The sequence below is a fragment of the Protopterus annectens genome, chromosome 13.part0 (genome assembly GCF_019279795.1).
Source record: "Protopterus annectens isolate FY-2018-M chromosome 13.part0, PAN1.0, whole genome shotgun sequence".
Lineage (NCBI taxonomy): Eukaryota > Metazoa > Chordata > Ceratodontiformes > Protopteridae > Protopterus > Protopterus annectens.
The window spans coordinates 1,031,024,461-1,031,168,639 of record NC_056747.1 but is presented as its reverse complement, the minus strand read 5'-3'; positions in this window follow the sequence as shown (position 1 = coordinate 1,031,168,639).

The window sequence follows — 144,179 nt, the reverse complement described above, 5'->3', positions numbered from 1 at the left end:
ACCACATTGATGGGAGCCCACTGCACACTGAAGGTGTTATAAGAGATCTGGGGACACAGGTTGACAGCAAGCTCTCCTTCGACCACCACATTGCCACTGTGGTCAGAAAGTCCTTCTATGTGGCACATTTCATTACCAAGGGTTTTGTAGCCAGGAAGAAGGAGGTCATCATCTCTCTCTACTCTTCTCTCATTAGGCCAATCATTGAGTATAATACTCCATTTGGCATGTACCTCACTAGACACATGCAACAGCTGGAAAGGCCACAAAAATACCTCATGAAGAGGATCCTAGGCCTTAAACACATGTCCTATATGGACAGACTCAAAAAACTCCAACTATTCTCTGTCTCATATCATCTACTAAGAGGCGATCTCTGCTTGACTTACAAAGCCATGTCTGACCTAGCTCCGTTAGAAATGCTACACCTAAAGAAATCCAAATCCCTCCACATCACATGCTGCAGAGACCACAACCTCATTACCACAATCAACAGAACATGTTGGAGGGACAGGTTCATAAACCGGAGACTGCCCATCTTCTGGAATAGACTTCCCATACATGTCAAGCAGAGCACCTCACTGGCCCTCTTCAAAAGAAATCTTGATGAGTGGATGGGAAATAGAAAGTTCACCCCAAGGATCACTGCAGTGGCTTTGCTTGATAGAGGCACTGGGACCTAACATCGGGCAGCACAATGCCAGGGCACTTCTATGGGCTAGGCTTGTAAAGGCTTCAGGACCATTAGCCTAGTACACACCTATGAACCTATAAGACCTTCTTCAATTATGTTAGAAAATTAAAAAATAATTCACAACATTTCTCCAACCTTTTCCATAATGGTGTCTCCCTCTCAAACCCTAAGGACATTACTCACATACTAACCACAAGTGTGTATCCAACTTCTCCAGTGAAACTATCATCCCAATTCCAGTTATCCCTGAGTTACTTCTCCACCCCCAACATCACCAGGTATCATGTCCTTAAGACTATCTCTCCAAGATAAAAAACACTTCTTCCATGGGTCCAGAAAATATACTGGGTTGCCTAATAAAAAGTGTCAAGCTTGCACCCACTGATCCCCTTCTTAAACTGTTTAACCTAAGCTTATCTGCAGACTGTCCTGAATCCTCTTGCACTGTGGTAGTGATGTCTCTGCAGAAGGGGGGACCCACCACAGACCCTGGAAACTGCAGAACCATTGCCCTAAGTGTCTTACATGTAAAGCCATGGAGCACATTGTCAATGACCTCATAAATCATGATATCAAAAATCTGATTAGGCCCAACCCATAGCAAATCAGCTTTGTAAAGTTTAGGTCATGCATACTAAATCTTGTAAGCTTCTTTGAAAAGGTCACACAGGCAGTGGACAGTGGGCACATTGCCCATGCTGTATATCTTGATCTGGCCATTGCTGTGGACATTAAATCACATAACAGAATTATAAATAAGCTCATGACGCTAAACACTGATCCCTTTGCGGTAATTTGGATAGCAAACTGGGTGAAGGACAGAATGCATTTTGTCAGAGATAGCAACACATTCTCATTCAGAGCAAAGGTGATGAGTTGTATCCATCAGAGATCTATTTTGGGCCCCTTCTGTTTAGCATGTATTACTCTGACCTCATAACTGTTAATGCTGCTTGCTGGTTAACCAGATTTGCTGATGACTGCAAGCTGGGTGTAGTTTTCAAGTCAACTCAAGATACTTATACCCTTCAAAATGAATTAACAAAAGTCAATACCTGGTGTACAAAAAGGGCTTAAACTAAATGGCAAGAAGAGCAATATTATCCCTTTTGGGAAACACCAGATTGCTTCACCTACTGCATTAATAAAATCCCACTGTGAGACAATGATTAGTGACCTGGGCACCTGGGATGATAGCTCCCTTTCCTTTGATCACCATGTAACAACTCTAGTTAGGAAATTCTTCCATATCTCTCAAATTAATTTCCAAAGAAATCTCTTCTAAAATGAAGGAAATCATTGTTCCTTATACTCTGCCTAGTTAGACCTGTTATAGAATATAACACAACTTTTGGCATGTGTCTTACTAGTCACATCAACAAAAGTTGAAAAATACAGAGGTTCCTAATAAAATACAATCTCTGGACTCAAAAATCTAAGCTACCAGGAGAAACTGGTATTCTTGTTCATATGTTGTATTGGCTCTTGAAGAGGGCTCTGTACCTTGTCTACCATGCCCTCAGAGAACCTACTATCCTTTATATCCTTTTTCTAGATACTAAAAAAAGAGATCTCAACCTACATCAGGAAATATATAAAACTAGATGGAAGGATAGCTTCGCCAGCCAGCACCTCCTTCTGTTCAGGAATCTGGATGCATGGCTAGGTTTAAAAAGGCCCTTGTGGTTGTTAGCCTAATAATCACCTATGAACCTATGAACCTATAATAGGCTGACCCTACAGGCTAAGCAATGTGATTCCCTGTCATCCATCAAACACAGCTTGGATAACTGGATGCATATACTTAAATTATCTCCAGGACTTACAGACCTTGCCCTCCTTCAAAGGATGATTATTGGCAAGGTGCACATGGTCACTGTTCAAACTGCCATGTATAGCCTATGATCCTATGATTGTATAACACAAAAAACTATTTCATGTGCACTTTCCCTTAGATAGCGAGATCTAATATCTCAAAAGTGCTTGTTCTATATAATATAGATTCATTTTTCACAGGCTACGGAACAAAGATGTTTAGAAAACAAGCAGAGAAGTACATGTGCATAGTCCAGCTACAAATCACATGTGAGGTTCTTAACAACCTTAGCTAAGAAGGAAAGAAAGTATTGTTAGACCATTGTAATAGTCAGCATTAATGACATTCTTGCAGTGTGCCCAATCCAAAGAGAGATTCCAGTGGGGCACTTTGCAAATGCTATACGACTAACCTTGTCACTTAGTTCATTTAGTTCTCCATTCACAGCTCATTATTCATACAGAAGTGAGTACCTTCATGTAGTGGACCCTGTTTTTCACAAAATCTCACCAAGATGACACTGATATATAGACTGTATTTATATAGCATATATCATGGACAGAAGTAGGTTAAAAATTAAAAAAGAGAGCTGGGTGCACAAGACCCGGGATAAAAAAATGCCCAGTCCTGGTAGGCACACTGGTGTCAGGACAGGAAAAGATGGCAGTGTAGAATCCTCAAAATATGGAAACGTTCTTACAATGGGGACAGGCCAGGCCCAGGGGGGATGCCCCCCCCGTTGTAGAAGGAAGTAGTAGTCCACAAAAATCACAAAAACTGATAGGCCAAAGAAGGGCCATAAAGATGATAAAGTGGACTATTGGAAATAAGAAAGAAATTATGTATTGTTACTATTATGCAAAAAGCCCAGAATTTCCAGACACAAGATATACAAAATGATTAAGACAGAAATTAGAGGAAAGAAAAATGTTTCCAGAAGAAAAACTGTCAGATGTTTAAAATAAAAATGTGTATTCATTAATACAACAGATTTGTGAAAAACAGTATATAGATCAAGAAACGTTGATCTGTTTGGAAAAAGAAGCATCTGAGGAAGTGTGAAAATATAAACAATAAAACCTAGAGATTTTTGAAAAGTATAAAAAAGAACTATGGACATGGGAAAGAAAGAGAGATTTGATATGGTGCAGTATGTATGCAAAGGAGAAAGCCACATTAATCAATATAAAGAAGCCAGCCACAAAGATATTCAAAGAGAAATACAGGCAAAGACATCTGGATATGGAAAATTTCACAATAAAAAAACAGTATCACAAAGAGAGAATGTAACAAAGAGGATTAGTAAAGCAGACGTTAAAAAATAGAATCTGAAGTTATGGCAATCCTGCAAAGTGAAGGATTTGGTGAAGAAGGTCTAACACATCACAGCATGATGGAGTGAGTCCCCAAAATAAGGAGAAGCAAGAAGATTAGGAGTCATCTGAAGTAGAAAAATGAAGATGGGAAAGAAAAAGAGATTTAATGTTGCGTCTTTCGGCTTTTCCTGGTTAGGGGTCACCACAGCGGAACTCCAGTCCGCTAATGATTGGCAGTAGATTTTTGCGTGCCGAGTTGCCAGCTCTGATGCACAACCTTCAACGAAGGTACGCCCATTCACACATGTCTCCACACAGAAGATACTCTAGCTGAGAATCGAACAGGACAAGGGCTTACTGTGAGGCAACAATGCTACCGCAGCACCACCACCGCAGGAGAAAAAGAGATTTAATATGGTGTAATATTTATGCAAAGGAGAAAGCAAAACTAACCAATACAAAAACACCAGCACCAAAGATATTTGAAGAGAAATACAGGCAAAGGAATATGGATATGGAAAACTTTACAATACAAAAATAAGAAGACAAAGAGGAAAAGCAGGAAAGGAGATTAGTAATGGAGAAGTTAAAGAAATAGAAATTGAGGTTATGGAGTATCTGCAAAGTGAAGGATTCAGTGTAGAAAATCTAATTCAGAAAATATCACAACAGGCTAGATCAGTGGATGTCCAAATTAAGGGGAAACCAGTGAAAAAGGAAGCAATTGGTCAGGTACATATGAAGATATTTTAGAGACTTCCACAGGAAATCAGTATAAATGTTGACTTGAAGCTAGACAGCAAGGGAGGAACAGAAAACTGTGGAAACTCTGATGCAATCAATGTTGAGGGGTGATAGGCCAGTGAGTTCCAATGTGATAGAGCAACAGATGGCACAGGATGAATCTGAAGATAATGTGCCTCAGGAAGATGCTATAGAACTTTCTATAGAATGCCTGAAGGAAATGGAAAACAAAACAAAAAAAAAAGTGCAACCATTTTAGAGGAAAATGAGCTAAGAGAAAAATTGCTTGATTTAATAGACACAGACAAATGAAAGAAATAGACTGCATAAGGTCAATAAAACCCAAAAGTCAGAAGTTTGATAAAACAAATGAGCACAGTAATTAGGACTGTCCATAGAGATCCATGCGATATAACAGAAGTAAACAAAATATATTACTGTGCAGTTAAATTAATAACTGATAAAGTTCTACGAAAAGAACACAGGGTAGTAAGGGAAAGGAAAGGGTGAAATCGAATGCCATCATGGAAGCATCGAACAGAGAAAACTATAAAGCAATTAAGACAGATAAAGAAAAATACTAAGAAAGATAGATGTGATAAAAGCAATGCACAGTATTAGAACAGACCAGGATCTATCATGCACTATCGCAAATAACAAGCTAAAAATCTCAGCACATGGAAAAACTTACAAGATACACAGATAAATATAAAGGAATAGTACAAAATAAGCAATTTATTGATGGCCCAAGAAGTTTTATAGAGAATTGGAATACAAGGTAAAAAGAATTGAAAGACTGCCAAAAAGGAATAAATAGATACATTTTGGAGAAGTAGCTTTAAAGACTCTGTGGAACATAACAAATACACTAAATGGATAGAAGAAGTAAAAGAAAGAATAAGAAGTTTAAAGGTACAGGATATAAATGGGATAACAGCCAGAGAGATTGAAACAAAGTTAAGAAAAGCCTCTAATTGGAAAATCCCAGGCCCAGATGCAGTACCTAACTTTTGGTTAAAAGTATTAACATCTTTGCATGATGATTTAGCCATGAGTAAGAACTAACTGTATGCACATCCTGAACAGACACCAACCTGGCTAACAACAGGAAAAAACAATGCTCCTACTTAAGAGTGAACCTGCAAGCTTCCCTAAAAATTATAAACCAATAACTTGCCTTCCGACAACATATAAACTATACACAGGAACTGATGTTGACAGAGTTTATAGTCATTTAGAAGAAAACTCAATTATGGCAGTAGAACAAAAGGGCAATAAACAAAAGGCATATGGAACAAAGGATCATTTGTTGTTAAATAAAGTAATAGTGAAGAACTGTAAAAAGGGGAAGAATCTTAGTTTTGAAACATGAGGAGAATAACTCTAAGATGGTTTCTCTGCTTAATCTAGCAGAAGCTTATTGGCATCAAGGAGGAATGGAAATCAAACCAGAAGTAGTTAAAAATCAGGCAGCAACTGAATGTGCCAAAAAGCAAAATAAATAATATAAAGTAAAGGGCTAGATGAGAAGGCAAGAAGTGTGGTAACTGCATAAATATAGTTGCAAGTATAGAAAACTTCTGGAAGAACCTCATGTTGATCAGGAACGAATGCAGGAGTGGTTAAGGAGAGGTGATTTCAAACCAAGAGATGAAAGGTTAATATTGTCGTCCCAAGATAGTGGGCTGCATACACGTTGGTTTATAAAGTCCATTGAACATGTGGGAGAAACAGACAAATGTAGATTTTTCAAAACCAAATTTGAAACAGTCACACACCTCATTGTTGGTTGTGACATACTAATGGCAGAAGGACTATATACTGAAAGGCATAATAATGTGGCAATATTGTTGTACTGGGGACTGTGCAAACATTATGGGATTGAAATTGCTGAAAAACACTGCAAACATGAGCCACAAAGCATCATAGAAAATGATGAAGTTTATATCACATGGGATCATCCATTACCAACATTTCAAAAGATAGATGTTAGAAAACCAAATACAGTGGTCCATGAAAAGAAGACAAAAGTAGCACTGATCATTGAAATCACCACACCCAGCGACTACAGTGTGTTATGTATAGAGTGACACAAAGTCATAAAATATCAGGATTTGCAGGCAGAAACAAGATTAATGTGGAAGAAAGATACCCAGACAGTCCCAATAGTAGTAGGAGCAATGGGTCTTATGAAAAGAATCTACAGTTGTATTTAGATATGTTACCAATACACGTAACGCCATACGATTTGCAGAAGAAGTCATTACTGGGCACATTGCGAGGTGCTGCGAAGAGCACTTCTGGCTAACATCAAAGACTGAAGCAATACTAATTTCATGAACTTTAATCTTACTTTGACTTAGGAGTGGAGTCCATTCCAGTCATGATATTAAAAACCCAAAATGCATACTATGAATTTAGTGACTTTGAGTTTTTTTTTCTATAGGTGACAGTGTACACAAGTAATTTTGACCCTATGTGAGCCTTGGTCATACTAGAAATTAGGCCTTATTTTTTTTCCGTCTGCCTCTTTTCCTTACAGTTTTCCATCAAAGGCATGATTATTAATTCTCTTACAGCAGGTATTTACATAATGCTTTATTCTCAAAGGTACTTTTTTCTCACACATCAAAGTGATGTAAAAAGATTACGTACAACATAAAATACACTGATGTTTCCTATCTTTTTTCTCAAAAAAGGTAGGATGGACATTGCCAGATAGAAAGTGACCTTTTTAGGGCTAATCAGGAAGGTTTGCTTAGAGTAAACAACTACTACTAAAAAAAAAAAAAAATTATGGGAATCAAACACACCTGCAAAATGCATGTAGTTCATAACTTATCGGTATTCTTGCATGCAGTGTGTGTGTGTGTGTGTGTGTGTGTGTGTGTGTGTGTGCGTGTGCTCACGCGCGCGTATGTGTGTGAGTGTTCATCTGTTCTGAGTCAGGGTCTTTGAATCTCATTTTGGGTCAAGACTCCGAATATGAGACACAATAGTAATCCAAAGAACCTGAATTTCTTTGAAAAATTATTCAGAATCTGAAGTTTGAATAACAATGCTTGTTTTTTTTTTTCATTTGCCACATTACTGTCTTTGCTTCCTTCTTTTCTTTCCATAAGTATGAAGTCATCATTGCTACTTTGCAGGCCCAAACTGCCTTTTCATACTTAAAATGTATGTGTGTAGTTCTAACAAATGAGATGTGGGATGGGGGAATCACAGGCATAACTTACAGTAGTCTTAATGACCGAATTAGTGGCTGCGGAAAATACGAAAGCATTATTTTGTGATATGTACTTAAAACCTCACTTACTTAAAATTTATTACATAAAGTGAAAAACTGCAGTGCATTATGCAAAGGCATGTAATATTATTTGCAAATTATATACAGCTTATTCAGCCTGTATTAGAAATCAGGAGCTTATCTTGTAAAATCTGTGCAGCACTAATCCTATACAGCATTAACTCACTTTTTACACTTAGAAGCAGGAAATAAGACCATTGCTTCAGGACATCAAACATGTTTCAGCAGAAACAGCAGTGCAATCTGTTCTTTAGCAATACTGGAAAAGTAAGGAGGCTCTACATAAATCCCAGATATCACCAGCAGGGATAATAGCATCAACATATTTCTGAATATCCTGGGAACTTCCCAGCCTAAAGAGCTGCCACACTTACATCTGCACAAACAGCTGACTTCATTAATTTTATTACATCTTGCCTGTCTGACTCTGGCTCATTCGTTCACTTCCTTCCATTCAGGCTTGGCCAAGCTGCTGAGGAAAAAAGTTAATGTTTGCAGTGTTTACCTTAACTTGTGGTTTTGCCACCTTTAATCACTTGTCAGTTGCAATGGTGCAAAGTAATAATAAGCTAACTTTGCAATAACTATCACATTTACTAATATTTAGGTTCATTTCCTACTGAGATTAAATATCTTCAAGCTGCATATGTTAAGCATTCATGAATTCAAAAGTTATTCTAACAAGTGAGACCACCTAACGCCCATATCTTGAAAATTATATCTAGATTATCCATCACTATTCTTATAAATGATAAAATCAGAGAAAATACCTCCCAGATTAAAGAAAGAATCCATTGTGCTGTCATTTCTCAAGGGTGGCTATAATACCGCTATCTTTAAGTTTTACCTCACATTTATTTCCTCTCTGCTAATTAAATAATGAAAACACTCCAAAGCTGATACAGTGCAGTAGCTTATAAAACAAAATTACTTATCCCCGAGCACCAGTACAATCTCTGGCCTAGTTATGATATGGAAACTGTTCTACTTTAGTTGACTGCCTGAGCTTGCCATGAGATAAACAAAGGGCAGGTAGTTACTGAGGTCTTTTTCGATCTTTTAACACATCTGATATTTTCGACCACTCTCATCTGTTCACATGACTGAAACAATATGTGTCAAATCAGACAGTGTAATCTAGTTTCACACTTACCAGCATGGTCAGCTACAAAAATAAAATGGATAGAAGTTTTTTTTGAACTTTTCCCAATGCATTCAGGTGTCCTCATGCATCTGCACTGGTGATGCAACTGTAACCAGCAAGTCTGCAACAATATGCTCATAATAGAGCTATAATTAAAGAGCAAGTCTTAGAAAAACAAGACTCTAGATATGGTTTCTAACTGCACAATGACCACACAGAACTGGATTAGTTTAAACACTAAACATAACTAATTAATCAGTATTTCACAGTGGACTTCTTCCACCTTTCTTTTTTTTACTTTCTTCCTTTCTTCCCATAAGTATGAAGTAATCATTGTTAACTTGCAGGCCCAAACTACCTTTTCATACTTAGGATTTATGTGTGTAGTTCTAATAAATGAGATGGGGGATGGGAGAATCACAGGCATAACTTACAATAGGCAGTTACATGTTTTATTTCTGGTGGACAAGCTTACTTCCTACTAGTAGATTGTTACAATACACTTAACTACCACATATTTCACTGTAATCCTTTTCACAGAAAGATGCATTCTCTTGTACCTCCTGTAGGGGTGCTCTTCTCCCAAAACCATGATTTCTAAATATACTACCTCCAAAATGTAATCAGCTTAGAGAAAAGGAATTATACTGTTTCTGCTTTCCCTGAGTTGGTGTACCATCATAAACAGTATATTTAGATATGGGTGTATGAAGTTAGAGCCCCCTCATATTGGGAGGTGTAGAATGATACAGTTTCCCTTCAAAATTGCTTTAAATTGTGTTTTAACTTTACTTACTGCAGCAGTCAGGTAGGGCAGTGAGATGGTATGGCCATCAGGTTTGTGAGACTGGCAGAGTAAGTCAAAGCAAATCATTTTTAGATGGTGTAGGAGCTGAATGAGGATTTATCCATCACACACCTCATTTCTAAGTATACTACTTCCAAGGTCACAAAAAAAAAAACAAACACAGAAAAAAAGGGAAAAATAATGAAAAAAAGAAGCTTGTGTTTTTTTCTCTATTCTGATTCATCCAGACCTGGAGAAAGTACCAAACAACATGGGCAACAAATCAGCAGCTGTATCTTAAAGTGTTAACAATTCAGGACTTCACAAAAAGATATGCAAAACACTAAGATCTTACAAATTGTAATGCATTCTGGAATGCACTGCCATCATCTGTTTAGCATAATCTTTCAATGAAACATTAGGCAACAATGTAAACTATCTTCAGTAAACCGGAATCTTGGATGTATTCTCTTAGACTGCTACCTAGATAGAACAAAAGCAAAAACTGTCTTATCCAATGGTTCTGGATCTTTGGGGTCTATATTAGAACATCGAAGTTTCCCAACTTCGAATGTTCTAGTATCGAACCCTATTCAGCGAAAGCTGAAAACATCGAACATACAGAACAGTGAATTTTTTCCTAGGGAAAAAATTTGCTGTTCCAAAACACATACACACAACACAAGCACACTAAAGAAACAGCAATCCACACACATACACCTAAAATCTTACACCTAGCCTACACTAAACTATACACACACCACTAACTATCCACTTACCTTAACCCAAACCCTAACCCTAAGGTCCATCACTATCGCACACTCACCTCACCCGTGCCCTAACCCTAACTCACCTACCCCACCCTAACCTTCACGTCCACACAATCGCACACTTACCTGACCCGCACCCTAACCCTAACCCTAACTCACCTAACCCGCCCTAACCCTCACGTCCACACAATCGCACACATACCTAACTCGCGCCCTAACCCTAACTCACCTAACCTGCCATAACCCTCACGTCCTCACAATCGCACACATACTTAACCCACACCCTAACCCTAACTCACCTAACCCACCCTAACCCTTACGTCCACACAATCGTACACATACCTAACCCGCACCCTAACCCTAACTCGCCTAACCCGTCATAACCCTCACGTCCTCACAATCGCACACATACTTAACCTGCACCCTAACCCTAACTAACCTAACCCGCACTCAATCGCACATTTACCTGAACCCGACCCGTAACTTTCCACCACAGCGCTGAAAATACTGAAGCAACAGAAATGGACAACCGAATTCTTTCCCTAGGAAAAAAATTGGTTTTCTGTTGCTTCAATATTTTCAGCTTTCGCTGAATAGGGTTCGATATTAGAGCATTCAAAGTTTTGAAACTTCGATGTTCTAATATAGACCCGGATCTTTGCAGTCAGAAAATAAAATATTTCAAATTACAGACCATTCCAATGGATCTATGAAAGAAAATGTAGATGAAATCAAATGCCTGGATGTTCTCTGAGATAACAATATGTATTTTGAAGAGCATATCCAGATCTTCGTTAAAAAGACAAATAAACTTGGTTCTGTCATACAGAGGGATAAAAACCTGACTGAGATCCTGATGACCTGAGTCCAAATAGCAGGGCAAGTGTGGGAACAGCCAAATGGGGGAAGAATAAGAGTAAACAGCTAATGCCAGCTTGACCATCCTAGAAAGAGTCAATGAAGGTTCACAGTCAGACAGTTTGCAAACAACGGCTTGCCAGTTATATAGGCTATTAATGTGGGTGATGTGGGCTTTTCCCTTCCAGAAGGGAGATGGTAACCTAAGTAGGCATGTGTGTGGGAGCATGCACACATTGCAGGAGGGTGTCACAGGCCTCTTCTGTGATGCAGGTGCCTAAATCAACCACTAGCAGCAGAAGTAGGAGCTTAAAGCAAAAAGCCTTGGTAGATGCCATAATCACAGCTCTTGCAGTTTTCTTTCACCTGTTAGGGAGTGAATAAACTGGGTATATTTCTCACCCTGTGAGGAATGAATGGGTCAATGGCTTCCAATGAAAGATGATCATCAGCAGACAGCAGGGCATAAAAAAACAAAACAAAAAGACAAATAAACAACTTCTCTTTATCATATGCTGTAGCTTACAATTGTTCATTTATAAATCTGATTCCAGCTTAGTAAGTTTACGCTGAAATGTATCTGTTGGTTAGTTGACTTGCTACATACTCCTTCTATATTGTATTCATAGTATTATGGTAGAATAATAGACTATCAGCCCAAGGGGACTTTTTAAATATTGCCATGTTTCCCAGTAAAATTTCACAGGTATTGGTTCGCAAGAGTTTTGTGGGGGGTATATATATACTTGGGCATGGGTGGCTGAGCATTTACAAGCTTCCTTTGTCTAATAGTGTCATAGATGCCAGACCAGGGGTATATTTATGGTTCTCCATCCTCTGCTTCAAGTTTTTCTTGAATAAGTTCAAGGATGACCTCTGATTCACGTATATGGGAAGCTTGTTCCACAGAGGGGGAGTCTTTTATGCACATACCTGTCCCTCCAGCATGTCCTATTTATGTTGCAGGTAAGGTTTAGGTCTGTGGATTTGGTGTTCCTGATTGTTTTACAGATGTGCAACAGCTCCACAGTGCTGGATCAGTGGATGCTTTGTAGGCCATGTATAAGTTGCCACTCAGCAGCTTGTAGGAGACTGACTATAAGGACAAGGCTTTCAGTTGGTCCTCATAGGACATATTTTCCACACCATGCATTCTTTTTGTGAGGAATCTTTGAAGACATTCCAGCTGTTGCAATTGCCTGCCCACGTACATACTGAAGGTGGCACTCTACTCAATGTTTGGTCTTATGAGGGCAGAGTACAATGGCATGATGACATGTTTGGGTCTACATACTATAACCCTGCTTATAAGTTGTGATGAGTTCCTCACTTATGTAGACACATGATGGTCAAATGCCAAATCATTGTCTAAATGATTTCTCAAATCCCTGACTACAGAGTAAACTCACAGGGGTATATTGTCATTGTAGCAATTTGCTAGGGAGGTCATCTTTCCAAAAGATAACATGATGCACTTTTTGGAATTTTAAACCATGACTCTGGTTTCAAATGTAAGTCTGTGTCAGGCCTCCTCAAATGATGTTTGTGTCTTGGGAGGATTCAATGACTGCACCTAATCTGCAATCATTTGCAGACTTTGACAGCCTGAGGCCCTTGACATTAGGCATAACCTTGGATATTTAGATGCCAAACAGGAGAGGTTAAAGCACTAAGCCCTGGGGAACCCCACTAGTAACTGGCCTTTTTGTGGAGATAGACTCACCTAGTATGACTTCTTGTGTCCTCTCTGTAAGCCATCTGGCTATCCAGTAGATGATGCAAGGGTTTATACTTAGTTTACTGAGCATTTCTACAATGTCTGAGGGTAGTATTGTGTCAAATGCCTTGGCAAAGTTGAGTTAAGAGGAATGCATCATTTTACCTTCATCTATTTGAAAAGCTTTTTGAAGTCCACAAGGTTAAGTAGGCAAGACCTGACCTTGACAGACCTAAACTGATTTGGCTGTAATGTTTGTAGGTTACTAATGTCATTATTTTGGATATCACTGATATTTCCTCCATAGCTTTGCATATCAGGCTTTCCAAAAGGACTTCTGCTAGTTCAATTAGTGGGAATAAAAGTGAATTCTCTGCTGAATAGTTCAAAAAACTTGCTGTAAATAACCAACTTATTATAACTGAAAATGTTAAATCCCTTGTGGGTCAACATAATAAGAAATGCATTGTTCATGAGGAAACCAAAACATCCTTTCTCATACTTCTCAACCCTGCAAGGGTAGGGGCTAAACAGATATCTTCTGTAGCATTCAAAGAATCATGACAATTTGTATTTCCAAACATAGAACCATCGTCTTATCTCACCCCTATGTTATCCCTTTCTTCTAGCATAAGGAAAATATCATAGCCATTCACCAAACCCTGCCTCTGCCTCTCCTCTAATTGGTACAATTGTTCTGAGCACCCCCACTGCCCCTTGGGGTTCTCACCTGTTTTGCTGAGCTATTCTTTTGATCTTTGAAGAGAGAAAATTGGACAAGGTCTAAAAAATTCTTGCTTGTTTATATTATTTTCAGGGCATTTGCCATTAGTAAATTGTTTATTAGAAATATACGTATTTCCTGAATTATTAATCCTTTTAATAGAACAGAACAGGGGATATGCTGTATTCTTAAAATACTATATTTTATATTTAATAACTTATTCAGTTTACTAGCTTTAATTTCAAACATTGTCCTATCAAGTTTATTAAATAATTTAAAATATTAATTTGCTTTCATTTCAAACAAAATTTTTTTCTTAAGCAATTCATTAATACACTACATTTCATTTTGCAGTTTTTCCACTTGTTTCATATTGCCTTTTATCAAAAGTGTCATTATTTTACAACCACATTCACCAAAAACCCTAATTAAGTCTCTGTGCAAAACAGTGCCTTTGGAAATGCTGTTATGCAGTTTACATATTCTGAGTCCCTTAGGTACTCTGTCGTAGGAAATACACTGCTTTAGATAGCTATTGTCCAGCTGTTGCATTTTGTATTTAGTTAACTTCTTTTTGAAAACAGTCAGTTTTAGTCTCTCTTACATGCCCATGGCTGGAATTGTTCACAAATGGTTGGTTACTAAACCAATACTCAAAACTAAATGGTTCACTTTGCAAATAAGCATTGTTATCCTGGTTTGAATGGTGCATAATGCCATTACCCACTTCACTGTTGTTCAAACCATCTCCATGTGTTCACATCGGGGCTGAATTAGCAATAGCATTAAAAGATACTCCAACAGATATCAGAACATATGAAAGAAATCCAGGATAAACTAACAAGTAAAGGTCGATTAAACACCCACGTCTGCAGTAAAATAAAAATAAAACTCAACCAACATGGCTGCAAAACAAATGAATACTTTAATAAAACAAATCATAAATCAAAGCAGGTGAGAGCTTTCACTGCCACAATGCTGCTTCATCAGACCTTTAAAACACAGAACAAATGCTCTCAATTTAAAATAAGGCATAACAAATCACATCAGTGCAGTAGGTCCCTAGTCCTCAACACCGGCTTTAAAGAAACACACTCATTCAAGCCAGGGTCTTCTCCTGTAGCTTTAAAATCCATCTCAACTCCAAAGCATTGTGCAGATCACCACCCTTGATTTTTGCATTCACAATCTCTAGCAGTAAAAACTTAAAAGAGTGTGCTTTCCTGCCATTATTGATCTGTTTTGCTAAAGCATTAGTTATTTGAAATTTTCTAATGTCTCCATTATGTTCCAATATCCTGTCCTTCAGTAGTCTGTTCATCTTTCCTACATAGAAAACTTCACAAGCCACACACTGTGTGCAGTATATAAGATTGCTGCTCTTGCAATCTGTGCAAAAGTCTATATACATGGTATGTCCTGTAGGGGAGTGTATAAATTGAGGCATGGTCCAAATATACCTACAAGCTCCACAGCCCCTACAGGGAAAGATCCCAATTTGACCAGTCACTCTATTAATGGGTACAGAAGATTGTCTATAGCAAAGTTGGTGCTTGAGTGACTTATCATTCTTAAATGTAAATAATGGTCTAGGACCCAATAAGTTCTTAAGTCTATCATCTGCCATGAGTATCGGCCAGTTCTTTCTGATGATATCACATACAATGTCTACATCACTGGAATATGTAAGCATTACCCTTGGGCTGCTCCTAGTATCCTGTATTACGGGGATGTGGCTAACACCATCATCTGAAAAATATGGTCTAGCTGAGGTATCTCTAAAGGATCAGACTTCCTTGATAATATTATTGATTTCACTGAGAGAATAGCCTCTTCCAATAAAATCCTCAGTAATGTCTTTGAAGACCTGTTCTAGCTGCTGGTCATCATCATGAAGTCTCGTCACTCTTAAGAATTGTCCTTTCGTGACATTCTAGGAGACATGTCTAGGGTGCATACTTGATTTATGGAGTATTCTGTTCTTTTTATATGGTTTCCTATATACTGAAGTATGAACATCTCCAAACATATTCTTGTCAACTTTCACATCAAGGAGGTCTATACTATACAAAGAGTGACTGCAGCTAAATTTCAAGAAACTAGTCATACTGTGTAAAAGTTCCACAATAGATGTCAGCTCCTCTGATGTTCCCATCCAGACAATAAAAATATCATCAATGAAACGTCTACAGACTCTGATGTTCCTGGCAGGCACATTGCCACTCAGAACCTTTTTGCACTCCCACTCAGCTAGAACCATATTCACATAATTGTTAGCACATACCATCCCCATTGCCACACCAACTTTCATAAGATAAAAAATTTCTTCAAACACAAAAACTTTGTTTTCCTGAATAATTTGTAACAGTTGGCTTATCAGCATCACTTTATTATTTGGAATACTGTTACACCTAGTCAAAAATGATTTTACATTCTCAATGCCTTTTTCATTAGGTGTAACTGTGAAGAGTGAATTCACATCAAGTGTCACAAAGACTACATCCAGATTCCAGTCTAAAGCATTGTACTACTTATAAAGGTCAGACAAGAAGGATTTGGTATCCTTCAGAACAGTCTCAACACCATCAAGGAAAGGTCATAAATTCTTTTCCACAAAGATTGATAGTGGTTCTGTGAGCCGCCCCTGCCCTGAAATTATGGTTTGCATAGGAGGTGAACAAAGACACTTCTGTACCTTTGGCAGGTTGTATGTAATCGGAATAACAGGCTGTCTGATGGCAAAACAATTAAACAATTCCTGTGTAATCAAACCAGCCATGTGGATGTCAAAGATCAAAAAAGAGACTTTGTCTTTAAGTCTCTTACTTTGATACTTATGAAGACACATGTATGCCATGTCATCTTCAAGCATTTCTAACATCTTCTGCACATAAAAGCTCCTGTCCATAACTACTATGCCACCCTGTTTATCAGTGTAGCGTATCTGCAAGAAAGACATCTCATTAAGTTCTTTCAGGGCTTTTCGCTCTCCCACAGTTAAATTATAAAACAAGACCTTATGTCTATTTGATCAAGAGTGTCTCACTTCTTCTTCAAACAAGTTAACAAATGCTTCAATTGAAGGAGTAATAGCTGTTACAAAAGTACTTGGCTTTTTAAAAACATTAAAAGGAGTTACTATATGCGGAAAGAAATATCTCAAGGAGAAATTCCTGGCAAAGTTTTAAGTCAATCAACACATCTGTTAAGTTAGCACATTTCCCTGGAATAAAGGATAATCCCCTATTCAAAACCAATAACTTCCCATCTGTTAGACTAAAAGAGGATAGACTGTACACTAGACTTGCTGATTCCTGTTTCATGTCATCATACCTGTTTCGTTGCTCCTCATGGTTTGTTGCCATAATCGTCCCTTCCTTGCTGTATTCTATGATCTTGCTTTCCTGAATCCATTCTCTATTGGTAGCGGTTCTGATAAAAAAGGAGATATAGTGATGGTGGCATTTGAAGTTGTCAATCATTCCTGTGTACTCAACGTAATGTCCAGCATCTCTTTTGTTTTTGATCTAACCACTGGTGCAACTGCAGCTTCTACACGGTGAGATACACAGGGAATGTGTTCTTGAGGTGGTCGTTGAGATGTGCTGACATCATTATTAGTCCTGGTTTCACATTGTCAAGAGAAAATGTCCCATTTTCTAAAATCTACAATGTCTCTGTTCAATTTCTTCCACTTACTGGCTCTAAGTCTAAGATCATAATTAGTGATGTCATAAATCTAATCCAACTCAGCTTTAGAAATCTCCGGTGCATATTGTGTTGTAATTCACCTCTGTAAGTCTTCAATATGCAGCTGTAAATCAGACTCAAGAGGCTTGAAGAAAATTAATAATTTCAAATAGCTGAAGCTCAGCTGGATGTTTAGAGACTGTCATTTGTCAAGTAGCTCGGGAAATGTATTGCCATATGTGGGCATTTTAAGTATCTGAAGCCCACGAGGAATCACTTTATGGTGCAGTGATGCTTCTAAATACAAGCGCTACCACTGCAGGCACTTGTATTTGTATAGTTTATTCTCAAGCTCTTCAAGCTCAAAAGCAAACCCTCATGAGTGTCTAAATCTAAAGATGGTTCTCTTAAAAGCTCTTGTGCAGCAGGAACACCTAACAGTGGGTTCAGTTCAACCAGTAGAATCTGATGCAGGCAATCAGTACATACTCCAGGGATATCATTGGGATTGTAGTCTAACTCTACATCATATCCCTCAGTCATGTCTGTTTAGATATCCACACCCAAAAGATATGAAAGAAAACCAGGCTATCCTAAAGAGTAAAGGTTGACTAAAAACACAAGTCTGCAGTAAAATGAAAATAAAAGTTGACCAGCATGGCTGCAAAAGAATGAATACTTTAATAAACAAATAATAAATCAAACCAGGTGAGCATGTTACCTCTTTGAGCCATATTAGAAGCATAAGCACTATTAGCATTGTTAAAATCAGTTCCATCAAACATATCCTGGGAAGACATGATGCTCACTCTGCATAAATGCACAAACTGAAAAAACCTGGAGAGCTGGAGCCTCATTAAACTATAAGCCAGTCCAAAAAACAATACCTCAGCTCACCAGGTCCACCTTAATGACAGACTAAGTCATTACTAAATATTTATAAAAAGTTTGAATAGAAAAATTAAGCCCTTTTCACTTTGTCCATTAGGACATCATCAGAACTCAACAAAACTACTACACACTTCATTATATAAGGATCATCTGTGTCACTTGACCTAATTAAACTATATTGGATCATTCCAACGCAATATTAAAATCACTCAAACAGTTATTTATATTAAAAATCTAATCATAGCTCTATTTATTTATTTTTTAAATATAAATAATTGCTTTAAATGAATCACATAAAATATTAAAAATAATAAAGATAAAACCATCATGAAATATATAATTTAGCTGCTTGTAAATTAAGCAAACTACTTAAAGACACAGCATCATTCAACCCAGGAAATGCACAGACATTTAACCTAACCTTACAGAGAACCTCACAGTATTCCAACGTGTACAACCAGAGACCCCCTCCTAGATTATATGGTACTAGTTCCAACACCAAATGTATATATATATTTGAAATGAATGTATGTTATCCATAATCTTTACTGAAATATCTAACTATTCAGGAACTCAATAACATCATTTAATTAAAGTATACCTCCTTTCCAAATCATAAATGTAGCATTCAAAAAGCATAAACATGTAACTATGCATTTCTTAAAACAAGAATTAAACACATAATGCTGTTCCCGGTACTACATAATGATGTTAATATATAGAAGGGTACACGTATTCCCCATTGCTACTCCACTAATTTAAAATGCTCTGCTTCAAAATAAATAAAATTATTAGCTAATGCAGTTTCCATAAAATCTCTAATAATACTACTTTCTCTTTGTTTGTGTCTTTCGGCTTTTCCCGGTTTAGGGGTTGCCACAGTGGAACTCCGATCCGCTAATGATTGGTAGTTGATTTTTACGTGCCTAGTTACCAGCCCTGATACATAACCTTCAACAAAGGTATGCCCATTCATGCATGTCTCCACGCAGAAAACGCTCTAGCTGAAAATTGAACCGGACAGCATCTTACTGTGAGGCGACAATGCTACCGCAGCAACCACCACTGCGGGTCTAATAATACTACTTTCTCTATTAGTCAGATATTCACATTTAGTAGGGCTTCCCTAAACCATATAAGCCCAATCCCATATGGAAAGTAAGAAAATAAATATACTACATCCACTGTTACTAATAAACATTCATCACTTAAACACTCTTTTTTTATACTATCCAAAAAACCCTGAAAATCTTTAATAATATAAAAATAACTATCACTAAATATTTTCACATTTTATCAACAAAAACAGCTAAGGGGTATGATTTAGGTCCCCTTTCTGCAACTACCTGTCAAAATGGTGGATCATCGATACTTTTACAAATCTTAGGGATTCCTGAAATTGCGGGTACTACTGAAAAATCAAGTTTTAAAAATTTATTTACATTGTATTCTATATAACATTGGGTTAATAAATCAAAAAGGAGAGCATCAATCGTATAATAAGCCACATAAATTTACTTTCTTGACACTATTTTACATTGTTTATCATTGTTTAATAAATTAAACATTTTAACAGAATAAACAATAGAATTCATTTCCACAATTCCTCAGTCCTTCTCAGATTTCATTATTCTTATATCTCTGTCTTAATCACTTCTTACATTAAACACCTCTAATCATTAGTGAGGTTTTTCGCATAATTTTTCAAATAAACTCAATGCTGAGTGTAAAGGAGGTTTAAAAGTACTCTTCCTATGAAATTCATAAGTACCTTACTTTTATTGCTATCCTGAAATAAAATACAAATTTTTAAGCCGTGATCTTTTTTCTTAATGGGAACAAAAGTGCATCCTCTGCTGAATACTTCAAAATACCTGCTGTTAATAACCAAATTATTATAACTGAAAATGTTAAATCCCTTGAGGATCAACATAAAAAGAATGTCATTGATTACAAGGGAATCCAAGCCATGCTTTCTCATACTTCTCAGCCCCATAAGGGTAGATACTCCATGTGACATTCATAAAATCATACCAATTTGTATGTTCAAATATAGAAACATCATCGTATCTCACTGCAGTTTTACCCTTTCCCTCCAGCACAGGGAACATATCATAACTCTTCACAATCCCCTGCCTCTACCCCTCCTGTAATTGGTAGAATTGTTGCAAGCACCCCCATCATTTCTCTTTGGGGTTCTCACCTGTTTTGCTGAGCTATCCTTTCTGACTCCCAAAGGTTGTTGTTATGAAATTCTGACCAGACTTCATATTCGTTCCTTCCTTGTGGTGGGCAATCTGTTGCAATGTCCCCCCATCTCTTGTCCCTTATAACTCTGTTACCACTTGGTAATGTATGCATTTCTAGCTGTCCCTGTACTTTTTTCCACAAGCTGCTTTTGCAGTCACCACATTATGAAGCACCTTTATAACACTACCCCACAACATGCACGACATGTTTCTTGCAGTTGCAGAATCTGCATGACTCATCATGATGATGGACTCTTGCACCATTCAAGAGCACTGTTCATACTTTCTCTCTCAATTCCTTGATCTGACTTACCCCTCTTGCTATTAGCATGCAGTGTACTAAGTTTCCGTTTCTGAGTTCCCAGGAGGTTTACCTTTAAGTCAGATTTATGTTTTTTACAACACTCTCTTGCCCATGTAAACCCATTCATGTCACTGGTACAATGACTGGTGGATCTGTGCTTATGACATATTGGTTGTCCTGAAAAATAGCAGCTGAAATGTTATGTAAAGATAATTTGCAAAGCTGTATATAAGCACTAGATAGCAAACAACATGCTAAGCACTTTCAGTCTTTCCTGCACTCACAAGAAGCCACTGAAGGATGATATTATTTTGTTTCAGTCACATGCTATACTTTGCAATAATAAATTCAACAATGGACACAGTATCATCAGATCCTGAAATGAGCAGGAAAACAGAATTTTACCGCTAAAGCCAAAATCAGTCAGGAGTCAGGACATGAGTACTATATAAATAAATAACAACATATAAGGGGACTGTGTAGCACATAATTAAGGTGCTGCATTGTAAAACAACATATAAGGGGACTGTGTAGCACATAGTTAAGGTGCTGCATTGTAAAATAACATATAAAGGGACTGTGTAGCACATAGTTAAGGTGCTACATTGTAACTTTAAAGACATAAGTTGGAGTCCCATTCACTGTCTACCCCCCCCACACACACACACACACACACACACACACACACACACACACACACACACACACACACACACACACACACACACACACACTACCACTACTTGCACAAATTGTAATGTTAAGCTAATCAACTTGCACTGTTATCTTACACAAACTATACCAGTTATTACAGAGAAACAACACAATACTATTTCTTACAACAGGTGCTGAAAGCTAGTAAAAACTGGGTTATAGATGAAAAAGGTCAAATGTCATTAACAACATAATCATTTTTATTTTATTTGCAATTGGCAAAGGCAGAGCAGAAATTAGTTTAACAGAAGAGCCATGAGGTTAGCAAATAATAATGATTCAAATCTGCAATGTTATACTAAAGCACTAATACAGAAAAGTGGTGCTGCAAAGTGTGGTACAGGCAGATGAGTATTTCCTGGACACTGTTATGGAACCTGACCTGGACATTGGTTTGCCACGTTCTTAGAAAAAAAGTTACTATCAAGCAGGCCTGTGAGAAGCAGTCATCTTTATCATGGGGATAAACTACACTATAGTACATGAGACTAGTTCTGCTCTTTTGTATAATGGAAAATTAATATATATCCTACCCTCATGTACACGAATCCAGCACAGCTAGGATTCATTTTGACTCTTTAAAATTAATTTTAGCAAGTTCCAATATGACAAAATGGAATAACTGAAATGCAAGTTCACCAAAACATAAACATATTTTCCTCAGGGACAAGCCCTCTTGCGACACCCATGTATGGGCCACCCACATATCTCCTAAAGTAATATATATCACTCCACAGTTAAACAACTTTGCTGAAAAAATGCAGTCTAATAACACTGAAAGAGCTGCCATACAGTTGCCATGCTCCACTCAGACACACACGCACACACACACACACACACACACACACACACACACACACACACACACACACACACACACATGCATAAACAGAGTCCTTTCTCTAAACTGCTTTTTATTACCTCAGCTCTGCAAGTAAAGGAGCAGGCATGTGAACTCTCTTTTTTTTGCCACCTTGGTAAACTTGTTTCCATGAACTGCTCCCAGACCAAACACCCTGGGGTGTGGCTCCCGATCAACAACAGGAGTCAACATAGGTTCATAGGTTCATAGGTAGGTACTAGGTATTGGCCCAAGAGCCTAAGTAAGCCTAGCCAATGAGGTTCCCTGGCTTATGCCACCCATGAAAGTTAATTTCCTGTGCTCCTGTCGAGCAGAGCCACAGAAGTGATCCCTGGGGTGTATTTCCTATTTCCCATCCACTCATCAAGATTTTTCTTGAAGAGTGCTAATGAGGAACTTTTCTTGACATAGATGGGTAGCTTGTTCCAGAGTATAGGAAGTCTCTGGGACAGGAATATATCTCTCCAGCATGTCCTGTTTATTGTGGTGACAAGGTTTAGGTCCTTAGAGTGTGTAGCTTGGAGGGATTGAGATTTCTTTAGGTGTAGCATGTCCAACAGCTCTGGGTTTAACATAGCTTTATATGTTAGGCAGAGATCTCCTCAGAGTAGGCGATATGCTACAGAGTAAAGTTGGAGTTATTTGAGACAGTCAGTGTAGGGCATCTGTTTGAGGCCAGTAATCCTCTTTGTGAGGTGCTTCTGTGGCCTTTCCAGCTGCTACAGATGTCTTGTGAGGTACATTCCAAATGGGGAGTTGTACTCTATAATGGGTCTAATGAGTGCCGAGTAGAGGGGAACAATGACCTCTTTTTTCCTGGATAAGAACCCTTTTGTGATGAGGTGTGCCACATAGAAGGATTTCCTGACTACTGTAGTGATGTGATTATCAAAGGAGAGACTACTGTCCACTTGGGTCCCAAGGTCTGTTATCACACATTCGGTGTTAAGTAGACTGCCGTTAATGTGGTAGTTCATGGGTACAGAGTTTTTACCAAAGGGGATGACAATGCACTTTTTGGCATTGAGTTTGAGGCCATGCCACTGACAGCAGGCATCTGTCTCAGTAAGGCCCTTGTGTAAGATGTCCATATCATTTGGGGACTCGACTATGGCTCCTAGTTTGCAATAGCCAAAACAGAACAGCCAGCACAAGTAGAGGAATCCAAGCCTTTATTAGGACTAAAAGCAGACCGGTTTCGGCCCAAAGAGCCTTTATCAATGCAGAAAAACAAGCCCTCACAGTGGAACGCCCCTTTTATATGTAATACTCAAATGCTCCCCCAATGAAAATATCAAACCAATTAAGTGATTCCTATATAAAGAAATCACCTACACCAAAGTGTTCAGTCAACACTAACATAATTATGCATACATCATAAATAAAATTGAAAATATTCAAAAAATATTTGGAATGCTAACATGAAAAATGAGTGAAAAAATGTGTTATTATAAGGTGTCAGGCCCTGTTGAATAAGAATGCATATACATTATGAGTTCCATGATCATACACTCCATGGCCATGCAGACCAGGCTCGTCAGGCTAATAGGGCGATAGTTTCCAGGATCAGTGGTGGCTCCCCCTTTGTGGAGTGGGATAACTGTTGCTGTGCACCATTCAGTGGGCACAAAGCCTGATGTGAGACTATGATTGAACATGGTGCTTAGGTGGGGAGGCAGTTCATTCTGAAGTACGTGTAAAACGCAGCCTGGGATGTTGTCTGGTCCCATGGATGCTTTGTTTTTGGTTTTTGAGAGTGCAGCTTTTACCTGCATGGATATGATTGCAGGGACTCTGCATTCTTACTGTATAGATATGGTGTGGATATCCTTAATAAATATGGACACACCTCCACCTTTGGTGTTCTGGTCCAGGTTAGATGGCTGAAAAGTGTGGTATGAGTTATAGCCTGGTAATGCAGGGGTGCTCTCTAGAGCCTTGAACCAGGTCTCAGTCACTGCACAGATATCGATGTTCTCCATTTAAAGGAGTGTCTCGAGTGAGTGCATTTTGAGATTTAGACTTCCAGCATTGAGTAGCATTACCCTCAGTTTTTGCTTGCCTGTTCCTGTTACAGTGTTGAATTTGTCATTTGAACCTTGCCTAAAAAAGGCACTATAGGGGTGGCAAGACCCTTAGCCAGTGTCCGGAATTCCAGGGGTGACAGATGCAGGCCATCTCTGGCAAAGCATCATCTGTCAACCATGTCATCCCAGGCAGACAGATACTGAATCCCCTTAGAAAGACATCAATAGCTTAGCCAATTGTTGAAGTCAGTAATTTTGTCCTTGTACTGTGGTATCATTCTGTGTGATGTCAAGATGCTACTCAGGAGTAGGATCATACCTGCCTGGGCTACAAGATTGGAGAGCTCTTCCATGTCTCTTTTCATGTAGTCCAGGGAGGTACATCTCAGGTCGTTCACACAAACATGGACAATGACAGAGTAATTTTTGTATTTGTTGTGGAGTGACCTGAGTGCGTGGGTTATGTGGTGGAGCCTGGCACCCAACAGGCAGCTGACAGTAACCTTCTCCTTGTTTAGCCTGGTGAGTGGGACATTAGTGTGCATGACTATAGAGTCACCTATGACTAGTGTGTTGGGTACGTTGTTTTGCCTTATGGGCTGTGGTTTATTGGCACACTGAGTCTGTGGGCTATGTGTCATTTGGGTTGTGTTGGGGGTGGAGGTTGCTTGTGTTTCTGCTTTGAAGGTCTCTGTTGCTTGAGCAGATTATTATTGAGAGCCTCCATAAATGTTTTTGTGTTTCTATTGTGGATGTTGGTGGTGTAGGTTTAGTGAGACTATGTGATGAGTGTGGTGTGGTGCAAGTGTTTACCTTCTCCACTTGACTGTCAAGTTCAGTCTTGGTTGGAGAGAGTTTTACCTCCAGTTTGGCTAGATAAGTGCATCTCTCACAGGTTGTGGTGCTGGGTGGTAGAAGGACAGGGTTGTCTGTGTATATGAGGCAATTGCTACATTGCCCCAAGATGCCCAGATTCATCATGTTTAGTGGGACTATGTGATGAGTGTGGTGTGGTGCAAGTGTTTACCTTCTCCTTTTGACTGTCAAGTTCAGTCTTGGTTGGAGAGAGCTTTACCTCCAGTTTGGCTAGATAAGTGCTGGGTGGTAGGAGGAGAGGGTTGTCTGTGTACATGAGGCAATTGCTACATTACCCCAAGATGCCCAGATTCATCAGATAGACAGAAGAGAACACTGGGAGCTGACCCTTGGACATGCCTGAATATAAAACTACTTTCCTCTAGACAAGTGAGGAAAGTGAGTATAAGAGCTATTTTTCTCTAAGCAAGTGAGGAAAGTAAGTACAAAAACTGTTTTCCTCTAGGTAAAGAGGAAGGTTGAGTGTTGTAGTAATTTGTAGCTTATTTAGTGCTAACAACAAGTTCTGAACAAGTGCTGAGCACGAATAAGCAAATTCAAGTGCTAAAACAAAGAATCTGTACCTGGATCTTGTGGTAGATAAGCTAACTAGTGCTTACCACTCCCACAGATAAGCTAGAATGCTTCCCCTCCAACACAGAACGGCTTGGGGGGATCAGAAGCTTACAAACAGTCCCAGATACAGCAAATCTGTATCTGGACTAGACTAGTTACAGGAAAGGTGGGAAAGAGGTGCAAATGTGGGCTTTTAAACCAGAAATTTGAAAGAGATGGAAAAACTGCCCAAATGACCAATAAACTACAATTTCTGGGTCAGAAACCACTCTTGTGGTAGATAGGCTACCTAGTGCTTACCTCTCCCACCGATAAGCTAGAAGGCTTCCCTCCAACACAGAAAGGCTTGGGGGGCTCAGAAGCTTTACAAGCAGTCCTGGATACAGCAAATCTGTATCTGGACTAGACTAGTTACAGGAAAGGTGGGACACAAGTGCAAATGCGGGCTTTTAAACCAAACGGTTGAAAGAGATGGAAAAGCTGCCCAAACGGCAAATAAACTACAATTTCTGGGCCAGAAACCACTCTTGTGGTAGATAGGCTACCTAGTGCTTACCACTCCCACTGATAATCTATAAGGCTTCCCTCCAACACAGAAAGGCTTGGGTGACTCAGAAGCTTACAAACAGTCCTGGATACAGCAAATCTGTATCTGGACTAGACTAGTTACAGGAAAGGTGGGAAACAAGCTGAAACGCAGGCTTTTAAACCAGAAAGTTGAAAGAGATGGAAAAACTGCCCAAACAGCTAATAAACTACAATTTCTGGGCCAGAAACCACTCTTGTGGTGGATAGGCTACCTAGTGCTTCCCACTCCCACTGATAAGCTAGAAAGCTTCCCTACAACACAGAAAGGGTTTGGGGGATTAGAAACTTACAAACAGTCCTGGTTACAGCAAATCTGTATCTGGACTAGAGAAATTTTTTTATTTTTTTTTTTTTTTTTGTGAAAAGGTATCCCCCCAGACCATCCCATCAAGTAAGACATATAGGCATCAACTACTCATTCATTTCCACTTTGCCCAGTCAAGCCGCTAATCAGTTAAATCAGTTGTAGGTCACCAACAAGCCATCTTTTCACTGGAATTGTAATGCAGAGATACATTTCCTCTTCACTTTTTGGTATTTAGGTCTCAACAAATTTCACAGACAGCAGTCTAGCCTTTACCTTGAGTAACTTTTACACAGTGACATTTATTTGTATTTGTTACTATTGTCAAGCACTGATCTCCCTGGAGTTTTGTTAGACTCAGCCCACGAGCACTATCTGTTTAAGTGGCTTAATCAGAATTAGACAGTTTGGCAATGGAGGCTGAAGGAATCAAACCTTTGCTTCCCTGGATTTGCTCTGCTATCCTCCCACATTGCAAAGAGCTGTAGTGGGTGAATTGGGAACTCTAAATTGGCTATAGGTGTGAGTGCATGTGTGTAGTATGGAATGACAACTGTGTCAGGATTAGCCACCTGGTGATGTAACCACTGGCTCTCGATGATGTCACTTTTGATGTGACACCACATCCACATGAGCAAAATGTGAAAAAGAGGGTTAAGGATGAATAGATTGCATCAAGCTTATCTAGTGTAAGTGAAGAGAGCTGTTAGCTTATAGGAGATTTTATTTCTAGACCAGTTCCATTGGCCTATAGCTATATTATGGCACACATAGTGCACCTGCAGTCTCTTTCCCCTTCTCCTTAAAATAATTAATATAAGCAACAGTCAGGACATAGTATTAATTAAATGTTCACTTGGGGAAAACCTTGCAGAATGCTTAAGTTACAGCAAAAGAACTATATGGACAATAAATGGACATCAGAACTGGAAGTATTGCATTTCATATATCTTCACACTTAAAGAACCTACTGTGTGGATGCTTATTATTAGAGCTTAAATATGGAACAGAGTTCACTCAGAACTGTGAATTCAATTCTCAGCTACATAAATAGTACTCCTTTAGAATACTATTGCACCTTATCTTTTGTCTGTTTCCTTGTGACTATCTACCCAAAAGTTTGTATATTTAACATAAATATTGTGCTTTTTTAGTATTTTAATAAATGTTAAAAGTACATGGGTGTCTTTCTTTGTATCTAAGTTAGAGGTATGCACAAGTGTTTTGTTTTTCTGGAAGTTGTATAATACATGCCCCTGTCACAAAGATCTTTGCTACCTTCCCCATATTGTGTGTGTGGGGGTCAAATCTGACTCCCTCTCAGAACTCTTTACTCCAGCCCCAGCAACAGGTAGCTAAAAACTTGAGCCTGTCTTTCTATGTTAAACAAAAGTGATGGCAGTGTAACTGTAGGCTGGATTCCTAAGAGTACTAATCTGCAGCTGGCTTTTTGAATGTTATTGTTTTTATTAAAAATTGTTTGATGAAATATTAGTTTATAAATGTAGTGAGTCTGAGCTGGCAATTCTATGCAATATCATGTTTCAATCTGATAGCTATTATGCAGGTACACAGTAACATGAACACACACAAGCAGACCCCCCTCCCCCAGTGATGCAGGTCACAAGTTGCCCATGGGAACACTACAAGTGCTCAAATCCCAAACACTAAAAACCACTGTATTGAAGCATCTTGTAGCTCGTGTAGGCTGCTGCTGTGCTCAAACTGGAATATGAGTTTGGACAAATAACAATGGTAAGGGCTAGAAGCTGTGGGGAGAAGGTGGGAGGAGGATTTTAGGGTTAGGGGGTGGGAAGGGGATTTTATGGTTAGGTTTGTCAGGGAAGATCACCAAAACAATGGATGAGGGCAAAATGGCTCCCACTGCCTACTTTGTCCTGGCCAAGGCATTTGACACCATACCTCACTCGGGCATTGTTGACAAAATCAAAAGGTTAAGTATAAATCCTTATCTCATCTGGTGGATGGCCAGCTGGCTCACAGGCAGAAATCCAGGAAGTTAGAAATGGGAAGTCCACCTCTACAAAAAGGCTAGTCACATGTGGAGTCCCTCTGGGATCGGTCTTGTGACAGCTCCTTTTTGGCATTTATTTCTCTGAAGACAAGACCAGTGTCAAGGGCATCTGGCTGACTAAATTTGCAGATACTTGCAAATTAGCAGTCATAGAATCCCCAAGAATGTTCTCTGGGATGGGCTGACACAGACAAATAACTTGTGTCAGAGCCATGGGCTAAAACTAAATGCCAAGTAATGCATAATAGTATCCTTCAGAAAGCAATCCACCCCTGGTAACTATCATTTTGACAAAACACCCCTAAGAGTTCACCCAGTAGTTAGGGACTTGGGGACACACATAGACATTAATCTACCCTTTGATCATCACGTGTCTACAGTAGTGAGGAAATCATCTTGTGTTGTGCAACTTATAAACAAAGGTATGACATCTAGGGCCAAAGAGGTCATTATTCCACTATATTCAACATTTGTCAGACCTATCATTGAGTACAGTGCCCCCTTTGGTATGGACCTAACTAGGCACATTCAGCACCTGGAATGTCCACAGAGGTTCCTCACTAAAAGAATACAGGGTGTAAATAACATATCCTATGCAGACTGCCTCAAAGCCCTATCCCTGTATTCTGTCTCCTACAGGATATTGAGGTTAGATCAATGCCTGGCATACAAGGTATTATCAGACCCCATGGTGATGGACCTCCTGCATATCTACAAAACAAACAGCACTAGAATTAGCCATTCTAAAGACTTTTAAACCTTGCCTGTGATATAAATAGGACCTGCTGGAGATACAGGTATATATCCCAGAGACTAGCCCGTCTATGGAACAGGCTCACCATCCTTGTGAAGCAGACTTTCTCCCTAACTCAGTTCAAGGATAACTTGGACAATTGGATGGGAAACAGGAAATTCATTCCTGGTTTGGCACTTATGTCTCTAATGGTTATAAGGAAGCCTGTAAGTAATTAATCTCCCAGGCCCTTGCTTGCAAATGTTTCATTTCCCAAGCCCCTGCTTACACTTATCAAGGATACTAGAACTTGTCAGAGATGTGGGATGCATGGCTAGGCTTAAAAATGTCCTCGTGGTTATTAGCCGAGTAAATACCTATGAACCTAATAGACCAATCTTAGAGTACAATAACATTTTTTGTAAATACAATGCAGGTCAGTTGAATTATCTTGAGAGAGTACAAAAAATTCACCAAAGGATTTTACTTTTCAAAGACTTTAGTTACAATAATAGATGTAAACACCTCAATTTATTTACTATTGTGTTTCTTTTTATCCATTGTAAATTAGTATTTGCCTACAAAGTGTTTCATGACTCTCGTTTACAAGTTATTTTGGACATAAACATTTACAACTGTAGTTTAACCCAGAGACATCAGGCTATGATGTTTGATTTAGGTACTAGGAGGTCACAATTACATCACTCTTTCTTGACTTAAACATTGGTTATAATACTGAATAAATTACCACTTCATATTAGAGAGAGTAAGAACTTAGAATCCTTTAAGAGACAACAGGATTCATGGGCTAAGGACAAGGTGCTCGATTCAATAATCTTGAAGTCCTCATTACTAGATGGCCATAGAGCCTTAACACTAGTACACAATTTATGAACTTATGATGTCTTCATCGAGGCACTTGATCAGCCCATGAACGATTTGTCTGTTATAACTCTTCCTGCTGTTGGGACACCACAAAAAGCCAAGAAGGTACAAGTTTTCAGTACACGCATATTGACCAACAGTATGGCCAATTTGGTCACTAAGGGAGAGTCAAGGCTGATCTTCTCTGAAGGAACTGGGGGAATCCCTCAAATTATTGTCCAAGATGTCCCAGGACCCGAATGGAGGCACATTTGGGTCTGCTCATCCCCATACTGTTTCATTAGGGACCACTAAGAAGATAAAACAAAAGGCCAAACATGTTTCTCCTCCAACTACACCCACTCATTCTCCAGTGGATCATCTGCAGTAGTGGTATAATGTCTCTCAAGGGCTTCTTAATGCCCTTTAGGTTTGCAGTCCCTAAAACTTTTCTCCCTCTGTCTTCACCCTTCACAAAAGAAAGAGGAAGTCCTCTTCTGAAGATGAGCTGTCTTCAGAGTCAAAAAAACAAACTCTGGATTAGTCATCTGAAATCCATTCTTCTGTAGGCTATGTCTGAAGTGGATGACGCTATGTCTTCCAATTCTTCTCATAAGAAACTTAAATATAATTCATAAAATGATGGAACACATTAATTGGAAGGGTAAGCAATTTCTGAATCCCAGAAACAATATTATAACCTCATAAATATGGAAGTGCCAAAACAATCAGCTATTCCACCTGTTCTAGAATGTTGAAAGATATTTTTTTTCTGCTTTTCTAACACCTGAATCCTAACCCCCTATTGCAATGAAGCCAGACAGGTTTTACAAGATACCTAACACCCATAACTATTTATATAGAAAACATTCTTCAGTCCTAGAAGTTGTTTCTGTAGAATTAGATAAAATTTCCAAACTGATCCAATTCACCAATGCCTTACCAAATGGCAAGGATGGCAGGGCCGTGGACAAATGTGAAAAAAAAGGTCTACACTTCTACCACCTTGTGTGTTTCCTTGCCATTAATTTCAGCTCCAGAGACTAAATATTTGTTGCAGGAAATGTTTAATTCGGCTTCCCAAATAGCAAAGTATTCCATTAAGTACGTGTTTGACACTGATGATGCTTCCTCCAAAGCAACAGCTCCTGATTCAGTGTTTAGAAGGTATGCCTGTCTCAGACTCCGGTCTTTACCTGTTGATGTTATATCCAAATGCCTTGATCCACCTTTAGATAAAAATGATTTGATTGGTGACTTTTTTGTGGAGATATTCAAGACAACAGAAGAAAGAAGAAAGATAATTCAAGACTTGCAACAGCTTTGTCATTCCCTATTTCAAAGTTCTTGAACTATTCCTTCAGATCTGGAACATGTTTTCACAAGTCTCAAAAAAATCTTCTCTACAGAAAGGAAGGACGTTTTTAAAGAAAAAATGTCAAGATAAATACAAATCAGATTTCAAAGACAAGTTTCAACTCCTGAGTATTTTCTTTTCCCCTCTCCCCTGATGTCAACCACTCCCTTACAACTTAGCAGGGAGACACATACTTTCTCTATCTCTGTCTCTGTCTCTGTCTCTCTCTCTCTCTCTCTCTCTCTCTCTATCTCTCCTTCTATGGAAGACAATAACTTCAAATGCCTGGGTTTTATACAACATAAAGAATGGGTACAGACTACCCTGGAATTCTTCAACAATACCTGCAAAGATTGCGCAAGTCCTCTGAGATCAACAAAACCTTTTCTTTCCAATTCTGCTAGATCTGATTCACAGGGGGATTATGTTACCTGTAACTTCCTTTCAAATAAAAAAATGCTTTCACTCCTGATTTTTCCTAGTCTCAAGAAAAGAAGAAAAACGAACACCAATTTTGGACATATCCCTTTTAAACACGTTCAGAAAATTCCAAAAATCGAAAATGTCAACCTTCCAAAACATCTCTTTTCTCCCCAAATTTTCTTAGTAACCTTGCATATGAAAGATGCCTATCTGCATACCCCTATTCATGCAAAATGCAGACAATCATTATGATTTTGTGTTTTGGGGTATCACTTTCCATTTACTGTTTTGGCCTTTGGCTTATTTATGAATCCAAGGGTTTTCACAAAATGCTTAGCATCTGTCATAGAATTCTGCAGGTTCCAAGATATCCATATATAGCCATATTTAGATGATTCTCTGATTCTGACCACTTCTGTTCAAAAATTCTTCAGGAATTATACTTCACAACAATTCTCTTTCTCCAGCTTTGAACACCATGAAATCCACCCTGGAACTCACTCACTATCTGATGTTAATAGAATGTGTGCTGATTACCTCCAGCCAGGTGATATTCCTCCCACTGGAAAAAGTCCAGTTTCTGACAGCCTAGTTCCTATCTCAGACAAATCTTCAACTAAAGAGAGATTTTGAGAGCCCAAAGGTTCATGGCATCCACATTTCAAATTATTCTATCTACCAGACTCCACATGAGGAAGATACAGTTGCACCTTAAATCAATCTGGACACAACAATGTTATACTCTGTCTTTTCCAATTCCTCTCTTGCATTTTGTGAAGAAAGAACTGTTTTTGCAGATCAGTCAGATAAAAATGAATTCAGGGGGTTCTTTCTGTTTCCACTCCCCTACAAAAAAGTCTTAACAGATGCCTTAGATCTTGCGTGCTGGGCCTGTTCAAAAGTTGTCAAAGTTCATGGAATCTGGTTCAAACAAGACAGGAGAAAATGCATAAACATCAAAGCAATGAATGATCTGATCTTTGTCCTTCAGACTCTTCACTACCTCTGGAATCCAAAGCCTCTTACAACAGGCAATACCACAGTCATGTATATCAACAAATGGAGGAAAAATGTCTTGCCCCCTTTGCAGACTTGTCATAATAGCTTGACATCTTGCAGTTTATTACACCTTTTATCTCCAAGCTGTGTACATTCCCTCAGAACAAATTTCAATGGCAGACTACTTAAGTAAATTCAAGGTAAATGCTCATGAATGGATGCTGAACTGAGAGGTCTTCCTTCATACTGCCCATCAGTGGGGAACTCTCCAGACTGACTTGATTGTTTCCACTCTGACACAATAAGTCAGATTGTTTTGCACCAGAGTTCCATGCAAGGAAGACTGGAAAATGGATACCTTCTTTTTTCCATGGAAAGGTAAAGAAGGTAAAGAATATTCAGAAGGACAATCCAAAAATGTTGTTGGTGAATCCCTTTTGGCCCCAATAACATTGGTTGTGCCTTATTTTTCAGCTAGTCAGGGGCAATCACTATAAGTTACCCAACAGGATGGAATTGCACAACAAAAGGGTTCTCTCATTCATCCAATCCAATTTGGATGACAGACTTTTTATTTCTGTTAGACACATTACTCTGGGGACATGCTACTGGTACTAAGCAAGGAGAGAAAGTGTGCAACAAGAAAGCCTTATGTTACTAAATGGAAAATATTTTCTATATGATGCTGTAACCAAGGATAGGACTTATATCAAGTAGGGGTCCAATTATCCTCAAATATTTGTGTGAGCTGCTCAACTCAGGTCTAGCATACACTACTGAAGTGCATTTGTCAGCCATTTCAGTCTGCCTTCCAATCAGTCCATCACTTTCTTGACATTATGAGATTAAGTGGTTTATAAAAAGTGTCCTGCACATCTTGCCTCCCAGAAAATCTTTTCTTCCTTCTTGAGACCAGAAATACAATCCTAAGAAGTTAACACTGTCACCCTTTAAGCAAGCTACTACTTCATAATTAAAATTCTGGGTGTGAAGAAAACTGATATCAACACCTACCAAAAGGACATCTGATTTACAGGCTATTATCTGTACTTATCCTTTCTTAGTTTTTCATAAAGGAAAGGGTAGTGTCAGAACTAATCCTACCTTTATGTCGAAAGTTGTCACAGTGCTAAACCTGAATTAATCTATCCATCAGTCTGAATTTTTTCCTATTCCTCTACCTAGATAAGACAAAAACAGATCATTTCTAGGTGGATATCCTTTTTATTTGTTTTGGCTGCTCTTTCCATGGTAATACACTTCCAGGTCAGGTCAAAGCACATTCTATCAGAGCTAAGGCCTCTTCTGGAGCTGTTTTTCAAAGTACTGGATTCAAAATCTATTCTATAGACTGGTACCTGGTCCTCCAGCCATACTTCCACAAAACATTACCAAGTAGGTGCCTTTTCCAGAGCCAGAGAAGGTTTGGCCATAGCTGTTCTTCAAGGGTTATTGAACTGCAGCTCTGTTCATCAAATGCTTTGGGAATCTTCCCATAAATCAGCAATACTGCAACAGTTATCTAAACATGAACACAGTGCAATTGTGTAAGAATTTACCATAACAGTAAAAACTCCAAGAAAGATCCAGCTAAGCTAATGTCTTCACTGTATAATACCTTAAACTACCTGTAGTAGAGGCTCATGGGAAATAGACAAATGACCTGTTAAGGACATGACAGTGTTTCAACTACATGACTTTCTGAATGCCCATGACTTTCACTTTTTTGAGTCTTTACTAGTGCACTCAGTCCAAAAAAGCCAAACCCCACTTGCTGTAGACATAGATATTTGAACAGATCAGTGTTGCAGTATATGCACTCACTATCCTTTCTCCATATTTGTTTTTCTTCTCTTTTAATCTTTTGTTGAGGTGGATCCCTTAAAGTTTTCCACCCTCTTTTGTTACTGCTTTGTGCCTGAGTCAAACATGTACAGACATGTTTGCAGTGCAGACCTGGTTTGCGTAAAATGCAGCAGTGTATAAACTGGAAGAATGGACCACCCAGGTTACATTCAGGGCGCAAACAACCACAGACATAAACCAGATGCATTCAATTAATACTATTGGCCATCATGCAAACACAGTAAGCAGCATTATGCTGCAATTAGCAGTGAGAACATTATAATAAATACTAAGGTAGAGAATATAATGTCACTAATCTTGTGGCAGCAGGTGTTAAGTGTAGGTGTGGATAGCAGATGGCCTGGGGTTCTAGTATAGGATGTGCAAATTTTGTTTTACCGTTGTGAGATTGCAAATAATAGCAATGAAGTGCAAGATACACAACTGTTTTCTCAATCTTCTTGTGGCAATAGCTGTAACTGTAGAAGCATGGTAGACATGGTCCATTTGACTAGCACATTTACACAAGTGCCAATATACAAAATAATGCTGGAATTGCAGTGCTTGTCACTATTGCACATCGCTTAACATTGTGCAAACACAGTGCCTGCCAGTGTGCACCCACTCCTATCATATTTGCACAATGGTAAGCAATGTGCAACATTTTCAAATGTTGCAAAACCAAAATGTGCGCACTCTCAGTAAGCACAAGATGGGCAATTGGCAGGAAAAAATCAGGCTATAAAATGCAATTGGCAGGCAATGCTCATTATACATTGAACTTGAGCTATAGTAGACATGTCTGCTGTTGCTGGTGATGGAGTGAGCTTTCGAGTGCAGAGGTGGGGTGTCCAGGAGTCCAAAGTTTTTATTGGACTCCTAGTTAAAGAGCATAGGCCCCGGTTGCTGCAACAAGACTACTCTGACTCAGAATACACGTCTGAAGCCTGGAATAGTGTTGCCAGGGCTTTGACCAGTGCTACAGGTATCTCCCACTCTGGAAAGCAATTCAGGCATCACTTTGATGACCTCTGGAGGAGGAGGAAGCGGGATACCCTCAACCATTGGATTGGGGAATTTAGTACAGAGGACATCCCACAGATGTGGAAGTATCAATTTCAGTGAGTAATTGTAAGAGTTAAAAGCTGAATATAGTCAAGAATGGTACTCATAATGGTATTCTGTTTTTTTTTTTCACAGCTGCTGCAGAGCAAGCTTTAAATGTCAGGTCCCACGCTGCATGTTTGTTAAGGATGCAAGAAGCATGTGGTATGTATGCATCAGAACAGTACTGTTCTAAATACTATTTTAATAATAATAATTTTATAGTAATTTAGTAGCATTAAAAGTCAAATTGTACATGCATATCTCAACTGTAAAAGAAAGTATGCATGCCTTAGTGTGTATCACAAAGCAACAGTGCTATATTCTCAAATAATAGTTAGCATGCATCTTTAAATTGTAAAAGGAAAGTATGCATGCAGTAGTCTGTAGGACAAAATAACAGTACAGTATTACATAGTAATCATTGGTTGTAAGTTCAAAAAACACACTTCCCCAATATACAACATTGTTAGGTTTTCATCATTATTGCAATGTAACTTCATACCTCTATACCAGCGGCACAAATGGCCTTCTGTAAATTGTAATCGGTATAATTAGAGCATATATATATATATATATATATATATATATATATATATATATATATATATATATATATATTCAATATATGCACACATCAAGGACTGGTGGCTGCAATCTGTACTATAGTGTGCCTCTGTTATGAACTGGGTAGCCTTAAAAGTAATGCAGAAATTTGTTAGGAGTTTGTAGTATTAAAAGTAAAGGTAAGAGAATTGTAGCATTAAAAGTAAGTGTAACAGAATAAAGTGAAATAATTGTATCAGTGTTTTTGTATATCACATATGAAGTTACTAATGTTCTCCCTTTTTTCAGTCACCCCAACCATTTTCTCTTTTTTTTTCCACAGCACAGTAGGGCAGGCCTGTCCCATGAGAACCTCCTGTCCCCACTAAACCAGCTACAGCACCACTGCCCAGCATGTCTGATGTGCAACATGGTAGCACCCCCTCTGCTGCCCCTGCACTACCCTGCCCCTAAGATAGTTCTGCCTTAGAAGATAGGCATGTGGTTCCCTCCTGGAGCAGTAATAGAGGTGGCGAGTCTATCTCCTGAGAGGAACTGCCAGTGATGGTGTGTAGGATTTTGAGCTGCACTATGGATGCACACCTGCACTGGATGGAGCACTTGCTCTCCATTCTCATTCAGAGTACATGTAGGAGACACGGACATTGGGCACTGCAGCCAGCAGAGCAGTGAGGTGACAGTAATAACAGTCCACTGAGTGAGGACTAGATTCTGTCAACCATCTTGATGTGCATTGGACCTGGATTTCCCAACCCTCTCCACAACCATAGTGTTCACCCACCTCTTGTGTCCTTCACTATGTTTTTCTCTTGTCTTGTTTTCCTTATCTGTCTGCAATTGCTTCCTCACCTGCCGAACTTATTTCACCCAGAAATTCCTACATCCCTTTCCCAACATTCCTGTCTCTCAAAAAAAATGGGCACCTGTCCCACAAAAACAAAAAAAATTGTCCCATACATAGCTCTCCATTTCACACAAGTGGCTTCATAACACACTTGATTCAGTCGTTTTGGCTGTACAGCATGGTTGTGTTGTGGTCACCCCTCTCTCTGGAAGTGGCAGTCAAAATTCAGTTAATAGTTTGCATATTTGATCATGTTTTATTCTTGAAGAAATAGATAGCTGTGGTTCCTTCATAAATCATTCCTACACATACCTGCCCTCTTTTCACTTTTTCTCCCCTGCTTGCTCCCCATTTTCACAACTTTCCTGTATAATCAATTGACCAAATCAAGTGTCTCATGAAGACATGTGTGCAAAATGGAGAGCTATGTATGGGAAAATTTTTTTTTGTGGGACAGGTGCCCTTTTTTTCTTTTTTTTTTTTCTTTTTTTTTTAGAGAGAGAAAGAATATTGGGGGAGGGATGCAAGAATGTCTGTTTGAGGTAAGTTGGGTAAGTGAGAATGGAATTTCAGACAGACAAGACAAACAAGACAACAGACAGGAACAGTAAAGGATGCAAGAAGTGGGGGAACACCATGGTTGGAGAGATGGGTGACAGTGAGTTCACCCACTGAACTGTCATCACTGCACTGATGGCTGCAGTGCCCTATGTCTGCATCTCCTTGTGTTATTCAGTACAATGGTGGAGAGCAGTTTCTCCATCCTGTATAGGCATGCACCAACTTGTGGCACACAATCCCGCTGTGCTGTGCAAAAAACCAAAACATTTAAAAATAAAATAAGAGAGAAAAGGGTTGGGGTGAGAGAAAAAAAGGGGAGAATATTAGTAACTTCATATGTGACATACATACAAAGCAATGATACAATTGTTTCAATCTATTCTATTACCTTTGCTTTTAAGACTTCCAACTCCTAACAAATCCTATTTTTACTGTTAAGACTACTCAGTTCCTAACAAATGCGCAATATACTACAGATTGCAGCAAGCAATGTTGGATGTGTGTATATATTGCATATATGTGTTTTCATCTTATACTGATCACAGTTTACCACAGACCACTGGCACCACTGCTTTACAGCTCTGACTTTACATTGCAATATCAATGAAAACTTAACAGTATTGTTTATTTGGGAAGTGTGGTTTTTGAACCCATAACCTCTGACTACTGTCTAATAGTGAACTGTTGTTTTGGCCTCCAGACTAATGCATGCATACTTTCCTGTTACAGTTGACAGATGAATGATCATTTTGATGCATCTGTATAATACACCAATAAATACTTGCAATGCTAAAATAACAGCACTGTTCAGATGCATACATACCACATGCTTCTCCCATCAGTGCCAATCTAGCAGTATGAACTCATACATTCAGTTCTCAGTCTGTGATGGCTGCAGAAAAAAACAGAACAGAATACCATTATGAACACCAGTCCTGAGTATATCCAGCTTTTAACTCTTACAAATAGTCTCTGTAAATGATACTTACACATCTGTGGGGTGCCCCTAGTCCTACATTCCTCAATCCGGTGGTTGTGGGTATCCCTCTTCCTCATTCTGCTGTCTCTGTAGTGATTCCTACATTGTTCACCAGTGTGGGGGATGCCGGTAGCACTGGTCAGAGCCAGGACCAGACTATTCCATGTCTCTTCCTTGTAATCCAAGCCACAGTTTTCCCTCTGAAAAAGCTTGGACCCCATGTTCATTTGCTTGGAGTCCAACAAACAGTTTGGATTCATGGACACCCTGACTTTGAACATGGAATCTCAAAATCTCTCCATGAACGCCTGCCATGCCTACCACAGATCAAGACCAATGTCAAATGATGTTTTCCCATGAATTACAGGTATTGCGCTTACTGGGAGTGCACACATTTTGGTTTTGCAACATTTGAAAGTGTTGTGCATCACTTACCATCATGCAAACACAGTGCGTGAGGGTGTGCACTGCCGGGAAACATGTTTGCATGATGGTCAATAATATTAATTGAATGCATCATTTGTATGTTTGTGGCTGTCTGGGTCCTGTCTGTTACCTGGATGGTCCATTCATCCAGTTTGTGCACTGCTGCTCTACTCACAAAAGAGATGAGTATAGCCAAAGTCATTTGTGCTAAGAGGCACATCGCAGAAACAGTGGCCCCAAAAGAAAAAATAAAGAATGGAGAAATAGTTGAAATGAGGAAAATCAATCTATGACATACACAGTAGAAAATGTTAGTACACATGAGATATGACTACATAGGTCTGTATCCCAACTCTCACTCTAATGCACCATCAGAAAACAGGATAGGGGGCTTATCCATCTTTGCCACACAAACAGCTTTGCAGCAAGGAAATGAAGTAATTCCTCACATAACCAAGTGCAACTGAATGTACTCCAATATCAAGGCATAACCTGGTATTTGTAAATGTATTATATTCACTATATTTGAATGTAGTGCACTTAGTTATCACACAACCTGTTTTGATTATTCCTAGCTCTGACTTACCTTTCTGTCTTTCTTGGCTATTCATCAGTTATCTGACTAGTACTCAGAGACATGCAGTATGTAAGCCAGTCTATATCATTTACCTTAAAATGTGTGAGGATATTAACTGTAAATACTACACTATGCAGTTGCCATCAAATGATGGGCAGGTTGGATGGCACAAACAAGCATAGACTGCTGTGTTGGGGGAGAAACAAATGTGGGTTACTGTCATGGCACATGCAAGGGCACACTATTCTTTCGAGGGGGTGGACATAGGCTGAGCTTCTGTTATGGTACAAACAAGGATATGTTGTTCTTGTCACTCTTCTTGTTTTGCATCCTGTCTGTTTTATCTTGTGAAGGTTGTGAAGTCAAAAACTGCAATGTGGCTACTTTCTAACTTCTCTCTGTTATGATTTCCCACTACAAATGTATGGTGTTAAAATGAGGGCATGCAGTGATCATCAGTACCTTGGTGTGATATCAAAATCTGAATCTTTGAGGCCTGAGGCCTACTACTTGCTAATGGACACATACAAGTTAAATATTTTTTTCTGCTATCACATATTATGGTAATTTGTGTACAAATCTCCCACCTTTTACTTGCTTACTGTACCACGTGATGAAATACAAGGGCATGCAATAATATTATACAATACTGTACATCTTCAGGACTTACCTTGTAAATGCATCAGTTGACACAGTGTTACTTCAGGGCTGACTGTGAGGAAAGCAGTACACAGCCAATACAGGGAGGGTAAAGGATCTGGCTCTGAATTGAGGCTGGTAGAATTCATAGAATTCCTATTGTGTCTCTGTCCACCATGTAGCACTCTATAATGTCCATGTCATATATGTTGTGATAAGTTAAATGTGGCCTGAAAACTCTTCTCTTGATATAGGCCTATTGGCAGCAGCAACAGTATTGTCTGCAGCCTGTAGTACATACAAATTGAGTTAAACAGCAGCATCTCCTAACATTCTGTCTGTGTAGATGTTCTGTGTCTTTACTCTACTACTTTTGAAATCCACAGGGAAAAAAAAAGCATGGAGTCTGAATGGTTGCTTTATAACTTGTTGAATAGCTCCACCAGATTAGTTGATTAGCATGCAGTTCAGCTGCTTATGGTATAATTAGCATCTCTGTAACACAAGCTAAGACAGATGAAATCCATTAATAATCTACTCCATTATAAAAATATAAATGTGTAGCTAGCCAAACTGATAGTGAGAACACTTGCTATGTGTTTGCAAGACTTCACAAAAGCCAAATATTTCAAAAGATATCTTTACAGAAGAGTATTGAACTCCAGAAGGTATGCTCCCATCTTGTTACCTACATAATACTTATGCTGGAATATATTAACGAAAAATATGAAGCAAAGGCTTTTACACTGTTATCTGTATGCATTAATTAGAAGTGTGCTGATGGCATGGCCATGTTTGTCAAGCCATTTCAGAGGTACAAATGATTGACAATACATGAAAATAGAATGCTGTGTGATACATATGTAAAAATGTTTCAGGGGCAGGTCCTTTGAAAGCATGTTTAGCATTTCAAAGATGTTTTATCAGCAACATGGTTCATTTGCCTGTTCTTTTGTGGGTGGATGGAGCAAAGAAACCACTGCTATGTCACAAAGTAGAATGGACTGTTATTTTTGGGAGGAAAACAGTTGAGTAACTGCTGTGGCACATACAAGGATATGTTGCTCTTGCTGCTCTCCTTGTTTTTCATCCTGCCTGTTGTTAGTATTTTACATCTGTAAACTGTTTTATATTTTATGTTTTTCCATTGAGTACCGCTGACTGTAATTGCTGGTTGAAGGCTTATTGTGTCTGTTATTCTGAGAGTGTCTTAGTTGTGGTTTAAGAACTTGGGTTCCAGACCACTTATTTCATACTAGGAAGATTTGTGATATACATTCTTGTAGGATTATTCTACTGAAATACTGTTTTATTTAAACTTTTTTTTTTTTTTGCTGCTGCTGTGATTGTGATTTTCTGCACTTTGAATTTGTAGTACTTCTGTATTTTATAGCATAGGTTAGATTCAGGCTTGCTGAATCTAGACTGTTTGGTATCATTTGAGCAATAGAACTAGCCATCTTACATTAAGAGAGCCCCCCTGGATCCTTGTGGCAGAAGTGTGCAGCCAACAACCCATCTGAGTTGAGGATTGTTGGAACAAGGCTCAGTCTTGGCCTTTCCCTTTGTTTACTTTTTTAAAAATCATTTAACTTCACTTGTATTTCAGCATTGTGTTTAGGTGGGTTTGCACTCAGTTTACCAGAGCTGCTCAGAGATTGTACTGCTGCCCTGTGAAGCAATGACATAGTTTTCTACCCCTAGCTTTCCATAGAATAGCCCATTTTTTAGTCTTATAACAAAACCTAATTCAATTAGCCCACTCCCCACTAATTGCTACAGTATATACCTGTCATAATGGATGGACAGTTTCCCACCATTTCTCTAGCCACCTTGATTGACATGGACATCCTGAGGCAATGTAACAATTTCCTCATGTATACTGACAAGCATTTACTTCTAAAACAAACAAATGCAACCTGTGAGAGCTGTATCTATGCTATGAATTTGGAATTGATTCTCTCAGATAACAAACCAGATGCCAAACCGGTTGTCAGCACACACACACACACACAACACACACACACACACACACACACACACACACACACACACACACACACACACACACACACACACACACACACACACACACACACACACACACACACTTTACCTCTTGCACATAACAAGCTCACAGCTCATAAACCCACATACACGGAGGTACTCACTAGAAGCCTATCTAAAGATTACAGATCTCCCAAACGCAAACCTACTGCACACACTGCAGACCCAACAGAATCTACTGCACATAATAATACACACAATAGTGTCTCAGCCAATAAGCCCCTAAGGCTTTGCAAGCAAAACGAAATGTCTTGGTCGAAGGTGACTCCATAGTGAGACACACAGATGCCTCCCTCACCAGGCTGGCCAAGGAGAAGGTCATGGTCAGCTGCTAGTCAGGTCCCAGGATCCATCAGATCACACATGCACTCAAGTCTCTCAACAACAAGTACCATTATGACTCTGTCATAGTCCATGTTGGAGTGAATGGCATGAGATGCACCTCACTGAACTATATGAAGAGAGACATGACTGAGCTCTCAGATTGTGTGTCCCAGGCAGGTAGGTCCCTAGCCCCTAAGCAGCATTCCACCTTCACCCAGGATAATGCCTTAATATAAACAAAACATGATTGACTTCAACAATTGTCTTAGCTTCTGGTGTCAATCCAGGGAAATCCAGTATCTGTCAGCCTAGAAAGATATGGTCGACAAACCATGCTGCTTTGCCAGAGATGGTCTTCACCTGTCACCTCGGTTTTCGGTTACTGGCAAAGGTACTTGCCTCCACCACAGTGCTTTTTCAGACAATGTCAGAACAACTAAATTCCCGATGTAAAAACAAATAGACTAAAGACAAGCACAAGGTTATGCTGCTTAATGCAATGAGACTACATCAGAAACTGCACTCACTGGAAGCCCTCCTTACCCTGAAAGATGCCCATGTCTCTGCAGTCGCAGAAATGTGGTTCATGGCCGCAAAGAGGCCCCCAGCCATGTAAAGCTACAATGCCTTCCACACATTTAGACTTCAAAACAAGTGTGAAAGAACTAAAGGCAGAGGTGTATACATCTTCAGTAAAGACAAATACACCTCAAGACTGGTCAAACAGTGTGACTCCCTAGAGCTACTCTAAGTCCAATCTGCTGTAGGCAAAACTCCTTTCCATATCATTGTTAGTTATAGGTCCCCCATCATGAGCCATGAGAACTAGTGTGGCTATTGGATATACTTGAGTCATGTAGATCAGAGTGTGTATGTACCTTTAAGAAGCTTTCCTGTGTGCTAGCATGTGTATACAAATACTGAGCACGTGCAAGCAAGACTGCCATTTTGTAGTGAGGTGCAGAGGCGTAAACATGTATGTATGCGTAGTAGTCAGTCAGTTAGTTAGTTTGTTTATATTTTATGTTGTTGCTATTCATTCTGATGTGTTTGTATGTAATAAAGTATATAAACGAACACCCGAGCCTCTTCATCTTAACTAGCTACATAAGATGAGTAACATGGTGTCATAATGGGATCCATAGTCAAGACCATGAGGCACTCAGTTAAAGTAGGAGGAATATACAGGAGTTGATCATCCCTACTGCTCAAACAACTTGCAAAAGAGGTCAGAAATGAATTCCAAGCACTAAAACTCAGTTAAATGATTTTTTACTCAATGAATAGAAAACAAAGCCTTCAGAATGCTCAAAACAAATTTTTAGTTAAACAAAATGTCTGAAACTGTGACATATTAATAAAAATATTCAAAATAGTTATGAAAGTATTTTAAATGATATCCAAATCACATGCAATGTACAAAACAAGGAAAATGACCATATTTTTTTGCGGGTTCCTATCAGCCTCTCGAACGCTGACAATATCGAATCCGATATTGTCCTCTCGAGAATGCCGAAAGTGCAGAACATTGAATGGGTAAACAGAAATCTCCGTAAGGGGAAGATTTCCGTTTACTTTAATGTAGTGCGGTCTCGAAGTTGGTATATTTAAGTAACGGGTGGTGTGGGGGGCTGCCTACACCCTTTAGTTATTTTTTATTTATTTATTTTTTTGTATCGGCATTCGAAAATTGAATAGTTCGATCATGTCAGTTTGACATTTAGTGATTCGAACTATTCAATTTTCGAAATGCTGATTTAGACTCTTTTTTCTCTATGTGCTACAATTTTGTATTAACTAAAGCTATTCAAAATATCCGGTGTACAAAGTGTTCGCAAGTTTGTGTAGTATTACAGTGTAATTATTTTGCAAAATACAGCCATTTCAAAGAATATTTCAAAAAGTACAGTCTTTTGAAGAGTTTATTGTGCATTTGAATGTTGTTACAAGTACCTGATGTGTGTGCATGTTAATACATAATTACAAGGACCATATTTTGTATTGTGTTTAAGCATACTTTGTTGGTATGGCAGAAGGAGTTCATAGACCTGCTTCACTTTGGGACAAATCTGTGTGTCTCACAATGGAGTCTCCCATGACTAATATGTTGGGTTTATGTTTAGGCCTTAGTGGCTGTGAGACACAGGTGTGTGGTCTATGCATAGTGTGTGGTGTGGTGGGCAGTGGAGTTTGCATGTGTTTATGCCTCAGAGGTCTCTTTTGTTTGGGTATGCTTTTGTTGAGGGCCTCCACATATGTTGGAGTGTGTTGTATAGGTGTGGGTGGTATTTGAGGTGTTTTGTTCATGTTGCCAACCTTCTCAGTGCCAGATATACTGGTTTGTGAGGGAGAAAGCAATGACACTCTGTACTTGATGTATTTGCATCTCTCACAAATTGTGTTCCTAGGTGGTAGTAGTAGAGGGTTGTCTGTGTACATGAGGCAGTTGCTACACTGTCTCAGGATGCCATATCGACCAGATTGACAGGAGAAAAAGTAGGAAATTGTCCACCCATATTTGGATGTGCCCTCACCTAGCCTCATAGTCAGCTTTTGTAATTGCAGTGGACACCATGACTGTAAAGGAAAACAAGTGCTTCGCTTTTGGTCAGCAGTGCCACAGATATAAAAAATGGAATAATTTTCAAAGGTTTTGTAAATCAAAAGAGGTCCAGTCTTTAATGAAGTATTTTGTACTGTTCGCATTAATGGGAGACCCACAGAGCTCAAAGTTGATCTGGTTCAAAGTGCAATATTATGTCAGCAGAAACATTTACTAGAATAAGAGCTGATGAGAAGCTTAATGTGGCTATGTGTGCAACACTTATTGCTTATGGTGTTGAAGAAATTCACACCAAAGGCTCAGTAGTGCTTTCATGTTACTCTGCTAGGAACAGCTATGACTTGCAATTTTACATAGTCAAAAGGCACATGCAGTCATTATTACACCTCAGAGACAGTTTGAAAATGGGACTGCTTTAACTCATTCACTCCAGTGGAGCTCACAAAGTTTGCCCTGTAACTTCCAATGGGTGAAGCCTAAGCCTTTTGACAGAATTAAATTATGTCCTCACATTTCAAACAAATGTTCATATCTCTGAAACCATAGGAGTTATGAAAAAAGTATAAATGGCAAACACTTCAGCACAAACTATTTTTATAGTGGTAGTATTCTTTAGGTTATAGGTCTTGAGCTGAATTTTATAATTCATAGCAAACACAGTAATTGTTATGTTTGTAATATTTTGTAAACAACTTACAATATCTCAGCAACCACTCAAGTTACACACATACTGTCATCATCATTTTATTAGTCTATGTGAGAGCTTTCATACGAGGCTAAGTAGTTTTTTCTGTGTTACTTGGTTGTTGAGATATTTAGAAAATGTGAAAATTATATCTATATAAATTAATATCATAAAAACATCAGTTAATATCTTTTAACCTGCACTGGACAGAAGTCAAACATTAATGCAGTTGAGTTTGCCACTGGGTAAGCTTTAAGATTCAATATTTTAAAACCTTGTACATAATAGCATGGTTTTGGAATTACTGATGCAAATATGAACAAGTAATATTTGACACCTAGAGGCATCAGTAGGGGTTAACTGCAGATGCATCTGGAGGCATCACTCAGATATAATGAGTTCATTTAATAAGGAAGTCCACCATGTAAGCTTAAAAGACAACTGTTCTAATTTCACTCAGACTATTTTTTTCTACCTATGCTGATCTTTTTGAAGACAAACTAGGCAAACTCCCAGCTGTATACTCCATGAAGTTAGACCTTGAAGTCAGCCCAGTCATCAGACCAGCACAGAAGGTTCCAGTAGCTATGCAGGGTAGAGTCAAAGCCGAGCAAGACAGAATGATGCAGCAAGGAGTGAGTTGTCCAGTAGAAGAACCAACTGAATGGGTATCTTCCGTGGTAGTAGGTCATAAGAAAAGCTCAGATGATATCAAAATATGCATTGATCCAAAAGACTCGAACAAAGCACGAAAATGACCTCATCATCCAATGTGTACAGTCGAAGAAGTTGCTGCTCTTATGCCAAATGCCACTGATTTTTCTGTCTTAGATGCAAAAAGTTCATTTTGGCAAATTTTGCTTGATCATAAATCTTCATTGCTAACCACTTTAAATACAGCTTTTGGCAGGTACAGATTTTTGAGAATGCCATTTGAGATAAATTCTGCCAGTGAAGTCTTTTAACGTGCAATGGAACAATTTTTTTCTGGATATCCATGTGCTATTATAGTAGATGATATTCTTGGAGGTAATGGTGAAGTTGAACATGATAGAAACCTCAGGAAAGTTCTAGAATGAGCTCATGAAGTAAATCTTAAGCTGAGTCCTCAGAAGTGCAAATTCAGGCTACAAGAATTATTTATGTTGGTCATTTGTTTACCAATTCAGGCTTATGACCAGATCCTTCCAAGCAAACTAATTCTTGTGATGTCAGCACCAGACAATGTTCAAGCCCTACGTTTTATTGGCATAGTTAACTATCTAGGCAAGTTCATTCCAGATTTGAGCCAACTTTCAGCACTGCTCAGAGACCTGATGCACAAAGATGTAACCTGGTCCTGGTTAGAACAACACCAAAGAGCATTTTATGTCCTGAAACAGAGAATTGCCAGCCCACCTCTTTAAGATACTATGATGTTCACAAACCAGTAACTCTTTCTTGTGATGCTTCTAAGTTTGGTATTGGTGCAGTCATTCTTCAAGAGGGTAGACTAGTAGTCTATGCATTGAGAACTCTAACTCAAACTGAAATTAAGTATGCTCAGATAGAGAAAGAACTCTTGGCAATTATGTTTGCATGTTCAAAGTTCCATGATTATATTTATGGCAAAACTATTCAAATTGAGACTGACCACCTACCTCTAGTCACTATTTTGAGAAAGCCTATGCACATAGATTCTGCAAGATTGAAACTCATAATGTTGAAATTGCAAAAGTCTAATTTCAATCTTGTTTACAAAAAAGGCCAACTTCTTTATCTTGCTGAAACTTTACTTAAAACACTGAACAGCATGAAAATGAGCAACATGATTTTGAAGGCATGGAAGTGAGTCTGTTTTCTTCCACACATCTTGATGAGCTTAGAACTCATATAGTTTCAGATCCAGTTTTCCAGAAGCTCAACCACTTTATCAGTCGAGGATAGCCATCAAAGCAATCTTGTTTACCACTAGACGTGCAACCATGTTTTCCCTACAATGATGAGATTTTGTTTGCAATGGTATCATCATGAAAGGTCCAAAAGTGATTGTTCCAAAATCCTTGCAACAACACTATATTAACACTTTGCATCATGCCCACCCAGGAACAGATTCTACCAAAAGAAGGGTGAGAGGACTAGTATTTTGGCCTTCTATGTCTAGAGATATTGAAAGATTACTTTCATCTTGTTCTGTTTGTAATAGTACTAAACCACATCAACAGAAAGAACCACTTCAGCTAAACCAAATTCCTGAACTACCTTGGTCGACAGTAGCTACAGACATCTTCAAATAGAATGGTCAACATTACTTGGTATTAGTAGACTTTTATTCAGATTGGTTCAAGATTGACCTAATTCCTAATCTCAAGTCCAGTACTGTCATTACTAAGTTTAGGAGACATTTTTCTGTCCATGGTAGTCTGCACAAAATTATTTCTGACAATGGTGCACAGTTTACAAGCTAGCAGTTTAAGACATTTGCTTAAGAGTGGGACTTTATTCATGTTACGAGTAATCCTGAGTATCCAGAGTCAAATGGTTTGGCAGAATGTGTAGTTCAAAGTGCTAAACAGTTGTTAGAGAAGTCAAAACAAGACAGTACTAATGTTTTTCTGAATCTCCTGAGTCTCAGAAATATTCCTTGTAATAAACATCTTGGTTGGCCTGCCTAGAGTCTTATGTCAAGACAAATCAGAACCACACTACCAATCAGAAGCAATTTGTTGATTCCATGTACTAAGAACAACAAACAGTCAAAGCTCAACTCATGAAAAAGCATTTGTCCCAGAAGTCTTATTATGATAAGACCAGTAAACTGCTCAATCCATTATGAGAAGGGGAGATAGTGAGGATGCAGACAGCAAAAGATTTTGATCAGATTGCAGTCATGAAAAGTTTATGTCCAGAGCTGAGATCGTACATTGTGGAATCACAAGGAATAGAATTTAGATGGAATCAGAAACATTTAGTACTGGTGTCCAAGCTAGTATTGCAGCATCTTGTCTGTGATAAAGACTCTAGTTCTCAGAGTGACTTATGCAATGTTCCAGTTCCAGAGGACATTCCAGCAAATATTCCTGTTCCTGAGAATATCCCCAAGAGTCCTAAAGCAGATGGTTCACCAATGACTGTCCCTGTTACTAAACCCCAGTCCTAACTGCTTCATTACTAGATCAGGTTGCATTTCCAGACCACGTTCGAGATACATGGCAACTTGGACATGAATGTTGTTTATTAATTATTGTCTGTATAATTTGCATGCCTATTCAAATGTCATTATCATTGCAGGACAGCTCAGTAAAGTGGGAGGATGTAGATCAGATCTGCATGTACCGTTAAGAAGCTTTCCAGTGAGCTAGCACATGTATATAAATACTGAGCACGTGCAAGCAAGACTGCAGTTTTGTAGTGAGCTGTAGAGGTGTGACTTACTTGGTCAACTGTTGACCTAGGCAAAAGGTCTCCACAGCACCCCCAACACCACCCTGTGCCCCCATCCTGGTCTACCTACACCATCCAGATTACTGGCAATGTGCCCCTGCTAGAGCGGTTCCCTAGGCGGCCACCTAGTTGGACTATGCCTAAGGCCAGCTATATGTGTAAGCATGTATATATGTGTAGTAATCAGTCAGTTAGTTAGTTTGTTTATATTTTATGTTTCTGCTGTTCATCCTGATGTGTTTGTATGTAATAAAGTATATAAATGAACACCAGAGCTTCTTTGTCTTAACTAGCTACACAAGACAAGCGGCAGGTCACTCACTATACAGCCAAACACCTTTGTCATGTGTGATTTCAACTATCCTTCTGTCAGTTGGGTGTCATATCTGAGCACAAACATGCTCGACTTAAGGTTCCTGGACTTTGTTAACTCAAATGCTCTAAAACAGATAGCCTGCACCCCCACAAAGGGCTTGAATGTCCTAGACTTAGTACTCACCAACATAGGGGGTGTCTACACTACCCCCTGTGTGTTACCTCTCTGGTAAGGTCTGATCAGAATTCAGTCTTGTTTGAATTAGACCTCCCCCCACAGAGCAAAAAGGATGAAAAATTTCTCCAAAGCAAACTATAGCCTCCTAAGCAATGCCTTAAATAGTTGCAAACCACCTGCTACCACTGTCAGCAATGACTGTTATACAGAGGTGTACACAAATGCCCTCTATAAACACCTATACAAATGTATAGACTCAGCTATACCTGAATGTATTGAAATAAGGTCCTCACAAAAAAAAAGCCACCTTAGTGGACATCAAGCATAAATAGGTTATACAACAAGTGGAAGAAACTAATGTCTAAGAACAAGAGGGAAATGAGTCAGCAGAGGAGGAACACCCTCCACAGCTTGAACAAGCAAATTAGATGTATTTATTTATTTATTTATTTATTTATTTACATTTGTTAACTGGGTAGTGTCCAACTCGGTCAGAAACACATTTTTAGTGGATACCCGGGGAGGAAAGCTCCAGAACACTACAACACTTAGTTAAAGTATAGGTAAGCAGTTACACCAAAATATGAAAAAGTACGTTAAAAAATATGTTACATAATCACAGAAATATTAGGAGGAATAGCTAGCTTATACATATAAGTAAAAATTAAAATTAAGAACAAATATAAAAATAGATAGTTAATGTGTATATTATCCAAAAGGGTAACAATGCAAGTAAAGCAAGAAATGAGGAGAAAAAAAATCTGATGCCCTAGAAGAGAAGAGAAGAAAAAAGAATAAAAAAAAAATTAGCCAGGAGGAATACAGGTGCAAAACTAGTTATCATACAGATAATCTTTCAGGGTTTAAATGTGGACAGGTTTGGAATTTGTAAGATGTACTGAGGAAGATTGTTCCAGTCCTTGGAAATTTTATAGGAGTAGAGGGAGTTGCCATGATAGTTGTGCGACAGGGTTACTTTTATCATTATTTTACTGGATGACTTTAGGAGCCTGCAGTTAGTGTTAGGCTGTAACAGATTTGACAGAGCTGGACAGTCTTCATAGAAAGTTGCCTTAGCACTAACAGGTTGGGAAGCTCCAGCCTGCTGAGTTGATGGAGAACTGAACAGTGATGCATTTTATGGGGTTGATTGGCAGCAAACTTAACTATTTTGTTATATCAGGATTTGAATTTATTTAGGTCATATTTGAATAGATTTGTAAAGATCTGAGAGCAGTAGAGGAGGGTGGATAGCAGGTGAGATCTAGCTGTGGCAAGTCTAGCTTGTTGTGTGAGGTAAGGCTTTACCCTGTAAAGAGTACCAAGTTTGGAGTGACCTTTTTTGATTGCAAGTCATATGTGTTTATCAAATTTTAGAAAATCATCTATAGTAACTCCAAGCAGCTTGGTCTGATTAGTGGGTTTGATCATTGTCCCATTGGAGCAGTGTATGGAGATAGGTGTTGTGCTGAGTTTGGATGTTTTGTTGGAGAAAACTATGAGCTTGGTCTTATTTGGGTTAAGAATGAGTTGATGATTGGATAGGTAATTTTCAGTGTCTTGGAAAGATGTTTGTATTTTATTTTGCAGTTCATTGAAGGAGCGGACTGAACAGATAAGACAGCATACTGGATGATGGTGGTATGTTGGGTGGCAGTATTCAGGTTATTGGTAAAAATAAAGAGAAGTGGCCCAATTATGGAACGTTGGGGTATCCCTATGGTGACTGGTAATAGAGGAGAAAGGGTGTTAGCCCATTTGGTAGTCTGACGGTCAGATAGATAACTATGACACCATGTTAGGGCTGAGGTAGTGAGATGATAAGTGGCAAGTTTATTAAGAAGAAGCTGGTGTGTTACAGTATCAAAAGCTTTTGACATGTCTGGGAAAACAGCAGAGACTAGCTGTCCTTCATTTTTCAGGCAGTGAATGGTATCTGTAAAGGAAATGAGAGCTGCATTTGTACTGTGTTTAGGCCTGAAACCATGCTGAGAGCTGGATAGTGGGTTGTTAGTAGTGAGGTGATTCGTGAGTTGCTGATGAATACATTTCTCTAGGATTTTGGCAATGGGAGAGAGGATGGCAGTGGGTTAGTAGTTTGTAATATCTCTAGATGGGCCACCTTTATAAAGTGGTGTGGTATGATATGAGAACGTTTCCATAGGCCAGGTACATATTGTTCAGGGAGAGATCAATTTATTAGTATGGATATGGGGTAGGCAATGGAAGAAGCAGCAATTGTAGGTACTCATTTGGTAGCTGGTCAGCAGTCAAGCAGCAAAGTTTTAGTTTCAAAAAAAGGTTTTTTTTTTTTTATGTAGGTAGTTTGAATGGTTTTAAAGCAGAAAGAGTTAATGTCATTAGAGGCTGGGGAGGGGACTATGAGTAGTAGGATTAGTTCATTGTTTAAGAGAACAGTGATAGAGTTGATGAAATGAGAGCTGAACTGAGAGGATAAGGGCTCTGAGGTATTATTAGTGAGGGGAGCAGGGGTGGAGTTTTTACCAGGGTTAAGGAGGTGACTGATGTTTTGCCAGAACTTTTGTGGGTTATGCTGATATTTTTGTTGGCAGGAAAGAAAATCTGTTTTTTATCACTAATGACTCTTTTCTTAGTTTGATTTCTAAGATGCTGATAAAGAGAAAAGTCAATTGTGTTTTTGGTTGTATGGTAAAGAGTCCAGGCTCTATCCCTTTGCTTCATTAGTTGTTTAGTTTCATAGATCTCTTGTAAAGTCCCTTAAAGCCAATTACAAAGCTAAACTAGCATCCCTAGCTGCAGATAATCAGGAGACATTCTTTAGCTATATCAGAAATCTAAAAATGAAGGCCCAGCTTTGTGCCAAACTAGTAGCAGAAGATACCACACATACTGACCCTGAGGACATCGCCAACTTGCTAGCAGACAGATTTGGGGCAAGCTTCATCCCGCTGTCCACACAAGACATACCCGAAAGCATACCTGTCACCAGTTTTCTACCTAGTATCTCCAAAAAGCAGGACATAACCGCACTTTCCATGACCAAAAACATAGTCTCTGTGGGACCAGATAACATCCCAGGTTGCCTATTAAATGGTGTAAACAGGACCTAGCTGAACCACTTGGTACTGTCTTCAACCACAGTCTAAACACAGGCTTTGTCCCAGCAGAGTGGAAAACAGCAACAATAACTACTTTACACAAAAGAGGTCCGTCAACCAACCTTGGGAGCTATACACCCATAAGTCTAACCAGTCTTTTTTGAGAGGCCATGGAAAGAATCACCATTGACCTTATCAACAAAGGCATTGGTGACTTTCAAACTTTTGACCTGACCCAATCTGGCTTCATTAAGGGTAGATCATGCTTATTAAATCTGGTGGATTTCTTCGAGAATTTCACCAAAGCCCTGGATGAAGGCAAAACAGTACATACAGCCTATCTAGATTTAGCCAAGGCTTTTGACACAATCCACCACTCAGGCATCATTGAGAAACTCACACAGCTGGGTCCGAGTGGTGAGATGATAAGTCAGCAAGCAAAGGAGAGTAGTATTGATGAAACTGAATTCATCCTCAAGTCTTGGTGAGGACCTTCATGAGATGGACCCTGTTTTTCACAAAATGTCACCAAGGCAACACTGTATATAGACTGTATTTATACAGCATATATCATGGACAGAAATAAGTCAAAAATTAAAAAAGATAGCTGGGTGCACAAGCCCCAGAATAAAAAAGTGCCCAATCCTTGTAGGTACACTGGTGCCAGGACTGGAAAAACTGACAGTGTAGAATTCTCATAATACAGAAACATTCCTACAATGGGACCAGGCCAGGCTCAGGAGGAGGATGGCTCCCCATGTTGTAGAAGGAAGTAGCAGTCAACAAAAATCACAAAAACTGATAGGCCAAAGAAGGGTCAGAAAGATGACAGAGTGGACAACTAAGGATAAGAAAGAAATTACGTATTGTTACTATTATGCAAAAAGTCTAGAATGTCCAGACACAAGATATACAAAAAAGATGAAGAGAGAAATCACAGGAAAGGAAAATACTTCCACAAGAAAAACTGTCAGAAGCCTCAAATAAAAATTTGTGTTCATTAATACAACAGATTTGTGAAAAACAGTATATAGACAAAGAAACTTTGATCTGTTTGGAAAAAGAAGCATCTGAGGATGTGCGAAAATATAAACACAAAATGTAGAAATTTTTGAAAAGTATAAAAAAGAAATATGGACTTGGGAAAGAAAAAGAGATTTGATATGGTGCAATATTTATGCAAAGGTGAAAGCCAAATTTATCAATATAAAGAAGGCAGTCACAAATATATTCAAAGAGAAATACAGGCAAAGGCACCCAGATTTAGAAAATGTCACAATAAAAAAATAATATCACAAAGAGGGAATGTGGAAAAGAAGATTAGTAAAGTAGAAGTTAAAAAAAAACAGAAGTTGAAGTTATGGAGTACCTGTGAAGTGAAGTATTTGGTGCAGAAGGTCTAACACAGGTTACATCACAGCAAGATGAAACAAATTCCCAAAGTAAGGAGAAACAAGAAGATCAGGAGACGTCTGAAGAAGAAATATGGACATGGGAAAGAAAAGGAGATTTAATGTGGTGTAATATCTATGCAAAGCAAAACTAATCCATACAAAAAGAGCAGCACCAGAGATATTTTTATTTATTTATTTTATTTTATTTTACATTTGTTGACCGGGCTAGTCTGGCTGGATACATGTCCATTTTCAGCAGAGGCCCAAGGAGAAAAGCTCCACTATATACTAGTAAATAATAATGATAAAAATAAACAAAAATAGCACAATAAGATAGAAATTATAAGCATGTAAAGAACTATTCCCAAGTAGCATAGAAACAGTGCAAAAGTAATATATAAAAACTAAACATAGAGTGAGGATTTCTATTTCAAAATCTTTGGAAGAGTAATTAAAGAAGAAATAAAGCAGTAACTCACACAAGACTCTATTCAACTATTTACAGTACTAAGAATTTTGATAAACATTTTGTGTCAGAGCACTAGTTTTAAGAAACAGATTTCATCAGCTGGGTGATTTAGATACAAGGTGAGATGATAGGTTGCAGTAATATAAAGAGAAGTAGAATTTATAGGAAAAGTAATATCCAAGTGGATGGTAGGTGAAGTACAGAGGAGGGGTAAAGGTAGTAATAGGGACATGAGGAAGAGTAGTGGAAAGAGCTGAAAAGAGAGATGGAAGCTGAGGTCAGTCAGGATTTGAGCAAGGGCATAGCCAGTGAGTTTTAAAATAGTTTCTTAGTTGTTTTTTGAAAAGTTGTGATGAGCCTAGAGTGGTCAGTTCTATGGGAAGTTTATTCCAGTATGAGCCAATGGTATTTGTAAACAAGGAGACCCCAGCTTTATTGTGTGTTTTGAGGGTGGCCACTAGTAATTTGTTAGCTGAGTGAAGGGAAGTAAGATTCCTGTAAGGGACAACAAGATTATTTAGTATGGGTGTATTAAAAGGGTAATGGAGAATTTTATAGGTAATAACTAATTGATGTAGGAGAATGAGATTTTGAAGTTCAAGCCAGTCATGCTTTTTGAGATTAACACAATGATGTGTGAGAAATGGGGAACCTGTGGCAAACCTGGCAATGCTGTGGTAGGCTGTGGCAAGTTTCTGAAGGTTAGATTTTGAAAGGTTTATAAAAGATGGGGAGGCATATAATAATGTAGAGATAAGATGAGTTTGGGCTAAAGACACCCTGGTGGTTGCTGTTAGAAAGGGCTTAAGTCTATAGAGAGCACCTATCTTTTTATTAACAGTTTTGATAGTTAGGTCAATGTGATAATCAAAGTTTAGTTGATTATCTATTGTAACACCTAGTAGTTTAGTGGAACTATCAGGTGTAATGATAGTGCCATTGTCAGACACAATAGAAAAGGAAAGAGGGGCAGATTTAAGGGTTGGAGAGAAAAGTAATAATTTTGTTTTTTTGGGATTAAGGAGGAGACAGATATCTTGGAACCATTTTTCTGCTGCTGTAAAGACTTTTTGGGTGGAAGAATGAAGTTCAGCTGGAGATACAGCAGAACAGATGAGAGTTGAATCGTCTGCATACTGAATACATGAGGGTGTTGGGAGTGAAATAGACAGGTTGTTTATAAATATGGAGAAGAGAAGGGGTCCTAAGATGGATCCTTGTGGGACACCAATAGTGATTGGGAGCTGAGAGGAGAGATGGCTGTCCCAAAGGACTGCTTGTTGTCTATCTTTCAGATAAGAGTCAAACCAGTGCAATGTCGAAGGTTCAAGTGAGGGAGATTTCAAAGTGTCTAGCAAAAGTTGATGGTTGACCATATCAAAGGCTTTAGAGAGGTCAAGAAACAAAGCAGAAGAGTATAGGTTGTTATTGCGATTTTTGTTGATAGTATCTGTGAAGGAGAGAAGAGCAGTGGAAGTGCTATGGAAAGGTCTAAAGCCATGTTGAGAGTCTGAAAGTAGGCGATTATGTAAAAGATGATGTAAAAGTTGTTGGTGTATACAACGCTCCATGATTTTAGATAGTGGTGATAATAAGGCTATAGGACAGAAATTAGAAAGTTCATTAGAGTTTCCTCCTTTATGCAGAGGAATGATATGGGAGACTTTCCAGAGGGAAGGGATAGTAGATTTGGTTATTGTTCTGTTAATTAAAATGGAGACTGGGTATGCTAGTTCTGCTGATGCTAGCTGCAGATATTCAACTGGTAGTTGGTCAGCTGAAGGAGTGCATGGTTTTAGTTTTGAGAGTAACTTTTGTATATAGGTTGTGGAGACTGTACTGAATGTTAGAATGGGAGTGTTATTTTGAGGGGAGGTGTTTTTAAGGGAAGTGTGGGGAGTCATGTTCTTTGCAAGATAGGTGACTGTTTCAGTGAAGAAGTTGTTGAATGTATTGGCTATTAAGTTTAGTGGGGTCTGTGCTAAGTTAGCTGGAGTAGGTGTTTTGGTATTTCCTGGATGGAGCAGTTTATTGATTCCAGACCAGAATTTTTTGGGGTTATGATTTTGATTTTCTTGATATTGAAGGTAATAATTATTTTTATCAAGATGGGTAAGTTTTTTTGTGGTATTTCTAAGGTGTTTGAAGTTTTGATGGTCAGTTGGGTTTTTAGTAGTTCTCCATTTTGTCCATAGTTTATTCCTTAATAGCATTGTTTGCTTGGCTTCTTTAGAAAGCCAAGGGGCAGCTTTGGATCCTGTTCTAATTAAGCGCGAGGGGGCGTGATACTCAAGAATTTGGAGGAATGTGTTGTTGAAATGGGCCACTGCTTCCTCCAATGGAAGGTGTTTCAGAGCTGACCAGTTACATTGTTTGAGTTAATTGAGGAAAATAGGAAGGTTAATGTTTTTTTTGTTACGTATAGTATGATAGCTGGCCTGATTGAGATTGTTATTTGTTTGTTTAGTGATATAGGTGAGAAGGTGGTTGCTGATATTGTCAGGGAGTATACCAGTTTTATAAGAGAGGGGATTATTGTTGACCAATATCCAGTCTAAGATGGCTTGTTTATTGGTAGATTTATGAATCCTAGTTGGGGAGTTTATTGTTTGTTGAAAATTAAAGAGGTTGAGGTGATAGGTGGGTTTGGGCAATATGCAGGAGTTCCAATCAATATTGAAGTCTCCTAAGACTATGGTTTCCTGAGGAAAGCTACAGGAGAGCCAGCTGAGAATTTATTCAAGGGTATCCAAGTTGTTGCCAGGAGGGATATAGGAAGATATTATATATATGGCTTTTCTTTTATTTACTTGGAATTTGCTGCAGAGTATTTCAGCGTTGGCAGGGGGGGGAGGTAGGGAGTCAATAGAGGACACCTGTAGTTCAGATTTATAGAGTAAAGCAACTCCACCACCCTTTTTATTTAGACAATCCCGCCTTAAAATGCTATAGCCAGGTGGAGTAATTTCATTGTCTTTGGTACCTGGTTTAAACCAGGTTTCAGTGAGACAGAGAATATCAAATGAGTAGAGGTCAATTAAAGCATGGAGTTGTGTAATTTTATTGTTAATGCTATGAATATTTAGGTGTGCTATTGAAAGGGAGTTAGAAGAGAAAAGTGAACTCAAATTGTTAGTAGTTTGGTTTGAGAGGGTGTGGAGGAGGGAATTATTTGGGCCAGGGTTGGGGTGAATGTCCCATGTAACAGTAAGAGTGTTTGAGGGAGTGGACATATTTTTGAGTTTTTAGAGGGTATTAGGTAGAACTTTCTAGTTGTGTGATACTTGTTATGGAGTACTCTGTGATAGTGTGGGGGAAGGTAGGTAAGGGCAGGATGAGAGGAGGTTAATGTAGGTTTGTTCAGGTAGGGGAAGGACAGAGCTAGTGTGTTTAGCTAAGCTAGGAGATCTGCTGAGGACGTAGTACTCATAGGAAGTAAGGGTATAGTATAAAAGAAGGATGTTAAGTAGCAGGAGTAGATAAAGTAGTTTAAAAGGCAAGGACATGTTGAGATTGGTGAGCTTGACAAGGTTGGAGATTAGTATTAGGAAGGTAGGGGAATGGGGTGTGGCAGTCAGATAGGAGAGGAGAGTTTTAAGTGTGAACGAGGCAGGAAATTAGATAGGATGTGAGAAAATTGGGGGTGTGGCTAAGCAAGTATAAGATTAGGGGTACTGGGGGTGGGTGAGATTTGGGGGTAGGATAGGGGAGCGGAGTGAGCCCGAAGGGCAAATGAATCCTGACATGGAAAACTTTGCAATACAAAAAATAAGAAGACAAAGAGGAAAAGCAGAAAAGGAGATCAGTAATGGAGGAGTTAACGAAATGAAAACTGAGGTTATGGAGTACCTGCAAAGTGAAAGATTCAGTGTAGAAAATCTAATTCAGAAAGCACAACAACAGAATAGTGCAATGGATGCCCAACTTAAGGGGAAAACAGTGGAATGGGAAGCAATTGGTCAGGTGCCATATGAAGATATTTTGGAGACATCCACAGGAAACCAGTATAGACATTAACTTGAAGCTAGACAGCAAGGGAAGGAACAGGAAACTGTGGAAACTCTGATGCAGTGAATGGTGAGGAGTGATAGGCCAGTGAGTTCCCTTATGACAGAGCAAAAGATGGCACAGGAACAATCTGAAGAAAATGTACCACAGGAAGATGCTATAGAACTTTCTATAGAATGCCTGTAGGAAATGGAAAACAAAGAATGTGCCCTCAATTTAGAAGAAAAAGAGCTACAAGAAGAGTTGTTTGATTTAATAGAGATATATAGAGATATTAAGATCAATGAAAGAAATAGACTGCAGAAGGTCAATAAAATTCAAAAAGTCAGAAGTTTGATAAAAGAAATGAACACAGTAATTAGAACTCTCTATAGAGATCCATGTGATATAACAGAAGTAAACAGGATATATTACTGTGCAGCTAAATTAATAACTGATAAAGTTCTACCACAAGAACACAGGGTAGTGAGGGAAAGGAAGGGGAAAAATCGAACACTATCATGGAAGTATTGAATAGAGAAAACTATAAAGCAATTAAGACAAGAAGTGTCACTGTTACAAGAGTTTAGAAGGGTTAACAGATCAGCAAACATACTTATAAAGATAGACATGATAAAAGCAATTCGCAGTAGTAGAACATATCAGGATCTATTATGCACTATCACAAATAGCAAACTAAAAATATCAGCACAGGCAGAAAAACGTACGGGAGAATTTAATACAGTGTACATGTTTTTTTCCATGTACGCATCACATCGCGCTGCTAACATGGGTGCAAACATTTTTAGATTTAGGAAGAGCTGCTGAGTGGTGCATACAAGTGTGCCAACATGGAAACTTCCCTGGCATGCAAATCACCTAATAAGCAAGTGAATCTCATGCATGTGAGGCAGGTAGAGTGATCCAGCAAGCAGTTAGGCAGCCCTGAAGACCCTGTATCAGTGTCCATAGTGTACACAGAAAAATTCCATGTACAGGACTGTAGACAGACAAAAGGGGCTGTAAAACTATAGCTAGATAGACAGAAATTACATAGCATACAGAGATATGAGCAAAGCTATTCTCTGTGTGTTCCAAAAGTTACAGTAAATATGTTAAAATATATATTTTTAATAATATTGGCATGTTTGTGCAGCACACAGCAGTACACAAACATGCCTTTAAAAAAACATGGAAAAATCAAATATTAATATCATGAGACAGAAATGTATTACAGGACCATGCATGCAGTATTGACAATGATGCATTGGTGCTGTTGCTAACGTGGAAGGGCTTGGTAGCATATAGTATCCAAGTTGTGAACTCAGATCCCTATACAAATGAGATGGAGTTACTGAATAGCATAATGGGGTAATCATGTCTATAACTCCCCTCCGCGTAGGCAGAGAACCATGCTGGTGTCCACGGAGGAGGGAGCTGACATCAGGAGAGTGTGTCCACTAACTTCTGAGCTGACTGGAGCATAGCTGCTCCTGTTTGAGTGGTGCACCACCATGCTGAGCATGCAAGTTTGTGGTGGGGGGTGGGATGCAGTGACTGCTAAGCAGTGTTTACCTACAGGGCATGCATTTGCTCAATGTGCAACAGTGCTCAGACTGTCTAAAAGGCCAATGATGTATTAATTAGTGTTGATCCATGCTTAACTTAAATTAGAACCATTAAATTATGTCAATGATATATTAGTCAGGCATCATAGATGGTCAATCACACAGGCTGCACCTACAGAGAGTATTATAAAGTATGCATACACCCTGCAATCTGATTTTTCCCCCATACTCTGCACCATTGCAGTACAGACTTGGGAATTTTAACTGAAATAATGCTAGGGGCTGCTGCAGGTCTGCTACATTTTGTATGTTTTATATGCTGAAGTCAATGTTGCTGCTGCTGACAATAGCCCTAGGCAGAGAAGAAGAGTGCTCAGGTCCAGGGTAACCTTCCAGGAAATACATGAGCTGGAGGTTGTAGAATGCTACAGGGTAGACAAGGACATACTACAAGAACTCACTGAATTCTGCCACCCACCAGCTCAGGCCCAGAGCTAAAAGAGAGGAATCCATCCCAGTGGAAACAAAGGCATGTTTAGCCCTTAGGATAATAGCACAGGTACCTTCCAAAGACAAACTGGGGACATGATGGGGGCCTCATAGGCATCAGCATCCAGGGTACTCCACCAGTTCCTGGATGCCATGCTACCATATGTCAGTGAACACATCTATTTTCCCATCTCCCCTGAGGGGAGGACCAGCAATATTCAACACTTCTACCATATAGCACACTACCCTGAGGTACTGAGTGGCATAGATTGCAATCATGTACACATCAGTGTGCACATCAAGGCAACATCTGGTGATGAGGGTAGAACCTATGTCAACTGTAAGGAGTACCACTCTATCAACTGCCAGATGGTGTACAATGTCCAGGGCATTATCATGAATGGGTGTGTTGGCAGCCCTGTCAGCTATCACGGCTCCCATATCTGGCACACATAACAGCTTTACCAGATGTTTGCTAGGGGGGACATCCCACATGGCAATTTAATGGGGAATGCTGGCTACAAACTGTAACCATGAATGATGACACCCATCAGAAATGCACACACACCCATGGAAGAATGCGATAATGAGGCACATATACAAAATAGGAACATCATAGAGCATGTGTTTGGGTTGCTGACGTCATGATTCCATTGCCTCAGTATAATATATCTGGTGAAGCCCTGCAGTACTCTCCAGCCACCTGTGCACATATGTTCACAGTATGTGCCATGCAACAGAATATGATCCTGCAGAAGCAGCTGCAGCAGGATCAGCAGAGTGAAGGGATAGCAGCCCCCCACTAGTGCTTAGGTCACCACAGCCACACTCACAGGAGGAATCAGAGGAGTAGCCCCCTGATGATGTCCCTGTAGGCAGATGTAAGAGACAACACATAGCACATTCACTGACAATCTAGGGATTGACACCTTTATCCTACTCACATATATAAAATAAAATAGCTGATGCCACACCTGTAGCTATCCATGCATTGGATGTGTACCACTTGCATCACACAGAGTCAGCCTTGAACTACAGTTCTATCAACTGCTGCATTCTCAAGGTAAGTCTCTAACTTACACAGTAATTGTAAGGATTACTATAATAAGGTATTGTATGTATGGATCTGCTGCTGTTATGCAAGGAAATATAGTGGGCTATTTGGTTTGAGTTAACACATCCACATGGGAGAACTGATACCCAGTCCAATAGTATGTGTTCCTTAATTTTCACTAGACCTCATGATTGGAATATTCAGAACATCAGGCACGGGAGATGTTAAACAGTGGCCACACATGATATTTGGACAACTGCCTACCCAAGCTGATCATGTGATGTTGTTCCCCCATCCCAACGCAGCAGTGTACCCATATAACCACTTTAACAGAAAGTCAGCTATGTTATTTCAGTGGACCAGACAATCTCAAGGCTGTAACATAGCTAGTGCTCACACATTGTATGTCTCACCACGCAGGATAACAATGTACATATTTATGCACTTGATTGTGTGATGAATTAACCCTCTCTGTCTAGTGACCTGTGTGGCTCAGTTGACTAGGGAAGCTAGCATGGGTGATGGTGTTGATGGTTCTAATGTGGAATTACTCACATCTTTTGCATGTTGGTGTTTTCACAAAATGTCATACCTCCCAACCTTGTAGTGCAAGAAATCTGGACAAAACCAGAAAGATTGTGGGGACAGAGTTTAAATATAGGTCACATAAACCTAGACAGTTGTTAGAATTAAAGGTGTTGCAGTAGTACATATTTACATATCTACATATGTACATAGTAGTACATATTTGTCTGATGGATATAAAGTCTGACACCAATTGTTTGTCTATAGTTAGTAGAATGTATTGATGTCAACATTCAATAAAGCACCAGAATACCACAAATGTGTGAGGAACAGACCTAACATATGAGGCAAATCTCTGGACAGTCTGTGAAAATTAGGGTAGTTGGGAGGTATGCAGACTGTCAGTCTGTTGGTGATGTAACATTACCTACCTCAGTCTCATATTTAGTACAGCAGACAGCTAGGGAATGCTGGTGACATTTTGAGTGAAGTGCAGTACTGCAGAAACAGGGGTGGATGTTAATGTCTGTAACATACAAATTCCCGGACTGGAATTTGGAATGTAGGTAGGTGTGGCCTGGGTCACATTTTAATTACTGGCAGTTCCACTGTGCATGCCCGTACACTTAAGTAAAAATGAACGCAATTCTGTTGGCCCTTCACTGAAATTACCTGTTATGTATAAATGTCTAAACATACAGACATAACTGTCTGTCAGTATCTCTCTCATATGCATAGTATATCTATCACTATGTAGTGTCAAATAGATATATACTGATATATATATAGCTATATATATTAAAATTATACATAGACTCCCCTCATATACCAACATAACACATATACATACAGTATCATACACACACACACATCTACATTTATATATACATCCCTGTTATATACAGAAATATGTCTGTGGATGTCTGCATTGTCCAACATACCTTAATAATGGTGAGTAAACTGCACTATCCCACAGCCGTAATGCTGCTCAAAGGATCCAAACTAATGGTGCAACAGTACATAATACACTTGCCTACAAACCCCTATGCTTGCTGGATGGCATTGCATAGACAGACACAGGTGAACAGGTGGTGTAATATATAATGGTGTCAACACATGTATGGACAGGGTACATTGTCCCTGCCCACAGTGTCACCTATCTAACTGCAAGCAGCCACATATGGCCATACTGGTAACTGTGCACACATAGCTTGGATAACAACAGTTATCTCACTGCTAGGATACTAGATGGAGATAACAGTACAAACCAATATCACTCTGCAGGCCACATATGTTGTTCAATACAAGCCTAGTTTCTGTGCCTGCAATCACATATACAACAGAATCAATTTGTGGTGCATGCGATAAGTACTGTGATCTATAGTGTATAAGCCTAGATAGGTAGGGGTTCTAATCATACGGCAGGACACTTTGTGTGTGTGTGTGTGTGTGTGTGTGTGTGTGTGTGTGTGTGTGTGTGTGTGTGTGTGTGAGTGTGTGTGTGTGTGTGTGTGTGTGTGTGTGTGTGTGTGTGTGTGTGTGTGTGTGTGTGTGTGACTGATGATGATCGTGATGATGTCAGCCACCTTAAGACTACCAGCTGACAGTGTAGTATTATATGTAAGCTATGCCGCATGTGATGGGTACTATGATCTATAGTGTATAAACCTAGATAATCTCACTCTGCCCGACATGGTGCGTATGTATATCCATATGGCATACGTATGATAACCTTTGTAACTTAGACATAGTTATGGTTTTGCAACATTTTATTTGTAGCGGGTGATGTGACACCCCACAAATGACTGACCACAACAAGGCTTTCTGATATCAACAAGCATTATATGTTCTGAACTGATAGTACTAGCAGATTTGAGGTATGTTGCGTGCATCGGGTACTGTGATCTGTAGTGTGTATCAGTGCATAGGTAAGTGTTCTAATCTACATACAGCCAGCTTGCACTACATGTGTGCCTTGGCGTGTCCTGTATGCAGTGAGTGGAAGTGGTGCTAGCCTGAATGTGGCCATGTTTGTGTGTGAGGCTGGTACAGCAGTATACATCATGTTATGGAGCCATAGGACATGTGAACTTAACTAGCATAATGTTCATACAGTCTTCACAATCAGAAACATCTGTATACCCCTCAGTACAAAACCAGCACATATTGCCCCAGTCCAAGAGGGACTCAGGCAGACACCATGTGTTGAGATGACAGCTGCCCAGCCAGTCAAACAGATAGCATGTCCTGAGGTGCACTGAGGTGCTCTGTGTACCATTAGGCAGGGTCGGTTTCAAGGGTGTGTTTATGTCTGCTAGACAAATGTCTCCCACAAGCATGTAGTACTAATGTCACATACTAGGTTAATGTCCTTACAGTGAATAATCCATCTAATCTACTCCCTACAGATAAGCAGAATATGCACTGCAGCAATGTCACACCTTGCCCTGTAGCAGACCTTATCACAAATTATGAATGCAAGAGTACACTGACCACTGCCATTGTCCTTGTTAGACTGTCATACAGATGTGAACCTATGGAGCCATGCACATATACTGCTGTACCTTGCTGAAGTCATATTTCTGCTGTGCTGTCATGCCATGCTGTGCTGTTTTACTGCCACTGTGTGTCTATAGGTTATCCCCTCAGACTCCTGGAACAGGAACATACAAAGGTCCGTAACATACCTGTCATTGTGTAACAGTACCACCAGTGCAACATCATACATCATAAGGTCCACAAAAGTATGTTGCATACTCATGACACATGCCAGCATACAGCGTATGTTGGTTACCACTACAAGTGGCATGACAAAACAATACTTCATTATACAAGTACATGTCAAGTGATATAGTCACCTTGTGCATCAGACACATAGCTTCATTCCCCTGCATCGATGGGAAGGATGACAGGGATGTGGCACAGGTAGCACCACTTGCACAGGGTGATGTCTTGGGGAGCTGGAGGCCTAGGCTGGCCCCAATGGTTGACAACATGTGTGTGAGTCAGGAAGAGGAGCGTGTTGGATGGACCATGGAAAAGTGCAATGTGTGTCTGTAGGTGACCTGCATGTGACAGTAGTGTCAAGCTCAGCGCTAGCCCTACACATGTGTATGTTGGACATCTTTGGCCCATACATGGTAAAATTGACAGTTCACTGTCTCTGGTCATGAACATGGGAAATGGCTCTGCCAGGAGTTGCACTGGCACCACCATGCCCAAGCTCAGATGCAGTGCTAATACTCAATTGTGACTGCTGTCTGCTGGGAATCTGTCCCCCATGAGACCACCAAGGGCCACGTGCCTTTGGCCTGCTTTATCAAGGCCTGGATAGAAAACTCCCCTTTGTAGTGCTGGATGTACTGCCACTAAGGGAGCATAACTGTGCATGGCCGCATGGACTCTCAGCAGATGATGTTGCTGACCTACGTCCATGGGTCTGTCCACTGCAGTAGTGAACCAATCCAGGGTGTCCCCAATGTGGTGGAGGCAGTCGCAAATATCAGACTGTGCTGCTTCCATAACCCTAAGCATACGTCTGGTATTCCATTCAGAATGTACCTGTCCCTCCATGATGGCCCAAAATATGTGCTAAGTGACCCGTGATGTGACACCTGCAACAAGTTATGGATGGACAGCAGTCCTCTTGTGAGCATCCCTGTCACTCTGCCTGTGTGGGACCTCACCAGCTCTCTGGCTATGGCCAGTGTCTACACTCACTGTAGCCATAGTTGTCACACTGGCCTGCTTAGTGCCTCCACCCTCTGACTGTCCAATATTTGCTGCCTGTGGGGACTCGGTATGTGTGGGCATACTGACTGCATGCAGTGACAATAGAGGCAGAAAAGAGATGTCAGCTTCTGTGATAGATTCAGCCCCTGACAACATCACCTGTGCTGCACTGTGGCCACCATCATTATCAGAGTCCAAAGAGACACTGACATCAGGTTGTGTGATGGAGAGACCCACCCCCCAGCTACCCCCCCCCAGACACTTGTGGAACCCAAGAAAAAAGCAGTGCATGATTACCTGCACTATTATGTATGAAAAATCCACAGAGTCATAATTATGAGGATCCACAACTGCATTACCAGTCTCACATCTTCTTATCTCCGCTTTCATGCACAACAGACTTCCTCACAACAAAATACACATTTGACTCAAGGCCTTTATAACAAGCACGTCAGGTGTATCACATGACACTTGACCAGCGAACGGTACCTTTTAGGTATGCAATATGACACTATACCTGATAAAACAACACATAAAACCCAGTATACCTATCTTAACAAATATATACAAATACAAGTTTCAGTGCCTAAGGTATGTACCATTGACCTTTCTGTTTTTACAAGGCATGTCGGATTACTTGCCTCATGTACACCAGGTGGCTTATTTAGTCTGAACTATAACTGCAAAAGTGATTCTGCTCATTCAACAACACTCTTGTGATTACCCACTCTAGGACACTTAGGTAAATGTTCCTGGAACATACAAACATTCTACTCTGGTTACACACAATATTAAGTTTACATAGGGAATTATCCTGGCCCTTAACTTTAATAGCATATATATGTTCCATAACAAAACAGTATCAAGCTTACCATGAGTAGGACCACAGCCTTGGACAACTCCTGATACACCTGTAAAAAGGTGATGGTGAGGTAATTTCCATACCACTGCATATTGCAGCACAACAAGGTAATGTATGCATATATCTCACAAGTACAGTAGCTACTGTGTTACTTGATGCATTGGTGACATTCTGAGTATGAGAGTACAACTGAGCTTAACCACCCCCACAGCACATAGACCAGATCCCTATGTAAAGGTATGTACAGCCTGACAGAATGACTGCTACAGTATTACAATGGTGATCACAGTAAGCTTACCTGCATGCTCCTCTGCTGTGGACACTGTGGCACCCACCTCCATGATGTACGGTGTGATGTATTCCTGGGAGCTGTCGTGTGTCCCTAGGTTTGCCAGGAGTTCCTGAGTGGCTGTGAGTGGTTGTTCCATTGCAGGCCCTCAACCGGTGATGGCACAATCCCTGGCTACATCAGCTGCCCATCATTGTGCAGGATTCACCATGTCTGTAGCATGGAGTCGAACTTGCTCATATGTCTTGTCCTGGTAGCCAATCTCATTCATATGCTGGAAAAAAATCTGCCCACAATGCAGCCTGCTGTTCCCTTTTATGCCTCCCCTGGGTAGAAGGATGTGATGATGCTGCCATAGTCCTTGAAGTATTAGTTCATTCTCCACATCTGAGAAGCGGGCAGTCTACGATACATTAGTCTTGAAAGACATCAAAATGGAAACACATTACAGGATCAAATACATGGATGTGGATACAAGCAAGATAGCATCATTACTGAGGTAGTTCCCTGTATGCCATGAGAGATTCTGCTGTATGATCATACACCCAACACTCTGGTCCACTGTGGTGTGTCCCCTGAGGCCAGCCACCCACTAATATGTCATTATACCATTGCTAGACAAATAGCAGTGTGCTATTATGACCACTATATAGGGACAGTCCAACACCAATGTGCCACAATGACAAAAGACAATGCAACCCTGATATATTGTATGTCCCATGTATGTAAAAGACAGCAGGGTATCAATGACATGTCATTACCACAGGCCTAAGACAGGCTTACTGCTGTAATCCCTATTCCCCATACTGCTATCCTCCCATCTGCATCCTGTTATACACATAAAACAGTTACATACCTGGTGGAGTGCAGTACTCCTCTGTTGAAATGTTCTACTAGTAATGTTTCACAAAGGTTTTCTCTATGTGAGGCAAGTCTCATACAGAATATTTGCCCATAGCCAGCTGCTTGCATTTTCACATTCTTCTCATTAGCAGTTAATTGCCTCTAAATCAATCTGTGATTCTGATATGCTAATTGCAGACAAAATAGCTGAGTTGCACTATTATTAGCCAATGACATGCAACCACTGTACAATATATAAGGCCTTGATGTAAAACAGGGCCCCTTTCTTAGCTGTTGAGAAGGACATTACTGGGATGAAGGGACTACATCATCACAGAGGGTAGGTCTGTAGCAGAAACCTTTACATAGAGCTGTGTGTACCACAGTCTGCAGCTGCTGCTGCAGGTAGTAGACATAGGCAGAGAGTGTGAACACTTTGGAGGACATCAATTTGTAGGTGTATCTGTGTCAGCTGTGTCAGCCTTGTTGTAGAGGCAGAGCCTGCGTGAGGGTACACTTTACACTCCAATTACAGCATGGGTTTACGGTACGTATGTTAGGCAACTGTGTCAATAACAGAGTACTAGGCGACATATAGTAATGTTATACAGATATGTAAGGTGTGTCCCTACCTGCAGGCCTGTGACTGCCAGCACTGAAAATCAGTTATTTAATTTGCAATGCTTTGTGTGAATAATGAGTGCATGAGTCATTCATTAATTGCTGTCTTCACAATAATGTAATTGAAATGCAACACAACACTGGATCTGAACCCAGGACTGTGTGTGGCAAAATGTACTATATGCAAGGCATTTAACAGCTATATGTGCACACATACAGGCTGTGACAAACATTTTCTACATCCAACAATATGTATGTGGCTTTATATGGATGTATTTCTGCACCAGAGTCGCAGCTGAATGTGTATTTTGACATGAATGCCTTAGCAGGTGACTTTCTACATGCTACTGATAAAAAAGCACATTTAACTGCTATCACAGGCCTCAGTTGCATCCATTGTCATGTCTTTGGTGTCTTGTGGTATATTATTGCACCAGAATCCAAGGTACACTCCCATTTTTTCCATTACTTTTTATTCAAGTTTGTGCAGTATGGCACAGTGCGCAGCTCCACTGAAACACACCTAATGATTGTAATTGGCAATTACTATGTTTTGTTTAAACCACCTATTTTAATTAAGAGTTGAGTGGTGTGGCGGGTTAATGCAGTGTACTGCAGGCATGATGGGCTTGGGTTCAAAACATGGCAGAGGTGTTTATTTTGTACATGTGTCTTACAATGTTAGAAGCACATATAGTCATTATAGCTCTATTTATCTGAGTTTTGCTGAGCTTAGCAAAGCTGCGCAACAGGGTGCATCACTCAGTGCCTTGCTAAAAAATATAAAGAAAAGAAAAAAAGGTGATGGGAAAGTAATGAAATGGGGGCAAGCAGGGGGTAAATATATTGCAAGGCATGTGGGTATGTACAGGGAGGGTGTAGTGAAGAACTATAGCTATCCATTTCTTGTACAGCAACAACTGTGCACTTTGACAGAATTTGTACATGAATTTGGATTCTCAAATCTCAGAGAGAGGAGTGAGGACAACATAACTGCATTGTCAAGCCAATTGGACCGACTTGCATGTGTCCAATGGACATGTGTGCGAAATGGAGAGCTATGTATTGGATTATATTTTTTTTGGGGGGGGGCAGGTGCCCATTTTTTTAAGGTGAGAGTGGAATATTGGGGAAGGGACATAGATATTTGTGGGAGAGGTAAATTGGTAGGTGAGGATGCATTTTCAAACAGAGAAGACAGACAGGACAGCAGAGAGTGGTGGTACGTGACACATGGAGGGGTGAACACCTTGGATAGGGAGGATGTTGTAGAATCCGAGTCCCATGTGCCAACAGATGGTAGCAGCATGACTTACATCCTCATCCACGGTACTGCTGGCACTGCTCCATCACTGCCCCGAGGGTGGCTGTGCTGGAGGCTAGGCACCAGGGCAATGCTGCCCCACCAGGTTGGCCAGCATGCCCTCAGTCTGGAGCAGGGAGTGGTCATAGCCACAGTGGACTATCCTGCACACCAAGACTGGCAGCTCTGCCTGGGTGGCAACTCCCCCACCACTCCCAGAGGGAGGCATGTCCCCATCCTGTGGGCTGGTACTACCCAATGCCACAGGTAGTGCAGAAGCAGCAGAGGGGCCACCACCAGTCTGGGTCCAGCAAGGTAGGGGGATCAGCTGGAACCAGCCTCCCTTGATGTGCTGTGGTAATGAGGTATAGCAATAAGTTCCAGTTAGGGATAACCAAACCATTATTGGAACTGACAGAATCAAATATCATATTTATTCATCCAAATACATATTAATGTATATTATGTGCAGCACAACATTAAGTAAGATAACAGTCAGTATGGTAACAGCATGCCAGTACAAAGTAAACCCATAGGGCCAACAAAACAGTTAGTTTACCAAATATGTTAATATTGCATCATAATAAAACATAACAATAATCAACCACATTTTTCCAAAATATAGTTAGTTAAACAAAATATGTTATGATTAAATCATAATAATAAATAACAGTAACAAGTAAATGAAGATAAGTGGGTGGGGAGAGAGAGAGAAAAACATTCCATTACTGACATTGCAGATTATATCCTGAAAACCCTGATAATAAATACTCTACAGGTGTGTAGTGTCAGTTTTGAGTACAGTGACTACATTTCTCCTATAGCTGATGTAGCACGTACATACCTCTCAAGCTGTTAGTATGGATCAATTTGGACCAAGCAATAACAAATGCCGATACACCACTACACAGAACAGTGTCATATAATGCGGACTTATATAACTACCCAGGTGTTCTGTAAATGGATTTGGCAATACATTGCATTCCAGGTAATAATTTATCTGCTAATCATGTGACAGACAGATTAGGCAGTTTTAATTACATTACAAGAAATCATGCAGGCTGCATTTTACATGAACTTCAGAATGAACTGGCTCCCCACCTAAGCACCATGTTCAATAATAGCCTCACATCAGGCTTTGTAACCACTGAATGGTGCACAGCAACAGTTATCCCACCCCACAAAGGGGGAGCCACCACTGATCCCGGGAACTATCATCCTATTAGCCTGATGAGCCTGATCTACAAGGCCATGGAACGTATCATCATGGAACTCATAAACAAAGACATTGGTAACCTCCAAACTCTGGATCCCACCCAGTTCGGATTTGTGAAAGGCAGATGATGCCTCCTGAACCTGATCGACTTCTTTGAGGCAGTCACCAAAGCCATAGATGAGGGTAAGGTGGTCCACACAGCCTGCCTTGACCTCGCCATGTTGGACATGCTACACCTAAAGAAATCCCAATCCCTCCAAGCTACATGCTCAAGGGACCTAAACCTTGTCACCACAACAAACAGGACATGCTGGAAGGATAGATTCCTGTCCCATATACTTCCCATACTCTGGAACAGGTTACCCATCTATGTCAAGCAAAGTTCTTCATTAGCACTCTTCAAGAAAAATCTTGATGAGTGGATGGGAAATAGGAAATATGCCCCGGGGATCACTTCTGTGTCTCTGCTCAACAGTGGCACAGGAAAATAACTTTCTTGGGTGGCATAAGCCAGGGAACCTTGTTGGCTAGGCTTACGTAGGCCCTTTGGCCAATAGCCTAGTACCTACCTATGAACCTAAGAACCTATGACACTTAAGAGGCATGTGTGTGTACAGTAAGTAAACTAGACAACCAATATGCCTTAGTTGGCAAGCATGGGAGTAGAAGCCAATAGCTGTGACTGCAGAGTACAGCTGCAAACAATGTAATAATTAACTCCAGCAACCTAGTACAGACATGCAAGGGATACAGCTATATTGGGATTACACAGCTTTATTTATGAATCAACAATGCTGATGAACACATTCTTTGTATTGACGTTAATATTCTGTGAAATCTAAAAGCAATATCTGCTCATAATATGGGCTACCTCACCCATATATATGTTGTGTTCCTGGTGAGAGAGAAAACGTGAGCATTACGTGACTGATACTGAAAATTTAGTGCTACATACCATTGGATTTGAACCCAGGACTGTGTGTGACAAAATGTACTGCATACAAAACATTTAACAGACTGAGCTACTGAGTCACTGCTGACTATTGAGTGATACTTGCCTGGAGATCACTGGGAACTATACTATGAATTGAGCAATACAACTTGCATGACATTTCTCTGGCATTCTAGTACTGTTATAGTAGACTGCAGTGACAGTAGAACACACATGCATGGAATAAAACCATAATGCATATATTAAATAAGCTGTATTTAAGAATCAACAATGCTAGTGAACACATTTTATTGTTATTGGTTTGAAATATCTGTGAACTCCACCCACAATATCTGCCCTTAGACTGGGCTACCTCACACATATACCTTTATTACCTGATGTCTGAGGAAGAGAGAGCATTATGTGACTGATATTGGCCTGGGGACAAACTTGGACAGTACTATGAGTTAAGCAATACAGTTTACAGGCCATTCGTTTTGCTGACTACAGTTGTTACAGTGTTACACTTAACTGCAGCCACTTAACCAGAGACAATTAATGCATACAGCTCTAATACAATGGTTTTGACAACACAATCCTGCTGAACAATATTTTGCTTACTGTTATTGGTATTGTTATTGTTTTATTGAAATACAATTCTTTTTGTTCATTTATTGCACTATAGCTCTACAGTTCTAATTGCCCATTTATTGCACTAAAGTTCTACTTGCACATTTATTGCACTACACTTTTTCTTGTATATACTTTATTGAAGTAAATACTTTACTCTTTCTTGCTTATTGCACTATAGTTGGCATACTAAATTATACTGACCACGCTCATGGTGCACCCTGTCCAGGCACCTGGCATGGGAATTGACATTGCAAGCCCTCTCAGCTGCAGCTGTTGGGAGTGAAACACACCATTATGCAAACCAGTTTTGCAGACATTCTGCTTGCATTTTGGTTAGACAGAGGAAGACATACTTGCATACTGGTGGGGCATTCCCATCTCGAGCTTCCTGGACCTAGGTGTTCAGAGTTCCTTTCTTTCTCCTTTTCAAGTTGTCATAATGGTGATGACACTGCTCACCTGTGTGAGGGATACCAGTAATACTGGTGAGTTCCCTGGCTAAACAGTCCCAGGCCTCTGCCTTACACTGTGAGCCCTGGAATCTGCTCTGCATCAGCCAGGTTCATGTTTTTTAACAAGGAGCCTGACCATGACCCTGGACTCCTGAATATCCCATCTCTGCACCCTAAAGTGCACACCTTCGCCAACACCGCCAACCACACCAACAATTGATTGAACTCCAATGACTGTTACAGCATTCCCACCTATTGGGCTTAATATAGACTGTTTTTAGACCCTTACATGTCATTCAGCATCATTGAAAAAAAAAATTGCTGCATCGCTTAGCAGTGTGCAAATTAGCTAAGTGAAGCCGAACAGCACGAAAACTCACAAAACCATGTTTTTGGCCAGGCTTAGCACTGTGCAAACATTGGTACTTGTTAGCATGTTTATGCACTGCTTAGCATGAATGAGCACTGCTTAGCAGAGTGCAGCAGTGCCAAAATTCTCAATAGCTTCATAAAATTTAAAAAATTATTACATTAATTTAGTCATATTTAGCCTGTTTTGGACTCGAACCCAGGACCTACTACACATAAGACCATAATTGTACCTATGTAGCTAATTGGATGTTATAAAGACAAGTATACTGAGCACCACACTGAGCTGCGCAAACACCCTTAAACACACCTATAAATAAATAATTAACTGCATCCAGTTTCTATTTTTAGATGTCTGCCAGGTGTCGGCCATGTATGTATGAGCTCCGCTTGGCTCTGCTGAGCACCACGCTGCGCAGTGCACTGCACTGGACTTTACTGCACCATACCGCACAGCGCTAACATGCATAAACACACCTATAAATAAATAATTAATCACATTCAGTTTCTATTTTTAGATGTCTGCCAGGTGTCAGCTGTCTATATTTGAGCACAGCTTGGCATTGCTGCATTCCACACCATGCAGCGCAAACGTGCAGTAAAAAAAAGTAATTAAAAAGAACATACAAAAATGACATATTATACAGTTGACACAATTCACAACATTACAACAGTGGCGGGGAGCATTACAGGGAGCCTCGCACTCATCTGTAGCTACAGGTAGCTGCTATACCTCTACTTACACTGATTCAATATCCATGTTCCTTGGCACACCCTCAGCAGCATGCCATCATTAATATGCATGGCATGCTGCCAAAGGGGAACCATGGCCATGTACATGGATACATTCCATGTAGACTTTACACTGTAGCTGCATGTATTTTATTACATCCTGGGGTTAGAAGATGCACTGACAAATAAAAAGGAAAAGTACAAAATAAGCAATTTATTGATGACTCAACAAAGCTTTATCCAGAACTGAGAAACAAGTTAAAAGGAATTGAAAGACCACCAAAAAAAAAGAAGAAATAGATATATTTTGGAGAAGTATTTATGAAGATCCTGTGGAACATAACAAAGATGCTATATGGATAGAAGAAGTAAAAGAAAGAATAAGAAGTTTAAAGGTATAGGATATGAAATGGGATGAAGTAACAGCCAGAGAGATTGAAACCGAGTTAAGAAAAGCCTCTAACTAGAAAACTCTAGGCCCAGATGCAGTACCTAACTCCTGGTTAAAAGTATTAATATCTTTGTATGAAGATTTAGCCATGAGTAAGAACTATTTATATGCACACCCCAAACAGACACCAACCTGGCTAACAACAGGAAAAAAAATGCTCCTACTTAAGAGTGAACCTGCAAACTACCCTAAAAATTATAGACCAATAACTTGCCTTCTGATGACATATAAACTATACATTGCAATTGATGCTGACAGAGCAATAAAAGAAAGTCATATGGAACAAAGGATCATTTGTTAAATTAAGTCATAGTGGAGAACTGTAAAAAGGGGAAGAATCTAAGTATGGCATGGATTGACTGCAAAAAAGCATTTGATAGTATCTCACATTCATGGATAAAAGAGTGTTTAAAAATGTATAAGATACACTCTACACTGATCAATTATATTTCAGTGACCATGAAACAGTGGCAGACCACTTTGCAATTAAGCCACGATAAAGGACAAGGAACACCACATTTGGGTATTAGTTCAGCAAGCCGTTTCTTACCTACAGTAATCACATCCTTTTTAGCAGAGATATAAGGTTCAACACATCCAGGAAAAAAAAAAATCAACAATCACCAAAACATATTTAATCTTTTATGCCTATGAGAGTTCATTGAAGTCCCACTGTATACAAGAAAAAGGTTCCCAAGGCTTTTTCAGAGACCGTTTAGAGGCATGAACACTTTTTTGACACATCGTGCACTAAACAAACCAAACATCTATTGACATAATGCTGAATGACCTCTGAAAGCCAAGGGGCATACTAATCAGTCGAAAATGTGTTTTATTAATGCATTTTTCCAAAATGAAAAGGTAAATGGTATGGTCAAATCAGCTGAGTTAAAAAAAAGCACATGGAGCTACTAAATAAATGTCCCAGTGGCACCACAGTAGATCCAGAGAGCGTCTGCGGCCATCACGAGTCCAACTTACCCTTTCAGAGTCATGAGCCTGGTCTTGAAATGACAATAATTCTTGTAAAGAAGCAGATGCCTCAGTTTCCTGCCATTGCTGAATAGGATAAAAAATGCTGCTTATCTAGCTGCCATATCTGCAAAACTATTGCTTTAAAAATGTATGAATCATCAGTCTTATGTGTGACATATTTAACCACTGCAACCTTCTTTGGCCTTAAAAATGCATTCAGTAGTTTATGAAGAAAAAGAGAATTCTTAATAACTGTCCCGCTGATGTCAGGTACCTCTGTAGTTTTCCCTTATTAACCTTGAAATTTTGTATTGTGTCAGAATTAAGCACTACAGAGAAAGCTGGCACTGCTACAACATTAACTGGTCTTAAGTGGACTTAGGAAACATCGGTATTTTAAAACATTCATAGTTTGGAGCACTACTTAGAACTTCAGATTACACCTAGAGGTCTTGGTGCAGTTAAAAATCCATCAACTCCATCTGTACTTACAAATGAACAAGATCGCATATTTCATGACAGATGGATAGCGGCAGCCCACAAGTCTACCAGTGAGTGGGTAGCTATCCTTATCGAGAGGAATACATTAAAAAGGAACATGCTAAAAATGGAAAACAAAAATATTATGTGCAGAAGTACTGAAACAAACCTCTAAAGATGCACTTGAATCTTTTCTTAATGACATTAATGGTAGATTAGTTTCCAATGAAAAAGAACTCCTTAATCGCAAGAAAACTAAATTGCAATGAAACTTGCGAGATTATGAAAGGAAAACAGCATTTGTGCTTTCTACCAAATCAACAATCTACATGTCTTAAAGTTAGATTTCAAAGGGAACAGGAAGCAAAGGAGCAGCACTCGGACTTATATACATCGGTAGAAAGCACGATTTCTTCAGCAGATGAACGAGATAAGGAAGAACAGTTTCCACACTTGCCAGCCCCACAACAAGGCAACTCTTTTAGGACAACATTTCATGAGTCAACTAGCAACAAAGGAGGTGGTAAGAAAAGAACATGGTTTGGACAAGGTGGTAATAGAGAACAAAGTTATGGACAATATAACAAACTTGAAAAATGGACATATTAGTCAGGTATGGACTGTAAAGTCAGACCCTTATGTTATTAATTTATCTAGTTATGAATTTAATGAATGGGAAATGTCTGTCTTAAACAAAGGTCTAAAATTTATTCCAACAGTAATTCCTAGAACTTATGAATTGAAGAGTGAAATTTTCAAATTAGTACATAAAATGCACATAAAGGAATATTTTTTGAAACTAAGATGATTGATAATATAGAATCATGTAATATAAGTGATTCTGAATCTGATGAAAGTTTTTACTCATGTGAATCAGACATAGAAGCTAATGCATATAGTAAACTAGATATGTCTTGTATTAAAGTTAATAGCAAGTTTATGCCGCCTTGTGAAAATGAAAGTATTTTACGATTCAATACAGCTGTTAATGTCATGCTAAGATAAGGAATTGACTGAATTTAATAAAAAAGTTGGAACATATAACATGACTAAGCAGGAATGGTTAAGTTTGAAACAGTTAAGTAAAAATATGAATTTGCTTTTCAAACCCTAAGATAAAGGGGTAAGTTAGTTGTCATGGATAATCAAGATTATTATAGGATGTGAATGGACCATTTAAATAATATTAATATATACTGCCAAGTGTCCAAAGCAAGATATTTAAAGGCACTTAATGATTATGAACAATTATTACATAAAGAAATATGTTTAAATTATTTTTCTAAAAAAGATGTTAATGACAAATTTAGCAGTAAAGATAATGTGAGTGCTAAATTTTATTGTGTTACTAAAATACACAAGAATGCAACACATCCTCCAGGATGACCTATAGTTTTGACTATAGATTCCTTTACATATAATGTGGGCTGTTTACTACATGCATGTTTAGTTAATACAGTGGTTAAATTGCCAGCATATATCAAAGATTCTTTAGATTTGTTGGATAAATTGAAGCAGATATTCTGGCAATCAGATATGTATTTGTTTTGGTAATATATGTTGTCAGTCTATATACCAGTATACAACATCATTTGGGTATGGAAACACATATTTACTTCATGGGGGACAGCCCCAAAACCCAATATATTAAGGAACTGATACATTTCTGCTTGTCTAATAATATTTTTGAATTTAATGACAAATTCTATCAGCAGTTACAAGGAATGGCAATGGGGAACAGCATTTGCCCCCATGTATGCAAATCTTTTTATGGGCCTGGTTGAATACAGTCATATTTATAGGAGTTCATTTTATAAAAAATATGTTGCGGACTATTTCCGTTACATAGATGATTTGATATTGTAAAGGTGGAAAAGATCAAGCTAATATTTTTATTGAGAATTTAAATAATAGTAGATTCCTAATTAAATATGATGGTCTACAAGAAGGCAATAAAGTGAATTACTTGGATTTAATATTAGAAGGGATGACAAACAGGCAAATAAGCACATGTATATATAGAAAATTTGATAAACCTAATTATGTGTTCTATGGCACTAGTTGTTATCCTGCACATACAATTGAATCATTATCATATGGAGAAATGTTAAGAATTAAAAAATTGTGCAGTGATTTAGAAGATGCAAAAGTTTAGGCATCAGAAACCAGTAACATGTTTATAGAAAGAGGTTATACTAAACTAATAGTTAAAGAATGTTATAATAAAATGTTTGGACACAGGTTAAGAAATGGTGAAATAAAATATAACCGTAATTGGTGGAGTAATGACAATAAAACTTGGGATGTAGAACGAACAATAGCTCATGTGTCCAAATATACTATTTTTTCGGATATATTACAAAAACTTATTAAAGATTTGTGGAACACTGTAAAAAAGGAAGTACCTTCACTTATGAATGTACAGCTTAGGTTTTCCTATCAAAAAGATTAAAGTCTTAAAGATTTCTTAGTGCATAGTGTTTACAAAAAAACAAAAGAAAATATAGAAAATTTTACTGCAAATATAGGAACACAAATATGTGGAAATTGTTCTGTTTGTCAGTTTATTACTAATAGTTTTGAGGAAATAAATGGGATTAAATTTGAAATGAAAGGTTGTTTCACATGTAAAAGTGTGGGGGTGATTTATGCTATTAAATGTGAATGTAATACATTTTTTATAGGAGAAACTAAAAGAAGTTTAACAGAGAGAATAAAAAAGCATGTTAGAGATATGAAAAATCATAAAATATTTTGTCCGTTGGTAGACCATAGTAATAAAAAACATGTAGGGACCCCTTTAAAAATTAAAGTTACCATTGTAGAGCAAATTAATGTTAAATATATTAGTGAAAATAGCATGAAGTATCTTCTAAGGAAGGAGGAATTTACTATAATTTTTAAATATAATACATTGCAACCTATAGGACTTAATCGGGAATGCAATTGGAAAAGTTTTATTTAGAGTAGATATGTTTGAATGTATTAAATCAAAACAGTATTTATTTAGCAGTTGTATTAATGAATGCAATTGATAAGATTGTTCAGAAAAGTATATGCCAGTCTGTTTTGTCCACAATTAAAGCAGGGACTAATGCATTGCTCATGTTGTTGAATGTGTGGTGATGTAGGAGGGTAAAAGTTTTGCTGGTGTTGTTCTGGGACTTGTTGTGGAAAAAAATTGGAATCCACCTCTTCCTCTGTGATTCTTCCTTCTATCTCTCCCCTGTCTCTATGAATCAGTATTGAACTGTTGGAGCTGGACATCTACAAATTTCTTTTATTTGTTCCTTTTCCTCTGCCATGTATTGTGCTTGCTAACAATTTCATGAATACCTATGCTGGGTCAATTTAAACAAACCTTTTCAATCTATTCTTGAGTTGGAGGTAATAAGCCTTCTACAAAAGCTGATAACAACTCACTAACTGCCGTTTATTCTGTAGGTTCTGGATATCCAGAAAAGTCTATAAACGCATCTATCATGCATTACAAATATACATCAATTGATGCATTCTCTTTTTAGCACAATTGCCTTAATTCTTGCTCAGTTAGGTATTGAGGCACGCTATAGTGATTGCTTTTAAGAAATTGTCCCTGGCAGTCAGAAAATCATTATCTGTATGTTTTGGAATGTTGTCGCCTATGACTGATTTTTCCAATATTTTTCTAACAATGTCAGAGGTTGTTGAAGCTTTCAAGTCTGCGCTGAAATCTTTGACAGTCGGGTTTTGTAACTGTTCATGTCCTTCTTATGTTTAGGCATATAGTTGGTACAGCATCATTGCCCCAGACAGCTGCAGGATTAGATACCTTCCTCAAAGGAAGTATCTGAGAACTAGATGATATAGTGAGGGGGGGTTCAGTGTGAAAGAATTAGAATCTGGTGCTTCCTCTACACTCTGTTTAGAAGGTAGATCCCACCAATATTCTTCTCAACAATGAGTACTGGGAACTGTGTGACTAACTTTTTAGTTGTTTTCAGAGTGTTTGTCTTCATTGGAGTGATTTTGTTGCTTGTGCCATATCATTTTAACTTACTTGCATGCTCTGTATTAGATGCATTTTGGTTGTTGGTGTTCAGAAGCGTGGCTGGTTCAACCAGTATCCCACCCCCCTCAGCTCTTCAAGTGAAGAGCAATATAAAAAAAAAAATACTTCACTGTAATAAGCTGTTTGCAATGATTGGCTTATTGCAGTTAAATCTCTGCCCCACCCCCATCTTCCATCAATTACATGACACTCCCTGCCTCCTTCCTGCCCCAGCCATTCAAATCCCATGTCTTTGCCTTGACCTAACTTTTCTTTAACTTAATTTATTAAAAAAAAAAACAAAATGTCTTCTTTTAAACTGTACCAAACTGTTTGCTACAAGTGTAGCAAACAGTTGCTGCAGTTTATACCCTGCCTGCACAGAGCACTTTTTTTTAAACTGTAGCAAACTGCTTGCTACAAGTGTAGCAAACAGGTGCTACAGTTTATAATCTGCTCGCATGGAGAGCTACAGCACTCACATTTTAGTTAAAAACAACTGTAGCAAACTGCTTGCTACAAAGTAGCAAGCAGTCGCTATAGTTTAGACCTCACATGGAGCGCTACAACACTCAGGTTTGACCACAAATGCAATATAATTTTTTAAAGCTGGTATTACATTAAAAAGAAATTGGAATCAGCTGATTGTGCCCCATACACTTTGTACCTTGGGTAGTTGCCCCTATCTCTTTGTCCTAGGTATGCTACTGTTTCTGATTATGGTATAACTATTTATCCTTGTTGGCTGTTCACATTAACATTTGATCTGAAGGTGTGATGGCAGATTGATGTCATTGCTGTCAAAATCCAGTAGTGTAAACTGATCTGTGGGGGTAGGCTGAAGTACTGGAAGTAATTTGGGATGTATCAGGGAAGTAGTAGGGAGATTATCAGAAATTCATTCCTACACTTGCACTCTGAGAGAGGAAAGTTTGTTGGCTTCATAACAAGCAGAGTGATTATATGATAGGGGGTGGCTGAAGAAATCAGAGGCAAGTCATCATCAGAAGAATCAAGCTGATTAACTTTTAATTTTTCTAAGTCTTGTAAAGAATAGAGACCCCAGGTACAGGATTTTACTTTTGTGCATTTTTGTAATGCATTTACTGTTCTATTAGCCTGCATTTGTGGTTTTAATTTAGCTGAATTATATTTTAAACTTCTAACTACAGGTGCCTTTTCCTTATTTTTAGATTCTTTTTTGACAGTCACTGAAAGCTGACCCACAAGAGGCACCTTATTACCTTTCTGTTTCAATTTCTTTTTAAGATTTTCTGAAATAACATTATCAAAAGTTCCTCCTTCTGGAAACAGCAGTGCATTATTGTTTTTAGTGGGCTTTGACCATTTTACCAAATAATTATAGCTGTCTCAACCATATTTATTAAACATATGCCAGGCTGGAGGCCCAAACTCCATCTCTTTTAATACACCTATCATCATACCTATTGCATTGTTAATACAATAATATTACCCATGGACATACTAAAATAAACAAATGTGCAACTATGATAAAAAACCCACTCTCATATATTTCAAAGAAACTTTGTCTTGTTATTTTATGATTAGACACCACTTTCATTAATTCTGGGAAACTTTATCCTTGTTACTTAATTAGACACCACTCTCATACAATTTCATCTATACCAAAAATTATTAGCAAAAACTTGCCTGCAGAGACCACAAACTCTGATGAAGTTGTAACATATAGTTGTGTATTGACATATCAGAAATGCAGCAGACAGAAAACCTGCCAAGAATGGATTCAGAGGTAATTTCTGCTGCTGCAATCCAGAAACGGCTTGAAAGATACAAGACACTCACAGCACCAAACTGCTATAGTACAAAATAACTTCAGTTCAGCAGAGAAGAAAAGTGCTGTTTATTGCAGAGAACACATTTACATAGGAGACAAAGCAATCAAGGTCTTGTCTCCCAGGTCACATGAAATTTCTTTATTTCATATTATTTTTAACTCTATGTATAATAAATAGTATCTATTAAACTATAGCCACTGACCAAATAAAAATGAACACCTTTGCATTATTTTTGCTAGCTAAGACTCTGCTGACCCTTTATATGTGCTTTTGCTTATTAAGCATAAGCTCCAAGTTCCACATTGGTACTTTCTTCACTGGCACTATCAATGTTGTCAGTATTCATGTTGGCAGGAAACAGAACATCACAAACAGACAAAAACTATTATGAATCCATCTTAAAAAAGAATGAATTCCAAAATAGAATATTGAATAAACATTTTCCCGTTTTTACTCTTCTCCTTTCACAATCTTTAAAAATATGAATTATCAGGACCCCTGGAATCATTACTTAACTATAGTCTTAAAACAGACTCATACTATGTGAATGGAGGGCTGCAACAGATATCTCCCTTCATAATGGAGGACCTTCAACAGATCCTGAAAATTACAGAGCCATTAATCGGACTAGTCTTATCTGCAAAGCCATGGAAAGAATTAACTGGAGATTATCAACAAGAACATAGGAGTAATCCAGACACTGTATCCATCCCAGTTTGGCTTTGTCAAAGGAAGGTTATGCTTACTGAATCTGGTGGACTTCTTTGAAAAGGTCACTAAGGCAATGGAAGAGGGAAAAACAGTGCATATTGCCTACCCAAATCTTGCTAAAGCATTTTATATAATACCTCTCTTTGTCATTGTCAACAAACTTATGGAACTAGGTATCAACCCCTTTATAAAACACTGGATAGCTAGCTGGCCCACTGATAGTATCCAGAAGATTAGAATCAGTGAGGCCTCCTCCACAAAGAGGGTGGTCAAAAGTGAAGTTCCCCAAGGCTCTTTGCTGGACGTCAAAGCCAATGTCAAAGGCCTTTGGCTGACAATGTTCACAGATGATTGCAAACTGGGAGCAGTCATTGAATCTCCCCAAGATGAGAACACCCTTCATGAAGGTCTAATATAGACAAATGCTTGGTTCCAAAGTCTCGGCTTAAAACTCAATACCAAGAAATGCATTATACTATCTTTTGGGAAGTTTACTACCCAAAGTAACTACATCATCAATAAAACACCCTTAAAAGTTGATTCACTAGTCATGAATTTGAAAACTCATGTTGATACTAACCTAGCTGTTGACCAGCATGTGTCCATTATAGTAAGAAAACCCATCTATGTTGCTCAACTTATAAGCAAGGGCATGGCATCTAGGTACAGAGAGGTCATCATACCACTTTACTTGGCCCTCATCAGACCCATCATAGAGTATAATGCCCCCTTCAGTATGTATCTGATCAGACACATGCAGCAACTAGAATGTCCACAAGGGTTCCTTACAAAAAGAATACATGGAGTAAACACAATGTCCTACTCTGATCACCTCAAAGCCTTGTCTCTTTACTTTGTATCATACAGACTTCTGAGAAATGATCTTTGCCTGGCATACAAGGCATCCATGGACCCTGTTTTGATGAACATTTTGCAAATCCACAAGCAAACAGCATCAGAACTACTAGATTAAAATACCTTAATTTTCTTTGTGACATAAATACGACACATTTGACAGAGCTATGTTTCTCAGTGAATTCCCATTCTCTTGAACATGCTTTCCATCCATGTGAAGCAGAGTTCCTCCCTATCCCTTTTTAAGTGCAACTTGGACCAATGGATGGGTAATCGGAAATTCACCCATAGTCTGGCTCCTATGTCTCTGATGGACAGACACAATCAGTAAATCACCACCTATATAAATCAAATTTGTGGGTCACATTTGGTTTGCACAGCTAGGCTTATTAGGGCCTTAGTGGACTTTAGCCTAGTATACACCTATGAAACTATGAATCTATTTTCAGTGCAATGTACTTCCTACATACTACACAAAACATTTTTTTATTTAAATGATCCATTTTTACAAATGGAAGCACAACAGATATATTAATATAGATACTGTAGTTAACAAAACAGTCCTATAAACTGTAAAATGCTAAAGCCACAGTTAACACTGCAGTGTAGTCATTTAAATGGAATACATACAATTTGATTAAACAAAACATCATCTTTGCTAAACACACATATACACACATGCATATTTGATGATATGGGCAAGCGCCAGCATAGCCAGCTGGAGTTTTATAAAGAATGATATGTCCTTTGACTATCAAACTGATGTATACAAGATGCTTGTGCCTACAAATGTATTAGAACTGTATGTCATTTGTATATCAAACTGATTTTGTGCAGATGCTTGCACTGGAAATGTATTTGTAAACTTTGCTTGTGTTGAAATATATCAACAGTGCACCCTGCTGAAATGAAGAGAAATGTACATGTATTATTGTAGCTGAATTAAATGTATGTGTTTTAATAGAGGATATTGGCACAGCAGAGGTTAACTTTAAGAAAAATAAGGGAAATATAAATGAGCTGTTAAAACCATAAAAGGTACCCACAGTGCTGAATAGGACCAGAATCATTGGGTGTGGGGAAGAGCCTTTGTCCATTAACTCAATGAAAAGAGGGGAGGCCCCAGGCACTGCCATAAACATTTGGATGTGTATTGTGGCCATCTGTGCTAACTTCCTGTCTCAGCTTCAAAGGGGAATACTGTGAGAACCTAGAGTCAGGTGACCAGATGAGGTCATTCTGCCAGCCCTCTTGGAAATTATATTTTAGATATTAAAAAGAGAAATCTCAGACTATTGAGTACTCTGTTTGGGAAGCCTGGCTAGAAAGACCCTAACCCACAGCATCTTACCTTGCAGTAGTAAGTAACTTAACTAGGAAACATTAAAATTCAGTCAGAAATATAATGAAGCTTAGTTTAGATATATATTTTTTATTTGTGTGAGTCTCTCCATCAGTGTTCTTTTCAATCTGAATTCTGTGGTTTACTGTGATTATATATTCAGTTTTTACATGCACATTTATTATTTATTATTAAATATATTTAAAACTTTTACTGTGGCTGGTGCTTGTCGAAAGTATCTAACCTTTGAGAGCACTCATTTATTGAGTGACACTGTGTAGGCCAATCCAGAAGGCCTAGCTGCCTTGTTGAACTACTACCATTTGTATTAGTATTAACATTACAGAGTACAATTGAGCACCCTTGGTTAAGAGCCTTATAGTACTGACTGGTGGCAGTGTAGACCAGGTAATCTGTGCCAGTCTTTCCCAGGTGTGCATGTGTAAAAATTAATTTTAAAGAGTATGTGTGTCAACTACTTGAGGCAGGGATACAAAGCCCTGGGTTTGCAGAGAGGCTGTTAGAGGACTTGGCTTGGACACTCGGCTGAAGACCTATACCTACAGCTGTACCAGTAGGGAGTCTTACTGAGGACCTGGAGGGAGAGAGATAAAGAGACATCCAGACCCTGGGCTGAGTGCATTACCTGTGTGCTCTTAAGGAAATACTGTGTGTATCCATTTGTATTCAAAGTGCACATCCCTTTCAAGTGTCAGTGGTGAGGATTCAGGTTCATTGATTACTGGCCCAACATGGGAATGACACATATTGATGGCCATCACATATTGGTAGCAGTTGTGGGCATCACAGCATGCAACACACGCACACGCACACACACACGTACATGCACACGCACACACGCACACACACACACACACACACACACACACACACACACACACACACACACACACACACACTTATTTTGGTTTAATATGACAGAAATTTGAATGCAGGGATATAATTATCATTAGTTGTAATGTGAATATAAATTCATTATAAAGCAATACAGTTAATTAAACAAACTCCTTGTGGGACACCTAGCCATAATAAGCAAGCAAACAGAAAAACAAAACTAAAGCAGATATATTTTAAGATCCTGTCTTCAAATCTTGTTGTAAACTTCAGTTTGTACTGAGCATGTTTGCCTCTGATTCTTGAATATTCACAACCTTAATAATCCTGTATTCAAATATTTCTTGTTTCACTCAGCACAGCCATTCACTATACAGTCCAAAATATATTTTTAAATTGCATGATTCCCCACTGGCAGCATGAACTGTAACACAGTATTTTATAATAAAATATAAACTGAGTTTTGCTCAGTCTTAATGGTATACTGAATGTATTGAAATAAAAACAAGCGAGTAATGAAGTAAAATGACTGATCAGTAATATAAAGTGCAAAACATGCATTTGACAGACTTCATCTTCCACTACAACATTCAAAGCTAACTAGGAAATCTAATCTTAAATGCCTCTCACAGCTTGTAAATATTCATGAAGCTGAAAATTATTGCCATGATTTGCAGTGAATCATGAATATTCATGATCTTCATAACCATGTCATCAAATCTTCATGTTTTGTTCATCAGCATAGCCTTTCAGATTCATAGGAAGGGGAGAGCAGGTGGGACAGCTGCCCTGAGTAATAGGTTGCAGGGAGAACTGACTTAAACATCCTTCCTCCTGTGTCTCCTCTGAGCATTCAGGAGAATGGAGTTCCCCACACACAGACCAGCAGCAACAGATCTCTGTATGTGTGTGATGATGACTATGTTGCAATTATGCCCATTTTCATTCAGTCCTTTCTACAAACTGCTATGAGTTTATTTGCTCTGGTTGTGCTATCATTCATAAAATTTGTGTTTTTCTGGCAAATCATTGAAGATATGTAGTATGTAACTGATAACAGACAGCTGAGTTTCAGACTTTGTAGCCTTCAGAAAATGCATGTTAATGCAAAATATGTTATTCTAGCAATTTTCTAAGTTTATTAGTGCAATATTTAAAATCTGTTCCAGAGTTTGGGCCCTTATCCAATACTTCTCAAGTATACCTCTTTATGAGAAATGTTCCTTGTCTTAAAAAAATCATCTTTGTCACAGGTAAAAACTCAACTACTCTGACTATATTTTGTGTCATTTTGTTACTTGTCTTTAAACTTGTGTCTCTGAGTGGTGGAATCCCATAATCCTGCTGGGCTGGTGGGCGAAGTTACATTAATGGCTATACACATTTTTGCTAATTAGTGATCTGATTTTTTGGCTAGATGTTCCTATTTTTCATCGGCCTTTTGTTCAGATTTTTGATGTCTGCAGGTTGATCCCTTACCATATTCAGGAAATAAAGGGGTTAGTAATCTGATACTGTAATATACTGGTAACAAAAGCAATGCAACTTTGCAGCTATTAATTGTTATACCACTGCTTATGGTTTCATTCTGATAGTCAAAGGTTCTATTTTGAAAGTAAAAAAGATGAAAATTGTTACCATTTTCCTTTCTTGTTTGTTGCTGGTTAAAATTCCTTACTACATGTACCTTTTAATTGTAATTTAGGCCTACTGCAAAAAGAAAAAGTGACATACGCAAGAGTTATAGTTAGAAAAATGTTTTATTTGGAGCTGTGGTTTCAGATAGATGCACTAACCCCTAGGTTACATTGGCAAACTGCTATGAAGAAACCCTGCAAAAGAACAAAACTGGAATGTATTTACTGCATGCCTTCCAGATGTTGCTGTATAAAGAACAACCAGAGTCATGGGAACAAAGTCAAGAAGTTCATCTCAGAGACTCTGGGAAGCAGATAATTAGTATACTTTATTTATAAATGTGTTATGAAGTGTGTCTAAAATAAGGCAGCTGAAGTAATGACATAAGAAATTCTCATTGTACCCTAGGGCTTGGGGGGAAGGGAGGTCCCACAGAGGCATTCCTTTTTTTCATCACTATTGAGAAAATAACTATCTGCTCTAGAATGTATCGCACATGCAGGCATGCATTTACACACACACACATACACACACACACACACACACACACACACACACACACACGCACACACGCACACACGCACACACACACACACACACACACACACACACACACACACACACACACACACACACACTCATTACAGAACTTGTATCATGTTTTATTATTCAGAATTTACAGCTGTGCAGCACAAGACAACAGACATTTTATCCAGACCTTATGGATGTAATTATATTCCATAAAAGCACATTCAAGTTATACAGCTGTTGTATTTGCTGTACTCTAGGAATAGAATTTTAAGTAGACTCTAAGGACACAGTTTTTTTCTGGCCTAACTAGATCAACATGATGCATTTTAAAAAAAGAATTTGTGAACACTGACTGCGTACTTATAGTGCTATTCATGATGCCATAAAGTAACAGAGACTATACAAAATGCATAAGTACATTCTAAAATGTGCAGATGTTTGCATAAAAGTTAAATGTATTAGCAAGGTGTATTGCTTTATAGATTTCTGCACATAACAGTAAAACATGTTGTACCAGTATGGCTGGCAGAGTTGCACCTAAAAGCAGTATTCAGTGAAATAACAAAGGAACTTTGCAACATAACTAAATGATTCAGTGTGCAAGTACCTGGTGAACAGGAAGAATACTTTGATTGATCGAAACCAAAATGATGAGTTAATCCTTTACTTTTGTTTCATGGTTTACCCATAACAAATATCATGTCTGAAGAAAATGATTTTCATAAGTGTATTTGTTACCAGAACACTTCATGCTGAAGACCAGAGACTAACTATGAGTTATGACATTACAACTAAATCTGTATGTTCTGGATGCCCAGGTTAAGAAAGGGGTTACTGAGCTGTCAGCTGTTGCTATCTGGTGGTAAGTTAATTTAGACAATGTAGGCAGTGAATGGACAGATGCAGGAAATTAATTTATGTAGTGGGGCATCATGGGGACTACTAGCTGACACTTTTATGCAGAAGATTAAACAGCCTCTTCTAAAGAGTTTCTTACATTAAACTTGGAGAGATCAGGACTATGTAGTCTAAATGGATGCAGTTCAAGAGTTCAGTAGTCAAAATGGCCTCAGGGATTTGTGGATAAAAGGTGGGCAGGATTTATCATGATAGAAATCCCAAAATGAACTGGAAGACACCAGCTGTGATGGATGCTCTAAATTTAAATTAAGAGGCTTTCCATGCACTGTAAGTAGGAGAGTCTCTGGATTTGACTGACCAGTAATGATAAGTGAGGAAGGCTGCAGCTGTAGCACTTGCTGAAGCAAAAGCAAGGTTCTGGAAGGACTTTCACGTAGCCTCACAAAGCTAGTTTTATCCAATGACTCAAAAGAGGGAAGAAGGATACTGCCCGGGCTTTTGTCAGCAAGGGTGGAGAAATATTACCCTCATCTGGAGGCGCTGTCAAGGGGCTGCAGGAACACTTCGAGAAACTCCTGAATCCAGTGGACAGACCATCCTTTGAGGAAACAGTACCAGAATTAGATAGTAAAACCAGTTCCATTTCACTACATGATGTCACTGCAGCAATTTAATAGTTCTGCTGTGGATGAGGCTGAGACAGAAATATTGAACGTCCTGGACACTGCTAGAATGGTATGATTAACATGCCTTGGAAGGCAGCAAAAGAGCCTCTGGACTGACAAATTGGGGTAGTGGTCTTTATTTTCAAAAAAGGAGCTGAAGAAGATTTGTTCCATTCATAATAGCATCACACTCCACAGCCTCCCCAGAGAAGCACATGCAGAGTGCTGAAAGGGAATCCTCATCCAATAGCCAGACCTCTGGTACAGGAGGAGAAATGTGAAGTCTGCCCTGATTGTGGAACAGTGGCTAAACTTTTTGTTCATAGACAGATACTTGAGGGGTAATAGTAATGTCCCAGTTCTACCTAAATGTCTTTCATTGACTTGGAGCAGGCATATGATTATGTACACTAAAATGTCTTATGACTATGTACCTTGAAGTATGTTGTGGGACATGATACAACAATACAGAGCTACTATTATATGTTAGTTAGGCCCAGTCACTGCACTACAACAGTGAAAGTTCTGTCTCCATTTTCAGTGTTAAGTTGAATACATTTTCCACCAAGGAAGGGTTTTGTCATCCTTTCTGTATGTGCTTTTCATAAACAAAATATCAAAGTATAGCCAAGATTTGGAGAAAATCCAAACTGGGTAAGTGAGAGTTTTATTTTAAGATTCATGGGTTTAACTGTATTCTCAGGTAACTCTATCCATGAAGGTGTGCTCCCTATCATAAAAAAATCTCTATATTACTTGTATCCCTTTCAGAGGGTAGTCAGTCCCTCCCGCGCATTGACAAAATGTTAGGCATGTGAGAGAGTATTGGAAAACTACTGTCATGACTGAACACAGTAGGAAATTAACTTGCATCATGACTCTACACTATCCTTGAGCATGGTGACATCATCTAGGGGTTGAGGTAGAATAATAAAGTATGATCACTAGTGAGGGGCTGCACCCTTACCCCATGAATGGCCCTGTTCCCATACTGCTTGCTTATTCAACCCAACCAAGGTTCTCTGCACTGGTCTCTACCAAAACAGAAGTGTCTTAGCTCTTCCCATGTATTTCACTCTAATTTTTCCCACCAAAGAAGGTTTAGCCATATCATTCCCTTCCTATCTTCTATGTGCTCCAGAAGGCATGCGAGCCATTAATCAAATTTGGATCTCCTAGAACATATTCAAGACTTTTTTCTCATATGCCATAGAGTTGCATCTCTGTTGTTCACAAATAATATTCTATTCCTCAGCTCAAGTGACTGTCATCTCCAGTATGCAGTGAAACTGTTCTTTGCTGAGTGTGACGAAGGTGAAATGAAAAGCAGTAGCTTCAAATCAAAGGTCATTGTTCTCTCCTGGGAAGACTTGATCTGCCCTTTATAGGTAAGTGGATAATAGCTACCTCAGATGGAGGAGTTTAAGCATCTTAATTTCTTGTTTATATATGAATGTAGAAGGCATCAGGATGCAGACCAACAAAAATCTGCAATGGGGGGTAATGCCACAGGCATAGCACAAAGCTCTCAGTTTATGTCAGTCTGTGTCCCCATTTTCACTTATGATCATGAGCTTTAGATGTTAACTAAAACCATGAAATCAAAGAGCAAGACATGAAAATGAGCTTCCTTTGTGGGTTAGCTGAGCTCACTTTCTATGACACAGGGAGGAATTTGGCAACCAGTATAATCTCACAGTCATTCTTCCTATGTGCCAACAGGAGTCAGTTGAGGTTGTTTAGGTATCTTTTGAAGCTATCCTGTTGTTGTCCTCAACTGGAATTGTGCCAAGCACAGCCCAGTGAGACAAGAGATGCAGACCTATGCCAGACCAGTGGGATTATGTCTCTCAGCTTATCTAGGAGCACATGGATACAAGATGAACTGGAGGATGTTGCTGCAGACAAAAAGTCTGGCCTACTCTGATCAGCTTTATACCATCACTACCCTCACTGGAACAAGTGGTTTAAAAAGTGGATGGATAGGTGGATGAATTTATCACCACCTGGACCTGCAAACTGCCAAAGATGTTCAAATCTTTTTAACTCACTGTGGGCACTGTAACATGTACTGCATAGAGTATGCATAAATCCCTTTTATCACTTTAATTCCTGAAATCGCATCTGAGATACTCCAGGTGCAACTAACATTGGGTAATAGGGCGGTTCAGGTCATACCCTGCTATAGGTCCCCAACCATGTCTCAAGACTCTTACTCCACATTTCTAAGCACCCTGGAAACTATTAAGATCCAACCCAACACTCTCATACTAGGTGACTTCAACTACCCCTCCATCAATTGGGAAAACTACTCATGCACCAATGCACTGGCCCAACGCTTCCTGGAATTCATCAATTCCAATGCTATGGACCAGCTCATTCTTACCCCCACTAGAGGAAGCAACTTCCTTGACCTGGTTATTACTAACATGGGCAATCGTTGCTCTACACCAATAGTTAATTCCTCCATGTTTAGATCCGACCACAAACTGATCACCAATTTTAAAATCCACATCTCACCTCCACCCCCACAAAGGTATCCACCATGAAAAACTTCTCCAAAGCTGACTTTGACTTGGACTCCTAAAAATAGAGGTCGCTAACTTCATGGCACACATGCCAATGGAAAATAGATGTATGACTGCTGAATCATACACCAATGTACTGTACAAAAACGTACATAAATGCATGGAATTAGCCATACCCAACAGAACCAAGATGCTCTTCTCCAAAAAAAGGAAGCCAATCTGGTGGCCCCCTGCCATTAATAAACTCTACAACAGAAGGAAGAAACTGTTGCAGAAAAAGGTGAAGTTTCAAGACTGGAAAAATTCCCTTATTAGTCTCAAAAAAAGATGAGATCCCTCATCAAAACCTCCAAAGACAGCTATGAAGGCAGAATTGCGGGAGACACTAAAACAGCCACAAAGCCTTCTATAATTATATCAAGAATATCCATGGCAATGCCCAGATTTGCTCTGAGTTACTACACAATGGTACCTGCTATACTGAGCCAATAGATATTGCTAGCATACTGGCTGGCAGATTCAGTGCCAACTTTACCCCCCTCAAATGACCAATCTCAATACCAGAAGAATGCCTGGCACCCAGTATTACTGCAGCATGGGTTAAAGTTGCATTGTCCAAGGCCAAAAATACAGCTTCCATGGGACCCAACAATATCCCTGGCTGTGTTCTACATGAATAACAAAGTGAACTGGCATCACATCTGTGTGCCCTGTCCGCTCCCAGTCTCGCCTAAGGCTTTGTCCCTACTGAATGGAGCACTGCTACAGTCATCCCTCTCCATAAAGGAGGAGCAACTAAAGACCCTGGAAATTATCGCCCCATTAGCCTGACAATTTTGATATGTAAGGCTATGGAGCGCATCATGATGGACCTAATTAGCAAGGATATAGGGAATCTCCAGACTCTAGATCCCACGCAGTTTGGTTTTGTGAAAGGTCGATCATGCCTGCTCAACTTGATTGACTTCTCTGAGTCAGTCACCAGAGCCGTGGATGAAGGTAAGGCAGTTCATACAGCCTACCTCCATCTGGCCAAAGCCTTTGTTACCATTCCTCACTCAGGAATTATTGATAAGCTCAACAAACTAGGCATCAACCACTATATTGTTAGGTGGGTTGCAAATTGGCTCACAGATAATATCCACAGTGTGAAAGTAGCGAACTTCAAGTCAGACTGCTGACCAGTCATGAGTGGAGCCCCACTGGGATCAGTCCTGGGTCCTCTCCCTGTTTGGCATCTACAGTACTTCTCAGAAGTCCAGGCCAACACTGAAGGACTCTGGCTGACCAAGTTCACAGACGGCTGCAAGCTGGGAGCCATTATTGACTCCCCATGTGATGCAGACATCCTACAGAAAGGCCTCAATGAGACCAATGACTGGTGTCGAAACCATGGCCTTAAGCTTAATGCCAAAAAAATGCATTGTCATCCCCTTTGGGAAAAACTCATTTCCCACTAATTACCACATTGGTGGGAGCCCACTGAACACTGAAGGTATTATAAGAGATCTGGGGACACAGGTTGACAGCAACCTTTCCTTCAACCACCACACTGCCACTGTGGTCAGAAAGTCCTTCTGTGTGGCACATCTCATTACCAAGGGTTTTGCATCCAGGAAGAAAAAGGTCATCATTTCTCTCTATTCTTCTTCATTAGACCAATCATAGAGTATAATGCCCCATTTGGCATGCACCTCGCTAAACAACTGTAACAGCTGGAGAGGCCACAAAAGTACCTCACAAAGAGGATCTTGGCCTTAAACACATGTCCTATATGGACAGACTCAAAAAACTCCAGCTATTCTCTGCCTCATGTCATCTACTAACTTACAAAGCCATGTCTGACCCAGCTCTGTTAGAAATGCTACATCTAAAAAAATCCCAGTCCCTCCACACCACACTCTCCAGAGACCTCAAACTTGTTACAACAATCAACAGAACATGTTGGAGGGATAGGTTTATAACCCAGAGACTACCCATGCTCTGGAATAGACTTCCCATACATGTCAAGCAGAGCACCTCACTGGCCCTCTTCAAGAGAAATATTGATGAGTGGATGGGAAATAGAAAGTTCTCCCCAGGGATCGTCGGGCAGCACAATGCCAGGGCACTTCTATGGTCTAGGCTTGTAAAGGCTCCAGGGCCATTAGCCTAGTACACACCTATGAACCTATGAAATAAACTGATGTTATTTGTGAAATACTTTTGTAAATTTGTATTGGTGGCATACATGTTATTTGTGAAATACTTTTGTAAATTTGTATTGGTGGCAAACATTATTTTTGTATCTGCTTTCTGTGGTCAGATTTTTCCTAGTAGTGTTACATGTTGTGATGACAACATAATAGAGAACATAGGGACAGAGCCATAACTAGGCTGATGTGAAGAGGTGGCTGCTTCAGAGGCAAGCCATCGGGGGTACAATTAACAGGTTCCAGTGGTGGGTGAGTATAGCACTGGGATTGATTTATGAAGACATGAGGATGTAGCAGCTTCACAAATGAATGTCAGTACTGCATTTCCGGCTCAGTCAAGTACTTCGTGTGAGGTGAGTGTGTATGGTGGTTACTGCAGGGACCAAATATGTCAACTACATTTTTGCCCAAGGACATACTCTGTTAAAACCTTTGTGAGAGCATTTTGCATTCCTTGTTAAATGCTTAATATTTCATTTTATAGTTTTGCATCCATTATTGAATGCATAATATTTTATTTTATAATTAATCAGTGGCATCACTCATTTTTCTTGTTAAATGATTACTGTTTCGGATTAGTTTAAAATGAAACACATCTCTAATGCTAAGGAGCATATCTTGCAAGCGACTTTAATAGAGAGTGTTGTTAAGATTTCCCCATGATGTTATGAAAATGTTTAGGAAGATAAGGTGGAGCACATGACTGTTAGCTTCACAGTGTTAATCCAAGGACTGTGACATATTGCTTTGCATTTTATCAGGGGGGATAGAGAGACAGGGCCATACTCATGCTGTAGTTCTCTGAAAGAGGATGTGACTTAGGGATTCTGACCAGAACTGTAACAATCTGCATTGCACTTTAGAGAAAAGGGAAGCAACATACTTAAATACCAACACACACAGACACATAGATGGACACACAGACTTACTACAATATGCATTCACATGCACACTGAGTCTGATACACACATAATAGAAATAGGTGCAATGCAGCTAATTGCTGCAGCTACTTATTTACTTCCTACACTGCTCTGCACAAATTTTGCAAAGTATGGACATCTCTAAATCACAGAACTATGCAAGAACTTTCAAATATTGAAACTACTAATTTTATGAACTTTAATCTTACTTTGACTTAGGAGTGGGGTCCATTCCCGTTATTGTATTAGAAACCCAAAAGATTTGAAGAAATTAACAAAGTCATTACAGCTTGTGTTGGGTTTTCTTCATTCTGAGGTTCTCGAAATACTCCTTCCATCTGTTTTTGATGACATCTGGATTGGTGAGCAATTTACGACTGGCATCCTTATCAATGTTTTTTGATACATATATTCTTTCTCTTTTCATGACTGCCTTTCAACCTAATAGAGGTTCTTTGTACCATCTGCTGAATCACTTTCCAGAAGCTGGTAGAGTTTCACTGATGCCTTGTTCTTTTCCACTGCAACTTCTCTCTTAGCCTGTTTGTTAGTCTGCTATGTCTTTTATATCTCACACTTTTTCCGGCAGTCTTTCTTCCTTTTAATGACTTCCTAGACTTCTGCATTCAACTACATGTTTTTATGTACCTTATTTCCACTCCTGCCTCAGCTGCAAGTCTGTTCTAAAGTATTTCACTTGCTGTTTTGAGATGCTGCCATTCTTTTTTGGCTTAATCTACTTTCTGCTTCCTCAGCTGCTAGAATCCTGAGTCATACCTCTCAACCTCTTAGCACAAGAAATCTGGACAAAGCCTAAAGTAATGTGGGGGGGGGGAATAAAGACCCAAAGATGCGGACAGATTTTAAATATTGCTCTTATAGACATAGAAAGTTGCTAGAATAACATCATTTGTTTCACCATGCATTTTTCTAAAGAAATGGAGTCTGAAACCCAAATGTATGACATTTTTAATTATTTCAATACCCAGTGATTTGCCAGAAAACCACAAATTTTATGAGGAACAGGCCAAAAATATGAGGTGAAAATCTGTATATTCTAAGAAAATATGGACAGCAGAGAGATATGCCCTGAGTATTTCCTTGACCTCCAATGTTTTTGAAATACTCCTTCCATCTGTTTTTGATGACATCTGGATTGGTGAGCAATTTACGACTGGCATCCTTATCAATGTTTTTTGATACATATATTCTTTCTCTTTTCATGACTGCCTTGCAACCTAATAGAGGTTCTTTGTACCATCTGCTGAATCACTTTCCAGAAGCTGGTAGAGTTTCACTGATGCCTTGTTCTTTTCCACTGCAACTTCTCTCTTAGCCTGTTTGTTAGTCTGCTATGTCTTTTATATCTCACACTTTTTCCGGCAGTCTTACTTCCTTTTAATGACTTCCTAGACTTCTGCATTCAACTACCTGTTTTTATGTACCTTATTTCCACTCCTGCATCAGCTGCAAGTCTGTTCTAAAGTATTTCACTTGCTGTTTTGAGATGCTGCCATTCTTTTTTGGCTTAATCTACTTTCTGCTTCCTCAGCTGCTAGAATCCTGAGTCATACCTCTCAACCTCTTAGCACAAGAAATCTGGACAAAGCCTAAAGTAATGTGGGGGGGGGGAATAAAGACCCAAAGATGCGGACAGATTTTAAATATTGCTCTTATAGACATAGAAAGTTGCTAGAATAACATCATTTGTTTCACCATGCATTTTTCTAAAGAAATGGAGTCTGAAACCCAAATGTATGACATTTTTAATTATTTCAATACCCAGTGATTTGCCAGAAAACCACAAATTTTATGAGGAACAGGCCAAAAATATGAGGTGAAAATCTGTATATTCTAAGAAAATATGGACAGCTGAGAGATATGCCCTGAGTATTTCCTTGACCTCCAATGTTTTTTCTCCATTCAATTTCTAGGTCTTTAGCCTAGTCTTTGTCGACCTTAGGGCCATTTCTGACCACAGATTGCAGTTGACTATGGTCATCAGTGGTTTATGCTGTGGATGCTTGTTTCACTAAGAATGACTTTGCAATCTCTGTTTTTATCCAGTGCCCTTTCCTTACTAGAAGGAAGCCTATATCACAGTAGCATGTTGAGCACTCTTGTATGTGATCTTATGACTGTCTGTCTTGGTGAACTATGTGTTGGTGACCATTAAGCCATTTGCCAGACAAAATTTTAGGATGCCCTTTCCTTCTTTATTCCTATTGCTCCACCTATGTAGACTCAAACATCCTTGAATCCTGTTCTATGTGTCCTGATATGAGAATTTAGATCCCTTATTATCAGTACTAGCTCATTTTAACCTGCTTTATCTAGGGAGTAGGAAGTCATGCAGATAAGTTCATAGATAAGTAATAAGCCAACTCCCTGTGTGGGCCATTTTAAGCCTAGCCAATTTCCCTCAAAGGTGAGAATCAAACCCTGTACCTTGTGTCTGCAAGGTAAACATCTTAATCATTATGCCAATCCCTCTCACCAAAAAATCCATTGAAGTTCCCTGACTGGGTATTAAACCCAGGCTGTGGGGATGAGAGTGCCAAATACTAACCACTAGACCACCATGGATCTTGCCTGAATGTTGCCTGAATGCTGCCTGAATGTCTTCATTTCCTTACAAGTATACATGGAGAAGTAAAACACAGATGAAAAGTACAACTCCATGGAATAGTAACCCTAAAGTTCAGTTTTATTCCAGATTCCCTTCTGAGATAAACAGTTAATTAGAGACTTTGTTTCACAGAAATATTCTAACAGATAACTACCACAACCTTTAGATTCTTCCTTCAAATTTAACGCATTCAAGTAAACAAAAGTTGAAGTTTTGTCATATACCCCATTGCCTTTCTTAACATGATGGTGTAGAAAAATAATCACTTTTCTGAAGTGTGTAAAAATGAAATAAACCAAATTAGTCAAAAAGACTACATGTGACTTTCTGTCCAGATGTTACAATATAAGGACGTTTTTTCCACATCTTCCAGTAATGAAATACTAAAATAGTATTAACATTAAAGTATTGCCACTTTTTCTTCTGCTGTTTTGTTCAGTTAAACCCATGTATCACCCCAGTGATTAATTAAAGTGAGTAAAATGTCATTAAACAGTTCTGTGGTTTTAATGTTGAGTATGTGGTCTGAAAGTTGCAAATATGTTTCCCTGTTAATTTTCTATGTCAAACATCCCACAGTACATTATCATAGCATGCTGGGGTTGTCTATTACAAAGAAATGTAAGTTCCCTCCTCATGCAGTCATATCAAGCAAATATCACAAAGCTATCAGGCTTTTACTATAGCAATCTGATTACAGGTTTCAAGTAAATTTAGCGGTTTGGATAAAATAAGCATATACCTTATCTGCTGTCTGTGTGATAAAATTACAGTAGGACATACACTGTAAAATAATGCTGAATGTTTGTTTTGCATGCTGTATATAACATTTTCAGTTGATGTGTCTGAGCTTAACGTGCTGTAAATGCTATATAGTGGTCATCTGTTGTGCTATATAGTACATTTTACTGTTAGGTCATTAAAATGCAGGTACTGCAGAGTTTTTTCCCAATTATTCCCTGAAAAGGAGCTATACCCATTTGACTTTTCATGGTAAACAAAGGCAAATAAATAAATAAAAGCTGTGGTGAAGCTTGGGCAAGGTTGGAAAAGTCTTGAGGTAATGGCAACTTTAATTAATTAATTAATTTATTTATTTACATTTGTTGACCGGGTGTGTCTTACTGGACGTAGATCCATTTTCAGCGGAGGCCTGGGGAGGAAAAGCTCCACAGTTAAAATAAACAGACAGTAGCTACATTGGATTACATAGTGATTAACAATTTAACATAGCAATTACTTACAACATATTTACAGATGAAGAACATAGTACATCAGTAGACAACTAGAATCTTTATCTGCGAAGTACATAACAGACATTAACAAATGTTACAATAAGAAGTTCCTGCTGTATAATAAGTACTAGGCTTATGAGCATCTGAGCTTGCTATAATCAAGATAGTTAGTGGAGTGGAAAGAAAGGTAGTGGTTGGATGGGGTGAGTGATATTAGAGTGGGAGTTGCAAGGGCATAGCCAACATGTTTTTAGGTGCACTTTTAGTAAAGTTTTGAAGTGGGTGCATGATGGTATAGAGGTAATTGTGGGTGGGAGGGAGTTCCATAATTTGGCTATGGTGCAAGAGAATAGTGCTTCACCAGCAGAGTTATTGGCTTTAGTGATCTGCAAGTGATTTTTGTTGCTCGATCTTAGTGTTAATCAAGTGCAGGAAGCATTAGCCTGTGATGAAACACTAACACCAGCAGAACAGCAACATTTCCAAAACTCCTTCATAGTGTACCCCTTCAGACCTATCAGATTTGGTCAACGCTATCAAGCAGCTGAATAGATTCATGAATGCATTTCAGCAAAACCTGCACTATGAAGAAATTGAACATGGAGTCTTTGAAGTCAACAGTAGGACTGCCTGCAACACTAGGATTTTCATTCTCTGCTCTACAGCTTCATATGTAGGAAACCGAAATGCAAATGCAAATTCTGCTTAACATTACCCAGTAACTCCATAAATGCCTGGATGATCAGAAATGCCAGGAGAGAAGGAAAAAATCCATATATTTGACATAAGCAGCATGATTTGGTCTCCTTTTTGATAGCCATGTCACCTACTACTCTGAACTTCACATTTTGCTAGACACTATCTATAGAGCACATGTGGAGATCACTGACCACTGAACACCTGGCTGGTTAAAAACCTCATCCACTGATTGCTGGATTTCTCTTCCTCAGCAATCTAGTCTTGCATATAGATTGGTTCTCCATACAACTAGCTAAGAAAAAGGGAGATATTTGATGATAATGAACCCATAGTGGTATTGAAGCAGATGAAATTATGTTAGCTCACATTGCAACTACTGAAAAAAAGAAAGTCAGGATGACTAAATTATATCCTGCACATCTAAAGCTTATTCTGTCAGAAGGTGCAAAACTGTCTAATAACCCAGTGGAAAACTGTCTGGCAGCCCTAACCAGGTGCTGTATTTTTTGCAGCAAAAACAATGTCTACAGGATAAGGACATCATCAACTGAAAAACATGGAAGGAAAAGAGGAATTGATGAGTTCACACAGGTATGGTGTGTCTTCACCAGGCCAAATGGATGGCCATACTGAAGAAATGACTGCTGTTCCTCCTTGATGGGACCTCCTGCTTGACTTCGTGAAATATGCTTCTTATCCTATCAGCTGACTACCTTAACTTGCAGCAGTTGCATTCTTATGTGAGCTTGCAGTTCTGAGATACTATGCTGGTGTCAGCCAGTTGGAGTGGGGGGTACACTATGTGCTCTTGTGGTCTCTTTGAGTATTGGGCTTGTGGCCATTACTGTTTCAATGGCTGTATGCAGTTTTGTTGAGTCATATTAACCAATACATGTTGCTTTTTTCATCTGATTGAAGCTTTGTGCTTTCTTTTAAGTAGAAGTCCTTTTATTTTCTATTTCCTTTGGAATGCACTGACTGTTGACACATGGCATGATGGCAGACCGTAGTTCTGACTGTACTGCAGGATTACTTAGTGTGCTGCTAAGGACCTAACTTAATTTTGATATCCCTATTTGGATTAGAGTACAATCCAGTAAATAGTGACTCACCTTTGCTATTTATTTATCCAATGTTCATATATTTTTACTGTATATATCTATGTGTTTTTTCTTGTTTATGAACTCTGCTGATAAATAACCCTGGCCTATATTTCACTTTCTGCTATATACTATTGGTTCCAACATGAATTAATGTCAGTTATTATTGCTTTGGAGTGGGATTTTCATTTACTCTGTCCCGTAATTCTTGGTTGAACAACATCAACTTTTTTTTTTCAATTAGAACAGTTCATTAATTAACAGGTTAATACCATATGTTTTAATTGGATTTATTTAATAAGGTCACTTGGTTGGGCATTTACCTTATTTCTGCGATGTGCAGCTCCTGCCTGACTTTGGACTGGGTAATGGAGAACAGAAGGATTTTCTTGCACAATCTTGTAGGTTAACACTTATTTATTCTGTATGTGGTTTATGAACTTATTGGTGTTAAGTATTTTCTTTCTTGGGCATATGTGAAATATTTTATAATGATATAGAAGGAACAGGTGGAAGGAATCATTTTCCTGTATAAAAGGTAGATAAGGTGAAAGCACTGTATTGTATGGAGAGTTTATTCTCCTGACAGCCCTTGCTAGTCTGGATGTTTGGATCAATATCTCTCTCTGTATAGTGCATGGAGAATTTAAGTTTAAAAATAAATGGCTTGAACTCACTCAAGAGGAGGTTGAGATTTTTTTTCTATTTTCACTGTTAGATTGCATTCTCTTGATTTGTTGACCTTTAAGGCAACATATTTCTCCTGCAGAGCACATGAAGTTATTGGGAAACAGATTCACATTTGCAGTTGCCTCCTTACAGTGAAGTGTTGCAGTTTGGCTGCAGAAGGATCTTAAAATACACAGAATCTGGACATATTAGTGATGCTTTAGCAGTGGTCATTCTTAAATATTATTCCAAAGTTATACCACTCTGCTCCATATAGTTATACCAAGTAATAGGAAATAGGAACAGTAGGTAAATTCTGTGTTACATATAAAGCTCAATGTTCCTTAGTAATTATGGAAGACATTAATTTACCTTGAGCACAGATGCAGCACTTTACTCCTGGTGCCAGAAGTATTCCCCGCTGCAGGTGGTAGGAATGGGGACTATAATACTAGGCACAGTTTATTCAGAGACAATACTTTTTGTAGAACTGTGATGAATGTGTACAACTAGGACAGAGCCTATTTTCAGTAGAGGCCCAAGGAGGAACACACCAGATGCATGTCTTTGTAATGTGGGAGGGAACCAGAGCACCCAGAGGAAACCCACAACACAGGGAGGACATGAAGACTCGGCACAGAAGGCACCCAGCCAATAATCAAACCAGTGAACTTCTTCCTTTGAGACAAGAGCATTAACCACTGCACCACAAACTTTGCAAAAGTTTTTAATTACCTGTGTTTCTTCCATTGATAAAAATGAGTGTTTGCCCAGAATCTCAAAGGAATAGCCATACAAGAAAATAAAAATGCTGGCTTCAGTCCTTTGCTGTTTTTTAATTTAGCTTACTCTGACCTATTCAACATGGATTGTAGCAGGAGCTAACAAGTGCCCATATGTTGTGTTGTGTTGTGTTATGTTATGTTATATTATGTTATGTTATGTTATATGTTATATGTTATATGTTATATGTTAAATATGTTATATGTTATATGTTATATGTTATGCTACCTTTTTTATTGTATAGATGGGTTTGAGGTGGCATGTAGTGCTACATTGTAAATTATGTAATCTTAATTATTATTTATATTTGATAGTGTTGGCAGCAGCCTAAATAACTGACCTGGTTTCTTTGGCCACTGTATCTACCATCTCTCAATGTTTGGCATAGTACACTAGGAGTGACTATTGTTTTTACTAGATTATCTACTAAGGATATTCCAATAGAAAATTTTAATGATGCACTCTAGCATTTCCCTATATTTTAATAAATAATGCTAGGCCCAGTACTGGTGGTCAAAACCAGCTGATGTAAAATATATAATGCATGTATTTATAGGTGTGCTGTACTAATGCTTTTGCTCTTCAGCAAATTTTGTGAAACTGCATGTAAGCTGGTAAATATATTGTTATATGTCTATAACAGGAAGCTTGAATTTACAATAAAGTTAAAAAAATTTTTACATGTATTAGAAAAGAGTGTAAGTTGAGTTACACATGACACAAGATGAGTTGAGAATATGCATGGTGTGAATAGAATGCAAGACAAAAGCATAGCAGAAGCAAAATAAGAATCTGAGGTGGAAATCTGAGAAGAGAGGCTTCAATGTGTGTGAAGTTTAGACAAGACATGGAGGCAGACTGTAGTGTAATGTTCAAACACTGTGGAAGAGCAATGTTAAGCAGTGATGTAAATTATTTATGTATTTAAGGGTCAAAAAGTGCTTATATTTAAATTTAAGAATAAGAAATACAACATTCAATTCCACATAGTTGATGCTGCAAATGTTGTGTCAGTGCTGTGTCATTCATTTGACTTGTCAAAGGCATGGTAAAAAGAATTTACAATTTGAATGTAGAATTAAAGTAAGGATTAGAACATTTTTACTTTGATTATTTACTTACTGACTGCCATAGTGTGTTTACCAAAAGGTTATCATCCTCACACATGTTCTAGAGTGTTGCCTGCGATATGCTCCAAGGAAGGTTCTAGCAGCTTTGTGGGCTAGAATCAATCAAGAGATATTCTGCATGGAGTAACCCAGTAATTCAGAAACAGATAGACAGATCTTAATGAATGAATCAACTGCAGGTTACTAAAGTAGAATTAGGCACAGAGAAGAACAGACAAAGCTTATTGAATGGGTCAACAGCAAGCTTACTAAAGTAAAATCAGAGGACAAACAAGCCCTTCTGAGATTTCTTGAAATGATATCTCTCAAGGTTTATTCTGAACCTACCACGTGTGAATTTGGTGTAAAGGAAATTACTATAACATGATGTGGAATTGTCAAACAGTCACAATCTGGCAGATAGGGACAGTAGATATACCCCAATTCTAAGACAAAGATAAGGACACTCATCTGGTTACAGCTAGCTGCAGACATTTTGATAAAGCAATGGTTTTAGCTTAAACAAATATGAAAAAAGCAGGTTAAACAGCTTATCATTAAAAATAGGAATTTGATAAAAAAAGTTTGCTGTGGGGTGAATAAAGATTTTGGAGCCCCTAAGTTTGTTTACAAAAGAGGCAGGAATATAAAGAATATTGTGGAAAGACATTGTAGATGAAATCAGCAGTATGGCATGATGAAATGTAGGTCCTGCCTCAGGTACCTGTGTGTTGAGAGACAGCCTTACAAGACTATCTGCAAATATATAGAGCTGAGTATATTTTTCTGTATTATTCTGTATTATAGAGCTAAATTGTTGCTTAGATATCTGTTGTCTTACTGTTCTGCAAATATACACAGATCAGTATATATTTTTTTGGTTTTATAATTTGCACTCTGATTCCTCACATCTCTGTTGAAACTTTTCCCCACCTCCCCTCCCTGTTCTTGGTTGTAGTTTAAATTTGGTGGCTTTTGCAGTGCCTGCCCCACTGTAGATTTGATCTAGTACACTCCCCCAGTCCCATCTCTTTACCACATTCTACCTAATAAACCATTTCTGCACTTGCTTTTAGTCCTTTTTAATTTAATTACATTTTTTCAAACTGTGTGTGGACTAATATTGCTACATACTCAAGTGTGCCAGCCTCCACTGCATGTGAATTGTTTTTACTACTGTTTTTGCTACTTTTCTGAAAAAAAAAATTGTAAGCCTGTTTCCTACCTTTCCTGTAATTAGTGTTCCAGATACAGATTTGCTGTATCCAGGACTATTTGTAAGCTTCTGAGCCCCCCAAGCCTTTCTGTGCTGGAGGGAAGCCTTCTAGCTTATCAGTGGGAGTGGTAAGCACTAGGTAACCTGTCTACCACATAAGGAGTGGTTCTGGCCCAGAATTTGTAGTTATTGGCCGTTTGGCGGTCTTCCATCTCTCTCAACTTTCTGATTTGAAGGTCTGCATTTGCACTAGTTTCTGTCCTGTAACTCCTGGGCCCATCTCATTTGCTCACTCAAAAAAGAAAAAAAAATGTATCTGCTTTTACTGTATTTGTGTTTTTTTCCTACTTTATTTTGCTTTTGCGTCATCTTAAAAGTACTCAATTGTATTTATTACTGCTTGGTGTAACTCATTCTAAGCTTTTTAGTTTAAGCACTTGGGCTTCAGACCAGTTGTTTTACATTAAGAAAGTTTGTGGTCTGCACTGTAGTGGCAGAACAGGTAGCTTACATCCTTCTAAGTTGGGAACTGCTGATAGAGGGCTCAGTGTCTGTTATTCTAAAAGTGTATTAATTCTGGTTTAAGCACTTGGGCTTCAGGCCAGTTATTTTACATTAAAAGGGTTAGTGGTCTGCACTCTTGTGGGAGGAGAGGCTGGACTCTGCCCTTCTGAGCCTGGAATTTCTGGTTAAAGGCTTATAGTGCCTGCATATTTAAACTGCTTCTTACTGAAATTGGTACACCTTGTTTGCTGTAGCATAGACTAGATACAGGCCTGCTGAATCTAGCTTTGTTTGTATAACTTGAACACTAATCCAGGCATTCTTTAAAGTATTCAATTGTATTTATTACTGCTTTTTAGTAACTTGATTAAAGTGTAGCTATCATTCTAAGTCTTTTGGATTAAGCAGTTGGGCTTCAGACCAGTTGTTTTACATTAGGAAGGTTTGTGGCCTGCACTGTGGTGGCAGGACAGGTAGCTTACATCCTTCTAAGTTGGGAACTGCTGATTGAGGGCTCAGTGTCTGTTATTCTAAAAGTATATTAATTCTGGTTTAGGCACTTGGGCTTCAGGCCAGTTGTTTACATTAAGAAGGTTTGTGGTCTGCACTGTAGTGGCAGAACAGGTAGCTTACATCCTTCTAAGTTGGGAACTGCTGATTGAGGGCTCAGTGTCTGTTATTCTAAAAGTGTATTAATTCTGGTTTAAGCACTTGGGCTTCAGGCCAGTTATTTTACATTAAAAGGGTTCATGGTCTGCACTCTTGTTGGAGGAGAGGCTGGACTCTGCCCTTCTGAGCTGGGAATTTCTGGTTAAAGGCTTATAGTGCCTGCATATTTGAACTGCTTCTTACTGAAATTGGTACACCTTGTTTGCTGTAGCATAGACTAGATCCAGGCCTGCTGAATCTAGCTTTGTTTGTATAACTTGAGCACTAATCCAGACATTCTTTAAAGTATTCAATTGTATTTATTACTGCTTGGTAGTAACTTGATTAAAGTGTAGCTATCATCCTAAGTCTTTTGGATTAAGCACTTGGGCTTCAGAAAAGTTGTTTTACATTAGGAAGGTTTGTGGCCTGCACTGTGGTGGCAGGACATGTAGCTTACATCCTTTTAAGTTGGGAACTGCTGATTGAGGGCTCAGTGTCTGTTATTCTAAAAGTGTATTAGTTCTGGTTTAAGCACTTGGGCTTCAGGCCAGTTATTTTACATTAAAAGGGTTCATGGTCTGCACTCTTGTGGGAGGAGAGGCTGGACTCTGCCCTTCTGAGCTGGGAATTTCTAGTTAAAGGCTTATAGTGCCTGCATATTTGAACTGTTTCTTACTAAAATTGGTACACCTTGTTTGCTGTAGCATAGACTAGATCCAGGCCTGCTGAATCTAGCTTTGTTTGTATGCTTGTTATTTCCCTGAAATGTTAATTCTACCTAAAACGTGTCTTTTCAGCGCTTCTGTGGATCCTTAGTGATATCTGCATTGCTTACTGTACTTATTTCCTTGTTTCACTTGAAAGAAAGTTACTGTTTGTCATTTTTGCATTTAAGTTACCTGTAACACATTGCATTTAAGATACTTGGCACTTGCTCACTAAAGCAATTATATAAGTCAGCACTAAAAAATTAAAAGCACTACACCCTCACAAACTCCCCTTGAGTACCTTGTTCCCCATTGGCCCTTTTTTTCAATTATAAAGGAATTCCCAATACTATTCTAGCATGTCCAAAGGTCAGTTGTCAATCTCCTCTCTGGTCCAGCTGGTGAATCTGGGAATCTTGAGGCAATGTTTCAACTGCCTCATGTACACAGACAACCCTCTCCTCCTCCCAACAAATTCCAACACATGTGAGAGATGCAACCATATAGCCATACTGGAGGCTAAGCTCTCTCAACTCAGTACTGGCAAAGCCAGACAGGAGGAGAAGGAAACCACACTCACTACAATTCCAGTCTCACATAGACCTACCACGACAGCAAACCAAACACATAAACACACAAAAACATACTCAGAGGCTCTAAATAAAAATCTGCCTAAGCAGCAGAGACCTCCAAAGCAGACACCCAAGCAACCACTACCACAAAACAAAACACGTGCAACACATAGCTCACAAAGCCAGTGTGCCGAACAGTCACAGCCCTTAAGGCTAAACAACACACCTGATACACTTGTAATAGGTAACTCTATCATCAGGCACACTGACGTCCCGCTCACCAGGCTGAACAAGGAGAAGGTCACGGTGAGCTGCCTGTCGGGCGCTAGGATCCGCCACATAACACAAGCACTCAGGTCACTCCAAGGCAAGTACAAATATGACTCAGTCATTGTCCATGCTGGTGTGAATTACCTGAGACGTACCTCCCTGGACTACATGAAAAAAGACATAGAGGAGCTCTCTGAGCATGTAGCCCAGGCCGGTATGACCCTGACCTTGAGTAGCATCTTACCCTCACCAAGAATGATGCCACAATATGAAGACAATATGATCAATTTCAACAATTGGCTTAAGTATTGGTGTCATTCAAAGGGGATACAATGCCTGTCAGCCTGGGATGACATGCTCCACAAGCCTCGATGCTTCACTAGGGACGGCTTGCACCTGTCACCCCTGGGCTTTTGGATATTGGCAAAGGCTCTTGCTACCCCCATAGTGCCTTTTTTAGGCAAGGCTCAAAAGACAAACTCACCTCCATAGGTATCACAAAGGATAAGAAACTAAGAGTAATGCTACTCAACGCCAGAAGTCTAAACCTCAAGATGCACGCACTCGAAACTCTCCTTAGTATGGAGAACATTGATATCTGTGCAGTAACAGAAACCTGGTTCAAGGCTCCCGAGAGCACCCCAGCACTACCAGGTTATACCTCATACCATGCTTTTCGGCCCCAAAACTTGGACTGAACCACAAAAGGAGGGAGAGTATCAATATTTGTCAAAGATACCCACACCTCCAGGTTGGTGGCACAGCACGAAGCATCAGAGACTATCCATGTGCAACTAACAATGGGTAAAACTGCCTTCCAGTTTATAGCCTGCTACAGACCACCCTCCCAAACCCAGGAATCCCACTTGGCCTTCCTGAGAACACTGGAAAATATGAAGGTCTCTCCAAACACCATTATACTGGGCGACTTCAACTACCCAAACATAGACTGGGAGCATTACTCTAGCTCCAACACCCTAGCCCAAAGGTTCCTAGAATTTATAAACTCAAATGCTATGGAACAACTTGTTACCACTCCCACAAGAGGGGAAAACATACTGGACCTGATCATCACCAACATGGGGACTCTATGCTCCAGACCAGAAGTGTATCCCTCACTGGTAAGATCAGACCATAAACTAATCTCACTGGATATTCACATCCCGACTCCACCCCCTGCCCTGAAAACCACAGTGAAAAACTTCTCTAAAGCAAATTTCACACTCCTCAAACTGAGGTGGAATCCTTCAAAGCCCCCGGGCCTGTGGAAAATATGGCCCAGACCGCAGAATCCTTTATAAATGCATTCTATGAACACCTTCAGGAATGCATGGATCATGCAATCCCAAATAAAACCAAGACCCAGTCCTCCAAAGGCCGACATCCTGTCTTGTGGATCCCAGCCATAAACAAACTATACAACAGAAGGAGGAAGCTACTACATGATAAAGCAAAATCCCAAAAAGGGAAGGCATCTCTGATCAGTATTAGCAAAAAACTACGGGCACTCTTAAAATCGTCTAAGGCCAGCTTCGAGAGAAAAATTGCACAGGACACTAAGGATAATCACAAGGCTTTCTTTAGTTATGTTAGGAACCTGGGTGGGAATTCCCAGATATGCTCAGAATTAGTCCAAAATGACAAAAAATACACCAAACCAACAGACATTGCCAACATCCTAGCTGACATGTTCAGCGCAAACCTCCCCCCTCCCCACCAAAAGGCAAATATCTATCCCAGCAGAGTGCTGCCCCACTGACATCTCAGATGCTCAGATAAGAGCTGCCCTCTCAAAGCAAAAAACACAGCATCAATGGGACCAGACGGTGTCCTGGGCTGCGTCCTACATGAACTCCAAGAAGAGCTAAACCCAAACATAAAACTACTGTTCAGTCTCAGCCTTACTACAGGATATGTACCCAAAGAGTGGTGTACAGCAACAGTGGTCCCTCTCCACAAAGGTGGTGTCTCAACGGATCCTGGAAACTATCGCCCCATAAGCCTGACTAGCTTGGTCTGCAAAGCTGTGGAAAGGATCATCATGGACCTCATAAATAAAGATATTGAGGACCTACAGACACTGGATCCTACCCAGTTCAGCTTTGTTAAGGGCAGATCCTGCCTCGTAAACCTGGTTGATTTCTTTGAAACAGTCACCAAGGCCATTGACGAGGGGAAGATGGTCCACACAGCCTACCTGGACCTTGCAAAAGCCTTCGATACAATACCCCACTCTGGCATTATAGATAAGCTCACCAGCTTAAATATAAACCCCTATGTCACTAGATGGGTTGCAAACTGGCTCAAGGACAGAACCCACATGGTTAGAATTGCTGGAGCCATGTCAGACTCTAAACAGTTACAAGTGGCATCCCACAAGGCTCAGTCATGGGACCTCTCTTGTTTGGTATATATTTCTCGGAGGTACAGGCCAACACGGAAGGACTGTGGCTGACCAAGTTCACAGATGACTGCAAACTGGGCACCATAATCGACTCTCCAGCCGACACAAGCATCCTCCAAAAGGGCCTCATAGAAACAGACAACTGGTGCCAGAGCTATGGCCTCAAGCTAAACACCAAAAAGTGTGTAGTCATCCCCTTTGGCAAAAACAAAGTGCCCACAAATTACCACATAGGTGGTAATCCATTAAGTACAGAAGAAGTAATTAGGGACCTGGGGACCCAAGTTGATAGCAGTCTCTCATTTGACAACTACGTGGCCAAAGTGGTTAGAAAAACATTTTATATTGCCCACCTAATCATGAAGGGATTCACATCTAGATCAGGGGAGGTCATCGTGCCTCTTTACTCATCCCTCATCAGGCCCATAATTTAGTACAATGCCCCTTTTGGGATGTACCTTACCAGACACCTGCAGCAACTGGAAAGACCCCAAAAGTACCTCACCAAGAGGATCAAATGGCTCAAACAGATGTCATATACTGCCCTGTTAAAGAAACTCCAGCTCTACTCAGTGGCATACCGCCTGCTCAGAGGCGATCTGTGCCTGACGTATAAAGCCATGTCCAACCCGGAATTAATGGACATGCTGCACCTCAGAAAATCCAAATCCCATCGAGCTACGTGCTCGAGAGACTTGAACCTCAGCACTGAAATAAATAGGACATGCTGGAGGGACAGATTCATAACCCAGAGGCTCCCTTCACTCTGGAATAAAATCCCAGTCCAGGTTAGGCAGAGTCCCTCATTGACTCTCTTCAAGAGGAATCTTGATGAGTGGATGGGAGATCGTAGGTTTACCCCGAGTATCACTTCTGTGTCACTGTTAGACAGAGGCACAGTATACTAACCTCAAAAAAGGGCATAGCAAAATTAATTTAAAATGGGTGGCGAAAGCCAAACACACTCTGGCTAGGCTTATAAATGCCCTAGGGCAGATAGCCTAGTATGAACCTTTGAACCTATAAACCTATGATAGTGCTAACATACAGTTAACTCATACACCAGGAGTATTAGAAGCAACTTTAAGTGTAATTGTAAGACTTCTGGGGTAGTTTACATTGCTTTATGCATCTCATGCTACAGTTTTTATGTTGATAAAACTGAGAGGCAGCTAAGGACAAGGATATACAAACAGTATTATGCCATTAGAACTAAAGATTTAAGTAATACATTATGCAAGCATTGCAGGTAAGAATTAAAAAAAATAATTATTTTACGTGCTCAAGAAAGTACTGATTCCTGTTCGGGGAGGTTGCTAGGGTGCCATTATTGAAGCAAAGGAACTTTATTGGTAAATTAAGTTAAACATGGCAGCCCCTCCAGGGCTGCATGATAACATTTCTTTAAATGGGTTATTATAGTTGAGGTTTATGGATATTTAACATTTTATTTATTGCATAGATATGCACATGTAGATATGCTCCCCCCAAATGATAGTCATCTGTATATACATCTGTTGTTTGATTGTAAAGAAAGTAAATAATAATAATAAAGAAAATAAAAATAAAAATAAAAAATTTTTGGCAATTGCAGCAGTAGCTGGGTGGTTTATCTGGCCACCTGTCGGTGTCAGGCCTTTTATGTGGGCCAGACTTCTAGACCACTCAGAACGCGTATTAATGAACATAGATCTGAGATTAAGACCAAAAAAGAAACTAATGTTCTATATCGCCATACATTGAAACATCCCGATGCACAATTTTCTTTTATGATTATTGACAGGATTATTGGTGATCGTAGTAACCCTCAAGGATGGCATAATATACTCCATCATAAAGAAAAATATTGGATCATCACATTGGGTGCGTTATTCTCACCAGGACTCATGACCATTTATAACCACAATTTTTATGAAGAATGGAACATTTACATTATTCTGAATATTAGAAGTGCTATCTGGACCTTTTTATAGTGCTTGTCTCCATTTGGTATATGCACATTGATAACACCATATTTTTAGTATGCATGTTCTGTTTATTCTATTCAACTTGGATGTCCATCTTTTTCTCAGGTTTATTTAATATATAATGAGATATAATCATTTATCATTTCTATTTTTGGGCATTTGTATGTGCCTTTCAAGATTTTGCATAGTTTAATATTCTGATTTATATGGTCAGTTCTTTATTCATGCTGTTGGGTTTGTTTTATATTATATGTTTTTATTTTATTTGTCATTGTATATGTATTTTTGCTTTCATTTATTTTTTTCTATTATTATTGTTGGTTCATGTATATTTAATTAGAGCCACTAGCGGGAATATACCACTGATTTCATTGGCTGGGTATGTCTATAAATATTTATGATTTTCTAGTTCTGTATATTTATGTATTTTTACACTGAAGAAGGCATTTTTTGCCGAAACCGGTCTGTTTAATAAAGTTCAGTATCTATAGTACCATTTTTTGGTGCTTTTTTATTTTACTTCGATACACATTCAATGCTGGCCACCAGTTGTTTCTCTAACATTAAATCTACACCTTTACATAGTCCTTACTGTAACCCTAACCCACAAACACATATACACATACTCACAAACCTTAACAAACACATAAACACACACAAAACACTAAATCTGTCTCCCTCGCTATTGCTAACTCTAACCACAATCTAATATACATAAGGCATACCCTCCCACCTTCATGCCAGTATTTCGGTATATCCAAAAATTCTTGCATGACAGACAGCCATACTTACCATAACTGCAAGCACATCCACAGCAGAGGAACAGTTGATGCTTCTACGTTTGAAATCTCCTGCAGTTGACAAGCAGAAATTTTGATATAAATAGATAGCAATAAACTCTGTCAATGAAACACATATTCAACATAGTTTTAAGCAACTGAATGCATATCTATATATCTCTATATCGCTATCTTCTAGCTATCTCTCTATCTATGCATTTATACGTAGATGAATAGGTAGATAGACAGACAGAGAAAGAGAACAATAAACAGAAAGAGAGTGATAAATACCTACACATATAACTGATTAGTAGTCACTATATATATATATATATATATATATATATATATATATATATATATAGTTTCACTTCAGAATCCCGAATTTCATAATCCATACACCCAAAATCCTGAAAACTCAAAATCCTGAATCCCAAAATACTGAAAACACACAGGATACATATACTGACCATAGACAACACGAACCATATGACATTCCACCGAATATTAGCAGGGGGCAAGACCCCCTGCACCCCCCACACCCCCTGCTGCTTAAATATATCAACTCCAGGACTGCACTTTACTACACTATCATGAGTTATGTTGTAGTATAGCAAGTTAAAAGGGAACATCACTAAGGTTACAACAGGCAGTCATGAAACATGTAATGGTATGTTTGCCATTTGTTCTGCGGCGTGCAATCTTGGAGTTAATATATTTAATTAGCAGGGGGTGTGGGGGTACATCCCCCCACATGAAGGTGCAGCGGGGCTTGCCCCCCGGCCTATAACATGGTGAAAAGTGATATCCCTTCTCTTGTATGTGTTTCTGTGATTCATTGTACTGGAATATTGTCATTCTCTGTGTCCTGTATATTTTCAGTGTTTTGGGATTCAGGATTTTGAATTTTCAGGATTTTGGGCTTCTGGGTTATGAAGTTCAGGATTATGATATTTCTGGATTCTGAAGTGAAACTATATATATATATATATATATATATATATATATATATATATATATATATAGTGACTACTAATCAGTTATATGTGTAGGTATTTATCACTCTCTTTCTGTTTATTGTTCTGTTTCTCTGTTGACAAACCAAAATGTTGCCAGCCCAGCTATGTGGAATTTTGTAAATAATTCTATGTCATTTGTGAATATTAATATGATTTTTATAGAAATGTAACAGAAGGAAATAGTGCCAGCCGAACTATCTGGAATTTTGTAAATAAGCATATGTCATTTGTAAATATCAACATGATTCATATGCTTGTCTTACAAATGTAAGAGAACTATATGTTATGTGTATATTAAACTACTGGTACAGAAGTATGTGTTGAACAGGGTTTGTATGGTACTGAGCTTCAAGAATCTAACCACAGCATACCCTACTGGAAAATAACAGAAATGTATATAAACCATATACCTGTGCAAATGTATATTTTAATAGTAGAAACTGGAACATACAGAATTAACTTGCAATACTTCAAGAAAATAAGTTGAAATTGAAGTGTTTTACGATTGTGTTATCTCTCAGTTTTATTTCAGCAGCAGACACAATGTCTAGAGCTAGACATTTTTGTATTGTTGTGAAACAAATAATTACTAGGTTTCAAATGTAAAAGCATTTTATCATTTTACGACTTCCAAGTTCTGCAAACTTCTGAGAGACATGTACTTCTCATACAGAGATGTTAAAATTCTATGTTTCTGTTTAGACTGGGAACTGAAGACAGGTGGCAAATAGTGATGTCATCCAGGCTAACCCAGCAATAATATGTGATATTAATTTAAGAATGCTCTGAGAGAGAGAGACTGTGCATTTTGTATCTTGTCTTGGACCTAGAAACATCTGCTCAGCACTGCTGGCAGAGTGTTTTTTGCAAGTAAGATTTATGGCATAGTATCTCTCTGCAGATCGCACTATAGTGGGGATTGGGAAATGTACCCTTTCCTCAGTGCAGTGCGATTTTGGAGTTTGTATTTATAAGTAGGGGGGTGAGGGGGTACAGCCCCCCACATGGGGGTGCAGAAGGGCTTGCCCCCCTGCAAAACATGTTAAAATATGTTTAGCAGCTATGAGCATTTCACTGAAGTTGGAATGTTTGACATTCGACTTCACTGAAATGTTCAGTTCGGCATTTACTATGGTCGGTGTTGTGATTTCCAAAAATTTTCTTCGGATATTTGCACTTTCAGCCACAGTAGTGTTGAAACTATATATATATATATATATATATATATATATATATATATATATATATATATATATATTGGCTGAAAAACAATTGGGAGGAATAGGGAAATTAGTTGGCTAATAGAAGGTGTAGCAGGTGATTGGCTAGTGGGCATAATTTAGTGACCACTGTTTGGAAGAAAAAAATGTTGCTGATTGGCTTGGGGGGCTCTACCTAGGTGTATTATTATTTAGTTGGAGTAATCCATGGAGTTAGTGCACACTTTACTAAAAAAGTCAAGTATTACAGTGTGAGGGTGGCTTGCTTTTCCACAAAATAATGTTGTTGCATTGGGTTTGTCAGGAAAGTTTTTTATCAATGAGTCCATTTTGTGTTTGCTCTTAAGTTTCTTTACTTATCCCTCAACTTCTGTTTCAGTTTCAGTCTCACTCTTTTTGTTATGTGTATTTATGTAACCCTCCCTAGACAACCCAGGCAGACCGATTTCTACTCTCTTGGAGGTTATTGTTCTACCTTTATTAATATTCATAATGTTTCGTTATTATGAGGACTAGGAAATGTACTGACTTTTTGCTTCAGGCACACATACTTGTTGTCAGTTAGCAGACTGGTTAACAACAAAATGATCAGAGTGTTCTGGTCAACCAACATGGCAATTGACACTGTGTAAGGTGTAGGGGCAAAGTCATGGACCAGTTCTCCCAGGTGATGCCATGAAATTAATAAAACAGGATCCAGTGAAAGTGTTTCTAGATTGGTTGGTATATTGTGATGAATGCATCTACAGCTTTAAATTCATATGTATAAGTAAGCATTTATTATGTATCTTTAAGAATGCAAGTCTCCATAATGATGTTAGAGTTTGGTGTGCCAGATGAGAAGAAGCTGTTGAAATGTTAACTGTCCTTTGCTATACTGTTGTTTTGTGAATTATTAAAGTTGCCATATAGATTCAAATCAATTTGTCTAGTACCATTATTAACAGAAAAGGGCAGCATGACTAGATAAACATTAGTGCATATCATAACATGGTATCTGAACCAGGATCTTTTTTCATATAAAATTACTGAAAAATGACATTTACAGCAGATATCTATACCAAACAGCTGAGGAGATACCACAGAGTTAAGACTAAGCTATTTTTTTACCACAAAATATCCATTTTACTTCTAAATGAAGTTATTTCACTGATCATCAGCCTTTCAAGCCTGGGGCAACAAAAATTGATTAACAATTGTTGAGTTTATCCCACCAAAATTGTTCAACTTTGCAAAGTCAATGCACATCATGGTCTCAGTCGTCATGGAGGCACTACTTCTCATATTGTCAAATTGCAGCCAAATTAGATACAAAAAGAAAGACACTTAGGTAAACTATTTATTTATTTATTTACATTTGTTAACCGGGTAGTGTCTGACTGAGTCATGGAGCCCATTTTCAGCAGAGACCCAGACAGAAAAGCTCCACACACAATAGTGATGACTAATAATAGTAGAAAATTATACAAAGTTATACATGCATATTCAGGTAGACCAGAGATAAAATTAGACTCAGATCATACTTTATACAGCATTGCAGATAAAGAGACATCTAATGAATGGATTTGATTGACAGAGAACTTTTCATAGTGACATTAGTCATAGTACAATTGCAAAGATACATTGTTCACAAAGTAGATACACTTCTAAATGGGCTTGAGCCAGAGTTAAGTACCTTTGAGAGGAGGATGGAGAAAGTAATGGGAGGGCAGATGGATTATCCAGGAGGAGTACAAGGGCAGAGCTAGGTGGATTTGAGATGTTCTTTAGTTTTTGTTTTGAAGGAAGAGTAGATAGGAGTGTTTTGAATGTGTTGGGGGAGAGCATTCCAGGTCTTGGCAATTTTATTGGAGTAGTTGTGAGACTTGGTATTTTTATTATTAGCCTGTCTGAAGATCTAAAGGACATTGTATTGACATGAGGTTGAACTAGGGAGGAAAGAGCAGGGCATTGACTGGGGTTGTGAATGATTTAGCATGTAAAGGTAAGTTGGTTTAATGTTAACAGACTGAGGAGCTCCAGCCAGTTCAGTTGTTGGAGAGCAGAACAGTGATGAGATTTATGGGGTTGATTGCTGGCAAATTTTACAATTTTATTATAGCAGGGTGATAGGTTGTTTAGGTCGGTTTTGCACAGATTTGTAAATATGTGTGAGCAGTAGAGTAGGGTAGATAGAAGTTAGGATCTAGCAGTGGCTAGTTTGGCTTGGTTTGTTAGGAAAGCTCTTGCATGGTAGAGAGAGCCAAGTTTAGCATGGACTTTTTTGACTGTCAGGGATATACGATTATCAAATTTCAGCCTGTCATCTATAGTTACACCTAGGAGTTTGGCATGTTCTGTGTGTTAAATTTTGGTTCCATTGGTGGAATAAATACAGAGGGATGAAGAGTTGGCATTGGATGGATTGTTGGTAAAAAGTATTAGTTTGGTCTTGTTTGGGTTAAGAATGAGCTGGTGGTTGGATAGGTAAGTTTATATTTCCGGAAATGATCTTTGAGTCTTATCTTGAAGTTCTTGGAGGGAGGGGGCGCAGCAGATAAGGGATGTATCGACTGCATATTGCATGATTGTAGCGAGTTGGGTTGCTGAGTTTATACTATTAGTAAATAGGATGAAAAGGAGGGGTCCAAGTATGGACCCTTGGGGTACACCAGTGGCACTGGTAGCAGAGGAGAGAAATTCTTCTCCCATTTCATGGCCTGTTGACAGTCAGATAGGTAGCTCTGAAACCATGTAAGTATTGATGAACTGAGATGGTAAGTGGCAAGTTTGTTAAGGAGAAGTTGGTGGGAGACAGTGTCAAATGCCTTTGACATGTCAAGAAAAATTGCTGTGACTAGGAGACCATTGTTCATGAGGTTATGTATGGTGTCAGTAAATGATATTAAGGCTGTATGAATGCTATGCTTGGGTCTAAAGCCATGCTGGGAGTGGGATAGTAGGTTGTTGGTGGCAAGGTGATTTTGTAGTTGTTGGTGAATAAATGTTTCTAGGATTTTGGCTATGGGTGGCAGGATGGCTATGGGATGATAATTTGTGTTTTCTCTGGAGGGGCCACCTTTGTAAAGGGGGATGATGTGTGAGATTTTCCAGAGGTGAGGTATGTATAGCTTGGTTAATAAAGATAGAGATAGGATAGGCGATCAATGGAGCAGCGATATTTAAGAATTCATTGGGGAGTTGGTCTGCAGCAAGGCAGCATTGTTTAAGTCTGATGAGCAGCTTTTTTATGTAAGAGATTTGGGCAGGTTTTAAGGAGAAAGAGTTAATGGTGCTAGAGGTTGAGGGGGGGGGGACCAGGAGAGATAGGTTATCTTGGTTATCTAGGAGGGAGGTGATGGAGTTAATAAAATGAGAGTTAAATTGAGATGCTAAGATTCTGAGGTATTTGATGTGGAAGGGGTGGGGGTGGAGGTTTTGCCAGGGTGAAGGAGGTAGTTAATAGATTGCCAGAATTTGCGAGGGATGTGTTGGAACTTTTCTTGAGAGATTTGGAAGAAGTTTTTTTCTTAAAGCGGGTGCACATGAAGGGGGTAATTGATTGGGTTTGAATTATTTTTCTTAGTAGAAAAGTGGGGGTATAGTCACTAAGGCTGATTGGAAGACAGCCTGCTTGATAGCTCAGGTTTGGTTTGTTAGTTATTATCCAGTCAAGTAGAGACTCTATTTGAGAGTGTTTGTCAGTTAATAATTTGGGTATAGTTGTATAGATTGATAAAGCTAGTGGGGTAGCTGGAAGAGCAGGAAAGCCAGTCAAGATTAAAATCACCTATGATGATTGTTTCTTGACTGAAAGTGGAACTGGACCAGGACCGAAAATGTTTAATGCTGGGAAGATTTTTTCCTTGGGGCAGGTAAACAGCTATGATAGTCATGGATTTGTGTGGGTTAATATGTAAACGTATAATGAGTATTTTAGTGTTAGTGATGTCTGGTGGGGTTGTGTTTAGTCTTTCTACTTTAAGAGAGTCTTTGAACATAACAGCTACCCCACCACTTCTTTTGTTTGGTCTGTCCTGCCTAATTGTGTTATAATTTATAAAGTAATTTTAGGGTCCTTGATGTGTGATTTTAACCAGGTTTCAGTTAAAATAGCTAAGTTAGGACAGTAGGTGGTTAGAACAGCATGAAAGTCTGTGATTTTGTTTACAAAGTTTCTGAGATTAAAGTTGGTAATTAGTAGGTCAGATCTGGAAATGACTTTTAGGGGGTTATGGTGTTAGTTGCGGAGTAGTTTGTGGTGCTTAGATTAAATGTTTTACTTTGTACTATGGGCAAAGAAGGGAATGCTGTTTGAAGTTAACTTTCATTTTCTGAGGACAGAATTTTGCGTATGTGTCAGTAAGAAGAAGATCAATGAACCTTCTGTCCCAGAAAATAAATATTATTCATGAAAGGGCATGCTTTCACAGATGTTTTCAAGCTAAAGGGGAGTCTGTTGAAGTTTTTGTTAGACACTTTTATGAACCATCTAAAAACTGGGAGTTTGACCAAATGGAAGCAGAACAAATTAGAAGTAGCATTTTGATTTTGCTAGTTGATACTAAAATGTCTCTAAACTCACAGCGAGATGTGACTTTACCTTAGTAAAGGGCGATTCAAATTTCTAGACAGGCTGAACTAATGAGCAGACAAATACTAATATGGCAGCAGTGAATGATATGTGTGAGGTAAAGCACAAAGAAAGTGGCAAATGTAATAAAAACCATGATAAAGGCCAAAGTGAGCATATGCATGAGAAGCAAAGTGAATGCAAGCTTAGCAAATGCAAGAGATGGCATAATTTGCATGTTACGTCAAAACAGTGCGCTGCATGTGGAAAAGGATCTAAGAAAATTTCTGCAACTAGATAGGACATTTTGCTGTTGTGTATGCAATAGGCTAACAAAAGAAGTAGCAGCTGAGAATAAAGCTGGGAAAATATTCATAAAGCATATTCCTGACTTCTGTGTCAAGCACAAAATCAGGCTCTCAAGTCAAACTCCCAGTTCACAAAACTAAGTAAGCTTTATAATAGATATAGAACCTAAATGTTACTGTAATATCACATGGCACATATAAAAGCATCTTTAAACATCTGCAGTTGTATAAAACAGAAACTGAAATATATAGCCCTGCTGGCAATCCAAAGCACATTTGTAGATGTTTAGCAATGTCAGAGTGGAAGAGGCACAAGTACAAATTCTGGGTGTATGCGCTAGAAGGTCCATACATAAATAACCTTCTCAGTAGAACTGTTGCATACAAGTTGGGTCTGCTTGTCAGAATAAACAAAATTAACATAGATATGTTTGTTGAAGTAGGTCTGCTTAGCTGTGAAACAGTAAAGATAAAGCCAGATGCTGTCCCATGTGTTTTGACTACACCCAGAAAAGTGAGATTTCCAATACTGTCCAACCTAGAGGCAGATCTCAAACATATGCAAACACTTAGTGTGACTGAGAGTGTAACTGAACTAACTGAATGGTGTGCACCAATGGTTCCAGTTATCAACAAAATGCATAGTGAGAATGTGTTGATTTAAAACAATTAATGATACAGTCACGAAAGAAAGCTTCATTTTACCTTCCCTAAAGGATATTACATCTAAGCTGGTGGATGCCAGAATGTTTTTCTCCACATTAGATGAAGTGGGTTTTAGTAGATACCCCTAAGCAATGATAGTCAAATGCAAACAATGTTCATTACTCCAGTTGGAAGGTTTTGTTTTAAAATAATATAATTTAATATAACTTCAGCACCAGAAATATTCCAACGTGAAATAAATAATCTTTTGAAAGGGCACAAAGTATCTGTTGATGATGTGCTGGTGTTTGATCTTAATAAAGAGATACATGAGATGACATTGAAGGCGATGCTCCAAACCATCAAAAATTCTTGTTTGAAGCTGAATAGCAACAAATATTGTTTTTGAAAGTCTGAGATCTAATATTTTGGTCACAGTGTAAGTGCTAGTAGAATTAGACCAGATTCAAGCAAAGTGAAATCTGTAGCAGACTTAAAAAGTCCAGCTTGTGTCACTGAGCTACACCGAGCCCTAGCCATGATATATTTCTTAAGCAAGTTCTTACCAGATTTATCCATAGTGCTACATCCACTAACATCTTTACTAAAGATGGATATACCCTGGTCACAGGGAAATGCTCGCACCCAGGCTTTCAGCGAGGTTAAACAAATGCTGACATCTGCTGCAGTGCTCACTTATTTTGATGTTATGAGAAATATAGCTAGAAATGCTGGTGTTAGCACTTAGGATCTAAGTGCTACTTTACACTAGCTGGATGGACTATGATTAATATCCATTGCTTATTGCTCCAGAATACTAGTGGATGAAGAAAAGAAGTAGTCACAAGTAGAAGAAGAGTGCCCTACAAGTGTATGGCATGTGAGAAGTTCTACAAATATCTTGTAGGGCTAAAGAATTTCCAAAACCAGACTGATCACTAACCACTGGCTTCCCTAATTAATTCCTATGATTTGGACAAAGTACTGCTCAGGTGCCAAAAGTTGCTTTTGGGACTGAGATGTTTGAATGCCAGAGCAATTTATGTGCCTGGAAAGCATTTGATTGTGGTCATCATGTTATTCTGAAATCTAGTACCTAAACAGTGACAATCAAATACCAAAGAAGATATTGCTGCCTATATGTACAGCAGGATCTATGTCAGATGATCGAGTTTTCAGAAACCCAAAATTCATACAGACAAGACAATAAGTTCAACCTTCCAAAACCTCAAACATAAAAAAAAAACACACACAAAAAAATCTCCTTTTTTTTGCATTTATGCAGGGGGAAAGCTCTCTACACCCCCAACAGCCCTTGCAAATTATATATACCAGCTCTGGGATCACACTACAGTGAAGAAAAGGATAAATTTCATGATCCTTGCTGTACAGGAATCTCCATTCAAAAGCTTTGAGTTTTCAAAAACTTGACCATGTGAATTTCAAGTTTCTGAAAACTCGATCAACTGATAGAGATACATACAGCATTATGCCAAATCAACCTGTAACTACAAAAAGGCTGGAAGAACTGAAACAGGCTACCAGATATGATGATGAGTTGCCACAATTAAATATGCAAGGGATGGATAGCCAAACTGTCGGTCATCTGATGTTCACCTAACACATTATCATATCACTATTGTCTGATCATGATGGTTTGCTGTTGTACCAAGGCAGAATCATTATACCATCTTTGCAATATGCCAATATGTTGAAATAAATAAACAAGTAACATCAATGTCCAAGTGCATGCTAGGAAAGAGCCAAGATGTCCATATGGTGGCCCAACATCAACACAGAAATTATAAAGCATGTGGGAGCATGCCAGTTTCATATTATGCATAAGCCATCACAGAAGATGTAACAGTTTTTATCAACTCTTCTACCATAATGTCCTTTGCAGAAAAAAAAGAGTTGTTGACTTATGTATGTTTGAAACATTTTCTTTGTAATAGTAGACTTGTTCTTGAGGTATAGAAAAAAATGAATGTGCCAACTATGACGAACCAACGCATCATAGTCTGATTCAACATAATGCTTACCAGTCATGGCATACCTCAAAATTAATCACAGATAATGGTACACAGTGCATCCACAGAGATGTAATTCACTGAGGGCTGTGGCTTCCAGCATATTATGTGAAGTCCTCATGATCCATGGTTCAAATTGCTAAAAAGATTCTTCATTAACCTGGTCTTGACAGTGCTCTTATATCATATAATGTTATGTCACGCAGTGTTACAGGAGTAATCCCTGCACAACTAAATATTAGCAGACAAATCAGACTAATGGACCTATGCTGGAATATAAACTCAAACCAAAGACTGTTCTGTTTTAATCCATTATGAGTAATAACCGAAAAGCAAAATATATTTACAGGTGTTCTTGTATTAGGATTATTCCACCCAAACTTTTCCTGTCCTTTAACCAGGCCGAGGAGTGCACCTTAAGCTCAAGGGGTAAAGAAAGTCGAAGATGTTGGTGTTGAAGTACAAAAAAAGATGATGAACCAAAGTTCTATATGATGAAACAAAGATGATGGTGCCATTGTGAGACATAACCAGACATATATTCCAGCCATTCCTGAAGAGCTTCAGTATCTGAGAGCTATACTCGGTGTTAGAAAAATATGTATTAATATGTGTATGCTTAATGCCAAATTAATAATCAAGTGTTTTTAATACGCTTTTCATTCTATTTTTTATGCACTGTGATTTATATAAATTGAGTTTCATATGAGACTGAAAATATGCCTTATTGAAACTGCAGCATGCTTACTGAAACTTGCAAGTTGCCCTTTGACCTAGTAACTGCTAGCACAGCAATATTCTTGTTTATGCCTTGTGGAAATGTACTTGAAAAGCAGGTGTTAATCTGCCAGGTCAGAAGCATATGAATAGACAATATACCATTCAATAAATGTAATGATTCCAGACAGACAGCCTTGTTCAGAGGATGGGAACCTCTGCAGCTGCAGTAGTTTAGAGATAAGGTAGACAAAGGCTTATTACAAAAATGAACTGCTGGCATTGTGTTCGATTTAGCTATAGTATCTTGAATGTAACATAACAAGTATCTAACTGAAAGTAACCAAGGCCATGTTGTTTTCCTCAGGATGTTTCACATAAAAATTGTTTAAATCAGCAGAAAATCATGGGAAAGATGGTCAGCAGATGATGACCAAAAGGTGGTAATTCGTTACGTCAGCATGGTAGAACAGGATTAATTTGATAACCTATAAAAATGAATGCATTTCCTGTTTCTGGTTAGACAAACTCTATATTAGCACGTTTTTGTCTCCTTGCTGCAAGATTAAAGTGCCTTAACCTGAACCTACCGTGTTTTGATCATTTTTAAAGTATATTTTTCCTTTGACAGATTGGTCCTTCGGACTGGAATATGTATCTCTCGCTCTGGACCTGGGTCAGAATTGGGCCCTGTGGCATGCATCCGTACGGAGAAGAGGCCAAATCAGCTCTTCTGTTTTAAAAGACCTCTGACTGAATTGTCGTTCGAAAGAGGCCAGCCACTGTTTCTGATCTGGGATTGGAGGACGAGTCAACGATCCGGTGGATCAACTCACGGAGGGTCAGGTAAGGAGGAATTACCTTATTTTTGTTTCAAGATCAGGGACTAGTTACAGAACTGTTCTTTTTGTCAGGTAAATTTGCTTATGCAAATTAGAGACAGAAAAAGGGGTTACTGTTTTTTGTCATAGATCAGGGAAACAGAATAGGTAGACAGTTATTCTAGATAAACTGTGAAAAAGGTGTAGATTTGTGGTACCATGTGATAGAAAGGGTTACATAACAATTTACAGCTTAGCTAAGACACCAATAAAAAATCAGTGCACAAAAAGTTCCCGGGACACGCCCCTAACTGAAGACGCGAAGTATATGCAATTACAGCGTGCCGATAATATTAAATATTATACCAAATGGGTCGACAAGTACAAATTTGAGGGTAATTTAGATAAACTTGCACTTATGAAACTTGTAAAACAGTTAAAAATAGATGCGAAAGGTCAATTAAAAAAGCAGAGACAATTAAGAGTCCCTCAGGTGCACAGGTGGCTTGAGGAAGCAAATCGTAGGGAGCAAATAATTAAAAATTAAAAAACGATGTTTTTAGACAAAGAAGATAATAATTTAGTAATAGCGATGGCCCCTCCTTCACCCCCTCCACTTCCATTACCAGAATATGAAGCGAGTGAACGAGTTAATCCACCTCTGCTATACCCAGCTGTCTCTGCAGAAGCACAACCGTTTGTCAGGGATCCCATCGAGACCAGGTCTCGAACACGCGACTTGAGGAGGGAAATTAAATTAAATGAATTAAATAGAGCATCACAAGCTATGAGCGAAAAAGAGATATGTCCGCTCATAGAAGTACCAAATCCTCAGGCAGGAAAGGCAGGACAAGATCCAACTCTTTTAGTTTATAGACCGTGGACACCAAAAGATATCCGGAAAGCCACAGTAGGTATTCCCCACCCAAAGGTGAATTTTAGAAAATTTTTAAAAGACTTACAGGGTATGAGATTAAGTTACCATTTGAATGGAGAGAAAGTAAAAAACGTAGTTAGACAAATTGTAGGTCCAGATTGGCACATAATTTGTGGCAGCTGGAATCCTCATGATGCACAACTTAGACCACTCCCACATACTGATGCAGAACTGGATGGCAAAGTAAAGGGTCTAACAAACCGAATCTCTAAAAAGTGAAAGCCTAGGGCTGATTGGACTTGTATTAATCAATGCATACAGCAAGAAAAAGAAACAGTAGATGGGTACTATGCCATATTATTAGAATGCTTTAACAATCATAGTGGCATGACAGTTCCTAAAAATCAAGCAAATGATTCCCCGTATGAACAACAATTAAAAAACACATTTTTAAAAGGTTGCATTGCACCTATTAGTAGCTTCATTACGAAGCATATGATAGATCATCAAACAAGTAGGTTACAAGCCTTACTTAAATATGCTAGACATGCAGAAAGACATTTTAATAGTAAAAAGAAAAAAAAAAACAAGTATTTTCAGCAAAAGATGGGTCAAAAGTATTTGTAGTACAAACTGGAAAAAAGGGTAAGAAAAATATCCAGGAAAATAAACAATCTGACAAACGATCAGAAGATTTCAAGGGAAAAAAAAAAAGGGTGAGTGTTTTAAGTGCGGAAAAAAAGGACATTTAGCAAGGGATTGCAGGCTAAACAAAAAGGCGACTACAAAAAATAAGAAAGATGAGGAATGACTATATGATAGTCAGAAATCATTAAATGAGAGTGAGCAGGAAAAGGTAAGTGTAAATGTGATAGCAGGAGAAGAAAATGTGACACAAGGGGTAGAGGATGTATATGAATACACAGATGTAAAAAAAAATAAAATTTTAGACCTAGCTCTTTTGAGCTTAGACCTTTACTTAGCAGACACGAAACCGGAAGTGACGCTTCTGGTGGAGGGGAGGAAAGTTAAATTTTTGTGTGACTCAGGGGCTTCACATACCCTGATACACCCTTCCAAACTACCGGAAGATACAGAATCACCAGATTATATACTAGTAAAACCAGCTAATAGACAGCTATATCGGGAGCCACTCTCCCGTGACATTACAATAATAGACCCTGTTTCAGGGATGACTCAAAAAAGTAAAATTGTAGTTTCTGCAAAATGCCCAGTGAATCTTTTGGGTAGAGATTTAATGCAGATATTTGGCATAGCAGTAGTTCCAACCATGCAGGGTATGAAAGCACAGCGACAAATGGACACTTTTGTAGTGCGACCGGAGGGTGAAATGTATTATTGGTACAGCCAGGACTTGGTTATGACTGGTCCAGGGGCAGTAACCGAAGAATTAATAAACATAGCTATCAGCAAGTTCCCCTCCCTCGACACTGACAAACAGCATTTGTTGCATTGTACTCTATATTACTGTAATAGACCAGGTCCTGATAAAAATTATAAACAAAAATTGTTTCAAAACCATGCAAACAGGCTAGTATTGCGAAACTTGTACTTGGATGCAGAAGGAAACAGTGTAGCAAGCTGTTCATTGCCCCAGGAATTTATAGCACTCTACAAATCTAATCGACTGCCCCATGTTACTTTGACTAAAAATAAAACTTTAAAATGGGCAGACTTAGGTGAAAAAGTCACGAGGTGGAAAAAACAGACAGAATTAAAACTCTCAGAACAGGGAGTACAGAAACAAAAATTAAATTGGATCACACAGACACACCCAGCTGTACACTCACAGTTTAGTGAAGATAGCTGAGTATTACTCTTATTGGAAAAAGAGAAAAAAGCCTTGCGAGACATACCAGACATTCTCTGGTCAGCAAGAAAATCAGATGTAGGACTAATACAAACAGCAGGACCAGTTACCATAATGCCAAAGTCAGCTTTTAGACCCCAAAAAAGACAGTATCCCTTGAGAAAGAATGCAGAGGTAGGAATCAAACCTATCATAGCAGCCTTACTTAAAAAAGGAGTCTTAATAAAATCCCCTGATTCACCATGTAACACACCTTTATTTCCTGTCAAAAAAGCAAATGGGGAATAGCGTATGGTCCAAGACTTACAAGCAGTAAACAATGCAGTTATACCCAGGGCACCAACAGTGCCAGATCCACACACATTACTGAATGATTTAAAGCCAAAACAAAAATATTTTTCAGTGGTAGACATAAGTAATGCATTTTTCTCTATACTGATACACCCTGACAGCCAATATTGGTTTGCATTTACATTTCAGGGAAAGCGGTACACATATACCAGATTACCACAGGGGTATTGTGAAAGTCCAACAGTATTTGCACAAAAAATGGCAAGCAACCTGGTGGGATTTATCCCACCAAAAGGTAGTCAGATTCTACTTTATGTAGACGATGTTCTGCTGGCAGCCCCCACCCAGCAAGAATGCAGAAAAGACACGATAGCTTTGTTACAATTTTTAGCTATTCAAGGTCACAAAGTGAACAAAGACAAGTTACAGCTTTGAAAAAACAAGTTAAATACTTAGGATATGTAATATCCAAAGAAGGTAGAATATTAAATAAAGACAAAAAAACAGCGATTTTACAAGCACCCACACCAACTACCAAGAAGGAAATGATGTCCTTCCTGGGAACTACTAATTTTTGTCGGAGCTGGATACCAAACTATGCTTTGGAATCTGCTCCATTGGCTGATTTAATATTTAAAAAAACAATGGCTGCACAAAATTTATTACAATGGACACCTGAAGCAGAAGCTGCTTTCTGTAAGCTGAAACAATTAATAGCATCATCCTTAGTTTTAGGATTACCAAACTATAACAAGCAGTTTATTCAGACTGTAGATTGTAAGCAAGGTTATATGACATCAGTGTTGACACAGCAACATGGGGACAAACAATTCCCCATAGCATATTATTCATCACAGTTAGATCCAGTGGCGCGATCCTTGCCCAACTGTGTACAAGCAGTAGTTGCAGCTGCAATGACAGTGCATGCTTCAGCCTGAGTAGTATTATTCCACCCTCTCACATTGAGAGTGCCTCATGCAGTCGCAATTATTTTACTGCAAGAAAAAGTAGCATATCTTTCTCCAGCTAGGCATCTTTCCTGTATGATCATTCTGTTGGGCCAACCTCATATGACAATTAAACAATGCACAACTTTGAATCCGTCAACTTTGCTTCCAACCCCTGTAGATGGCAAACGGCACTGTTGCCTGCAGGAGATTGAGCAAAAGACATTACCTAGACAAGACCTTACGGATGTTCCCTTAGATGATGCCGAGGTGACATGCTATGTGAATGGCTCGTGCAGGAGGGGTCCTACAGGACAAAACCTAGTGGGGTATGCAGTCATTTCTTATACTGAAACTTTAAAAGCAAAATCTTTACCACACAACTTGTCTGCACAAACATCAGAATTAATTGCCTTAACGAGGGCATGTATCTTAGCAAAAGGTAAAAAAGTGAACATTTATACTGACAGTCAGTATGCTTTTTCTATTGTACATGTTTTTTCACAACAGTAAAAAAATAGAGGAATGATAACATCCACTGTAAACCGATTAATCATGCGCAACTTATTTTAGACTTGTTAGATTCAATTCAGTTACCTAAAAAAGTAGCTATTTGCAAATGCGTAGCTCATACAAAACAACAGGATAAAATTTCAAAAGGTAATGCACGGGCTGATACAACTGCAAAGCAGGCAGCTTTAGCCACAGAAACTTTTCTTTTGAGTGAGGAATTACAACCCTCAAAGACTTTAGATTTAAAAATGTTAAAAACAATGCAGACACTTACTACAAATCTTGAGAAACAAAAGTGGGTAAAATGAGGAGCAATCCTCGAAAAGGGACTGTACATCTCCAAGAAAAAAAAAAAAAATGATTTTGCCATCTAATTTGTTTAGATATGCAGCGTTGTTGAGCCATGGGCAGAGCCATGTCTCAACAGGGGGGATGGTACAGTTAGTGAATCGAGTGTTTACAACCTATGGGTTTACAAACTATACAAAAAAATTTTGTGCAGCATGCCATGTTTGTAACAAGCATCATGCACAAGGGGCATTGAAGCCTAAGCGAGGGGAATTTTCCTACACCACCATATCCGTTCCATACTATCTGTATGGACTTCATAGAATTGAATAAATGTGAAAATAAAAAATACTGCCTAGTTATTATAGACATGTTTTCCAAATGGGTAGAAGCGTTTCCAACTAAAAATCCAAATGCAGCTACGGTTGCAAAGGTCCTTGTTAAAAAAATTATACCCAGATTTGGGATACCGGAAAAGATTTATAGTGATAACGGGACACATTTCGTGAACCAAACAATCCAACAACTTAGTCGTTACTTCGGAATATCGTTAAAGAACCACTGTGCGTACCATCCTCAATCTGCAGGGCTAGTAGAGCGACATAATGGGGTACTGAAAAACAGACTTAGGAAATTGATAAAAGAAACACAGAAAAATTGGGTGCACTGTTTGCCTTTAGCACTGTTGAGTATGAGAACTGTTCCAAATGTAAAGGGATTAACTCCTTTTGAAACTTTGTTTAGGAGGGCATATTATACACCTCAGTGGAAACCTCTCATGTCTACAGAGCAGGAGGCTGACAGTTCACTTGCAGGATATATGAGGAGATTTTTGAATAACAAACTTTTGCAGTTAAATTCTGTTTCAGATAAAGAGCAACCAAAATTGGAAGCACTAGCAGCCCCCAGTACCTGGGTGTGGGTGAAGATTACGAAACGGAAAAATTGGAGCTCTCCAAAGTGAAAAGGTCCGTACCAGGTACTGCTGTCAACACCCACTGCAGTCAAAATCGCAGAGTGAGCTTCCTGGATTCATTTGACACACTTTAAACTGGTCAAAAACTTTGAACTGGACAAAAACTTTGTTACTGTTGCACAACAAGAACAAAATGGCCAGATACACAGTGAGTAGAGACACTGACCAATTTCAAAAAACTTGCATGATTGTTTTTGTTGCAATATTAATCACACTGTTCATTTTGCTGTGGCCATACTTTTTTCCTGCCACAAAGGTTGAACTGATTAGACGTAATAAACCAAACATAGACTGGCATCCAAACTTTAACACTTATCAGGCAATTACATGTGTATATGCAGAGACTTTCATTGTTTCGAACTGCTGGGTCTGTACGGCCATACCAACAGCATACGGGGGGTTGTTAATGACTGCTATCCCCCTAGGGGTCAATGAGACCTGGAAAAATCTGTTTTTTGACAAAGTCGCTATTAAAGCACAAGATAAAGTAGCACTGTATTTGCCTGTGACACAAAAAGGAATTGTATGTTTTTATAAAAATGATTCCATCCAAGTTGGATGGAGTAAATGTAATGTTACTGTACAGTACAAATGTTATTAAAAAACCAAATGATTTGAGTGGATCTTGTAGTACAAATTATGACTCATTTTTAAAATCTATGCATAAAACTCTTGATCAGGTGCAGCGCAATCCTGTACTTTTCAAACAGTTATCAGTGATAGATAGGAAAATGTTTCATGCAGGGCAGTCATTTCGTAACAAAGTAATGACAAAGGTAGAGGACTGTTATTTTGTATGTAAAAAAAAGGCATATAAATGGTTACCTGAGAATTGGTCTGGCAGTTGTTTTTTGGGATACCTGGTTCCGGCCATCCGACACACTGCAGCTTTGCCTCAAGGGAGTATTCGAAATACTCGAGATGTAACCAAAAAGACTGTTAAGAAACCGGAGAATCCAGTGGGACTAATCAAAGCGGGGTGAAAAGACCATCGTAATGTAAAAACCAAACTTGTGCACATGGACTTGAGCGATGCTGTTATATCCTGGGCAGGTATATCACCCATGTATGGCGGAGTCAAATCAATATGAAAACTGCGAAAACTGTCTAAACTTCTCAAAATAATGAGTAATGCAACTTTTTCTGCCCTTAAACTGATAACTGATGAACTGAATGCCATGAGAACTGTAGTGCTTCAAAACCAAATGGCTCTTGACTTCACCCTAGCGGCGAGAGGCGGAACTTGCGCTTTAATCAAAAAAGAGTGCTGTGCATTCATTCCTGACCATCAGCATGAGATCAACGACCATCTCGAGGTGATTCAGCAAGTGTCAGCCATGACCAAACCAGGCCCAAACCCTCTGACAGAGTTTTTTCAGAATGCCTTTGGGGGGGTGGGGCTCCATCTTTATAAACATACTGATTGCTATTGGGGTAGGTTTACTCCTAATAGGAGCTTGTATTTGTTGCAGAATCCCCTGCATGAAGAAATGAATTAAGAAATTCATAGATATATCTGTATCTGAAACTATGTATCAAAGTACTGAATTTAAAGAGCTGCTAAAATGCGAGACGCTTTCATAAAAGTTTAAACTAAATGACTTTCTTAACTGCAAATCCTAAATGAAAGAGGTTAAGAAAAGAAGCAAGCTGTTTATCCTTTTTTAAAAATAAAATAAAAAGTATTAACAGGAGGGAGATGTTAGAAAAATATGTATTAATATGTGTATGCTTAATGCCAAATTAATAATCAAGTGTTTTTAATACGCTTTTCATTCTATTTCTTATGCACTGTGATTTATATAAATTGAGTTTCATATGAGACTGAAAATATGCCTTATTGAAACTGCAGCATGCTTACTGAAACTTGCAAGTTGCCCTCTGACCTAGTAACTGCTAGCACAGCAATATTCTTGTTTATGCCTTGTGGAAATGTACTTGAAAAGCAGGTGTTAATCTGCTAGGTCAGAAGCATATGAATAGACAATATACCATTTAATAAATGTAATGATTCCAGACAGACAGCCTTGTTCAGAGGATGGGAACCTCTGCAGCTGCAGTAGTTTAGAGATATGGTAGACAAAGGCTTATTAGAAAAATGAACTGCTAACATTGTGTTCGATTTAGCTATAGTATCTTGAATGTAACATAACAAGTATCTAACTGAAAGTAACCAAGGCCATGTTGTTTTCCTCAGGATGTTTCACATAAAAATTGTTTAAATCAGCAGAAAATCATGGGAAAGATGGTCAGCAGATGATGACCAAAAGGTGGTAATTCGTTACGTCAGCATGGTAAAACAGAATTAATTTGATAACCTATAAAAATGAATGCATTTCCTGTTTCTGGTTAGACAAACTCTGTATTAGCACGTTTTTGTCTCCTTGCTGCAAGATTAAAGTGCCTTAACCTGAACCTACCATGTTTTGATCATTTTTAAAGTATATTTTTCCTTTGACACTCGAGTGCTCAATCCAAAAATGACAAAGCCCATAGCCAGTTAAAGCCTTCTAACTCCAAGGGCTGTGCCACAGCCAGCTATCCAAGACAAAAGTGAATCCAAAAGATGTTTTGAGGACACACAAACTGTCTCAAACTTGAATGTTTTACATTCAGATTAAACTATTTCTAATAATACCCATACTGGTTTACTAATAGACACTGGACAAACTTAATAGGCTTTAATCATTTATGTAACCATTTCCCTCTGCAGGTCCTTGTCTTGTGACAGTAACCAGAAGTGGTCATGAAGTTCACCTGCCCAAACATCGTCATGAGTATAACTCCATCCAAAGGGGCAGATAAGTGACTTGATTTCTTTTCTTTGAACAAAAAAAAAATAATTTGCATATTAATGCTGAGATTTGCTTAACTACTTCAAATGTTGCTATTGAAAAGTAATCATGTATCAAAATGAGTACAAAGCATTGAAATTAATTTTGTAAGTGTCTGCATTATATTCAGGAATGTTACACACGTGTATCAATCATTAGGCCATTATAGTACGAGTTTTTAGAGAGAATTTCTCTCTCTCTCTCTTTCTTCATGGAGAGAGACATGATGATAAAATTGTACAAAGTTATAAATGCATGTATATATTTCAACATATATTATAGCTCATGTGCTTTTAATAATGTAAGTATCCATAAAGCATTTAGAGTCTGATGTACCAATCACCAATACAAACTGCTTCAAAAAGACATTAAAAGACTATCCATTAAACTCTAGGATTTGCTCCTCCTCTGACCCTACTTGATATACTTTTCCCACCCTCTGCCTTATCACTTTAATCACCTACTAATCTGTTTCCTCTTGCCCTACATCTGAAAGAAATAGTAATCCTCATATGATTTTACTGTTATTTTGGATTATGTTGAACTACAGTTCTGTTGTATGTTTATTTTTTATCTTTATGATGATATGTAACGTGGTATAGTTTATGTAAATACTGCTATACTGAATACTATTGAATGTTAATATCTCTGTACTTTTAATGTAGTTCTTTTACTTACTTTGTTGTTAATTATTTGTCAAAGAAAAAATATACTTTAAAAATGATCAAAACATGGTAGGTTCAGGTTAAAGCACTTTAATCTTGCAGCAAGGAGACAAAAACGTGCTAATACAGAGTTTGTCTAACTAGAAACAGGAAATATTTTCATTTTTATACACTTTCTAATAAGACATTGCCAACCAAGCTGATGTAGCAAATTACAAGTCTTTTCATCATCACTTGTTGACCATCAGTCTCATGAATTTCTGCTGATTTATCAATTTTTGTGAGAAACTTCCTAAGGAAAACAATGTGGCCTTGGTTACCACCGGTTAGATACATGTTATGTTACCATTCAAGGTACTATGGCTAATTCAAGCACAAAGCTAGCAGTTCATTTCTCTAATAATCCTTTGTCTACATTATCTCTAAGCTTCTGCAGCTGTACATGTTCTCATACTTCGAACAGAGCTGATTGTTTAGAATCATTACATTTACAGAATATAGCATTGTTCATTCATTCATTCCTGACCTAGCAGATAAGCACCTGCTTCTCAAGTACATTTCCAAAAGGCATACACATGAATATTGCTGTGCTAACAATTACTAGGTCAGAGGTCATCTTGTAAGTTTCAGAAAGCACACTGCAGTTTCAAAAAGCATCTTTTTCAGTTCTCATATGAAACTCAATTTATATATAAAACAGTGCATATAAAATAGAATGAAAAACGTGTTAACTCTTTTAACTACTAATTAGCATTAAGCATACACACATTAATGCATATTTTTCTGACATTTCCCCCCTGTTAATACTTTTTAATTCTATTTTCAAAAAGAATAAACAGTTTGCTTCTTTTCTTAACCTCTTCCAATCGGGATTTGCAGTTAAGAAAGTCATTCAGTTTAAACTTTATGAAAGTGTTCCACATTCTAGCAGCTCTTCAAATTCAGTACTCTGGTACATAGTCTCAGAAACTGATATGTCTATGAATTCTTTGATTAATTTCTTCATGCAGGGGATTCCACAACAAACACAAACTCCTATTAGGAGTAATCCCACCCCAATGGCAATCAAAATGTTCATTAGGATGGAACCCCATCCCCCAAACAAATTCTGGAAAAAGTCCATCAGAGGATTTGGGCCTGGTTTGGTCATGGCCGACACTTGCTGAATTACCTCAAGATGGTCATTAATCTCGTGCTGATGATCTGGAATAAACGCACAGCATTGTTCTTTGATTAAAGCGCACGTCCCACCCCTCGCCGCCAGGGTGAAGTCAAGAGCCATTCGGTTCTGGAGCACTACAGTTCTCATTGCATTCAGTTCATCAGTTATTAGTTCAAGAGCAGAAAAAGTTGCATTACTCATTACTTCGAGAAGTTTAGACAGTTTCCGCAGCTCCCAAATCGATTTAACTGCGCCATATGCAGGTAATATACCTGCCCACGATATGACAGCATCACTCAAGTCCATGTGCGTAAGTTTGGTACCCACACTATGATGGTCTTTCCAGCCCACCTCGATCTGTCCCACTGGATTCTCAGGTTTTTTAACAGTCTTTTTGGTTACATCTCGGTTATTTCGAATATTTCCCTGAGGCAAGACTGCAGTGTGTCGTATGGCCGGGACCAGGTATCCCAAAAAACAACTGCCAGACCAATTCTCAGGTAACCATTTATATGCTTTTTTACCACACACAAAATAACAGTCCTCTACTTTAGTGGTTACTTTGTTACGAAATGACTGCCCTGCATGAAACATTTTCCTATCTATTACAGATAACTGTTTAAAAAGTACAGGATTACGTTGTACATGATCAAGAGTCTTATGCATAGATTTAAGAAATGAGTTATAATCTGTACTACAAGATCCACCTATACCGTTTGCTTTTGTATAACATTTATATTGTACGGTCACATTACACTTGCTCCAACCCACTTGTATGGCATCATTCTTATAAAAACATACAATTCCCTTTTGTGTCACAGGCAAATACAGTGCTACCTTATCATATGCTTTAATAGCTACTGTGTCAAAAAATAGATTTTCCCAGGTCTCATTGACCCCTAGGGAGATAGCAGTCATTAATAACCCCCTGTATGCTGTTGGTATGGCCGTGCAGATCCAGCAATTCGAAACATTAAAAGCCTCAGCATACACACGTGTAATTGCCTGATAAGTGTTAAAGTTCAGATGCCAGTCTATGTTTGGCCCATCACGTTTAATCAGTTCAACTTTTGTGGCAGGAAAAAGGAAAGGCCACAACAAAAAGAACAATGTAATTAGCATAGCTATCAAAATGATCATGCAAGTTCTCTGAGGTTGTTCAATGTCTCTATTCACTCTATACATGGCCATTTTGTACTCATTGTACAACAGTAGCAAGGTTTATATCCAGTTCAAAGTTCTTAACAATTTACAGTGTGTCAAATGAATCCAGGATGCTCACTCCACGATCTTGACTGCAGTGGGTGTCGACAGTAGTACCTGGTACGGCCCTTCCCACTTCGGAGAACTCCAGTTCTTTTTCTTCACAATCTTCACCCAGACCCAGGTGCCTGGGGCTACTGCTGCTTCCGATTTTGGTTGCTCTTTATCTGAAACAGAATTTAACTGCAAAAGTTTGTTATTCAAAAATCGCCTCATATACCCTGTAAGTGAACTGTCAGCCTCCTGCTCTGCAGACATGAGAGGTTTCCAGTGAGGTGTATAATATGCCCTCCCAAACATAACTTCAAAAGGAGTTAATCCCTTTGCATTTGGAACAGTTCTCATGCTCAACAGTGCTAGAGGTAAACACTGCACCCAGTTCTTTTGTGTCTCACTAATCAATTTCCTAATCTTATTCTTCAACACCCCATTGTGCCTCTCTACTAATCCTGCAGATTGGGGGTGATACGCACAGTGGTTTTTCAACGATATCCCGAAATAGCGACTAAGTTGTTGTATTGTTTGGTTTACAAAATGTGTACCATTGTCACTATAAATCTTTTCCGGTATGCCAAATCTAGGTATAATTTCTTTAGCAAGGGCCTTTGCAACAGTAGCTGCATCTGGATTTTTAGTTGGAAAAGCTTCCACCCATTTGGAAAACATATCTATAATGACAAGACAGTACTTTTTATTTTCGCATTTGTTCAGTTCTATAAAATCCATACAAATAGTATGAAATGGATACGGTGGTGTAGGGAAACTCCCTTGCTTAGGTTTCAATGCCCCTTGTGCATGGTGCTTGTTACAAACATGGCATGCTGCACAAAAATGTTTTGTATAATTAGTAAATCCATATGTCGTAAACACTCGATTCACTAACTGTACCATCCCCCCTGTTGAGACATGGCTCTGTCCATGGCTCAACAAAGCTGCACATCTAAACAAGTTAGATGGTAGAATTGGTTTCTTTTCTTTGGAGATGTACAGTCCCTTCTCAAGGATTGCTCCTCGTTTTATCCACTTTTGTTTTTCTACATTTGTAGTAAGTGTCTGCATTGTTTTTAACATTTCTAAATCTAAAATCTCAGAAGGTTGTAATTTCTCGCTCAAAAGAAAAACTTCTGAAGCTGAAGCTGCCTGTTTTGCAGCTGTATCAGCCCTCGCATTACCTTTTGAAATTCTATCCTGTTGCTTGGTATGAGCTACGCATTTGCAAATAGCTACTTTTTGAGGTAACTGAATAGAGTCTAACAAATCTAAAATAAATTGCGCATGATTAATTGGTTTACCAGTAGATGTTATAATTCCTCTATTTTTCCACTGCTGCGCAAAAACATGTACAGTAGAAAAAGCATACTGGCTGTCAGTAAAAATATTCACTTTCTTACCTTCTGCTAAGGTACATGCCCTTGTCAAGGCAATCAATTCTGCTGCTTGTGCAGATAAGTTGTGTGGTAGAGACCACTTCTAAAATCTCGGTATCAGAAACTACTGCATACCCCACTAGATTCTGTCCTGTAGGACCCCTCCTGCACGAGCTGTCTACATAGTATGTCACCTCGGCATCATCCAAGGGAACATCTGTAAGGCCTTGTCTAGGTAGTGTCTTTTGCTCAATCTCCTGCAGGCAGCAGTGAGGTTTGCCATCTGCAGGGGCTGGGAGCAAGGTTGACAGATTCAAAGTTGTGCATTGTTCAATTGTCATATGAGGTTGGCTCAACAGTATAGTCATACAGGAAAGATGTCTAGCAAGAGAAAGATATGCTACTTTTTCTTGTAGTAAAATGATTGCAACTGCATGAGGCACTCTCAATGTGAGAGGGTGGAACAACACTACTGAGGCTGAAGCCTGCACTGCCATTGCAGCTGCAACTATTGCTTGTACACAGTGGGGCAAAGATCGCGCCACTGGGTCTAACTGTGATGAATAGTAAGCTATGTGGCGTTGTCTGTCCCCATGCTGCTGTGTCATCATTGATGTCATATAACCTTGCTTACAGTCTACAGTTTGAAAAAATCACTTATGATAGTTTGGTAATCCTAGAACTAAGGAAGATGCTATCAGTTGTTTTAGCTCGCAGAAGGCTGCTTCTGCTTCTGGTGTCCACTGTAATAAATCCTGTGCTGCCATCAGCTTTTTGAATATCAAATTAGCCAGTGGAGCAGATTCCAAAGCATAATTTGATATCCAACTCCGACAAAAGTTAGTAGTTCCCAGGAAGGACATCATTTCCTTCTTGGTAGTTGGTCTAGGTGCTTGTAATATTGCTGTTTTTCTGTCTTCATCTAATATTCTGCCTTCTTTGGATATTACATATCCCAGGTATTTAACTTGTTTTCTCCAAAGTTGCAGTTTGTTTACCTTGTGTCCTTGAGTAGCTAAAAATTGTAATAATGCTATGGTATCCTCTCTGCATTCTTGCTGGGTGGGGGCTGCCAGCAGAATGTCGTCTACATAAAGTAAAATCTGACTACCTTTTGGTGGGATAAATCCCGCCAGGTTACTTGCCATTTCTTGTGCAAATATCGTTGGACTTTCACAATATCCCTGTGGTAATCAGATATGTATACCGTTTCCCCTGAAATGTAAATGCAAACCAATGTTGGCTGTCAGGGTGTATCGGTATTGAGAAAAATGCATTGCTAATATCTACCACAGAAAAATACTTCTGCTGAGGTTTCAAATCATTCAATAAGGTGTGTGGATCTGGCACCGTTGGTGCCCTGGGTATAACTGTGTCATTTACAGCCTGTAGATCTTGGACCATACACCATTCCCCGTTTGCTTTCCTAACAGGAAATAAGGGTGTATTACATGGTGAATCGGGAGATTCTGTTAAGACTCCTTCCTTAAGTAAGGCTGCTATTATAGGTTTGATCCCTATCTCTGCATCCTTTCTCAAGGGATACTGTCTTTTCTGAGGTCTAAATGCTGATTTTGGCATAATAGTAACTGGTCCTGCTGTACAAATAAGTCCTACATCTGATTTCTCTGTTGACCAGAGAGTCTCTGGTATGTCTCGTAAGGCTTTTTCCTCTACTTCCAGTAAGAGTAATACTCAGCTATCCTCACTGGCCTGTGAGTGGACAGCTGGGTGTATCTGTGTTATCCAATTCAATTTCTGCTTCTGTACTCCTTGTTCAGAGAATTCTAACTCTGTCTGTTTTTCCCACCTCATGACTTTTTCTCCTACGTCTGCCCACTTCAAATTTCTATTTTTAGTTAAGCTCACATGTGGCAATCATTTAGATTTGTAAAGTGCTAAAAATTCCTGGGGCAATGAACAGCTTATTACACTGTTTCCTTCTGTGTCCCAGTACAAATTTCATAATACTAGCCTGTTCGCATGGTTTTTAAACAACTCTTGCTCATATTCTTTATCAGGTCCTGGTCTATTACAGTAATATAGAGTACAATGCAACAAATGCTGTTTGTCAGTGTCAAGGGAGGGGGATTTACTGATGGCTACGTTCATCAGTTCTTTGGTTACTGCCCCTGGACCAGTCGTAACCAAGTCCTGGCTGTACCAATAATATGTTTCACCCTCCGGTCGCACTACAAAAGTATCCATCTGTCGCTGTGCTTCCATACCCTGCATGGTTGGGACAATGGCCATGCCAAATATCTGCAATAAGTCTCTGCCCAAGAGATTTACTGGGCATTTTGCAGAAACAACAAGTTTGCTTTTCTGGGTCATTCCTGAAACGGGGTCAGTTATTGCTATGTCATGGGAGAGTGGCTCCCGATACAGCTGTCCATTAGCTGCTTTTACTAGTATGTAATCTGGTGATTCTGAATCTTCTGGTAATTTGGAAGGATGTATCAGGGTCCGTGAAGACCCTGAGTCACACAAAAATTTGACTTCCCTCCCTTCTACCAGAAGCGTAACTTCCGGTTTTGTGTCTGCTAAGTAGAGCTCTAGGCTCAATAATGCTAAATCCAAAATTTAATTTTCTTCATCATCTATAAATTCATGTACATCCTCTACCTCTTCTGTCACATCCTCTACCCTTGCTACCACACTCGCATTTGTCTTTTCCTGTTTGTTCTTATCCAGTGATTCCTGACTATCATATAGTCATTCCTCACCCTCCTCATCTTCCGTAGTTACCTTTTTATTTAGCCTGCAATCCCTTGCCAAATGTCCTTTTTTCCCGCATTTAAAACATTCACCCCTTTTCTTTCTTTCTTCAAAATCTTCTGATCGTTTATCAGATTGTTTGTTTCCCTGGGCATTTTTCTTACCCTTTTTCCCGGTTTGTACTACAAAGACTTCTGACCAATATTCTACTGCAAATACTTGAGTTTTCTTTTTCTTTTTGCTATTAAAATGCCTTTCTTGCATATCCAAGTAATGACTGTAATCTACTTGTACGATGATCTACCATGTGCTTTGTAATAAAGCTGCTAATGGGAGTAATACTACCTTTTAAGAATGTGTTCTTTAGCTGCTGCTCATATGAGGAATCATGTGTTTGATCTTCAGGTATCTGCATTCCGCAATGGTTATTAAAACACTCTAATAATCTAGCATAATATCTATCAACAGTTTCACCTTCTTGTTGTATGCACTGATTAATGCAAGTCCAATCAGCCCTAGGCTTCCATTTTTCAGAGATTCAGTCTGTCAAACCTTTTACTCTGTTATCCAGTTCTGCATTACTATGTGGGAGTGGCCTGAGCTCTGCGTCTCGGGGATTCCAGTTGCCACTGATCATGTGCCAATCTGGACCTACAGTTTGTCTAACTACTTTTTCTACTTCTTCTCCATTGAAATGGTAACTTAATCTCATACCCTGTAAGTCTTCTAAGAATTTTCTAAAATTAACTTTCAGATGGGGAATTCCCTCTGTGGTTTTCCGGATATCTTCCGGTGTCCACGGTCTATAAACTAAGAGAGTCAGATCCTGTCCTGCCTGTCCTGCCTATGGATTTGGTACTTCTATGAGTGGACATATCTCTTCCTCACTCATAGCTTGTGAATTTTTATGCATTTCATATAATTCAATTTCCCCTCTCAAGTTACATGTTCGAGACCTAGTCTCGATAGGATCCCTGACAAACGGTTTTGATTTTGCAGGAACAGCTGGGTATAGCGGAGGTGGATCAGCTTGTCCACTTGCTTCATATTCTGGTAAGGGAAGCAGAGGGGGCGGAGGAGGGGCTGTTGCTATTACCAAGTTATTATCTTCTTTGTCTAAAAACATTGCTTTTGAATTTTTAATCTTTTGTTCTCTGCGACTTGCTTCCTCAAGCCACCTATGTGCCTGAGGGACTCCTAATTGCCGTTGCTTTTTTAGCTGACCTTTTGCATCTGTTTTAAGTTGTCTGACGAGTTTAATAAGTGCAGGTTTATCTAAATTACCATCAAATTTGTATTTATCAACTAATTTCGTATAGTACTTAACATTATCGGCACGCTGTAATTGCATATATTTCGCATCTTCGGTTAGGGGCGGGTCTCGGGAACTTTTCGTGCACTGATTTCCCATGTTGCCTTAGCTAAGCTATAAATTGTTACGTAACCCTTCTTATCACGTGGTACCACAGTTTTACACCTTTTCACAGTTTATCTAAAATAACTGTCTACCTATTCTGTTTCCCTGATCTATGACAAGACAGTAACCTTTTTGTCCCTGATCTGCACATGCAAATCCTCCTGACAAAAAACAGTTCTGCAACTAGTCCCTGATCTAAAACAGAAAAAGGTAAATTCCTCCTTACCTGACCCTCCGTGAATTGATCCACCAGATCGTTGACTCGTCCTCCAATCCCAGATCAGAAACAGTGGCTGGCCTCTTTCGAATGACAATTCAGTCGGAGGTCTTTCAAAACAGAAGAGCTGATTTGGCCTCTTCTCCGTACGGGTACATGCCACCGGGGCCCAATTCTGACCTAGGCCTAGAGCGAGAAGTACTTTCCGGTCCGAAGGACCAAACTGTCAAAGGAAAAATATACTTTAAAAATAATCAAAACATGGTAGGTTCAGGTTAAGGCACTTTAATCTTGCAGCAAGGAGACAAAAACATGCTATTACAGAGTTTGTCTAACTAGAAACAGGAAATACTTTCATTTTTATACACTTTCTAATAAGACATTGCCTACCAAGCTGACGTAGCAAATTACAAGTCTTTTCATCATCACTTGTTGACCATCAGTCTCATGAATTTCTGCTGATTTATCAATTTTTGTGAGAAACTTCCTTAGGAAAACAATGTGGCCTTGGTTACCACCGGTTAGATACATGTTATGTTACCATTCAAGGTACTATGGCTAATTCAAGCGCAAAGCTAGCAGTTCATTTCTCTAATAATCCTTTGTCTACATTATCTCTAAGCTTCTGCAGCTGTACATGTTCTCATACTTCGAACAGAGCTGATTGTTTAGAATCATTACATTTACAGAATATAGCATTGTTCATTCATTCGTTCCTGACCTAGCAGATAAGCACCTGCTTCTCAAGTACATTTCCAAAAGGCATACACATGAATATTGCTGTGCTAGCAATTACTAGGTCAGAGGACATCTTGCAAGTTTCAGAAAGCACACTGCAGTTTCAAAAAGCATCTTTTTCAAATCTCATATGAAACTCAATTTATATATAAAACAGTGCATATAAAATAGAATGATAAACATGTTAACTCTTTTAACTACTAATCAGCATTAAGCATACACACATTAATACATATTTTTCTGACATTATTGCATATGTTTGTTTTGGAGCTTTTCTCCTCAGGTCTCTGCTGGTAAAGGCCGTCCACCCAGCTGGACTAAACCGGTCAACAGATGTCAAATAAATAAATAAATAAATATACCAGTTGAGAAGAAGCTGTTGATCTGCTAACTGTCTTTTGCTATGTTGCCATTTTGTGAGTAATTAAAGTCGTTATATAACTTTCTCTGGGATTCATTAACAGTCATGTAGGCAAGTGCTTCAAATGTATATTAGGGAATTCACCAGTTGTAGTATATAGTAAGGGTAAGAATATCAATCATTTTTTAGAAAATATAGACAAGACGAACAGCTACCCAGTTTCAAAAATGATAAAGTGTGGATGTTGCAAATATTACAAGTATATAAATGATGGTCTCTATGTTATGGTTGAGGGATCTAAATGCCAGAACTGTAATTGCAAAATAAGTAAGGTAATTTATTTGGCTACATGCACTTCGTGTTTGGCATTATATTTGAGGAAAACCACAAGAAAATTAAAAGATTGAATTTATGAACACATTTATGACATTAAAAAAGGCAATGATAATAATGCTTTGTACAAACACTCACTGAATTGTGTTTCATTTAAAAATGTTATTTTTTATAATAGGATTAGTATCAATGAGGGGAAAGGTGATTACAACAATTTGCTTGAATTGAAAGAGTTAATGTGGCAAATATGTCTCAATGCAACTATGGTACCAAGTATAAATGATAGTATTTCTATTTCTAGTCTGTTGAAAATGAAGGCAAAAGGAATATAATAGAGATGTAAATATTTTCTACATGTTTTAAGATTTTCTTTTTTTTGTTTTATGAATAATTTGTGACTTTTATTGACTAATTGATTTATTTGATTAAGTATATATAAGAAGTGATGTCATGGTTTTAAAATAACACTGATGAAGTCCCTTTGTATATGTGGGTCAAAAGCATTAAGTTTTCTTTTAATAAATGGTCAGTTTATTTAAAATGCATACAGATTTTTATTGATTTTAATGACTATAGTGCGGTTTTCAACTTGTACTGGCAGGTTGATCAAGTGTATTGTTTTTTGTCATATAACTTTTCCTGGAATTCATTAAAAGTCATGTGTGCTTTTAGGCTTCTTGCTGAGCCTACACAATGTAAGCCTGTTAGCGCGATGAGTAGCAGTACTAATTGAATATACATGCTGCTCATCCTGCCTGCATGTTTGCAAGCACCTTTTCATGGCCATCAATAATGTTCATGGCCATGGAAGGGAACTTGCAAGCGTTAGCACAGAATGTAAGCAAAACAGCTTGCATATAGGCAAGGCTCAAACACAAGCGCATGCTGGAGCCAAGAACTATTAAGGACAAGTACATTGAAAGAATA